We start from the raw sequence: 132056 nt of genomic DNA on the forward strand, positions 1-132056 counted from the left end.
ACTGGACACGTGTTGGAAGTGTTGCGCGAGTGTGTCAGCCTGGTCTTCGAGTGTGTCCCCTGTAGTGCTGACCAGAGGCAGGCTGTGAGTTTGTTGTCCTTTGAGTTTGCGTATTCTCGTCCATACTTTCCGTGTGTCTGTGTAGGAGTTTATGGATGTTATGAAGGAACGCCAACTCTCTCGTTTTGACTCACGGCGCACACGTTTTCCTAACGCCTTGGCCCGTTTGAACAAAATGAGGTTACCCGACGTGGGGTACCGACGAAGGACACCCCCACGCCTTGTTCTGGGCCGCTCGCGCCCGCCTACAGTCCTCATTCCACCACGGCCTCCGCTGGTTGCGCGGGGCACCAGAGGCGTGGGGAATGGACTTTTCGGCGGCGTCGAGGATGTGCGCCGTGAGCAGTTGGGTAGCTGCTTCAACGTGTAGGTGTCCTATGGATGCGTGGTGTAGTTGGGATGTCTCTGTGAATGTATTCCAGGTAACTCTTGCTTCATTAAACCTTTTATGGGAAGATGGACTGCTCGGGCCTGTACCTATGTACGTTAATGAAGTAGGGAAATGGTCACTACTATATGGGTCCGTGCCCACACCCCACTCAAGACATGGAACGAGAATTGCAGAACCAATAGCCAGGTCAAGATGTGAGTATGTGTTGTGACCTATGTTATGGTATGTAGGCTGTTTATTGTTGAAAAGGCATGCTCCAGAAGATGTAAGGAATTTCTCTATCAGGCGACCTCGGGCATCCGTTCTGGAAGAGCCCCAAAGAGAGTTGTGAGCATTAAGGTCGCCTGTAAGGATGTATGGTTCGGGCAGCTGGTCAACCACTGCCTCGAAGTCGGAGCTCGTGAGTGCAACATCAGGAGGAATGTATATGGAGCATACCGTTATCAACCTATTAAATATTATTGTGCGAACGGCTACAGCCTCAAGGACGGTGTTCAAGGTGACAGGGTGGCATGCTAAGGATTTGCGGGCGATTATGGCCACACCGCCAGAAGAGTGTGTGCAGCCATCCCTGTCTTTCCTGTATACCAGGTAACTATTCAAGAAGTTTGTGTGTTTAGAATTCAAATGTGTTTCCTGAACACACATTACACTTGGCTGATTGGTATGCAGAATCTCATACACGTCGTCAAGATTATTCAGAAGGCCTCTGCAGTTCCATTGAATAATATTTTCTCTTCCCATTATTTAGTGTGAGAGCTACTGGAGTGTGTATGTTTATGTGCCGTCTTTCGGGGCTGTGACTCTTGGATTGGGCTTTTTGGGCGGCCTATCTGTAGACTTGGACGTCGAAGGCCGCTCCTTGCGCTGCGTTGCAGGCAAGAATGGCACGACGTCCATCTCGTCGTCCGATGTCCTGGGTGTGCCCGTCGAACCGGGGCCCCCGGACTTGGCCCCCCTTCGGGGGCCCTTCGTTTGACCCGCCACCGCCGGTGGTGTCGGAGGCACCAGAAGTGGCACGGGCGGTGCGGTGGCGGTGGGAGCCGGTGCGGGGCTCGTGGTGTCCATGGCACCCTCCAACGCACTGGACGATGGGGAGGCAGGGACGGGAGCGGCACCGGTCCCGACGGAAGAGGTTGCCACCACAACCGCTGCTGGCTCAGCGAGTGGTGCGGAGGCGAGTTGGGCTGCCAAAGGCAACCCAGGGGGGGGGTGGGGGGGCGGGGGCGGGACCAAGTCCGACTCTCGGTACTGGGTCCCCGCCGAAACAAGACGCCGCTCCGCCCCCCGGCGAGCTGCGTCGGCGTACCTGCCCAGAGGGAAGGAGGCGAACCTCTTCCGCGCCTCTGAGAAGGTGATGTTTTCGGTTACCTTGATGTTTATGATTTTCTTTTCAAGTTGAAATTTTTCACACGTCCTGGAGTAGGCCGCGTGTGGACCCTGGCAGTTTATGCAAAGAGACTGTTGCGCGTTACAATTTTCGGACGCGTGGTCGTGCTGGGCGCATTTCGCGCAGGTAAGTCGGCCGCGACAGGAGTTCGTGCCGTGCCCGAACCGTTGGCACTTGAAACAGCGCCGCGGGTTCGGGATGTAAGGCCGGACTGGACATCGCACGAAACCTGCATTGATACATTCCGGAAGGCTCGACCTGTCAAACGTTAGGATGAGGTGCTTTGTTGGTACGTGTTTATCATCTCTTCGTATAGTTATTCGCCTGACCGCTGTTACGCCTTGGCCACGAAGGCCCTCCAGCAAGTCGACTTCAGTTTCATTCAGTAGGTCATAGTCGGAAATCACGCCCTGGGAGCTGTTTAGGCTGCGGTGGGGCGTGACTCGGATTGGCAGATCGGCGATGCGGGTTTGAGCAAGAAGTTTTTTGGCCTGATCCTGGCTACTGACCTCGACAAGAATTTCACCGGTTCGATATTTTTTGGCCTTATACGACCCTCCTACAATACCGTCAAGAAACTTTGAAATGAGAAATACCGACTGTGAAGCAAGAGGTTTTGATTGGTCTACAGATTTCATCACGATGAAGCGAGGATAGTTGTTCGGTTTCGGAGGACTCAAGTCAGGAAGTGGTGGAAAGGAAACTTCGGTGCGGACCCTTTTCGGGGGCCGATCACGTCTGGGGGGGGGGGGGGTTTGGAAAATGCCATATGATACATTGGAAAGCAGGGAGACGGGGGTACTTTCTCCTTTGACTTTACCCTGGTAGTCAAAGAGGTCCCGGAGCTCCCTGCCTGGTAGACAGGCAGGGAGCCCATCGGCCGGAGCTTGACCAAGGCTCCGACGGCCACCGTTACGGCTTCTACTCTTCACCTTTAAACACATCGCCACGGTTGGACACGGCTTATGTTGGGAGCTCGGGGTCCGCGGTGTCGCTGCTCACCGTCCCCATGAATACTCAAGGTGCCCCGTGCGGGGTGGATTACGTATTGGTTGTTGTTGTAATTGTTGTCGTCCAGTGTAGACATTGTCGATGAAGTCGCTGGTGAAACGTGAAACGTGCCGTGAACCCCCTGCCGCGGCTATGACGCAACGTGGCGCGGCTATGACGGAACACAATCCAACACAATCCACTTTAATCCAATCCAAATCCAAACCAATCCAAGCCAATCCAATCGAATCCAATCCAATGCCCCTCGCGAGAGAGTGTTATAGCGCCAAAATCGCGCCACCACACGAACGCGTGATGTTGACGTCACGATCACGCCACAGATGTTAGCGACCGGAGCACGCGCGAACGACATATGTGGTTTAAGCGCGAACCGACCGCGGCGAGAGAGCGCGATGCGAGCGCCCCCACCTGTTCTTGCGCGCGAACCGACTGTTGATCAGCGCGAACCCAACGCGGCGAGAGAGGGTGTTGCGCACGTCCCCACCTGTTGTGCGCCCGAAACGAACGCGGCGAGAGAGGGCGTTGCGAGCGGAGAGAAGGCGAGGAGGACGCGGGGGAGAGGGCGCACCTGTGGCCGACGGTTGAATGAGTCAAGGATATAAGGCGTGTTCGTAACCTTCCATTCTGTGTCGGCTTTGTGGTGCAGTGGGTAGAGTACCATGTGCCTTGCGTTCCGCCCGCAGAGTCGTTGGTTCGAAACCTGGCGCCGGTAAGTATTATTTTTTTATATAGTGTAGGAGGAGCGATGCGGACTACGGACGCCAACGCGGGTGACATCGTGAGTTACTGAAATGCTCTGTATTTAAAACATGTAATGGCGGTGGTTCGGTGGGGACGCTCTATCCTCCGGTAGGGTGTCTAGAAGCGAAACGCACGTTTGGGATTCACGGTAGGAAGGAGCCTAATGGTGCAGCAGACGATCAGAAAATGTACCTAGGAATGAGCTAGCAGACGATCAGAAAACGCGGTTTCATATTTTCTGATCGTCTGCTGCACAATTTCGCTCCTTCCTACCGTGAATCCCAAACGTGCGTTAGTTTCGCTCTGCATACCCCAGGTGGCGCCATCGTTCCAACATCAACTTGCACTGGCTCGCACGTCCAAATCAGCCGCCATTTTTCCAAAGGCGAAAATCGTTTTATTTATTTTCAGAATAAACAGGTAAGTACCGTGGTTGTTCCCGGTGTCAAACAAAATAGACCGCAAAATGCGACCTTCGTGTGAATTTTGGTTCGCTCAGTAAAAATTTTTGAAGTGTTCCAATTATTGTCGCACCACCCTGTATACAAGTCCCGTTGCCATCAGCAACAACGTGCATCAACGCGCCACAGGGTTCACCAAGCGAAGAAGATATGCCGTGCTGTGATGGGGTGAATGCAGTGACGTGGAAACGATTGTGTGCATCGGGGCGTCAGGCGGGACATTCGGCTTGTGATTGCGGTGATGCGGTACATAATAAATATCCGAATGAGATGTGGTGGAGTTCACGGTGTTTAGCATATCTACCGATTCCACGGTTGTATCGCCTTTCATAGCAGGAGGAGGCGCAGAAAACATCTTTTGTTACCGGTGCTGATGTTGAAGCCAGTCCACAAGCGGAGTTTCAGCACCATTAAATGAAAATCTTTTGAGCTCGTGCAGAGTGCATTCGCCGCTGCCTGGCTGGAAGCTGTCCCACCCTATTTCAGCTCGCTCGGCGGCACGGGCAGCGATGGTTGCAGGCAATGCGCGTTTACGCTAGTTAGTTTGCTGCTCGAGGTTATTTCTCTCAACGTAGCTGCTGCAGTGCGTTGTCGTCGGCGGTTACTTGCACGATTAATCAAGTAAGTGTGGCGTCGAGCTGCTAACGCTTGGCTTCGCGTTGTGTGCTGCCCTGAGCTAGCTCACGGGCAAAGCTGGTGCGCTGAGTCCTTTCCGTCGAGCACTACTTTGAACGATGCTGCCGAAACCGAGACAGGACGGCCCCGATCATCTCCTAAAGAACCCAATCAGCAACAGAGGACGAAGTTTGCCACCACTAGTTCTGCCCTGCCTATTTTACAAGTCACGTTGCAATCAACAATAACATGCATAAACACGCCAGATTGCACCACACAAGCAAATGCCATGCTGCAATGTAGCGAATACAGTGATGTGAAAATGATTGTGTGCATTGGGGTGCCAAGCTGGACGTACCACATTCGACTTGTGATTGCGGTGACGGTATAGTACATAGTGTATGCACAAATGAGGCGTGGTCGAGTTCACTATGTTCCGGTATATCTACCTATTCCACGGTGACAGAGAGAGAGAACGCGTTTTATGGTAAAAGCGAGGTTAGCCAAGCCATTGCACTTCGCTTGGTATCGCCTTTGATTTCTGTGCTCTTGGTGGCTGAGCGTGATGCTTGCACAGGCAGAAATTGTTGCAGGCAGCTGTATAATGCGGGCTTCCAAATACAAATGCATCACATTTACATTGCCCAATAGGTCAAAAGTGCGAACGTTATAACATAAATCAGCGGCAAGCTTAACGCATCTAAAGTATAACTCTGCACTTTGCAGGCCGTATAGCTGCAGTCATATGCACCTCCTGCAGCCGTAACTACCCTATCGGGCCTAATTACACCCAGTGATGGTGGAGGACGAGGGTATTAACAGCTAAGCCATCTGCAGTGTAGCAGTTCTTTGGTGTCCCTCTATTTCATTAGTGCAGGAACACACCCAGCTCACCATCATCACGGACTTCATAAATCAGAGCAAAGAAGCGAAGTTCATCCTACAGTTACCCTTCTAGTACACTGTACTACAGTTGCGAGTGGTCGTAGCACTGCATTTTAATTCGTATGGCGAGCCTCCCCTGACTAAAAGAGTCATGCTCCCAGGAATCTTAAGAATTTTTCAATCATAAGACCTCGGGCATCCGTTTGGATAGAGCTCCACAATTAATTATGCGCAATGAGGTCGCCAATAGGGCTCCTGCACTGGAGTTTTGGCGACATGCAGCGCCCCTCGTGGCCGACGCCTCTGGGTAGTACAAAATTCCCCGCATTTCCCCGAGGGGAAGAATTTGAAAGTGCGAATGCACGAGTTGAATTTGCGCGGTTCGGTAATGTTCGCGAAAGAGAGATCACACACACACACACACACAACTACAAAGAAAGATGCGTTTATTCACAGACACCTATTTGTGTTGTCGTTGTACTTGATTGCTAGAGAGGATCTCAGCTTTGAAATTTCGTGTCAGTACTCCTTTAAGCAGGTGCATTAGCCCTTCTCACGCCCGATTCTTGGCCAATCCCCCACGTGGGTATGTGCCATGTCAGCGGCCAGGCAGCGCGCGCCCATCTCCCCCCCGTTGCCAAGGAAGACGAGGAGATTCCTGGCCAATCCCCCACGTGGGTATGTGCCATGTCAGCGGCCAGGCTGCGCGCGCCCATCTCCACGTGCGCGGACATCGCCGGTGGACGCAGGTTCAGGGTCGCTTAAGAAGTGCATTCGCACTTAAAAGCAGACGACCCTCGCGGCCCTCCATGTGTTTTCAACTACTAGCCAGACCGAAAGTTGGCTGACTTAATTTAATCGCATTGTGGTGCGTCTAAATGACTGCATACTGAATAAAATGCCCTTAAATTAGTTGGAGGCTAAACAAAATAATATCCGCTACAACAAGCCGATTTATCGGCTTTCTTTTGAGCGATCTGTCGCGATCTCAGCGACGTGGGACAGTATCCCCAAGTCGGGTGGTCTAACTTCCTGACAATAATTATCGTTCTTTCTTGCGTACCGTTGACAAAGAAACAGTTCGCAAGTATACAATAACACAGAATTCTGCTACTGTAAATGTTTGCTACAGCGGGAGCATATGCAAGCGTACGCGAGAAGCGCAGCCGACTAAGCTGATACTGCTGGCCTGGCACCGCCTTGAAAACGAGCGCAAATATTATTTTGCATTTTCGCGAACTAAATGTTTCTTTCTTTACATTTTACGCCGCACTATTTACGAACGGCCAGGTACATGTACACCAGCGAGTAGGTGAGGAAATAGCGTAAAATAAAGAAATTAAGCGCAAACAAAGGACGCAATACAATTATACAAGCACCAAATCACATGTCCGCTATTGCAGAGATGTGTAATTCTCTATTTGCATGACATAACACAGCCACATACACGGTGCGCGGCCCAAATATTTACATGCGATCGTCACTGTTTGTGTTGGTTATATCTACTGCAGTGCTCGGCAACCTACAGCCCGCGGGCCGAATGTGGCGCGCCGGGCTGCATCATGCTGTCCCCAGCACGTCGTCAGAACCCCCACCCCTCCCCCTGTCCCTAACAATCTGAACGCCGACACGACCGTTTTGACCTCAAATAGTGTTAGACGGCTAGACAAGGACAGAGAATTGATCGCTTCCAGCTGCACTGTCCCCCATCTTCACACTTGGCCAGATCATTGCCAAATATTATTCGTAATTCGCTGTTTTTTTAAATTCAGAGCATTTCAGTAACTCACGATGTCACCCGCGTTGGCGTCCGTAGTCCGCACCGCACCCCTCCCTACTATATAAAAAAAAAGAAATACTATCCGGCGCCAGGTTTCGATCCCTCGACCCTGCGGGCGGAACGCAATGTACGTTGCGCTCTAACCAATGCGCCAGAAAGCCAACACAGAATTGGAGGCAACGGACGCGCCTTATATCCTTGACTCATTCAAATTACTGCTGACGAGCGCTCTCTCGTCAGCAGTTGCCACAAGTGCAACAGCATTAACGTAACGCAAACTACTTAACGTCGTGCGCCCCCGGAAATGCTCTGCATTTGATCGTGCCCCTCGCGAGGGGGATGTTTCAATGCGTCTTCCTACTGGCCAGTACACTTGTCGCCATCTGTCGGATGTTGTGCGAACCCTTTGCGGCTGATGGCGCGCGATCTGAAACGACATTTGCATATGATCAAACTGAAAGGCTCTCCAAGAAAAACAAATACCATGGCCAGTTTTTTTCTTTGCCTTCAAAGCCCCCCTCCCCCCCTCCTAGACGATTTGCCATCAAGCCCTTCGCCGTGTCGACTTCGTGCATCTCGGCACTACACCTCAAAACGTTGCCGGCCCTTATTCTAGTCTAGTAAGTGCGAACTGGGAATATGTGATGCAAGAACGTAATTAAATAGAGAGAGAGCAAACAAGGAAACAAGGCGGCCACTCAGTTCGCCCGACCACTTTTTTTATGGCCACACTTTCAGAATCACAAAATAGATTTCACGCTCCTGACAGTCGCTGCATTTTATCACTGAGCCATGCAATGAAACGGCAAGCTAGCGGTGCCCCATGTATTCGGAACGGTGACGCAAACCAGCGGTGTTTAATGAAAGTACACGCATAGTGCGCAGGTACGCAAAACCGCGGAGCGCCGCAGCAGACGACCCTGCAGTCGCCGGACTCGCAGACGTTTACGCACTATAATCGCTGATTGCGTTACTTTTTTTTTTATTGGCTATTGTTGAAAAGTCCTTGTCCCCAAGTGTATTAGTTTAAGCAAGAAGCTTTCATTTCAAATTTCACTTCATACGACCATCGATCGGTGAACCTGCAAGAGGCAAAAACGAGTTTTTGGTTGAGTTGGTTTCTGATATTGACAAAATAAATAAAAAAATATGAGCGCTACCAGAAAGGAAAAACGTACGAGAAGAACGGGCGACCAATACACCTGCTTGTTTTCTCGTCCGTTGTTCTTCTAGCGCTAATTTTTACAGAACCTTCCTCCTGTCATTTAACCGCACATCACAGGTGCATTGCGGCAAAGCCTGTCGGCGCTAGCGGGGAAAGCGGCCGGTGCTTGTTAGCGGCGGTCGATCGCAAGCGCAGAATGTGACGGCGCGCAACTAGTTCAATTGATACGACGCGCAACTATACGCCAACAGGATAATCTTCGGCGTCGATTAAGAACTCAGCACTCGCGTGTGTGATAGACCTCGAGCTTGCCAATGCGCCCCCTCCTTGACACCATTGCAGACCTTGAGTTCTGTACATTTTCGTTGAGAAGCTTTATATATCCGAGGCCACATACTCCACAAGTGCTAGGAATGAATGCTAGAACAGCAATATACTCGGAAGAGAGTGATTTAAAATAAAGCACCCACAATCCCCAACCAAGTTCTGAAAAGCGTGAAGTCAACACTAAAACTGAGTTTTCGTTCGTCCGCAGTGTTCACAGGGTGTTTGGCACTTCACTGCACCTAGTCTAGCTAGCACTTCATGTAGTGGTAAGGTGGCTAGAATGGGGAGGCACGGCCGCTGGATGAGAGCGCACGCAAGGTGCGCCTTTCATCCAGCGGCCGTGGGGGAGGTGTGAGCATAGAGTTAATACTACTGACTCTAGAGCAAAAGCTGCCCGGCCAGCCCGTGCATTGAAACCGTGCTACACCCGGGCGCTGACATGATGCCACCCTCACAGCGTTGCCCGCTGCCTTTTTGCCTACTAGAGTTGGCGGCAGTTGTCGGTATTCACCTAGTAACCAACGCATTCCATCATGGCAGCCACCGTTGCTGTGAGTGCGCCGTGAAAACTTTGCTATGCAGAAACGTTGTGTGAAGTTTTTCCTGTGGTAGGTAGCGAACTTTTGTGCCATGCTGCCGCGTTAGATGCAGTTTTGCATTCTCCGCAACTGAGAAGGGTAGCGCCTAGATTAGCGGGTACTTCGTACGCTCGGAGATGTAGCTTTTGCGGGTGCGTCAGGGGAGTTCGTTCGTCGCTTCGGAGTTGAGCGGACGTGTGTTTTCGTGCTCCTGTGCTTCGGAGGGGCATCATTTCGGCGGCCCGTTGCAAGCGCGAATGGTTGGACGTCGCCTGGCTTTAGCTCTGCTGGTGTGGGCGGTCAAGTGCCAGATCCCGCCCCCCCCCCCCTCCCTTCCCAGTACCCGTCTCCAAAGCGGTCGGGACCGCCGCAGACTTCGCTCTTCGTCGCACATGCTCGCCTCCGCGCTTCACTGTTCCCTTCGAGGTTTCTCGTCTCCCGGACGCAGCATTACGCCAGCCAACAGGGTTTGTGGTGTGTTGTGTGCGACGGAATCGACCACAGTGGAACTACTCTTCTCTACTCTTTCCTCACCTTTCTAAGCTTTACTTTTCTTTCTCCTATCCTATTTCCCCAACTATTCCCGCTTGCGGACTGTGTTAAATGCAGGTGAGCTCCTATGAGAGCTTAATAATATCCCCAGTCCATTTATTTTCCTGCTTCCTTTAAAAAGAAATCACTTCCCCCTGATTGCTTTTTTCCTCTGATTTTTTTCCTGGTGGCTACCCCTGTATTCGCGCATGCGCTGGTTCTGTATATATCATTTTGTGTGTGCTAAAAGAGTTCAGTTGATATGCAGCGCTAGTCCTGTGTAGTCTTTTCTTTGTTGTCCCGTCTGTACAGCGCTATTTTAACATGTTTCACACGCCTCCCCCCCCCCCCCCCCCCTGTATGCGTCAGCTGATTGTTTTCGCAATCTATTGAGGTGCTCTTTACAACTACTTGCTTTTCTAGTGAATGGAAGTTCGAACTGGACAACGCTTCCAAGAAATGCATGTAAATGGAAATCGTATTTGTGACTGCACTTTATGCTAAACAAACACGCTTTCTGTGCCTGTTCCTGTGCCTGTCTACGAGGCCCCTGCAGCACGTGTGTCAACTTTTTTCTCCAGTTGAAATTTTTTTAGGTAGTGGCCCTTGCATTAGCTTAGATTCAATAACCGTGAAATACCCAAGCCTAATATTAGTTATGTGCATCAAGAAACTCTCTCAAGAGATTTTTCGTTTTTCTAGGTACGCTTAGAAGATTTGTCATTTGTCATTACTCAAATTACGATCGTAGTAAACGTGCACCTTGAGGACTGATATGGGAGGGCTGGTGGGGTGCGATGACTGTCACCTCGCTTTGCGCGACTTTTGCTGTGGCTCTTACACTTGCGTGTAAAGCCGAGTCTGGGGATTAAAAGAAATAATAATTTCGGCATTACATGGTAATAAAAATGCCTTGCGAGTGCTAAGCTTTTTTAATTCGATATTTTCAACGGCACTGTACGCTATCTATGCGTAGAGCTTAAGGATTTAAAAATGGTTTGTAAAAAGGTAGTGCAGTTCGTACCTTGTGATACTATGGCAGAAAAAACTTTATTGAAAGGCTGTTTGAGTGTTATGTACGTTGTTATGACTCACCGGCGCCATGTTTGCGCGGGTCAGTCACCCGCCGGTCGACCTCCCCACCGCTTGTCGACGGAAACGAAAGGAAGCCGACACCGCGGCGGCGGCCACTGATTGACAGCGGCTTTTGAGCGGTGTTTAGTGTTGTTGCCCAAAAGGGATTAAGGAGCCGCCGCTCGTCCCCCGGCCTGAGCAACTGAACGCGTGTGCGCGTGAAAGCCCAGACGGCGACGACCGGACAATGGGACCCAGTGGCGGCGGCAGCACAGCGAAGAAGGCATGGCAATGGTCAAGCCATTAACCCTTCCGAGTGATTCCACGAACCTTGTTAGCTCCCTGGGAAGTATGTGTGAGAACCCCACCGTGGGAACGCAGCGCGCGGCGGACACCAAAAAGATACGAGGCGCTCGCGCGTCTTCCGTTCTTCCCCTTCTACTACAGCAACACCGACTAGATGCTCCTGACGAGTGGCAAGGGTGTGTGTGTGTGTGTGTGTGTGCCGTGCATCTGTCGACATACCTGAAAGGCGTGTCCCTACCCGAGGGCGGTGCTTCACAGCGAGGAACTTACACCTCACCATTGGTCCGCATTGTTTTGTATGGGGATCCCCAACCTAGGGAACTAGGGATCGGGGGTCAACAAAAAGGGCGTGCTGCGGCCCGCCAAGATCTGTCTTCTGTCTTCATCTCGACAACTCGCTACTAGACGCAACAACTGGATGGCAAGCGGTTGGATCTGAGCCTGGAGGACGGAGAATGATCAACACGCCGAGATCACGGAGACTGACAGCTGTGAACTGGTGAGTGCTGGCTTTGGTTTTTTGGTTGCCAGGCTGATAAGATAGAAGTGCAATCTTTTCGCTGGTAGAGGCTACCACAGAAGCAGTTGTTTCCAGAACTTCTGGGTAGAGAGTGAGCCGCACCACACTAGTTCTCTGTCATGGATTGGAAGCGTTTGTTGAAGAATCAGCTGCTGATTCTGGGGGAGGAGCTGGGAGCAGAAGTAGATTCGGGGATGAAGAAGGACGAAATTGTTCGCGCTATCGAGGGCTTGAATCTCACCAGTGAAGATATCAAAGAAACGTGGAACGAGATTCAAAAGCAACAGGAACAGGAGCGCGAGCAAAAGCGGGAGCAACAGGAGTGCCAGCTAAAGCAACAGGAGTGCCAGCTAAAGCAAAAAGAACTGGAAGTAGAACAGCTGCGCCTGGAAATGGAAGCGAGGAAGATGGCTGAGATTCAAGGAGTGGAGGTAGCAGGCAGACAAAATCTTTGTGATTTATCTAAGCTAATGCAACCCTTCAAAGTAGGGCAAGATGTGGGCCTCTTTCTTGTGAACTTCGAGAGAACCTGTGAAAAAGCGAAGCTTGGCCGTAGCACATGGGCTCGAAATTTGTTAAGTTTGCTGCCATGTGAAGCAGCGGATGTGATCGCGCGGCTTCCGGTGGAGGATGCGGACAATTACGACAAAGTGAAGGATAGCCTTCTAAAGAGGTTCCGACTTTCGTCAGATGCGTTCCGGCAGCGGTTTCGCAATCTGACAAAGAAGCAGGGCAGCACGTATTCTGAGTTTGCCTACGAGTTGAAGGTAAACTTGGTAGAATGGATGAAGGGAGCCAGCGCTTTTGGGAACTTCGAAAAGGCTCTTGAGGTAGTGGCTCTGGAACAGTTTTTTTCTAAGCTTTCCGAGCCAATGAAGCTCTGGATCCAAGATAGGGCCGGAGTAGTAACAGTGCAGGCAGCTGCCGACTTGGCTGATGAGTACGCGTCACGCCGGGGAGAAAGGGACGAGGTTCCTCCCGCAAAAGCGGGAGATAGAGGAAAACCTTGGACGGGAAAGCAGGGGGCTGGCGCAGGTACGACGGCACAGAAAAAGGCGGACTTCGCTGCAAGTAGTCAGGGATCACAAAACAAACAGGAGGGAAAGGCTTCGGATAGTTCTCCCAAAAAGAGTCCTTTTGACGCTAGGCAACCACCTACCTGCTACAAATGCAAGGAGGTCGGTCACATTGCCATAGGATGTCGTAGGCCCAGGCCAGCCCTTTCGTATACTTGTGACTCTGCTACTAGCGAGGAGCTACTTAGTCCGTACCTTTTTAATCTAACCGTGAACGGAAAGCCATGCCGCGTCTTACGAGACAGTGGGGCAACCATTGATCTGGTGCACCCGGACTACGTGACACAAGCAGACTACAATGGCAAGTGCGCATGGATTAAGCCGGTTTTGGAAGATGGAAGCATTTGTCTCCCGGTAGCTCGAGTAGTCATCACTGGGCCGTTCGGAGAAGTAGAGACGGAAGCGGCGGTGTCAGACAAGCTACCCTCGCAATACCCCTACTTGTTCTCGAATCGGACCGACCGTCTGCTTAGAGAGCAAGGGAAAAGTTTTCACGAGGGAACAGTCCAAGCCTTGACTAGAGCTAAAGCACGCGCTTTAGCAGCCGAACTAGAGCGGCAAGACCCGAGTTTCGCCGGGCGTACAGCAACACCAGCTGGAGTCAGCACAGTGGAGCCTACTATCCCGTCACCTGCTGAAAAAGAGAGAGAGGGATCAGAGGAGGAGACTAGCGCTGATATAGCTGAAAGGGAAACGGAAGAGGGGCTGCTCGTGTTGCCTGTATCAAAGTCACTAGGCAATGTACTGGGGAAAGTGACCCGAGACGAGCTTATCGAGCAGCAAAACAGCGATCCCAGCCTTAAGGAGATTTGGAACACCGTCAGGGAAGGGGTGGCGAGGAAGAATGTCAGTTTTCCCGTCAAAAATGGCATCTTGTACCGCCACTACCGGAATGCAAAAGGTCGCACGTTTGACCAGATTGTAGTGCCGGCTAAGTATCGGCATGACATTGTTGATCTCTGTCACGGAGTTGGTTGGTCGGGGCATTTAGGAGCTCGGAAGACCAAAGATAGGCTCCTAACGGAGTTTTATTGGCCAGGATGCTTCAAAGAAGTTGAGGACCACGTAAGAGCGTGTGACACCTGTCAGAGAGTGGGAAAACCGAACGAGAAGGGAAAGGCACCACTTAAGCTTGTTCCGCTCATTTCGGAGCCCTTTCGCCGGCTGGTAATAGACGTTGTGGGACCACTCCCAGCGACAAAGTCAGGCTACCGGTATTTGCTTACCGCCGTTTGTCCAGCAACCAAATTTCCAGAGGCGATCCCAATGAAGGAGCAAAGCTCAGTAGAAGTAGTCAACGCACTACTGTCTATTTTTTCGAGAGTGGGCTTTCCTCAGGAGATACAGTGCGACCAGGGTTCAGTATTCACCAGCGTTCTGACTACGGGCTTCCTCGAGAAGTGTGGAATGAAAATAATCCACAGCTCAGTTTACCACCCACAGTCCAACAGTGTAGAGCGGTGTCATTCCGTGATGAAGCGAATCCTGCGAGCCCTTATCTTTGAAAAGAAGTGTCAGTGGGATGCCTGTCTCCCAGCAATGCTGTTTGCGCTGAGATCGGTCACTCATGAAGCGACGGGTTTCAGCCCCGCGGAGCTGGTTTACGGAAGGACGCTCAGGTCTCCACTGCGACTTTTGCGCGAAACCTGGGAGTCGAAAGGTACCGACCCTACGGTGGTCGAGTACATTCTCGAATTGTTGGAAAGATTGCGTTGCGCTCGCGACATGGCTGAGGCGAACATGAGAGAGGCCCAAAGTAGAGCCAAGAGCTACTACGATCGAAACGCGAAACTGAGAGCTTATCAGGAAGGGGATCAGGTGATGGTCTTGCGCCCCTCGCGAGCAAATAAGCTGGAGGTTCAATGGGAAGGGCCCTTTCGGGTAGTGAAAAAGCTCTCGGACACAAATTATGCACTGGAACGGAAAGGAAGGCGCCGAGAGGTTGTAATTTATCACCACAATCTAATGAAGCGCTATGTGGGAGAAGTGCAGAAGGTGAACTTGGCTCTTAATAGCCCGGAGGAGCTAACGCCTGAAATTCCAGGCTTGGTTGAGGTTGGAAGATCAATGGAGGTTACCGACGTCATGAAAGCCGTGGCACCTACTGAGGGCTTGACTGAGACGCAGCAAGTCGACTTACGTAACTTGTTGTCAGAACACATCACAGTTTTCTCGGAAAGGCCAGGGCGAACTACGGTTATCACTCATGACATTGAACTAACTTCTGACACCACCGTGAAGTCGAGGCCGTACAGGTTAGCCCCGCGGCAGCAGGAGATCTTGAAAAAAGAAGTAGATCGAATGCTGGAGCTTAAGCTTATTGAACCATGCGAAAGCACCTGCACGTCCCCCATGATACTAGTAGAGGTTCCTGGCAAGGATCCACGACCTTGCGTGGATTATCGCAAACTTAACGCGATAACGAAGGACCAGACCTATCCTATACCCAACGTGGAGGAGCTGGTCGAAAAAGTGAGTGCTGCAAAATACGTCTCGACTTTGGACTTAGTAAGAGGCTATTGGCAAGTTCCAATGTCTGAACGAGCTAGTGAGTATGCAGCCTTTGTGGCACCGACGGGCACATTTCGGCCCCTAGTTTTGAGTTTTGGTCTTAAGAACGCCCCATTTTGCTTTTCAAGGCTAATGAACCGAGTTCTGCAGGGGGCTGAAGGGTACGCTGTTCCCTACTTAGACGACATTGCTATTTACTCCAATACATGGGAAGATCACCTATACCACCTTAGCGATGTCCTTAGTCGTTTGACGCACGCTGGACTGACAGCGAAGCCGGCTAAGTGCCAGCTAGCTCGCGCCGAAGTACGGTACCTAGGGCACGTGGTAGGGCAGGGAAGGAGGCGACCTTGCGAGTTGAAAGTAGAGGCGGTTAGTGAATTCCCGCAGCCAGAAACCAAGACTGCTATCCGCTCCTTTTTGGGACTGACGGGGTATTATCAGCGCTACATTCCTCAGTACTCGGAAGTAGCCGCTCCGTTAACGGATGCACTGCGCAAGAAGGCCCCAGAAAAGGTAGTTTGGAGCCCGGAAATGGAGGGTGCCTTCCAAGGCCTCAAAGCGGCTCTTGTTAGCTCACCCGTACTGCATGCACCGAACTATGATCGTCCCTTTATTGTGCAGTGCGATGCCAGCAATAGGGGCTTAGGAGTAATACTCTGCCAGGAGGATGAGAACGGGAACGAGCACCCAGTGCTGTACGCCAGCAGGAAACTCTCAGTTCGCGAGGAGGCCTACAGTGCGTCAGAAAAAGAATGTGCCTGCATTGTGTGGGCCACCCAAAAATTAGCCTGCTACCTTTACGGAACTTCTTTCGTCTTCGTCACTGACCACTGCCCGCTGACATGGCTCTCGCAAATGTCGGGAAAGAATCCGCGACTACTACGCTGGAGCCTTGCGCTTCAGGAGCTTAACTTCACTGTGAAGTATAAGAAGGGTTCTGCCAATGCCAATGTTGACACATTAAGCAGAGCCTTGTAGCTTTTCTTTCGCGTTCTTTTGTTTTCAGTTGAGGAACGTTTTCAGTAATGGTTTTGAGTAGTGTTGTGAGTAACTCAGTCTAAGCTTTTAGCTGTGAGCAAGAGTATTGGTGTGGTTGCCATATGAAAAAAAATTGAAAAGCGTAGCTGCATTGTAGCACCTTTGAAAGAGCAGCCTGGTTGCCGAAAACTCATTGCCGGCTCTTGCTGGTTCGGGAGGTTGGTCTTTGTGGTTTCAATGGTGCTGAAAGAATGCTGCTACTGTGATCTCTCCCGTCGAGCAGCTGATACTACACGACGTCCGAGATCTTCCCGTCGGCGGAGGAGCTGTTATGACTCACCGGCGCCATGTTTGCGCGGGTCAGTCACCCGCCGGTCGACCTCCCCACCGCTTGTCGACGGAAACGAAAGGAAGCCGACACCGCGGCGGCGGCCACTGATTGACAGCGGCTTTTGAGCGGTGTTTAGTGTTGTTGCCCAAAAGGGATTAAGGAGCCGCCGCTCGTCCCCCGGCCTGAGCAACTGAACGCGTGTGCGCGTGAAAGCCCAGACGGCGACGACCGGACAATGGGACCCAGTGGCGGCGGCAGCACAGCGAAGAAGGCATGGCAATGGTCAAGCCATTAACCCTTCCGAGTGATTCCACGAACATTGTTAGCTCCCTGGGAAGTATGTGTGAGAACCCCACCGTGGGAACGCAGCGCGCGGCGGACACCAAAAAGATACGAGGCGCTCGCGCGTCTTCCGTTCTTCCCCTTCTACTACAGCAACACCGATTAGATGCTCCTGACGAGTGGCAAGGGTGTGTGTGTGTGTGTGTGTGTGCCGTGCATCTGTCGACATACCTGAAAGGCGTGTCCCTACCCGAGGGCGGTGCTTCACAGCGAGGAACTTACACCTCACCATTGGTCCGCATTGTTTTGTATGGGGATCCCCAACCTAGGGAACTAGGGATCGGGGGTCAACAAAAAGGGCGTGCTGCGGCCCGCCAAGATCTGTCTTCTGTCTTCATCTCGACAACTCGCTGTAAAAATGTAAATAAACCCGTTGAGTTTGCTCTAAGCTCTCCCCTAGTCCTGGCTCGACGAAGCGACGGCGACCGGCCCCGCTACCAGCAGACTGCGGTCGCTACAACTCGCAACAAGACGCAACAACGTACAGAACCGATTAAAAAGTGCACTTATTCCCCCCGAGTTGCCAAAAGTTTGATTTTTTAGGCTCCTAAGGTGACATAATAAATGTCATTCTCCTGCTCCAAATCAAGGTTTTTCTGCTCCAAAATCAAGATTTCGCTGCTCCAAAAACTGCTCCCAAATCACATTAAGCTGTCTCACCCCTGCACCTGGAAGAATTGCGGTAAGCCGGGAAGCTGCACCTGGTCTGGTCTGTTATAACCACTTTTTTAGCGAGTAGGTGGCAATGAAGTTAATTTTTACTGTGCGGCTGTAAGTCGCTCACTCGTGTTCATTTCTACTTTGCCCTGTTATGTCAGCAGGATCGCTCAGCAGATTACGCTTTGCGGCAAAGCCCCAACTTATTCGGGAAACTGCTGTAGCTTTAAATCCAGCGTAGACATCTCGGGAAAAATTACGGTGCCGCCTGACAGATCTTTCAACACCGCGAGTTCATTTACTTGTCGTAATTAGGCGGTCCACAGTGAAATGGTAAGCGTTGAGGGATTCTTTTTTGATGTAAACATATACGGGATGAGAATGGTTACAGAAAATGGCTGTAGCTCTTGTTTCGGTAAGGAGACCTCGAAACATATAAATGAAGCCTGACCGTTGAGGCGGCTACATGATCGTGGGGAGTTATAGCTTAGGCGATATCACGGGTAATTACCAGTAGCAGTTTTGATAGAACGAACTTAAAGCCGCAGCTCCTAAGACATTCCATTGGCGTCTCGAAAACAACGTAAAGCAGGCAACTTCATGTTTGTCTCTTAGAATAAAACTGCAGCCATTTCAAATTTGATTACTATATTGAACTGAGAAATAGCTTAAATCGCAAATAACAATCGTTTTGTGTCCCTTGGACTCGTTCGAACTGCGTCCGGTGAATACGTTCGTAAACAAGATACAATCAACTTTCGATAATTAAACAGTGCTTAATTAGAATTTTCGGTTAACTTGAAGGGATGTTCTATACTCGGTGACAACTTAAGAACGACACCGATGATGATGATGATGATTCCTATTGGTTTCCCCTTTGAAGCGGGGTGATGACGTGTCATCTTACCAAAACGGACTAATATACCCATGTTTTACACTCTTGGTTTAATACTAGCGCTGCTTATGGCAGGCCCTAAAGCTTATTAGGCCCGAAATACTTTCTTTTCCCTGTTACAGGTGGTTGCCGGAAGTTGCCGCTGTGCCTTATCACCGTAGCCGGATGTTTCTCCGCGCGGCGCAAGTAGGGCATTACTGGGAATATTTTGAACATGGCGTGAGCCGTTCCCGTGAATTTTTTGGACTTAATATGCTTTAAACGACTCCAGTGACGACAAACAAACTGCGTGAGACAATGCAGACGATATCACGCATTCACAGCAAACCCCTTTCAAAACGCGCGCGCACTGACGTCACGGGTCCGGCGCTTTGGCGGAGTGATACACTACATGAGGTGGTGCCGTTCTCAAGTTCTAACCGAGTATAGCTCGTCTCGGAAGTTATACGTGCAATTCAATGGAAAAGATACCCGATAATTCGAAGCCAAAACCAATTATGTCGGTTAATTGGAAGGTATATTGAATAAAAACATACAGATGGCCGTCATTTCTCGGTGAAACTCAAAAATTTTCGCTCCAAAACACCACCGTGCACGGCGTTAAGTCGGTGCCATGGCAACTGAGGCCGCGCGCAGCCAGTTCAGTTGAAAATCGCGCCAACGTACGCATCCCCACGTTCTTTGTACGTTCTTTGCTGCACACAACTCCGTGTAAGCAGTTTGCGTGCTGGGCGCTTGAGACTTCAACTTTAGCGATGAGCGTTAACACTCCGGACAAACAATGTCGTGCGCTTGAATTGGGGAGGAAAGTCGAGGTTGCGACCAAAATCAAGGAGGCAGACGTACAGCGTAGTTATGGCAATGCTTCCATGGTACTTTCTGTTTCATTATTTGATTGATTGATTGATTGATTGATTGATTGATTGATTGATTGATTGATTGATTGATTGATTGATTGATTGATTGATTGATTGATTGATTGATTGATTGATTGATTGATTGATTGATTGAGAGGTTTAACGCGCCGACGCTACGCAGGCGATGAGGCGCGCCGTAGTGGAGGGCTCCGGATCAAATTAGACATGGAAATCTTTAACATGCGCCGAAATCTCGAACACACCAGCGTTTTCGCTTTTCGCTTCCATCGAAAAAGCTGCCGCCGCGGCCGGGAATAGAACCCGTGTCCTTGGGCTCAGCAGCACAACGACATAGCCACTGAGCCACCACGACGAGATTCTGTTTATTTGACAGTTGTGTTACTTCAAATCTTTTTACGGTCCCCATGGAGTTCGTATTAATAGGAGTCAACTGTATTACGAAATTGCAATTCAAAGCGCTTTTGTAACCCGTTTCGTAACATCATTTTCATTGGTATCTAACAACTTCACCATTTAATCAACTGAGCAGGACTGAGGGCCAGTTTTTATACCAAGCTTTCGTATTTTGCTACCAACTGTGCGCATCGATGCTGAAGTTGTTCGTTTTGGCTTTCTGCTTTTTTAAAGCGGAGCTTCCGAAAGGTTCAAATATTTCAGCAAATATTCAACAAATAAACTGAATTTTTTGGCTATGCCGCATAACCATCCGCTGGCCTAAAATAACGCAGAATTGTGAACAAGAACATTTGTAATAAATAGGTTCGAATGAAAAGGTCAGAGGGTTGCGTGCGGCCAGCGGGCAGCGTGTTTGAGACCCCTGCTTCAGAAAAATAGCTCAAAAGCCCGGCGGACCGGGAACGCCTAGCGGGGCTCCGGCCGCGGTTGGAGTCAAGAAGACGACTTAGGCCACGTCTGAAGTCTGCATGCAGACTTTACTGCAAGTTAATACATGTTTTTCCCAATGCAATCGAAGATATACCGAAAGAGAAAGAATCAAACGTGATCGAGTAACGATTCTCAACAAATAATTACACAAAAAATCGTTTCAAGGAAGTCGAGTGCATTTATGCCGTCCGACGGTATTATAAGCCCTCCACTAAAGCGACGCCCACCGGCGTTGTTTTGATGAAAAATGCCCGTATGGCTGTAGTGCATACAGGGTGTCCCAGCTATCATGCACCAAGATTTTAAAAAAGAGTAATGGCGTAACTCGAAGAAAACCGGATAATGTTTGCAGTACTGTGGAGAAGCGGACAGCATTTTTTTCGTTAATGAGACTTAATTAATTAATTCTAATTAATTATCTAACTCGCGAAGTACGGTCCTAATCACTAAAGTGTCAATGAGGCACCCACGAGGGGCATCTAATTGCGGTATTTTCAGCGACGAACTAATTACGTACACATTTATTCTGACTGATAAAGAAAACCCGCGAAATATGAAAAATACCACGTGACGGCGCGTCCGCGCGCATCGTAAAGCAACGCCCTCAAACACGCTGCCTCTGAGTTAGCCAGAATGAAATAAACAAAAGAAAGAAAGAAGAAATCGCCACCGAGTTTGTGCCTTATCTGCACACGCGCCTTATCAACGTGATGCGCTGTCTCTGCTTAGCAGTTGCTTTCAATCAGCTTATTTGGGGACGCTGCTTTACAATGCGCGCGGATGCGCCGTCACGTGGTATTTTTCATATTTCGCGGGTTTTCTTTATCAGTCAGAATAAATGAGTACGCAATTAGTTCGCGGCTGAAAATACCGCAGTTAGATGCCCCTCGTCGATACCTACAAATGCCTCATTGACACTTCAGTGATTAGGACAGTAATTACCGAGTTAGATAATTAATTAGAAATAATTAGTTAAATCTCCTTAACGAAAAAATTAGTCACCGCTTCTTCACAGTACTGCAAACATTATCCGATAGGTTTTCTTCGAGTTACGCCATTACTCTTTTTTTAAAACTTGGTGCATGATAGCTGGGACACCCTGTATACTAGGTACTGTAGTCTGGCACTGCTTCGCCTTCCATTAAAGTAACGTTAGTTAAACGAATCAAACACAACATAACGAACAGGAAAAAAAAGTTAGGACACCGAAACTAACCTAAGCTGTGAAAATTCTAATTATATCTGAAAATGCAAACAAAAAAATAGAGAACCGACAACGACTCCTGCGCTATAAGGTTAAATGCACCTTTTTCCAGCACCAGTCCTCTTAACGCCAGCACGGCGTTAAGAGGACAGCACGGCCAGCACGGAGAACCTGTGCACAAAATACCCCCCTCCCGCAGTCCCGCCGCGCCCCCCGTCACGTGCACCTTTCACATGAACGTCACGGTAGCAGGCGCACTCTCCCATGACTAATCTGCAGTAGTAGAAGCGCCCCTTTTTCCTAATTTTTGTACATTTTCCTTATTCCCTGACTGATCGCTGAGTGCTCGCAGCGTGGGCAGTCTAAAAAGTATTTGCCCCTTTGTTTTGAAAGTGCATTGTGCACTTACGAACACACCACGAGCTGTGGAAAGTGCGAATAAATAAAAACGTGCAGAGCTAGAAAGCATACCCGCTACCGAAGCAGTAAGCTGAGGGGCGCCCCTTTTGTTCATTTGTAAAGCGGGAAGGGTAGGCGGAGGGGGCAAAAAGGTTTCTGCCCTAACTATCCTCCTCTCCCTCCCGCCCCACCGAGTCACCAGATCCAACGAGTCATAAGATCCAAAGGGTCGGTACATCCATCCGAGCCATTAGATCCAACGCGTCACTAGATCCAATGGGTCAGTATATCCAACCGAGTCACAAGATCCAACGCGTCACTAGATCCAACGAGTCAGTAAATCCACGAGTTGATGTAATGACTCGTTGGATCTACTGACGCGTTGGATCTAGTGACTCGGAATCGCTTCAAGCCGGGTATAATAACACTTCCGACATTGTTGGATGCAGACGTCTCCTCGCCTGCTCCCATTATAATAGGAAGGAACTTTTAATCGGCTGGTGTGGCGAGAGCTGCAACAGTTGTCTATAAGCTTTCGGCGCCCACTTTGCACAGTGGAAAAGCACAAATGGCACCCCCGACATAGGAGGCTGGTTCCCCCCCCCCCCACCGGTCAATCCCCTTAGCAACGCCACTGTAAGTGCGCGATCGCTGATTATTTTTGAGTAGAACCTACACCGAATGCAACGACGACGGGGTGATAGAGAATATCAGGAAAGGCGAATGCACACGTGCTTTAATTAAAAGGCACTGTGGTTTCTTTCCTTTTTATTTTTTTTTGTGACGGTTTAGGGGCTCATTAAACGCGGAAAGTTTGGTCTCTCTCTTGGTCTGTTTGTCAGCCTGTCTTTCTGTTCTTTGATTCAGCCGCCCGGCCAGAGGAGAGTTCTAAACAATTAAATCCGGTGGCAATGTCAATACTTGTGATTATTGTTGAGCCAAAAAAAAACATTAAGCATATTTGAAATAAAACACCAATACATAACAAATATTTGCATTGTTCCTTAGAAAAATTCCAAATGAGTAGTCCTTGAGAAGTTTATTATGTGTACGTTTGCTGCAGAAAACATTATTACACAGCATTTCCAACTTCTGATAAAACAAACACTGCAGACCCGCCGCAGCCCCTGCTAACAACGAAGCCGGTACGGAAGCGTGCGGCGATAAAAAGAGAGAGAGAGAGAGAGAAAGAGTAATTTATTGCATGGAAAGAAAACACAGAGAGGTCGGCCTGATCGTATAGTCTCTGACCTGCTACTTTGTGTGGGGGTGGGCAAGGGGGAAAGAGCATAGATGGAGAGGGTGACAGGTATGACGAATATAATAGGTGCCTTCCGTAATGCATTTCTAAAAACGCCTTATTAAGCACTTGCGTTATCAGAAAAAGCAACGCGTACAAATGCGGAATGCCGAGAAATTGCCCTACATCATTTAGCGGTCTAAAAAGGCACAGGTTCCTTTTCCCGCGCAGTGGCCCTCATTTCCGCAGCCTTTGTCGTAGGGGATCCGCAAAGTGTGAAAATAAAATGGTTACTCTCACTGATTTTTGAAAAAAAAAAGCGGTAATAAGTCGTCAAAACACGACCGAGGAAATACGGTGATACTGTCACTGATTTGTTATATAAAATACTTAATAAGTCGCTACAAAAAGAACAATGAACAATTAGGTTTTATAAATGCTACAAATATCCCAGCTAATATTCAACAAATAAACAGAAGTTTTTTTTGGCAAGGCCGCACAACCAACTGCTGGCCTAAAATAACGCAGAACTGCGAACAAGAACATCTGTAATAATTAGGTACGAATTGCGTGCTCGCAACCACCACGTAAACAATGCGCGCAGCCTACAGCGCATGCCGGAATTCGCCTTTGCACCGAAACACCCGTGTCCAAACGCCCGTGTCCCGAAAGGTCTGTGCGCCGAAAAGACCGTACCGAAACGCACTGTACCGAAACGTCCTGCACCGAAAAGAGCGGAGCCGAGTGGGGCCTTGGCCTCCGCGACCGCGGAGGCTATGGGGGCTGTAGAGGATGCCGGCCACTACGTTCCCACTCTCTAACCTGGCATCAGACTCGAGACAAAAAGTGCCCAGTAACATTTTTTCTGTGAACTAATCACGTGGAATTTTATGGCGTCTTGAAGTTAACATACTGTAGTACTCAAATCCGGGAGAGAAATTGGATATCTGATCTTGCAGCGACACAGTGCTCGATTTAGGAGAGCCAAGTGGTCCATTTTTCAGAGGCTTCCCATAGACGCCATTGACAAAAAGTTATATGCCCAGGTAACACGCATCGTTCGAGTTACATGATTGAAAATATACAGTAATGGAGAGTGAAAGCGGTTCTGCATACAACCGGGAGAGCAATTAGCTCACTGGTTTGGGTGAGGAGCTATTGATTTCTCATTTTTCGCTCCCTTCAGTTACGGAGCGTCGCGCCGCCACACGCCGACAGAGGCGCTGCTCTCTGCGGAGGCGCTTGGGCAGGAATCCTGGGTGTGTGTGAGAAACCTCAGGGCGCCAATGGACGCGCGGTTGTAGCTGTTGCGAAAGCTGGTTGACACGTTCGAATGCTTATCCATGTCTTTGTGGATGAGGAAAGCTGTCTATGACTAGCTTGGTTTGTGTCACTTCCGCCGCACACGAACATGTTTGCAATACAAAGCCCCAGGGCATCTACACTTTATTAGGCGTTTTACATTCTCACTGAAAACGAATGCTTTCCCAGCCATGCATTTGTGTGTACCAGTAAAGCCGACTTTACGGGGGCCTTGCGTAATACGCTTTTATTACTGGATGCAAGATTCTTAGGAAGGCGTGTGGGCTCCGGCGCACGCTAGCCTGGATGGTAACGAGGCCGCCTACAGTATCGCTCGAGGGCTTACTATCCGAGCCGGGCCGTGCACCTTCCCCTACCATGGTGCCAGATCCGCCAGAGACAGAATGGTCTCCGCCTCTCCCACGGAAAGCTCCCCTCAGTCAACGTGCTGCTCACACCCGCACAAGACCACATGTAGAGACTCCTCCAAACGGACACCTTTCCGAACCTAGCTAAGCTCAACTTTATCCACCATTCCCTTTACTCCTCACCAAATTGCAGAGCATGTGGAGCCCTCGCGACCCTTCCCCATATCATATGGGGATGCATCAAAGACCTTTACCCTCCATTTCCTCCAATGAGCAGTGGGACGAGACACTGGCGAGCTCAGACCACGAGATCCAAATCTCCCTGGTCAACAGAGCCGCCGACGTCGCTGCCCGGTAGAAACCGGCAGCCACAACAGCCTCCTAACCGCGCAAAGCTCAATAAAGTCTCTCTCTCTCTCTCTCTCTCTCTCTCTCTCTCTCTCTCTCTCTCTCTCTCTCTCTCTCTCTCTCTCTCTCTCTCTCTCTCTCTCTCTCTCTCTCTCTCTCTCTCTCTCTCTCTCTCTCAATAAACGGCCATAGAGCCCTTTTGTTTGGGTATCACACTATTTACTAGGTGACTAAACAAATATTCACAGCAAGGCGTTCGTGTTTAATGGTGAAGCCGACTTTAAAGAGCCTCCGTGTATAGCAGAACTGGATTGGACTGGAAAGGACTTTATTCACATTGATCCTGCAGTGGGTGGGGGCTTGTTAGGACCGCCGTCCCTGCGCGGCCCGTCGTCGCATCTTCTTCGCTACCCTAGTAGGCTCAGTCCCCTTTCCGGAGTCCTTGCTTTTCGAGTGCGGTGAAGACCCGCTGTTAAGCAGAACAGCTTGAAGAGTTTATCCGACAATTCCCGCTTGGTAATTCTGCAAATTTTAGAGCGGAAGTTCCCCGAAAACAAAATCGAGTATCTGCGTTATACTTGTACATTTTGAATCTACACTCGGCTGAGCAGTGGTTGAAAGTCTTGTAGTGAAGCTAACTTACCTATTCCGATCTTTTAATATTTCATTCTCATTTACTATACATTGCTCACTACCACAGCCTTTTCACAGTCCCGTTGCTCATGCCGTTTCTAGAGCGAAGCCATGTGATCATCCGCTGCCTTATGTAATGGAGCGGGATTTCCACACAACTCCTTGCTAAAGCAACGGATCACCCGCTCGCTACTGGTGTCACGATGGCGACGAGTCGCGGAGCGCATTTACGGAACATTTTTACTGTTGGCGGTCATTTATGATGCGTATTCCACTGGTACTCTTCCCCACCACCTTTCGCGCAGGACAAATGCCACAGCCATCCCCATTACTGCGGCTACAAATTCTGTAGAGATTAGAACGGCAGGACATCTGCCGAAATAAAATCGCAGCCAGAGCCTCTGTTGTGGAATGTGGCACGTATGCCTGGCTCCGAGCGAGGATTTTTCCGTACACGTGCACAAGTGCGCGGGGCCTGACCTGACGTAATCGTGATCATCACCCTCTGCGTTGCCAGAGCCGACGACGAGTCCTGATTGAGTGTTTTACGTTAGAGGACACTTTTTATTGGTTGTTGAAGTGCAGTCGCGATCCCCCCTCCCCTCCCCCATTCCCCGGGTCTGGAGTGACGGGTAACTGGTGACTGGTGGACTGGTGGTGGTGGATGTGGACTGGAAGAATGGAGACCGTGTTGTGAAGGGGTATCCGTCTGGAAGGAGGTAGGCCGTGGAGTGAAGACTCATCCTACTGGAGGAAGGGAGGTGACTTCCACGGGCAGCGCTCCGTGGTCACCTGGGCACATAGGATCGTCAGCATCATGAGCCAGTTCAGATACGTCAAATAAACTTCTTTTCATGCATGCGTTAGCGCGCCAGTTGCCGGAGCAATCGTTTTCTGTCGCTGCTACTTCTCACCGTTCACTTTTTACGAGTACTCCAAGAGGAAGAAAAATTTACTCTGCATGAACGTCGTGCCGAAATCGACTGGGCTCGTGACATACTTCCATCACAAACTCAGGCTGCGGCCGTCGAACTGGCCGAAAACACTGCCAGAGCCCAGGGGTTTCTGGCTGGCGTTTAGGGACTAGTTTTAGTCTCTCTCGAACTGTGTGCGCACATCACGGGGTAGGGCTCGTCGGTATGACATTTACATGGGAGTTTTGAACAATGTAAGTAGGTTTAGCGCCACCGAAACGTTGTTTTTATCTATTTACTTGGTCAGTGCTTCATTTAGTCTGTTTTACTCTATCTGACCAGACGGTATGCTGGTTAACCATTGCCTTCTAATTAATCATCAGCCACCACACTATACGTGCCTAGTTTTTCACTAGGAGTGGTTTTTGCTTATTGGTATTGTTCATACAAGGCAATAATCCCACTTCAGATGAATATGGCGCTAGAAGCAGCACGATTAGCTGGAAGCCCCCCGTTTCACCTTGGGTGCAGGCCTTCGTTAGCTTAATAATTGGCTTGGCTTGTAAGGTTTAGTTAAAGGAGCCATGAAGAGAAAATACCACTTCGTTTAATTTGAAAGAACTAGGATTCAGTATCTCACTCAGTTCCATTAGAGCCACAAAAGATGTTTTTCAACAAAAAAAAAGCAAGAAGTATTTAAAAACTTTCAAATTTTGCGCCACAGTGACGTGTTATGAGCAAGAACGACGTCATACGGGCCAACAATAAAATATAATTTTCAATGCGTTAACGGCACGTTAGCATTCAAGTGATGCGGTTAAATGGAATTAGAGGCCCCATTACAGACGTCCAGTCATGTGTCGTCGCGACCGGTCAGTTAGGCGGCCGCCAATCGCACAAACAAGGTTCCGTGACGTCATAGAAAAGTTGCGGGAAATTGGCTAGGGGGTCGCGACTGCTTCACACGTTTTCTATAATATCTCCGTTATTTGTTCGAAGATTACGATCATATTGGTATCATTGTTATCGGGACTAAGCATACTTTCTCATAAACCCAACTTGTATGTTTTCTTCATGGCTCCTTTTAGGCCCGAAAACACCTAAAACCAGCGAAAAGGCTGCTATAAGTGACCTGCATAGGTGGGAAATAAAAACATGCTGCAAAATAGCAAAACGAAATAAGCCTAATTTCCTGCCCCCCTCACCCTTTTCGGCCCCACTACACTCCAACGCGTTCGACACGGTGCGTTGGACCGAAGTGCCTTGACGCATGTGCGCACACTACAGACAAAAATAGGATTTTTTTCATGATACGAAACTTCCAGCTACCTGCACCTTGCAAATGGGCCATAGACACGGTGCATTCGGGGCGTCGAAGCAGGCATCACCGGCGCGAAATCCAGCATGCCGCATCTCGCGCCGCCTGCAGCCCGTGCGAGGCGATGAACGTCAGCTACCCCTGCAGTACCGAGGCGCCGCACCGGAGAGCTGCACTGGCCTCGCCGAAGCGCTACGCCTGTATTAAGAACTTTTTTCGAATACCCTACGAAAAGACGTTAAAAAATTATGGTCATTTTAAAGTAATTCCCAGAACGGTTCGTATATTTAAGCTATATGCACACGAGAAAAGATCTGCGCCGCAGTTAGCATAAGCTACTCGCAGTTCGGAATGGCAGAATATCAGTGGAGCTGACCGCGGGTCATGCGTTTTCTCGTATGTGGATAAATTTTACGGACTGTTTGGATCACTATTTAAAATAACAGCAAAACGACTAAACTGTGTTTTGTTAGTATTGACTGGCTTTGTCCGTCAGAATCAAAAACGAATTGGAGACAGAAACGGCTCACGTAGTCCTCCTGCTAAAAAAAAAGAAAGAAATTCCGTAATCGTTTTTTTACTTCCATTGCTACCGCGTGTTTCTATTTCCAGCGTATGTCAATAAACACCTTTTAGCGCACCTTTTTGGCGCACTCTACGTGTTTACTCATCACTAGAACGTTACGAGCTAAGTCAGTTAGGAAGCTAATGCAAATCTGTATCTACTCTTCCCGTACTTCCCACGAAGGCACGTGGTTGCAGCTCCAATTTCGTTTCTAGATATTTTTGTAGAAAACTTATTGTATTAGCTCGTGAGTGAGCATCATGTAACTATTGATCCGGCTGGTATGACGTGGCGAACCCGGCCAAAACGAACATTATGGTTTTGCGAAACATGCTTAGGGTTGATTTGATTGATTGATTGATTGATTGATTGATTGATTGATTGATTGATTGATTGATTGATTGATTGATTGATTGATTGATTGATTGATTGATTGTGGAATTTAACGCGCCGGCGCAACGCGGGCGATGAGGCGCGCCGTAGTGGAGGGCTCCGGATTATTTTTGACCTCCTGGGTATCTTTAACGCGCGCCGAAATCTCGAACACACGGCGTTTTTGCTTTTCGCCTCCATCAGTGCTAAGGGTTCCACTAAGTGCACTAAATGCCCCCGGGTCATAGCACATTAACATTCAGAATAAAAATATCCCTTGGGCAATCGTAACAAAGTCAACCGTGACGTGTTTTGGCCGTCCTTAGAAACCATGGACGCCGCCTTATGGCAGCGCCACTGAATGCCTTATAACGGTTTTTAAGCAGCCTTGAGTCACGCCCCCCATACTGTGTCTTATTAAAAAAAGGAAACTAACTCAGAAACTGTGTCATCGTGGAGGAAAATATAGTACAGATTTTCATTGGCTGCGTCATTAACTCTTCCTGAAATATTTTAGTGAGTGTCAACTAAAGTGCCCCAAAAATCACAAAGTGTTTATGCCTTTCGGATAAAAACACCCCGCAGCAATGACGTCTGCGCCTTTTCTTTCCTTTTCAGTGGTTATCTTAGCAGAAGGTGTATAAGTGATCATTCTTCTGCGATTTTGGCGGGCCTTGCCAGACGTTACGAAGAACTTCTAGCTTTCGCAGTAACACCCAACGAAAACACATCAGTCGCTTAACGGTAGCACCGTAAATGAGGAATGCAGTAGCTAAAAGTTGCTACGTACGAGAAAACATTCATACCACGGTCAACTTACAACTAAACGATGCGCAGCTTGTAATGGCAGTCTAGCGCCGTGGTTGGCCGCGGTGCAGGTTTTTTCTCGTACGGATACAACTTTTACGGACTGCTCTCGTAGTTTATTATTATATAGCGATATCGGAACGACTAAAATGCGTTTTAGTAGAGTTTCTGAGAGAGTTTATAGTTTCGTAATGGCTCTTTTGGCGCGTCAGAATCGCAGACGAAAAATGTTTACGTGGACCTCCTGCCACAGGAACAGTAGAAACAAAGAAAATGCGCGTGATTTGCAAATTACTGCAGCGTGCGCACATACCTAAATGTCCTCGCACTCACTGAAACGTTACAGGCCATGCGAATCACCCAAATAGTGCAGATCCGTACCCTTTTCACAATTAGCACGGTGGCATGAGCGACATTGATGCAAGCGCCAGGATTCTGCCTAGTATATACTATATGAGGGACACTGCATGGCTCCCGCCTGTATCCGTTGGCTCGCTGCGTTCACGGCTTCCGTTTTACGTTTGCAGATGACCGTACACAAGCGGCGGCGGCTACTGGGACCTGACTGCGCGTGCGCGCGCGGGCATGAAGCGGCGGCCCGCCTGTCCCTCGAACGAATGCCCGCATGCGTAGTGCGGTCCTGGTACTCGCCGCCGCTAGCATCGCGTTCACTGCGCGCTATGCTACCCTCTTTATTGATATTTGTGTGGCGCAGTGAGAGTGTCCGTAAGGAACGTGAGATTTACAAGGGTAAACACTTCTGAGGCGACTGCATTATGGCGTTGCCTGTATAACCGCCACGTCTGTCACAGACAGGCGTTGCGAATCCAGCTTGTGATGTGAAGCTCATGCAATTCCTCCGTCCTGAAACTTGCAAGCCGGATTCACTCAGATGGCCGTAGTACGGCAATACTTATTTACGTCGACTTGGTGCACTTCCATAATCTAGCGCACAATCTAGCGCTTCCATAACGTACGTCGCGGCACTCCGGTTACGCTCGCCATTCATCATGCTGACCTCCGATACTGTCATACCTCATGCTGCCATAGTATTATTACATTGTCACAACATAGTACAAGCCGCCTGTATAAATGTCGATAAATTTCTTGAAAACAGTTGGGTTGGATGATTGGGACGAACAAAAAATTGTCAGGTCGAGTTTTTCCTGTGGCAAGTGGCAGCGAAGGTTCCCCGAGCGTGGCTAAGAGCTAGCTTCTTGGAGATATGGCCAGATGGAAACATCACATTCTTGAAAAACCGCTCACAGCCTGCAGAGAGAAATAAGGGAGGGGGGCCTTGAGCCGAAACCAAACTCTTCCAACAACGCTTTCCGTCGGTTGGGTGCAACATATATGCTTCCATAACTGTGTCCTTCGTGAGACCAGCTGTTTGTTGGTTCAAGACTTCGACATGCCAAAAAGCGCACTAGACGGGGTCAGAAGAAAAGACAGTGACACGGGATGATCGAGCGCTAACGTCCCGTGTCACTGTCTTTTCCTCTGTCCCCGTCTAGTGCGCTTTTTGGCATGTCGAAGTCGTTTCACCAACTAGCCCAAATTTCTGCGTTGATTTGTTCAAGAGGTATAAAAATGAAAGATGATGCGTAGCTTATCGTGGTCAGGAAATGTTTATTCTGCAATTTCTTTCCGTATTTTGACGCTGCGATATGTAAGCCCATCCTGTGAAATTGTAGAGCTATTCGCGTCCATGAGTTGCACTTGGTGCGTCTTGCTTGCCTTGAGCTGAGACAAAATGGCTTTTCTGCAGGTGCATGATATATTTTTAAAAAACACGTATGAGCTTTCGTGCTTTGCGAGCGTTCTGTGGCTCGCGTAGAGCCGGCTGTAACAGTGACTGCATGCATGACCCGATTGAGTTTCTCTGTGTGTGGTTAGCAGATATTTTAGTACTCCGTGGTTTTTGATTATCGTTTCTTTTTGTTTAAAGCGTCATTACGCTCACATTGAACGGACTGCGCACATAAATGCGAAGCATATACAGGGTGTCCCAGCTATCATGCACCAAGATTTTAAAAAAGACTAATGGCGTAACTCGAAGAAAACCTATTGGATAATGTTGGCAGTACTGTGGAGAAGCGGATAGCATTTTTTCGTTAATGAGACTTAATTAATTAATTGTAATTAATTATCTAACTCGCGAAGTACTGTCCTAATCACTAAAGTGTCAATGAGGCACTTGTAGGTACCCACGAGGGGCATCTAACTGCGGTATTTTCAGCTACGAACTAATTGCGTACACATTTATTCTGACTGTTAAAGAAAACCCGCGAAATATGAAAAATACCACTTGACGGCGCGTCCGCGCGCATCGTAAAGCAACGCCCTCAAACAGGCTGCCTCTGAGTTAGCCAGAATGAAATAAACACAAGAAAGAAAGAAGAAATCGCCACCGAGTTTGTGCCTTATCTGCACACGCGCCTTATCAAGGTGATGCGCTGCCTCTTCGGGCGGGTAACACCGGAAGCAGTTGCTTTCAATCAGCTTATTTGGGGACGCTGCTTTACAATGCGCGCGGATGCGCCGTCACGTGGTATTTTTCATATTTCGCGGGTTTTCTTTATCAGTCAGAATAAATGAGTGCGCAATTATTTCATCGCTGAAAATACCGCAGTTAGATGCCCCTCGTCGATACCTACAAATTCCTCATTGACACTTCAGTGATTAGGACAGTAATTATCGAGTTAGATAATTAATTACAAATAATTAGTTAAGTCTAATTAACGAAAAAATTAGTCACCGCTTCTTCACAGTACTGCAAACATTATCCACTAGGTTCTCTTCGAGTTACGCCATTACTCTTTTTTTAAAACATGGTGCATGATAGCTGGGACACCCTGTATATATATATATATATATATATATATATATATATATATATATATATCCGTACACTGCAGCCTACTTGTTGGGGGGTCACATTCACCGAAAAAGCACTGGTGGTTTTCAGCTAATGAGTCATCTCATACCTTCAACGCAATTTTGCCAGACGTTTTGCGTTCTAAGGGAGACCGCATTCATTAGCTCTGGAACAGATAAGTATTGCGAAGTTAAACGAGCCCATCACAGTGCCGGTATGATCCACTGTATTTATCAGATCTCAACGAGGCGACCTTATAATGTCGACGACATAAGTAGTCTCCATCTGTGGATGGAATTTGATATGCCGACCATGACTCTCGCGAAGGCGGCGGGAAATGCGCCAAACCGCGTCCCCGCTGAGGTTTTGTGGGCGTTCGAGCCCCCTGCCAAGCCGCAATTATGTTGTTTTACAGGTCTTCCATACAAGCATGACCGTGGTACTTTCACAAGTCCTAGACGGGGAAAACGAGCGAGAAATCAAACGCCGCGCCGAAACCTGTCACCGTGGTACTTTCACAAGTCCTAGACGGGAAAAACGAGCGAGAAATCAAACGCCGCGCCGAAACCTGTCAACTACTCTGCGGTCGCAGCCCCCGTACACTCCGCGGAAAAACGGGAGCAAACGGCGTAGTCGTCCCGGCGCTCAGGGCCGACAGTCGCTTCGAAGTGCTTCGCGTCCCGACCACGATGTGCGCAAACATTTCGCCTTCACCATCTCTCCATTTAAAACGGGCTCTTGTACACTCACCATCGGTGTCGAGGCTGAGGGTGTGGTTGGAGCCACTTGGGGCTTGGCCAGGGTGGAGATCTCAGCGAAGGCCCGAACTTCGATGCGCACAGACGGTGTGCGCCGCCTGGCACCCGATCGAAGTGGCCTAGAGGTCGATCCAGGGGAGGTCGCTGTGCGGATCATCGCGCCCGATCCGAGGGATCCAGCGGGCGGTGTGCGGTCCATCTCACCAGATCCGAGTTGCTTGGAGGGCGATGTCCTCGCTCGCGATCCAGGAACCGCTGTGTCGCACCCAGACGTCGGACCCGTTTCCAGGGACCCAGATGTCAATGAGCGGGTCCGAGCCGTTGGCTTGCGGTTCTCAGCAGCCGATCCGAGGAGGACAGCAGATGCCCCGGATGCTCCAGAGTGGATGGATTGGGCAGCTTCCGCGGCCGCGTTGAGCGCGTCCCAGTCCGCGGTGAAAGGTGTAGGTGTCGTAGCTCTCTTTCTGATTCTGTGTTGGAATGCCAGAGCGCTTCTGGAGGGTCTGCAGTTTAGAACGCAGTTGATGGTGGCGTCCGTGCTCGCCCTGCCGAGCATTACCTGGCCTCTGATCCGTGCTGCCCTGTGGTACATACGGAGCTGCATCTCGGCCAACCTATTCGCCACCGCAAAAAGAGGGTCACCGCCAGCGTCGGGTGGCAGGTTCCTTCCCGACATCCTTGCTGCCCGAAGCTCTTCGTTCTTCAAGGTGCCCTTGAAGTCGTAGCAGTTGCTTGAGCACAAGGTGGCTGCTGCTGGCAGTGCCTGCGGAATCCACTCTGGCAATGGCGCCCACACGAGCGCGCGTGAACCTTGGTAGCGTGCACGTCGTCGTTGTTCTCTACGGCACATGGCCTCTGATTGGTGGAGGATCCAAGTTAAGGCACGCGGAAGAAGAAAAGGAAGCTTAATATATTAAAATCAGAGGTAAATATTAAAATAAGATTCTGCGCTTTGATTGCGCTCATGAAAAAAATAAATTTCTAAGTGTTCACGGCTGCTTATTCTCTAAGACTCTGCCTTTCGTGCAAACCTTCAAGCGCTCGTAATTTGCCAAAGATAAAGAATTAAAAGAACGGTCCGTGGGCTGGATACTGTGCTATCTCACGCGTTTATTATATGTCCAGAAGCACGGCCACACCACAAAGCGGAGAGGTCAGGCGACCGCCTATCCTCGCGCTTGTCGTTTTTGTTGTTTTGTAATTACAAACGGCCCTAGCCTTGCGTGGTGTGGTTGCCGAAACCGCTTGATTTGCGGGGCGTCCGTATTTGAAAGCGAAACTTTCTATGTGTAACTGATGTGGCATGTCGCGTCGAGAACGCAGTGCAGGAAAGCCAACTTTCTCTGACGGTGATAATGTTCGTCGGTGAAGCGAAAGAAAAGAATGGCTCAGCTTTAACTCTTCTAAACCTTGTTGTGCAGAGCGAAAGCAAAGACTATGCACACAGTGTTTCATGATAGTTTGCCTTTGCTTGAGGTTTTGCAGCCTAATATACCGTTTAGCTATGCCTATCGGATAATTGGATTCGTCATTTCGCTTGCAGTGAAGGGCACGCAGAGACTGCCCAGCCGGCGCCGCATCGATGGCGAGACTGTGGAGCCATATTCGCCGGCAAGCAGTGCTTTCGTGTGCGTGCATCGTGGGCTTCTATAGCCTTCGTTCCCTGAAACTCAGCCAGCGCAGTGCTTTCCTATATGAAACATTAAACCCTCACTTAGGTCACGTGATTCGCTTGTGCCGAACCGCACGCACAGGCGGCTCCGCCGCCCCGCTTTACGATAAGGCGCAGGCGAAACAGCCGTTCAAGCCTCACCTGGTCACCCTAACCTGAGTCCCTCGCGTTGTGGCGCCGACGTCTACCGGGGTGCGCCATTCCAGCACGGTCGATGCAGTGCGGACGTGGAAAAGGGGAGGGGGGGGGCATGGACGGGAAAAAATAAACAGAAAATAATGCATCTAACGACGACGATAGCTCAATGAGTCAAAGTCCAAACCATCTGCGAGTCGAAGTCCTAGCTTAGACGATAACCAAGGAATCCCTCACGAGAAAACTTCGCGTTCAACCATCGTCGTCATTACACGGAAGGGTGCACGATTTTTTCGCAATATCTGCCGATAAGGGCAATCAGGTTAGTTGCGTTATAGTTGCGATTGTTGAATTTATGAAATTCCTCTACACCGTGGTTACACTTAACGCGTGTGGGTTGGCGGTGAGTAGTTTTGAAGCGCAAAGAAAAAAGACGGGTTTTTTTTCTTCAGGGGAGTGGGAAGGGAGGGGGGGATATGCTGAAAGCTTGCTTTGAAAAATAATACTGCGGAAACGGGTTGGGTCAAAGGTACTGGAACAGTTTGTTCACAGCAGCAAAGTCAAATGGGCTGCAGTGATACGTTCGTGTCAATCCCGATAACCCCACCGTCATCTACAGCGTGCATTTTTCGGTTTGATATCGGCGGCATTTTTTTGAAGCGCCGGGGTCAGCGCTTCCGAGGAGTAACGACGGTATAAGGAATAAGGATAAGCCACGGATGGCATGGAGAAACAAAAAGCGCGTCGGCCGATGCGCTGTTCTCGCCGCTTGGCGCGTCATTCGACTAGGGTTGGCGCAGATTGCAATCTTGCGCCGCGAGCTGTCCGTGTTGTCGCGCTTCTACGCAAGCGAATGTACAAAGAGGCGGAAGTTCGTGCTCGCCTCTCTCTCCTGCAGTCGGGCACGGGCGAGCTCTGCGACGTTTCGAGGGGACGCAAGATCAGCGCACGGTCAACGGTAGTGCCGTTGCGCGCCTTTCGTTCCATCTCGGATGCGGGGCCGCAAACGATGAGCCAAGCTCTCGGATTCACTTTCTCCACTTTCATCATTTCCCCTCTCACACCCTTTCTTGCGTGACGGGCTTTTTATTCGGTGTCTCCAGCGCCTCGCTGCCGTGTTCATGTTTTTATCAAGGATGAATATGGGATTGCCGGATCTCTCTAAGGCAATCCTGTGGTTCAGCTTCACCGGGATGCCCTCGATGGACCGATCCCTGCAGCCAACACTAAAGTTTTGACGAATGACGGTGTCGAGCATACGATTTGGCTCGAAAGTTAGCGGAGGAGAGTCGCGCATGCGCAGGTGGCGTGCGGACGCCGCCGACGCCGACGCAGGAGGGACATGCCTCAGAGCAAGAGAGTCTGCGCCATGGCATCGCGCAGTGCAAGCTGGAAGTTTTGCACTGCGCAGCGCCGTAGCCTTGCACTGCGCAGCGCCGTAGCCATGTGGTTTCCGACGCGGTGAAGCTGAATTACGGGATTGCCTTAGAGTGATGATCAGATGGCAGGCCATATCAATTTATTTGATCCCCCCCCCCCCCCCCTATTGAGGCTATGTTGCGTGAGGTAGCTTTGCGAATCCCCGCTGCGGTGTCTGCACTTCTGCTTAGTGCCAAGTACAACAACTCCCATGTATTCTGCTGTTGGGGCTTGGGAAAGAACCAGGCGTTTAAATCTGCCGTATGTGGTGACTGCTGTGAACTTCATAGGTGAAAGGGTACCTGGGTTCCATGCGTGTCGAATTTGCCCCTCATCGTAGATTAAGTTTTAAAGAAATTATTACAATTTGTTTGGTATTCACGCATACTAGGGCTGGTTCACTGCACGCCCGCCCCCAATTTTAAAGGAACACTGAAGTGATTTGTAAATATTGCGGGATCGCAAATTGTAGTCCGGAGTCCATAGGCCATGTTTCGACCACTCTGAGCGTGTTTACGCGAATTTATTTAGTAGAAAAATCAATTCGAAAATGCTGTCATCCTGTCTGCACCCTCGCCCATTTTCTGTGGCATTTTTGTGTGACGTCAAGAGGAGATGAGCTGGCAATTGGCTGCGCTACTGCACGGCTCGCCGACCTTCCGACAGAGTCAGTCGGCCCAGCGTTTAGTCCGCCGGCTGCCGACCGGTCGTCGCAATTCGCTCGCTCAGTTTAAACTAAGCCACAACGCGTTTCTGAATGGAAGAATGTCCCTTTCTTTACTTTGTTAGTTTGTACACTGCATCAAGCTCCAAGTCCAGGTCGCTCCACACAACGCTGCACAAGTGCACATGCGACGCTTCGCTGACTGTTACGCTAGTAGGAAAACCTAAGGACACTTGAAGGCGGGAGAAGAGTAAGCGAAGTCAATATAGGTACTAAGGAAATAAAATCAACTGAAACGTTTGCCGTACAGCGCAAAACTAGCGAGCAGGAAGCACTTTTTGCGCTGGGTGAACAAACACGCAGCGGTCAGCAGCACGACCACACATCTGCGAACGCTTTTCCGTCTAAGAAACGCAATTGCTAGACGTAAGATATTGTGGAAGTTTGGGGGACGCTTACTTCACGAGCGCTATACAACAAATATTTACCTAAGGTACTTTAAACGTTAAAACTAAATAAAAGTGTAAACTGGTTGTACATTATATACGTTATATATCCAATCACGCAAGTCGCAAGTTCGAATCTCCGAGTTTGCATGCTTTTTTTTTGTAAGTTGAATTTTTCGTTTGCGGCCGATGTTTTCTAAACTGAGTTCACCATTTTTGGGCCGTAACGTAAACTGCTCCACGAACTAGTTCACAGAATACGCACAGGCTGACATTGACGCGCTAGCGAGTTCTCGTTGGCGTGCTGTTGCCACAAGCACCGACTACTTGCTGGCAGTGGGCACAGGCCAGGATCAGCAGACCCTTGGCCTGGTGCGAACACGCCTTTTACGATACAGGCATGAGTGAGGCAAGCTCCGAATATGTGGGAAAAGCGCATTGCATTTGTGCATCTGCGGTGACGCGGAGGGTGTTCACCCATTGCGTAGGCCTCGGCTATAGTGATTGCTACGATTCCAAGCCGTCCTGGGAAGCTTATCTTAGGCATTTTACAGCCGACAACATGGCAGAAGCGCGGTACGACGATTACTGAGATATCGAGACTGCCCATCCAACGATGCCGTCGGATGTCAAGCATGTTATTTTACAGAACCGAAACCGAAACTTGTTTGAATGCTAACCTAGGACATCGTCCAATCACGGTGCATCTCCTCCCGTCGCCACAGCGTTTAGTTGGTGCGACCGCCACCGACCTCGCATGATAGTTTTTCTTCTTTCCCGCTTTATAAAATAATTACCGACTTATCAACCGGATAAACGATGAAAAGTGTGTTAATTTGAGCCAGTCTATGCAGTGCAAGCAAAACCGGGAGCTTGACAAATTCACTTCAGTGTCCCTTTAACCTAATATTTTTAGGGCATTCGAATATGTCGGCGCGCTCTATCTACCTCACAGCGACCTCGAACGACGACTGCATTTCCCTCGGGCAAAAGGCAATACCTGCGTCTTTACCGCTTTAAGCTCTCATTCCCCAAAATCCCCAAAATCGCACCGCCTACTATGCACCCTGTGCTGGAACGAAACGGGGCAGCAGGAGCGGAAAAGGCATTTCTATATATATATATATATATAACACAGAAATAAGAGTTGGCAGTCAAGAAAACCTCGGAGAGCAAAGGGGAAGATGTTTTAGGTCTTTGAAACAGATAAAGAATTTGGACAGAAAGAAAGAAAGTGGGTTCGGATCTCACCTGGCGGGAATTTTTTCTCCACTTTCTTTCTTTCCAAATTCTTTATCTGTTTCAATGACCTACCACATTCTCCCCTTTGCTTTCCGATGTTTTCTTGACTGCCAACTCTTATTTCTGTATTATTTTCAACTAGCCCCTCATTTCCTATTCTGATTCGATATATATATATATATATATATATATATATATATATATATATATATATATATATATATATATATATATATATATATATATATATATATATATATATATATATATATATATATATATATATATATATATATATATATATATATGTATGTATATGTACACTCACTCAGATGAAGTTTGGGTCCTCCAGTCGAAACATCAGTAAACCGCTGTTTTTGCTTTTAATCGTGGTCAACCATTTTGTCAAATATTTGTTCTGGCTCTTCGATAAGTTTTTTACTACTGCTTACACACACACACACACACGCACGCACGCACGCACGCACGCACGCACGCTTCTGGGGCGTAGCCAGGGGGGCACACCGGGCCCGTGCCCCCCGACATGTTTCGTGGCAGGCTGGGGTGCGGTTCATGTAGCCTGAAGAACCGCCTGAAGTCGACTGCAGGCGCGGAACCTGCAGTTTTAAGGACATTCTTGTGCATATAAAGCTGAAAACAAGGGCTACGTCAACGTCTCATCCCTGTACCCGCTCCAGATGCTGCACATGTCAACATATACAGCCCTGCTGCATTTCGCGCCGGATACACCGAGCTGCGCCGGGAACATGTCGCGAGCCGATCGAGGCAGTCCCGCTGTTTCGCTGGCTGAACAGCATGGCCGGAAAATGGTGGAACAGCACGAAAAGCCTGATATAGGCATACATGGGGTCTGGACTTTAGCGTTCATTCTGTGTCTTTATACACTGGTACAAAATGTAATAACAAAGCATGTCACTGTATTTTGTTAAGTCAATTATCAATCCTTGACATGTTTATTTTTCTACTGACATCGCATTATATTGACTATTGCAATTCCATAATTTCTGCTATATGAAAAGCATTGCTCTGCCCATCTTGTATTTCCTCCACATCAACAAAACTGTACAGTTCTCTTTATTGCGGAGCTTTTTCTTTCTGGTGCTATTCCATTGTTTCCTTGACCTCCCTCTTGGTTAGAATCAGCATTCTGTATTTGCTTAACCGGAATTTTACTGAAGCCATATCTGTTCAATAAAAATTCCCCCGCATTTCCCCGAAGGGGAGTATGAGGTAGTGCGAAGCACGGGGTGATGCTATGAGGGGGAGTTTGTTGAAGTTTGGTGGCATTTTGCCCGTTAGTTACATTAACACCCCCTCGTGATCACGTTCGGCTTAACACGCCTCGTTTGTCTCTCTGCGGAAATCTTGGTGAATTAACGTGTATGTTCGAGAGGAGGAGCGCACCGCACCGCAGCGCACCGCAGCTGCGAAGCGCCGACCGGAGTGAAGGGAGAGGAGGCGCAGTCACGTGAGAGAATGCAGAACTAGCGGGTTTGTAGTATCACGTAGAGTCACTAAATATTTAGTGACACTAGTATCACGTGTACACCACGCAGTTATCAAGCCGCTATTGGCGGTGAGCGCGAACACAGGCGGCGCTGCGAAGCGCGCCTCCATGACGTCAGCTTAGGGATTCTCGCATTTGTCGTCTGCTTCACTCAGGATCGCTCCCCCTGCTGTTTCTTTGCGCTCGGTCAACGTCTGATGCTTGTCCGCACGAGAATTGGCGTGTGGGTAGCTTTTTATCATAATAATAGGCTTAAAATCGCATACACTAGCTCATGGTGTCAATTAAAGTTTGGTTTTGGATACCGCTACGGGAGAAACATTGCCGGCGCCACCCCATTCCTTGCGAAGCCGGTCCTGTGCGGAGCGCGAAGAGTCGGAGCTAGGCGTCAGCTTCTCATGTAAGCATTCGAACAAAAGGAACAGTTAGCTGCTAACAACCGACAACAGCGAAAATGGAAGACCAAAACAAATTCTAGGCTTTCAGGGCGGTCGGCTATGGCAGAAGGCATCACGATTCCCGGTAATCGTATGTAAGGTAGAACAGTTTTCGCAACCTTGCCGAACGCTCGAACGCGTTTTGTCACATCACTTTACGTTGTCAAGGCATGAAAGTTTGCCGACATGCACTATAGACTGCAAAAACTGTAGGTTGAGTTCCAAATAACCCAGTGTGTATATACGCGCGTGCTGATTCTATACCAGGCATCTAACCAGTATGGAGGTTTATTGAGCAAAACGAGTCACGTATTCGTTAAATTTATAGTAACACATATATGTTTGTTAAGACCTGGAGGGATATTTCGGAACATTTTGCACGGCCATATCTTCCCGATATTCGGATATGCGTTATAGGAAAACTGCACTCAAGACGAGGAGGAGGAGGAATAAGGGGAGGAGGGGAAAACTTAGTTTAACAATTAAATCGATCTGGTTAGTGGGCCGAGTCCTCAGTCCAGGACAAGAGAGTCAAAGTAATTTTCTTCAAATCATAGAACGCCATCCCAAGTAGAATAGGATTTGTTCTTCGCGCCTGGAAGGGCTGAAAAGCAATAAAGAGCTACTTGGAATTCTTCGGTTTCGAGTCTTGTAATATATGCAGGTATACTATTTATTACGTTAGTTAGCGAGTATATCATGCCTTCAGCACCGTAATCATGTCATTATTGTTCCAGTTGAGAGTCAGTTCGTTATGATAACGATATAATTACGATAGAAATTCGGAGCACAAAAGCCGCCTTCGAGTACTGTGGACCACGTTGTTTAGGGCGTGATCGCGGTGGTGTAGCACAAACCTTCTCATTGTATTTGCATGTGAATAAACAAAGCACGCTGCGGATATGCACCTTCTTGCACGCAGCCGTAATGAAAGCAAATTTGTGAAGAAGGGAATGTATGCCATACAAAATGAAGGAAATATCCACACGACCTTTGTGAGGCTCCCAAACATCCCGCAACCTCCTAATGAGAAGTTGGTGACGGCGCAGAAAAATTAATGTGTTGAGCAGAAACAAAAGCAAGGGACATACAGGAAGCATACAGGATGCATACAGGACATACAGGACAAAAAGCAGGACAGGACAAAAATCATACAGGACAACAACGAAAGAAACAGAAGAAAGCCGCTTTATTTCCTACTGTGCGATGAGCGTGTAGAGGCCGCTGCTTGGTACGTAGTATTAGACTGTTGAGTCTTCATAGGAGCACCTGAAAAATACTGCAGGGAAGCCTACGCATTTTGAATACTTATCGAGAAGCTCTGATCGCTGATCCTCACGAATAAGCAAGAAAGGACGAGTTACACACGATATTCTGACCGACACTCTGAAGAAAGTTGTTCTCTACTCTTCGTGTGTTGCAAGCTTGTGGGGGATACAGCTTCAAATTATTCAGATGCGTCATAAGCTGGAAAAAAAACTGAGTCGCTAGAAATACGCTTTTTAACGCACTACAGCAACGAAGCGGGCGATTTCTAGCCCAGGCACTGTTGCCCCTCACAAGCGGAGTGTAGCAGACGACAGCGGCGCGAATCCCTAAGCCGACGTCAGAGCCAGGGGGCGCCACTCAAAGATCTCACCGCCAGCCAACGCACGCCGCTGACGACGTAGTTTGAATGCGTTAAAGATATAAGGCGCGTTACTAACACTCATATCAACGCCGCGTCCGTGGCTTAGTCGGTAGAGCGTCGCGCTGCGGCCGCAAAGTCCGCAGATCGAAACCTGGCGCCGGATGCTGTTTTTTTTTATATATATAGTGTGTGGCCTGGCTGGCGCGCCGAGAGAGGGTGTTGCGAGCTGGAGAGTAATAAAGGGGCTTTAGGAGAGTAGGCGAGGGGGGAGAGGAGGCGCTATGCGAGCGCGACGATTCAGGCTCGCTTAAGAAGTGCATTCGCACTTATTCCTGGCCAATCTCCCACGTGGGTATGTGCCATGTCAGCGGCCAGGCAGCGCGCGCCCATCTCCCCCCGTTGCTAAGGAAGACGAAAAGCGCGCGCACCCGCAGCTGTTGCTATGCGGACGGCGGAAGGTTCGGGGTCGCTTATAAAGTGCATTCGCACTTAAAACGGCTAGAAATAGAATGAACTTTAAGAAACGTGCAACAAGCTCAACATTCAACAGCGGTGCAATGGGATGTTCCGCTAAGCGTAAGTTTAAATTTCACGTTACTAGCACAAGAAATAACAAAAATGCGATTACTTAAGGACGAAGACGCACGTTTGCTAGCCTCACCGGCCTAATGTACGAATGTGCTGTACAGTCCAGTGCGATTCGAAGATTATCGCGGGAAAGCTACTCTTTTAAAGAAGCAGACAGAACGCCAGCTTTAGAAAATCTTCCATGCCCGTTTCGTTATTGTCGGCGTAGATAAAAGCAACCAAGTCTGCTTGATAACAGCGAATGTAAAGCTTGAAACCCAAAGGGTAGCAAGTCAGTCGTGCGGGCCATTGTTGTAGCATCGAACAGCCAACAAGGAAGAAAAGAGTGCAAAATCATGATTTTGATGTTTCCAAAACGAAACCGTAGGCCTCCTACAGTTTCGTTTTGGAAACATGAAAATCATGATTTCGCACACTTGTCACTCTTGCCGAAGCGTGCCACCGGCCTACGAGGCCGGTGACACGCTTGGCCGCTCGATGCTGGCGCGATAACCTCCAAATAGCTGATAAGAAAACTTATTAGTCTCTTTCCTAAAGGAATATCTAAAACACGCGAATCTTGATAGTAAACACCCAGTGTTGGCCTCCACTTCCGCCTGACGAACTTCGGGGACCGCGTGCCACTCACGAACACACTCATGATCACGCTCACGAGCACGTGCCCCTATAACTGCCTGCTCTACGGACGAACGAATCGCCCGTGGCCTACCTATAGACCGGCGAACGGGAATTCAGGTCCTCATCATCATCATCATCTAAGCTCCTTAAGGTGGGCTTTACTGTTAGCGTTTAGCAAAAACAGCCCGCAAGAAGCGTTGCCTACATATTTCCCCCTTCCATCTTTTGGTCGACAGCGCCCCCCCCCCCCAAAAAAAAAAAATCCTGGCTACGCCCCTATGTATATATATAATAGTACAGGGCTTGGCAGCTGAATAGTATATTAAATTAGAATCACCACGAAAAACATAACAATATTTAATACGACGTTTCGGTTGGGATCCAGCCTTTTTCAAGTCGACCTTGAAACAGCCTACAACTTGAAAAAGGCTGGATCCCAGCCGAAACGTCGTATTAAATATTGTTATGTTTTTCGTGGTGATTCTAATTTATTATATATATATATTTATTTAAAGTCTACTCCACTTATAACAATATCCAAGTGCCAAGGAAATCCCATTGTTATAAACGATAATTGTTATAAGCGGGTTGCGAAATAAAAAGATCGAACAGAGCTCAAAACATTTTATTCGCATGCCAGCAAGGTCGTACTACTACTAACTCACCCAAATCTCAACCCTTTTACATCGGATAACTTGGAAACCCGCTCAAAACATTTTAAAAGTGTAGGTTTTATGTGTGGACTCAACACGCAAACCCTTCTGTCCGTCTGGGGTGCAGGATGTGCCAGACTTTCCTGCATGCGAAAATTGTAAGAATAAAAGGCCCTGAACCTTCGTGTTTTAATACAAGAGCACTCATATCGGCCTTCCCAGGGAAATCGAGAAAACGGTCGCAACAGCACTCAATTGTCGTCGTCATGATTTCACAGCTCAGACGACAAGGACAGAAAGAAAAACGCAAGACAGGCGCTGATTTAAGCGCTAGACACATGTACGACCGGCGCATGCGATTCGCATGCTACTGATCCGCCAAAACCCGTCCTAACAATCAGTCGCATGCGAATCGCATGCGCCGGTCGTTGATGTGTCTGGCGCTTTAAACAAGTCCGCGCCAAAAACGAGCATCTGCAGTATCTGCGAGCTTCCAAAAAAAAGTGAAAGGTATGACATCATGAAAAGTATGTCAAATATGTGGGCTTTTGTTTCCGTTCCATGGATGTATTATATATACATGGTGGTTTCGTCAATAAACTTTCAGCGCCTGTTTGGTGTCCTTTCTTTTATCTTTTTACTGGCCTAAAATAACGTAAAAATACGAGCAACAACAGTTGTAATAAACACGTTCGATTTGCGTGCTTGCAACTCAGTTTGCTCGTGCCGATTTGCAATCATTTGCGACTAAAACTTTGTTATAGGGTGTATACACAGGGCCTTGGACCGCGCGGCGGGGGCGACGCCATATTTGAGGTTGCACTCCGCCGCGCGGGCAGCGCGTTTCCCGACGCGAAACGTTGTTTGTGGCGTGGTGCTGGCAAGAACGTTCGTGTGGACGGTGTTTTTCTCTGCGTGATTCGTGTGTTTGAGAATGCCTGGTCGTAACGAGTAGCCAGCATTGTTTTCGCTGCGAAATTCCGGGTGCGCTGTTCACGTCTACAACCGCAGACCCGTAGGAGGCCGAACAATGAACGCAAGCCCGCCGTTTTTTATTGTTGTTGCTTCGAAGCGAAGGCCAGGGCAGTGCTTGAAGACGGTATGATTTCGCGCCACGAATGCAACTGTCCGATGGCTTGACAGGCGCGGCCAGCGGCGTGCATAACCCGGTCCGTTTTGGCGATTTCGCGCTATCTCGGTGTCATCCCCGTGCGCCGATTTTATTATTTCCTCCGTTGCTTGAAGCGACCGTGGCGCGAGTTGAGAAAATTTCTTCACCCAAGGCTGCGAGGATATTTGATGTGGTGGTGGCGTGTGAGAGAGGAGTGGTTTTACCGTGCCGCATGTTGCGCGCTTCTTGAGGAGTATGAGAGACGGTGAGGTGCCCTGGCGACAGTGTTCTGTGCGCTGAACGCACGAAGGTACGTCGTCCATTTGAGCTCCTAATGAATCGGAACAATTACGCACAGGGTCTGGGGGGAAACCATCGCGAGGTAAGTACGTTATAAAACTAGGTATGGTGGCGACGACAAAGATCCCACCGATGATTTTCAAGTCTTTTCCTTTCGGTAAAGACGAAGCGGAAATTATAAGCAGAATAAGATAATGGAACACGTACGCTTTGGCTACTTCGAAAGCAGCGCAGAAACATGTGACAAAGGCTGCTCTGTTTGTCCCTGCATACGTTAACGTTTTAGTCTCTGCGCTGCTTTTGAAGTAGTCAAACTGTGTACCCAGCGTCAAGCTGTAGTGTCTGGTCACGTAACACGCTCGGTCATTAGAGAATAGTCGAAGGTGACGAAGAAGATACGGATAAATTAGGATGCCCGCAATTACCTGGGAAGCGATATTGCATGTACGCGTGCATTCACCTCAACACTCGAAGTAGCCCATGTTGAGGCTGGGAGGCCAGTATGGTTCGTCTCATCCATAAAGTACGCCGGCTACCTTAATTTGTCAACATTTTAAGCATGCGAATGTTTCAAACATGTGACGAGGTGCGAGGTGAAAGCTCCGACGCCCATCGTCCCGGAACCCACCTGGATGAAACGGGTTCCAACAGATTCGATACTGATTAGCCATATCATCGATAACGTCTTTGGGAATTCGTCGAATGAAGGCAGACAGCCTCCAAGCACTGCCTTAGCCGTCGCTTCGAAACAGCAGAAGGGGGAAAAAAATACACGGCACGCGTTTTTTTTTTTTTTTTTTTTCGTGCGGCTTGCTTCGGGTCTGCGGTTGTAGGAGACCAGCGCAGTCCGGATTTTCGTAGTGATAACAACGCTAGCTACTCGGTATGAGGTGGCGTTCGCAAACCCACGAATAACGCAGAAAAAACACCGTCCACACGAACGTTGTTGCCAGCAGCACGCTGCAAACCACGTTTCGCGTCGGGAAACGCGCTGCCCGCGCGGCGGAGTGCAACCTCAAATATGGCGTCGTCGCCGCCGCGCAGGTAGCGCCGCCGCGCGGCCCAAAGCCCTGTGAATACACCATATAGTGTTATACTGACAAGGAGGGCGGATTTGTGCTGATGCCTGACTATCTTTTCGGAAGAATAGCTATGACGTCTGTTGAGAAGAATTTCAAAAGTACGACATTTGTTTTAAAAGAACAGAAGAAGGAGGTGGTCGCCAAGCTGAATGAATACCGGCTTTAAGAAAATCAGTGGAAAAGGCCGAGAACGGTTTTTTGAGGGTATTTTTCACAGGGAAGACCCACAAGCCAGAGTGCCCCCTTAGGGTCATCGTTTCGGAGCGAGACAGCTGGCAGCACTTGGTCAGCTACCACGTACCTTCAGCGACACTTGAAGACTTTGACTGGTGGGGACCCCTTCCTCGTGCAGAGTTCTGCAGATCTGGTTCAGAATTTCGGAAGCGGGGAGCTGAAGTGTGCCACCACCGCTTTTTCACTGGACATCGAAGACTTGTTTTACTCCATACGACCTGTTCATTGCTGTTCGTGAAAGGATTCAAGTTAGTGGAGAAGTGAAGCTCCAGAATTCTTCAGGTGTCACTACGGAGCAGTTTTTAGAAATGCTACAATTTTATCTGAAACCGACCGCCATATCTTTATGACAATGGCTTTTTTGTACAAAAGAAAGGCATTAGCTTAGCTAGGCTCTTCCCTTGCACCCGCCCTTACATCTTTTTATCTTCCTTAGACAGGCGTGTAGCCGTTGAAATCAGTTATAACTACCGGTAGTAAAGATTTACAAATACGTAGACGACTATTTGGTGTTTATATTAACGCTTCTGGTACTAACGACGTAAACAATAATCGCGACCGTCATGAGCAAGCTTTCACCGCTCTTTCAAAGGGAATGACATTCACTCTCGAAAAGCCGCGAGGAACGTTAATACAGTTTTTAGACTTGGAGCTCGATTTTACGCTTGACCATGTCTGTTACATGTACAAACCTAGAACAAAAAAGAGACTTCTGCCTTTTCTTGGCGCTCATTCTAAGTTGGTAAAAAGGGGCATAGACACAAATTGCCTTCAAGCCGCTCTTGTCAAATCGTGTCAGCATAAAATCGACGAAAGTTTCAGAAACCAGACCATATCTAAATGATGTTGGGTTCCCTGCGGCTTTTGTCACAAATGTTTAATTGTGAGACTCTTCTGAAGAAAATTAAGGGAAAGGACAAGCGTACGAAAACCTAGAAGGAACACAAGAAAATCTTGTTATTCCGTACTTACACCGCATCCCCCACAATGTTAAAAAGGTTGCAGTACGTTACCAGGTGAACGTAATGTTTTCTGCCCCGTGCAAGTTGTCAAAAATATGCCATATGTTGGAAAAGAAAGAAGCCATGGAGGAGAATGCTAAAAGAAACATGCAAGCCATTTCACTGATTGCATAAGTAACGTGGTTTACGAGGTACCACTGAACTGCGGTCATGTCTATATCGGGCAGATGTTTTAATGAGCGTGCAAGAGAACACAGACTTGCAGTACGCATATATTTCTAGGGACCATAGTACGCAGCAATTCAGGCACTCTATGTCAGGCGGTCACATGAGCGACCATTGCAAGAGATGCAAATGTCAGCCACTACTCGAAGAAACAAGGTTTCTTAAGCGGCTTCAGATAAAACCGAGAGGGAGATTATAGAAGCCTATTACATCAAAAAGCAAATGACAAATGCATAAGCACACCATCATTGTCACTTTTTGATAAAGAAATCCAATTCTTAGACGGGTTCTTGTAATCAAAAACTTGTTGAGCATGTTTTTCTGTTGCAAGAACACTAGAACACTACGTCGACTTTGACTGCAGCAGGTCCCGGGTAGTCAAAAACTGCTCTCGAAATTCTCTGAGCTAATAAAATATGGAAGGGCGTTGCGCGTCCGCCCGCGGAGGGAAGAAAAGCTTCGTCCGCTGCTGCCCTATCTAACATGGCCGCGAACTGTTTCTCTTATCGTTTTCCGACTTCGCTGGTCCGTAACAGCTCGTCCATGGTGGTCTCTCCACTAGTCGTGTAGCTTGCTGTTTCCTAAACAAGTGGTGCGGTTCGCGCGAGATGCCGGGCTGATATGGAGTTGCCAGTTTTTTAAATTTTTGTCGCATGTGTTGAACCGGCGTGGTGATTACCGGCTGGGGTATGGTCACTGACAGCGGTGATGGGCCTTCGCGTGCAGTCGTCACTGCCGTCGAGCCGACAGACGAAGGCCGCGCGGCCGAGAGCGTGCGCGGTGGCGGCGACGGAGCGATCCGCGTGCTGCACCGGAGCGCGCACTTCCTGGTGGTGGAGAAGCCGGCCGACCTGGTCATCAACACGCAGAAGGCGCACGAGCACCCGGTGACCGTGGAGACACTGCTGCGCCGTCAGCTGCCCGAGCTCGTCGACCCGGCTGTGCAGCACGGCTTCCGCTTCTGCCACCGCCTGGACTTCGCCACCAGCGGGGTCCTGTGCCTGGCGCTCACTCGGCGCGCGGCTAGCGCTGCGCAGGTAGTGGCCACGGGGGCTCGCCAAAGCAGCTCCACTTGGCGTCGAAAGCGGAGTTTGAGGAGGGGAACTTAAGGTCTGGTAGGGACATAAGCAACAGGGGGTATGAATCAAAGTGTAGCCCCCTCCACTACGGCGTGACTTTGTTCCGTGAGACCAAGTTCAGCGTTTTCTTTGTAGCATTGGTTTCTGTCGAAAACACGCCGTTGAACGAGAATCAGCTGTTGCCAAAACAAGCATCACCAATTCGAAAGTGGAGTACGTGGTTCCCTGATGTACATTCAACTGTGAATTCCGTTAAAAAAAGCGCAATAGTAAGCTGTTCTGCAACTCCCCCCCCCTTTCCCCTTCAAAAGAAATTCTACACTGTTTGTACGCAACTTATAAAACCTGTTTCGTGCAGAGATGTAGTCACGTGGGTGAGGTGATTATAACTGGTAGCATAACAATACGTGCGTTTTTGCGACGACTTTTACAACATCACTGCATGTAATTGGGGTTTCACGTGGCTTTTGGTGTGGAATGTCATGTCATAATCAAATATAATGTCAAATATCAAATATGGATTATCGTGCGAGTAAATGCTCCAGTTCATCTTGAAACGAGGCAGCTGACAGCTGCATTTAGCAATGGACCTTTTTCCAGTAGCAATCTGCACATGTGCGGAGTGCCGGTCTGCCATTCTTGGCAGGCACCTCTGGCAAAATAAACAAAAAGGCGCCCCTCAGCTGTTTGGGGAGCGGCTATGCTGTCTAGCACTGCACGATTTTTTTTTTTTTTTTCACTTTCGGCAGCTCATGGTGGGTTTGTACGTGCACACAAAAAGTCATTCTAAGGAAAGGGTCAAAGATGTTTGAGGCTGACCACGCTGCTAGCACATGCCTGCCAGTGAGGGAGTAACAAAAATGAAAAAAGTAAAGAAAAAGGGGCGCTTCAACCACTGCAGATTAGTCACAGGAACGTGCGCCTGCTACCGTGACATTCATGGGGAAGGTACGGGTGATGGCTGGGTGCGGGGGGGGGACTGTGAAACCAGGACATTTTGTGCACGAGTTCACCAAAAGCACGACTTTCTTGGAGTGTGCCTTACTACCATTTTTAGTTCGCCGTGGCAGCCGCTAGGAGGACCGGTACTGGAAAAAGGTCCATTACATGTGTATTTTCTGCACCTGCTCTCAGGCAGCAGCATTTCTTTGGAAAGCTTCACCAAAATTGTCAGGTCCCATTTATACAGGGTGGGGCTTTTATATATTCTGTTTTCCCAAACATATTTTCTAGTTTGGCCTCTGGAATTTCCCACCAGTTGCACCATCTATTCACTGACCTGGCAATAGGAAGACAAATACAGGCGCTGAAGACAAAGAAAGAAACAGGGACAAAGAAATAAGGACAAATACAGCGCCTGTATTCATCCTTCATTCTTTGTCCCTGTTGTCTTTGCGCTGTTAAAAATGCAACCATACCAACTAGCTTTATGGGTAACAATGTTTAAAAACTTTTCACATGCCGCGACGTGTGTAGAATTGTGCACAGTCATGGACAAGTGAAATGCAAACAAAAATATGGACCAGAACATGCAAAATTGAAAAATACTCTTTGTGGAGGTTCAGTAATGGCGCGCTTTTAGTATATTTGGAACGCCACAGTTCCTAACTTTGTTACTGAAATTAAGCCACACACCAGTTTGATTTGCATGGAAAGAAATCGCACAATTTCTGTGTTTTGGTCCACATTCTCGCTTTCGTGTTTCATTTGTCCACAAATGCACAAGAACAGGAAAATAAACCTCCATAGTACAATAAAGCAGTTACAGAACAAAGACTGTATCAAAGGCAGAGCGCACAAAAAAGCAAGGCACCCAAGTCATGTCGAACAGTGTAACCTCTGCTCAGAATGATTGATATGCAAAAAAGTCATGTCTTGTAGTGCCTAGTTGCGCTTGAGAGTTTATTGGCACCGTGTGTTTTTGTACATCATTAGAATCTTCTGAGGGGTGAATGGTGAATAAAAAATGACTGTGAATGGGCTGGTTTAGAGTGGGGGTGTTGTTGTTGGGACATTAGCATCTAGAACGCTGGGATGTCTCTGAATTGAAGAATAATGCCCTGTAAAACTTGAATACCGTAATTACCCGATTCTAACGCGCCCCCGATTCTAACGCGCACCCGATTTTCCGGACGAAAAACCGAAAAAACTTGCACCTCCGATTTTAACGCGCGAAAAACTTTGTCAGCAAAAAAAAAAAAAAAAAAAAAAAAAAAAAAACACGATTGCGAGAGAAACGGGCGATTTCCTAAAGTAATCTCACTCATTTCACTCCTCGTCGCTCTTCGAGCGCTCCTTGTCGCCTTCCGCTGACCGCAACATCTCGTCATTGGTGCCGTCAAGCGCGTTTGCGATGCCACACTTCTGAATGAACGTTCAACCATGTTCGATGGGATCGTGGCCGACGCCTCGCACGCCGATCCCGCGAGCTTCTCCAGAGGCATACGCTTCAGCCAACCGCTCGTTGTGAACGCGTGGAGCCGCTCTTAAGTCACGGAAGCGGCGCACCTTCGTTGCTGCTGCTGCCATTGCTGTCATCAAGCGCGCAAGTGGAATAATTTGACGATTTGTGCGAACGTTGATAGAAAAGCCTAGGCGCCTAGATCCGAAAAATTGTTGCTAAAAGCTTTGGCGCCATCTTGAGAAGGCGATGGCGATGGGTGGAACGAAATTTCAGCTGTTTCGGCAGTTTCGGTTTCGTATCCGATTCTAACCCGCACTCGATTTTTCGGCCTATTTTTGCGGAAAAAAGGTGCGCGTTAGAATCGGGTAAGTACGGTACTCCCGGTCTTGCTAGCTTTTGACAGGAATTGAGCAGGCAAGTCGCAGGGTGTTTAACTCGGCTACACTTGTAAATGGTTCATGGGAAAATGCAGGCAGGGATGTAAAGCAGCTTGTGCCGGAACTATACACTGGTCGCAAAGCAGGTAATGTCACATTGAGCGCTGGTGTTCAACTAAATGGAAATGGAAAAGATGGGTATTGGTTTGTGTAAAAATTGTACGTGTGGGGCATGGCTGTTCAGATAGTGCAACCTATACATACAATTTGCCTGCAGGGTAGATGCGTGCAACTCACTTACGCTGAAAATTCATACACTTGTGGCGTGCTGGAACTAAAACAAGCATCCTTGCAGCTCGTAACCGGCTATGTCTCTGGTATGGGGCAGCAGCTTAGTTTCTCTTGTTTCTTTCTCGGTTTGTTACGGGAAGGTTTTTTGCCGTTTGAGGCACTGGAATGGCTTAAAATATCAGCAGGTTCAGTACAGTGTTAATGGAATGATGCCACTCTGACCTGGCTGTGGCCAGTTAGAAATCGAAACAAATTTCAGTCCCTGTGGGGAATTGTGTTCTGTTATTGGAAAAGTCGGGATCTTGGATTATCACGCTAGCGGCAGATGTTCGCAAATTGTCTGAGTAGCCTTCTCTCGTTAGGAGTACTTGTGAGACGTGAACACCGGACTGTAGCTTGTGTGGGCCACGGAGCAAGAATATATAGTAGGTGAAACAGCCCATTGCAGCAAGCGCAGGCCGTGTTGTCTGGACGACCAGATAATGTCACAATGAAAACCAAGGCAAAATGCAAAGCTTCGTATCTGTGATGGTGAAGGAGAGGGTAGCAGCTCCTGATGGACAAAATGATAGCGTCCGCAATTTGTCCCGTGGCTGCGCAGTGAAATGCCGATCGCGGCGGCCACACAGTTTCTTCACCCACAACAGATGCCACTAGCTTAACTTTTGACGAGTGCTTGTGACATTATCTGGCTGCGCTAGGAAGCCTCATTTCCCCTCCTGTCTTATTGTTGCTCCGTAGTGTGGGCCTAGAAATGGGCCAGGAACAGAACTTGGTGGTTCACCACTGGTTCACCTTGCAGGAGGCGTTTGGGCCCCCCTTGCGGCCAGCTCGCAAATGCTACGTGGCACTGCTCGAGGGACATGTGCCCCTGGCCCCCAACAATGGCATCGAGGTGGACCTGGCTGTGGGAGAAGACAGTCGGGACGGGCACCAGCACAAGATGTGCACGGCCAACGAGGACCACTGTGTCAGCCCCAGGGAGGCCCGGACGCGCGTGCTGCTGCTGCGTCGGGGGTATTTCCATGCACGCCCAGCGTCTCAGGTGAATCTTTTTCCCAGCTCGCTGTCCAGGCTGGGTGTGTTGAATTGGTCTTTTTTTTTTGTGTGTGTGTGGTGTCAGTGCATTGTGGTGACACCAAAGAGCTTCATCTCTCTGTCATGTCTCGTGCCCGTCTCATTTGGCACTGTTTTTTGCCATAATGATGCACCAGTGTCGAGATCTCCCATGCGAGATTCTCGACACGAATTTTTAAAATTTTTTGTACATTATTTGTTCACTCTGGTGTACTAAACACGTTTTATTTGAGAGGGACATGCAAAAATAAATTCTTGCATGTCCTATTCAAGTTTCTATAGTTGGAGCATGAGTAAAGTCTGATTATGCTGCATTCTTGATGTGCTATGTAGTTTATGTATAGCACGGTTTGGTATGCCCCAATGCACACACTACATATGCGTAGAGCAGCCCACTCCCTGAAACGGAATTTGGTAAGGCTTGATGAAACATCTGTTCAAATAATTGTAATAAATATCACTGAGCAATCTAAATCCTTCAGTTTCTGTCAAAAATCAATTTTATGCTGAAATTCACTGTGCTGTTGAGTGGCCATCCCTCAATCTTCTTTTTTTAACTCTCATCTCCGTATCTGCTAGAAATTTGTCGACTTGTTGGGAAATGTGTTATGGCAATATGGCAATGTGTTGAAAACCTGAATTATTTTGGGTAATGAGACAATTTGAAGGCGCTTCAAGAAGGCACTTCAAGAAGGCGCTGTCAAGACGGACATTTCGCGTTAACTCTTTCGCTACCGCTGGAAAATTGACTAATTTTAGGGGTCCAAGGAAACATTTTTTTCCCTGCTAAAAATTGTTTAGGCACTAATTGCAGGAGCACAAAATGCAGATTATTTAATGGCATTTTCAATAATGCCAGTTTTTTAAAGTTTTTTATATATCATAGTTGTAAAAAAAATGTCAAAACCAAAATTTTTGTCAAGTTGTCGAAAAAAATGATAAAAAAGGAGTTGTGTATATCAAACCACCAGTAGTAGAAAAAAATTAGAATATACATTTTGTAGGAAAACATTTCAAAAACACGCCCTAGAAAAAATGTCGACTTGCGCGGAACAGTTTGTCAGATATAAAAAAAAAATGTTAGCATGCATGGTGCTCGTGTCATGCGGTGAAGCCCAACCTCCAATTCAAAATGTGCAATTTCTGGTGGTTTCCTGGAATAAATCTGGTGGTTTGTCATTATCAGAAGCATCAATTTGCCCACATAACGTAAAAACATCTTGTCAATGGCTGACTTTGCGTTTACAGCGAGCACAATATTTGGGACAAGCACGCGATGCGGGAAAAAACATGCATGAAGTTGAAAACGGAACGCCGTGGCTGATGCTTGTTGTCGTTCACGGTCAGTTATCTCTCAAAACATAAAGCTGAGCTTTATTATCATCTTCTTACTCGCAATTGTAGCCTTGCTCGCAAAAATGAGGTACGATGAGCTAGAATCGTGCCCTGCGATCTTTGGCCGAGTAGCAGTTGCGCGCTGAAAAAGATCAGCACAACGAGCCTCCTCTATCAGCGCCACCTAACATTTTTCAAATGAAACAGTACAAAAACTTATCGGAGACTCCGTCCGAATAGACAGTTAAACTAAGCAGCAACATTAGACATCCGGATATACCCTCGCATGGAAACGAAACTGGAAGACGAACAGCTGGCAGTGTAAGGCCGGTTTGAAGCGCTGTCCTCGGTGGAACAGATATCTGGCGACTGGGTGTGACCTTTTGACTTGCATCTGAAGTTCTTATCGCAGAAATCGGGTTAGGGTGGGGGGAAATCAGGAGCGCTGTGCTTTGTTCGAGGATCAGTCGTGGATGCTTCAGGCGCCACGGCAGGTAGCCTTGAAGTTGGGTAACTGCGTAGTAGCGCTAAATATGAATTTCGCGATGCAAAAACGAAACCGAAACTGTTGTAAACTGTTTGCGAATGGTCCTGGGGTAAGTAGAACTACCACAGTACTTAGAACAACGTGCGCAAAAGCAATAAAACTGCCGAAAATCATAAAGTAGCTTTGCAACCAGGCGCTGCTTGACATTTTCAGCCGATTTCTGGGATTATTACTGTCAGAGCGCGAACCTGACGATTGAAAATCGTTTGCTAGTTCCCCATTCACGCCCTGATAGCAAAAAACAAGCACTGGTGGAGAGTTATTATGAGTTGCACGCATTCTTCGTTGGTAGCCGTGACGTGCGATGACCACGCCCCTTTTCCACACCCAGGTGATTCAAAAGCGTGTCAGAAATCGCGTTTCCGTTGCAAAAATGAAAACAAAACTGATTTTGAAAGGCCATTTTCTGATCTAACTCCGAACAGCTTTACTTGTTCGAGAAACGCCTGGAACGCTATGAAAAGGCGTTCCAAAAAGTATCGATCAAATTGATCGATTTTGATAGGCGCGGTAGCGAAAGAGTTAAAGTTGGTTCGCCACTTTCCAGGGTTCCTCGCACGGGGCACCTTGAGTATTCATGGTGACGGTGAGCAGTGACACCGCGGACCCCGAGCTCCCATACATAAGCCGTGTCCAACCGTGGCGAGGTGTTTAAAGGTGAAGGGTAGAGGCCGTAAACGGTGGCCGTCGGAGCCTTGGTCAAGCTCCGGCCGATGGGCTCCCTGCCTGTCTACCAGGCAGGGAGCTCCGGGACTTCTTTGACTACCAGGGTAAGGTCAAAGGAGAAAGTACCCCCGTCTCCCTGCTTTTATACTATGCCGTATGGTTTCCAAATTTTATAAATCCAAAGATCGGCCCCCTAAAAGGGGCCGCACCGAAGTATCCTTTCCTCCGTTGCCAACGACGAGTTTCCGAAAGCCGGACAACTATGCTAGGTTTTTGGTAATTGAATCTGTTGATGCGTCAAACCCCCTTGCCACAAAGTCTGTCTTCCTGATCTCCAAATTTCTTGAGGGCATTGTTGGTCAATCCTACAAAGCCAAAAAACTTAGAACAGGAGAAGTTCTTGTAGAAGTGAATGACAAGCAACAAGCTACAAATCTCTTGTCTCAAACTCGCATCGCAGATCTCGACATCAGGGTCACACCCCACCGCAGCCTTAATAGCTCCCAGGGTGTGATCTCTGAGTCAGATCTGATGAATGAAACTGAAACCGATCTGTTGGAAGGCCTTAAGGACCAAGGTGTGACAGCAGTGAGGCGTATCATGATTCGTCGAGATAACAAGGAAATCCTAACAAAACATGTAATATTGACTTTCAACCATTCCGCAGTTCCTGAATCAGTAAATGCAGGTTTCATTCATTGCCCCGTCAGGCCGCACATCCCCAACCCGCGCCGGTGTTTTAAATGCCAGTGGTTTGGGCATGGCACTACAGCCTGCCGTGGTCGACTAACATGCGCCAAGTGTGCACAACACGATCATCCATCTGACAACTGCCCATCGCAAACCCTCATCTGTGCTAACTGCCAGGGACCCCACGGGGCCTACTCTAGAACATGCGAGAAATTCAAACACGAGAAGGAGATCATCAAGGTGAAAGTCACTGAGAGCCTTACCTTCCCAGAGGCACGAAAGAGGTTCGCCTCTTTCCCCCTGGGGAGGTACGCCGACGCGGCTCGCCGGGGGGCGGAGCGGCGTCTGGTGTCCACAGGGACCCAGTTCAGCCAGTCTGACCTGGTCCCGCCCCCCCCCCCCCGCCCCCCACTGGGTTGCCTCACGCAGCCCAACCCGGCACCACGCCGCTTGCTGAGGCAGCAGCGGTTGTGGTGCCAACCTCTTCCTTTGGGATCGGTGCCGCTCCCGCCGCTGCCTCCCCGTCCTCCAGTACGTTGGAGGGTATCGAGGGGATGGACACCGGGGGCCCCGTATTGGCTCCCACCGTTACTGCACCGCCCGTGCCACCTCTGGTGCCCCGGACGCCCTCGGCGGTGGCGGCTGAAACGAAGGGCTCCCGAGGGGGGGTCAAGTCCGGAGGGCCCGGTCCGTCAGGCACCCCTCGGACATCCGACGACGAGATGGATGTCGGGCCGTTCCTGCCTGCAACGCAGCGCAAGGAGCGGCCACCGACTTCCAAGCCTACAGACAGGCCTAAAAAGCCTAATCCCAGAGTAACAGCCCCGAAAGACGACACATGAACACACACACACACACTCCAGTCATTCTTAAATGTAAATAATGGGAACAGACAACATCATTCAATGGAACTGTAGAGGCCTTATCAACAATCTAGATGATGTGTACGAGATACTTCATTCACATCAGCCAAGTCTCATGTGTCTTCAGGAAACACACCTAAATAGTAAACATACCAACTTCTTGAATAGCTACTTGGTATTTCGAAAAGACAGGCACACTTCCACTTATTCTTCAGGTGGTGTGGCCATAGTAGCCCGAAAATCCTTAGCGTGTCACACCATCCACCTAAACAGCATGCTTGAAGCTGTTGCGATTCGAACAATTATTTATGATAGGTTAATAACGGTATGCTCCCTCTACATCCCTCCGGATTACCAACTATCGAACACTGATTTTGAAGCCCTGATAGATCAACTACCTGAACCGTACTTAGTCTTAGGCGACCTCAATGCACATAATTCAATCTGGGGCTCTTCCCGCACAGATGCTCGAGGTCGCCTAATTGAAAAATTTCTAACATCATCGGGAGCATGCCTTTTTAACAAAAACCAAGCTACATATTATAACATAGGACAAAACAGTTATTCACATCTTGACTTGGCTCTTGGCTCTGCAGTTCTTTTCCCATTTCTTGAGTGGCATGTGCACACAAACCTATATAGTAGTGACCACTTCCCCACCAAATTGACATACATAGGCATAGGCACAAACACTTCCCCCTCTCATAAAAGGTTCAATGAGGGAAGAGCAAACTGGAGTACATTCACAGAAACATCTAAACTACACTACACATCCATAAAACACCTACACATAGAAGAGGCGACCCAACTGCTCACGGCACACATCCTCGACGCCGCCGCAAAGTCCATTCCCCAGGCCTCCGGTGCCCTACGCAACCCTAGGAGGCCCTGGTGGAACGAGGACTGCAGGCGAGTGCAAGTGGCCCAGAACAAGGCGTGGGGTGTCCTTCGCCGGTACCCCACGTCGGCTAACTTAATTTCTTTTAAAAGAGCAAAGGCCTTGGGAAAGCGCGTGCGCCGTGAGGCAAAACGAGAGAGTTGGCGTACATTCATAACATCAATTAACTCCTACACGGACACACGAAAAGTATGGATACGAATACGCAAACTCAAGGGACAACAAACACACAGCCTGCCCTTGGTCAGCACCACTGGGGACACACTAGAAGATCAGGCTAACACACTTGCACAACACTTTCAACACGTGTCAAGCTCTGCACACTACACAAACACTTTCCTGAAACATAAAGCCTCTTGTGAAAAGAAGTCCCTACGCGACAACAACAAATCACAGACTTCTTACAACTCCCTGTTTTCACTACATGAGCTGAGGGCTGCTCTAAGCACGTGTAAACCCTCAGCTCCAGACCCAGATAACATTACATATACAATGATACAGCACTTACACACAGACACTCTTGTAACACTCCTTCACCTTTACAACAAGATATTTCTTTCGGGGCACATTCCAAAGTCTTGGAGGGAGGCCATAGTTGTAGCATTCTTGAAAGAAGGGAAGGACCCTTCCTCTCCTGCTAGCTATCGACCCATTGCCCTGACCAGCTGCCTGTGCAAGCTTCTCGAGAAGATGATAAATCGCAGGCTCGTGTACTTCCTTGAGTACAACGGTCTTCTCGAGAGCTGCCAGGCAGGCTTCAGGGCGGGGCGATCAACGAACGATCAACTCGTAGCTCTTGAAACATATATAAAGGATGCCTTTGTGCATAAGCAATTTTGTCTTACGGTGTTTTTCGACATAGAGAAAGCCTATGGCACCGCTTGGCGGTACGGTATCCTCAGTGACCTAAAGTCAATTGGTGTTGCGGGCAACATGTTGAACATCCTTTGTAGTTATATGTCGGAGAGAACCTTTCGCGTCAGAGTTGGTTGTGCACTGTCAAATGTTCATGTGCAAGAAAATGGCGTGCCGCAAGGTGGAGTGTTGAGCTGCACTCTCTTCATAGTAAAAATGAACTCTCTTGGAAAGGCACTGCCACCTACAATCTCTTATTCCATGTATGTAGATGACGTGCAGATATCCTTTAAATCATGTAACCTGTCCATCTGCGAACGTCAAGTCCAGCTTGGCGTCAAGAAACTTGCCGGCTGGGCTGACAAGAATGGCTTTAATCTTAATCCCGCGAAGAGCTCTTGTGTTCTGTTCTCCAGGAGGCGTGGCGTCCACCCGGACCCAGACATCACTCTTGCGAATGTGCCGATTCCTGTGAACAAGGAGCACAAGTTTTTAGGTATTTTATTTGACGAAAAACTTACATTCATCCCACATATCAGACAGCTCAAATGCAAATGCTTAAAAACAATGAATATTCTTAAGGTCCTCTCACATCAATCTTATGGGGCCGACAAACAACTGCTGCACCTGTACACAGCGTTGGTGGGGTCTCGGTTCGACTACGGCAGTGTCGTGTAGGGGAGAGTCGGGAGGAATGGGACACTTTTTACAAATGCATTTTTAGTTTTGTTTATTTTGAACGCAAAAAGATGGTTGATGGATTATAGTACAAGTCGAAACAAGCTGCGCAAATTCTGAGAAACACGGGTTACTGCCACTTCTAGCGCAACTGCAAAAAAAAAGTTTCTAACAGCTAAAATCTGTCCCATTCCACCCGTCCCTTCGGGTGGAGTGGGACATCCTTTTGGGAGGAATGGGACGCCAGTAAAGTATCGGTCCCAACGTCTTCAGCGGACATTAAAAGCCGATAGTTCCACACCAAACTTGAAGCAAGCTTGCAGGCGCTTCGTTCCCCCAATAGTTTTTGGCGCTGGCAGCTTCATCACAATATCCGTCATTGGCACAGTCCCTATATCTTTCTGCCGAGGAAAGTAAAACTTTGAGCTCTCTTCTTTCTTTCGAAGGAACTGGACACTGACGTCAATATTGTCACTACTTTCGACTCTACCCGTGTAATAAACGTCAGATTTTTTCTTACCAAATCTGACAAGGACAAAATTGCCTTTTGTCACTTGGAAAGTTTTGTTTGGGCAATCGGCCTCAGAAATGTCCCGCCTCTCATTATCGGCACCCGACATGTCACTGTCTGAATCATCAAATGCAACGGCAACAGTGTCGTCTTCACTTGAAGAACTGAACACCTTCTGAAGTCGCCGTTTCTTTTTTGGGCGGGTAGTGGCGACAGTCCTAGCTGTGATAAGCGCTCTTTTTTTCAGACTCTGTCGTGCCAGCCTCTCTGCAGCTGCTTGTTCAATCGCATGCTTCTCGGGTGTATCCGTAAGGACTTTTGTCCTACCTTTCTTCCTTCCTTTTTGCCCTGTCTTATGCGGTGCAGCCTTAGGGTAGGGCCTTAGGTCGCTTGGACCAATCCGGCTGGGAGATGCAGTTGACGTCGAGGCTGCGTTGGCGACAGTAAGTGGGAAGACATCTGTAGAGACGTTGCGAACTCCATGGCCGTTTGTCTCAAAGTTCAAATCACTTTCCAGTCAGCTTGCCCTGTCCGTTTTCTCGGTGATGGTGGCCGTCTGTCGTGACACCTCTCCGCTTACAGACGTTACGGGTCTGTCAGTGACTGATGACATCATGTAGTCATCCGAAGTGAAAGGCTCGCTATTGAAAGGCCAAATTCCAGTTTTCTGAAAGCCCGAGATTATGTTCTTTTGGGTCACCGTTAATACGTAGGCGGATCCAACTAGTTGTGCAACATTGTGGATGGAGATGGCCTTCCCGGGGTTATTTATGAGCCAATCATTGCAAGCAGCGTTGTACCGAGATTTAAATGGTCCGTACACGGACACATCAAGTGTCTGCAGGCGGTGGCTACAGTGTGGGGGAAAGGTCAGCAGGATGACTCCGCTCTCTTTGGCCTTGATGGTGTTGATGCTCACATGGCTTTCATGATTGTCGAGAATTAAGAGAATTGGTTCCTCATTCGAGCACTTCGTATGTCTCACAGTGTGCTCTAATGCCAACAAAAACAGTTCGCTGGATATCCATCCCGACTTGCTTGCCAAACCGAGGCTTCCTGCCAGGCCCCTTTCAGAAAAAAATCTTTAAACCTCTCGCGTGGAAAAATGAACACTGTGGCAGGGCGTTTCCGATGGCGTTAACAGTGCACAAAACCGTCACCAGTTCGCCGCGTTCTGCGGATGTAACCTGACCGATTTGCTTTTCTCCACGTGCTGCTACTACCTTTGGTGGGTTGTGTGCAGTTGTGAAGCCCGTTTCATCACAATTGTAGATGGGGTCCGGAGTTAGCTGTATCGGTCGTAGACACTTTTCAGGTTTGAAAGGAAAGCATCGACGTTGTTCTTATTGAAGCTTGTTGCCCGAACCAGACTGGTCGCTTCTGGCGATCGAAGCGATAGCTCGGGATGGCGGTCCATAAAGCCCATAAACCAGTCTCTTCCAGCTACCTTGTTCTGTTCCCATGACGCCGGGCACTTCCGGTTTAAGGCTGTTGCAAACTCGTACGCCAGTGAATGAACTTGCATTCTCGTAAGCCCATAATGCATTTTGCTTGCTTTCAGCAAATATTCTTTCAAGAGTACTTCATCTTCTGTTGTGAAGACCATTCCGCAGACCAAATTGGACTTGAACATGATGCCACATGTGTCACCGCATTCTCTGTACTTCTTCATTGCTCGGCCAAGCGATGATTTTGATATTTCAAAAGCTTTTGCTACGTCTCTTATACTTTTCTTTTCATCGCACACCAATCTCACAGCATCCAGGATCAAATTGTTCGATGTTTGAGCTCTGTCGGGATGCTTCCTCTACTAAACTCGCGGCATCTTCCTGAAAATGGACATGGATCAAAAATTGGCCAATGTAAATATTCACGCACACCAAGCACACTTAACTTCCCTGCATGCACGTAACAGCACTCGTATTGCTGCCTACTATTCACGAGCTTATTCCGGGCTTCTCGCAAATGTGTACAGTAATCACACCTTTTTAGTGGAGAAACATTGCATTTTATGATGCCCCGTTGGTTTAGCGCGTCTTAACGTCAACTGTCGCAGAAACAGCCTGTCTGTTATTTAACATCACGGCACCAAGCATTTGTAAATTTTAAATAACAAATAAAAAAATAACTGCTTTCGGAACTAAAGCGGCACAGCATTGAAGCTTATCCGCTAGACACAGCACCAGCCGTATGGTGGGGAGGAATGGGACACTGTCCCATTCGCGACTGTCCCATTCGCGAGACCCGCGACTCAAATGTCCCATTCCTCCCCAGGTGGTTCGCCCAACGAAAAATACATTCAATGGCGAAAATTCTCTTGTTAGGGCTAAACTTGTTATTGCATGAAGTACGACCCTAACGCGTGTTTTCGAAGAAAAATTGGTATCAGCATAAGCAGGGCGGTTTAAAACTGAGAGAGGTGTAAATGAGTAAGCGGATACTTACTTTTGACGCGTGAAAAACGAGAGTTGTAGTCAGAGAAAGCTCCATCCGCTGAAGACGGCCACCATTACAGCCAGGCTATCGGTATGCTAGCGCCATCTCGTGAGCAGCCGATGAACGTGTTTGAACTAACTCCTGGAGAGATAAACGAGCTGTCCCATTCCTCCAACCGTCCCAAACCTCCCGACTCTCCCCTATGGGTCGGCTACAAAAACAGCACTGAAAATGCTCGACCCAGTGCTGCATCTTGGCCTTCGCCTGTCATGTGGCGCATTCCGCACTAGCCCTGTTGAAAGTCTTTATGGCGAGTGTGACAAATGGTGCCTAGGGCATCAGCGGGAGTATGTTGACCTGTTGTATGCACCCAAGATCGTGTCTCTGACCAACCATCCTTTTAAACCCACCATGAACGATACATCAAATTTACAACTCTTTTTAAACAGGCCATCTATTCCCTTACCGTTCCCTCTCAGAGTTAGGGAGAAGGCTTCTGCACTCAATGTCCCCCTTTCAGACACGCACAAGACACCCATTCATAATTTCATCGCACCATGGCATCTTCGTCCTGTATCATGCGACCTGTAGAAAAAAACATCTTGTAGAAAAAAATGGGTACTCAGGAATGCAATTCTGCAGCACTTCCTGTTCCTGCAGGACAAGTACAGGGGCGCAGAATTCTATAGCGACGCGTCCAAAACTGGTTCTACTGTCTCTTGTGCAGCGCACGGACCAAATTTTAGAGTTATCAAAACAATGAATTTTCACAGCAGTATTTACACGGCAGAAGCGTATGGCATTTTACTCGTTTCAAATCGCATCCTCGAACATAAGATTCCAAAGTCCATCGTCTACACAGATTCTCTAAGCGTTGTGCAGGCATTGTCATCAGGAAGGTCATCAAAAAACTATGTAATCAATGTTCTTTTAAAGGTCATAATGACTGCATATACTTCAGATTTAGAAATAACTATATGCTGGGTGCCAGGTCACTGTGGGATTCCTGGCAATGAGACCGCTGATCAAATGGCTGGTGCTGCTGCTCTCATGACCACAGTTGACATAACAACAGTACCTTACTCCGACCTAAAGGCACACATCAGACGACAGCTTCGTAACACATGTGTAGAAAACCAAGGAGAAGAAGCGAAGAAGAAGAAGTGAAAAAGAAGAAGTCAACACATGCACGTTCCAGTTCTAGTCATCATCATGCTTTTCTAGAATAAATATGTGTTCGTCGCAACGTCACCACGGCCTCTGCGATTCCTTCGTCTCAATGGTGCCGTGACCAGGAGGGGCGTGTGCAAGACCATCTACAGCGATAATGCCAGATCACTCAAAAGGTCGGAAAAAGAAATCAATAAAATACTGAGGATGGAGGACAATAAAGTGCGTTTATTCACAACGAATCTTCAGATCAAGTGGAAGTACATAGCCGAGTTAGCACCCTGGTGGGGCGGGGTTTATGAAAGACTGATAAGAAGTTTTAAGTCAGCCATCAGAAAGACCATTGGAAGACGGCTTATGACAGAAGAACAACTCTGGACAATCGTCGTGGAAGCTGAAGGGATACTCAACAACAGACCGCTCACATATGTATACGACGACCCAAACGAACCACTGCCAATTACCCCGGCCGACGTCATAGGCGGTAGACAGAGACTTCATCAAGACCCCACAGCCGCCGAAACATGCCTAGGAGCTTTTTGGAAGAACTCCTGGGAAAGAACAGCAGCGTGGTGGGAAAGATGGCAGCAGGAATACCTAGCAGAATTAAGAAGCGCAAGCTTGAAGTCGTCAACCAACACAACGATTAAGGAAGGGGACATAGTTTTACTAGGGGACAAGACACACCGAGCCCATTGGAAGCTGTGCAAAGTTGAGAAGATATTTCCAGGCAGAGACGGCCTAGTCAGGGCATGTTTGCTGAAGACACCTGACCGGCAGTTAATCAGGAGACCGGTACAGCTTTTGTACCCCATGGAGGGATGCTACAATTGAATCTCGCGGGCGGGAAGATGTAGAAAACCAAGGAGAAGAAGCGAAGAAGAAGTCAACACATGCACGTTCCAGTTCTAGTCATCATCATGCTTTTCTAGAATAAATATGTGTTCGTCGCAACATCACTACGGCCTCTGCGATTCCTTCGTCTCAACATGGCAACTACACTGGAGTCAGCAAACAGACAACAAACTACACGTAATAAAACCACAACTGGGACGCTACATAACTGACTCACACAACAGATACACTGAAGTCGCCTTGGGTAGGCTGCGGATAAGGCACACCCATGCAACGCACTCGTATCTGCTGACGGGATCTTCTAGACCCCAGTGCAGCAGGTGCGTAGAGGCCCTATCTGTAGTGCACATACTAATCACATGCAAGGCACTTCACACAATACGACACAAACACTTCAGAGAACTCTACAGACAACATATTCCCCCTACATCCATCGTTTTTTCTAGGTGACGATGCAATGGTTTCCGTGAAACGTGTGTTTGAGTATTTATCAGACGTCAAGTTTTTAAACCTCATTTCCTATCACGCATAATGAAATCTGGCCCTATACACCAGCCATGCTCATTGTCGTTTTGTGATTTTACTTTTGTTTTTGCTGACTTTACATGGTGTTTAAGGTTTCACCCCTCATATATGACTATTGTTTTGGCGCTCTTTGCCCCAGTTGGCCTTGCGCCATAAACATCCAACCATCATCATCATCATCATCATCACTTTCCAGGGTTCATGTGCGAGAAATTGGTGTGCCTCAAGGGGGAGTTTTGAGCTGCACATTGTTTATAGCAGATGAATTCACGTTGGACGCCAATGCCGCTATTAATTTTTTATTTTATTTCCGTCGGGGATGTCCAAATGTCTTTTACATCTTGTAATCTCTCAATTTGTGAAGGCCATGTGCAGCTGGGGGTTAACAAACCTGCCAGCTGGGCAGACAAAAGCGGTTTTAAACCTAACCCCGAAGCAAGTGCTCATGTTGTAATCTCCAAGGTGCGTGGGATCCGCTCTCTGAGTTCCTGTCAAAAAGGAACTCAGTTTTTGGATGTGCTTGACGAAAAATTTTCATTAATTTCACACATAAAACAACTGAAACATAGGTGCTTAAAAATAATGTACGTTCTCAAAGCCCTGGCACATCACTGCTGTGGCGCAAACGTGCTTTTACCAGCTTGGTAGGGTCTTTGTTAGAGTACAGGAGTGTTGTGCATGGTTCAGCCACGAAAACAGCTTTGACAATCTTGGACCCTGTGCTGTACCTGGGGCTTTGCCTAGAGCTCTCCGGAGAAGCCCCATCCAAAACTTGTATGTGGAATTCGGTCAGTGGAGCCTAGAGCATAAGCGTACATATACAAACCTTAGGTTTGCCTTGAAGACCAAATCCGTGCCAAAGTACCCATGCTGCCATGTCATCAAGCACACCCGTGCCACTAACTTGTTTTGCCCATCTTTATATGCGCCTTTCTCGCCAAGAGTTACGGTGCAAGCCAAGGAGCTCAGGATCATCTTTCATCAACAAGCTTCAATGAACAAATGCGGACACAGAAATATACGAACGCACGAGCGCACTCTAACAACTGGTTTTATTGGTTTGGAAAAGGACTTAAAGGAGCCTTGACGACAGAATGCAAGTTTGGTTCATTCAAAAGATTGCCATAACACACCGTTTATTTAACACAAACTTCACTCAAGTAAGCTGTATAATGAGGAAAGCAGTGAATAGGCATGTGACTCACCACCTATATTACTGCACGGAACTTATGATGTATTATTTATTTATTTAAGTACCCTAAGGTGTCCAAGTGGGCATTACTACATATGGGGGGGAATGACTTGAAAGCCAACAAAACATACAATATTACTAAAAAGAAAAATGAAGACAACAAAAGTGACCTTGGAATAGCATAAAAGTACATGAAGTATCTGCATCGAGTGCTGCCTGTAGGGGCGCCACTGAAATCCCCCTAGCGGCCCGTTTCGGAAGCAGTTGCGGGAGTCTCCGGCCCGGTCACCACGGTAGCCGTTGCTTTTGTGGCATGTTCAGAACTGATATTTTCCGTTTGTATGGGTTGCAAATACATATTTATGTAGAGCAGCCACTCTTTTTCAAATGTGGTGTTATTACGAGAGTATAAATGCTTCTGACGCGATCTTAGTGTGGTAAATTCGGTTCGCAAAAGTGCCAGGTGTGTGTCACTGGCTGGCGTCGCGAAACTGGCATATGCATGTAGCTGATTGTAATTCCAGTGCCCTGAAATTTACTAACAGTACCTGTGTATGCAGCGTTCGCTCAGGTGCTCATGCTACGACTATACACTATGATGTAAATCGGTTTCGTGTGCTTACATAATCTAGCGGAGCACTCATACCTGACAGCACGCCAGTTACACTTCATATCTCAGATATTGATATTACACTCAGATATTACACTTCATATCTCAGCCCTCGCAAACATTCATTGTCTGCTACATACATCCTCCGCTTATATCCGCGTCCATGACCGAACGCTTGTTCAAAACATCGTCATATGACGCAGGGAGCCTGCAGAATCTAGCACAAAAGTGAAATCAGAGGGCCTTATCAGATACCACACTCTTCCAACGATTCCTTTTATCGCTTGTGAACTTACTTTCTGTATACTTCAAAAAATGTGCCCACCAGGTGATCAGCTGTTCGTTAAAGTTGAAATACAAAATAAAGGTGAACGCGCAGCATGTGTGTGATTACTAAAACGGTCATTCCTTGATTTCGCTCCGCATTTGTACACAACGATAGTTAAACGCCCCCCTCCCCCCCATCTTTGAAAATATCAGTGCATTTCGCATCTAGTTTGTCTAGTGAGTTCTACCTTGCTGAAGTTAAGATGACCGTCTCTAGCATTTCCGAAGCAGCACTGGGTTGTTTCATTTTTGTACGAGCTATTATATTGCTTCCGGACTTGGCAGACGATTTATTTTCCCGTGGTTTCATTAACTTTCCTTGATCCTTGCTATGAGGCGCAAGTGGGTACATATAATTTAACTTCGTGTAGCCTTGGAATATACCGTATTTATTCGAATATAAGGCGAGGTTTTTTTCCGAAAACCGCGGCCTCAAAGTCTGCCCCCGCCTTATATTCGAGGGCGGGCTCCGAGATCAGCAACGGCGTGTCGCGGCAAGTCATAAAAAGTCAAAAACAGCCAGCAAAAATCCAGTATGTTTCAATCCACAGGCCGAGTCCAAAACCGCAGCCATATTTCTTTCTCCATGCCGCAGCCAGTTTTCCACGTGCGCTTCGCCGCTTGCATGTGCTTGTCTTTTGTGTTCCCTCGCTGGTGTGCGCTTGTGTTCCCTCACTTGTATTTCCTCTACAACGAATGGATGGCCTCCGATGAAACGGCCTTGACACCGTCAGGCTGTTCGAAGGGTGCATCTCCGTCGGTAGTGGCTCGTTGGATAGCCGGCGCTTGGGCAGCTATACCCGACGCTATGGTGGCAGCTTCTTTCAAGAAGTGCTGCATTTCCGACTCGCTGGACGGCACTGACGACAGCGAAGTTTGGGAGTGCACCAGTGACAAGGACAGCAGTGATGCTTCAGATGATGACAGCTCGTGATTATGTGGTATCGCGGCTGAATTTCGCTAACTTCAAAGGTAGGAATTTGAATAAAGTTTCTGCGGGATCTCTCGCCTTATATTAGTGTGCAAACTTTTTTTCCTTTTCTTCGGTCCTTCAACTCCCCCCTCGCCTTATAATCGTGACCGCCTTATATTCGAACAAATACGGTACTTAACATCTTCGTGGGGCTTATATTTCAATAAAATGCACAAGTTATTGTCAGGTATTGGGTAATCACATCCCCAAATCATGTTTTTCTACGACGTTTATATTCGAACCAAAGCCGCATTTGTTGTCCGCGCTGGAAAACAAAACCAACTTCTCCCCGTAACAGTATCAGGTCTAAACGAGGTGACAGCGGAATTCATTTGCGCCTGACGTATTCGGAGGTGGTGACAGTGGTGATATGCTGCTGCCATCGCTCATAAGAGCGGCGAAGAAGCGCGCAGTACCGCATCTCCGGATAGCTCTTGTTGGTGTTCGAGCACTCCATCAGGGCGCAGATGTTTTTTCAAGTGCCCTGAACGTATTATTTGCTTACAGGCGTCACCATAACAAGTTGTTTAGTGCGCAGAAAGGCAGAAAGAAGCGATAGAGAACCAAAACACTGTATGAGCCACTATCAGCTGCGCAGCGGTAATCCCGTAAGTGCCACGGAGAAGCGGCGGCCGGCCGCGCAGCGATCGCGAAGCTCGAGGCGTATAGATAGTATTCACTAAAAAGTTTTAGCGGGTGGTTTCTTCGCTTGGCAACACTCGAAACCTCCATGTCTGTGCCGCTCTGCGTGCGCATGCGCATTGCACCCCGCAGAAACAAAAAACATTGGTGTGTGTTGTCTGCCCTGCTTCAACCAGATTCTCGGCTGTGGTGTTAACAGATCTATTAATAATTGCACTCACATTATGTGGTGGTGCTCTCCTTGCCCTCAAGAACTTCGCATCACTGGGGAATGAAACCCCGGCTGTGAACGAAAGCGACTTGGCGCGCAAGAGTCTGACACTGCAGTCGCCTCTAATCACGGATGTAAGGCCCCTAAAATGACTAAGGTAGCACCACCTACTCAATCCTTCTCCCCCGCTCTCCTCTTTTTTACTTTCTCCTCACCCACGACGTCGCGCGCCCTTTAACTCCGTGACGGTGCCGCCCTCTGTGCTGGCCCTTTCAGAAAAGACTCCCTTTGCAACGCTGTGGGGCTGCTTGCTGCGGACAGTTTTTTTTTGCAGTTTGCTCTTGATTTTTGTGCCCAATTGTTGTGTGGTGGCATTTTTAGGATTTCTAGAGCCCCATTTTAGAAATATGCACCATGATGATGATGATGACTGCTATTGGTTTACCCTTTCTAGCGGGGTGATGACATGTCATCTTACCAAAAAGGACTAATGTACCCATGTTTTACACTCTTGGTTTAATACTAGCGCTGCTTAGGGCAGGCACAAAAAGCTTATTAGGCACAAAATACTTTTTTTCTCCTGTTACAGGTGGTAACTGTCCTAGGCAATATTCCGCTCTCTGCTTTTCGACCACCAGCATTCTAATCTTCTTTTCGTCCCTTCGACAGCCTTTAAGTTAACTTCCTCTGTGATACCCTTAAATCCTAGGGCTTCTGGAAGCCCAATATTCCCTTCATGTAGATTTGGATGGATACCCTCACATTCTGACACTATGTGCCGCATAGTTTATGTTTCTTTTCCGCAGACCACGCATACCCCATCATTTTGTGAATACTTCCCCACAAAACTCTTAGTTCGCAGGCAACCTGCTCTAGCCTCAAAAAGCAAAGCACTACCCTGGGAATTATCGTAGAAATTTTCTTTTCTGATGTTCAATTTCTCAGCCCTGTACATCTCTAACAACGTTTTAGCTTCCATTTTTTCCCTCCATTTATTTGTTTCAATCTGCCTTGCCTCTTTTTTGGTTACCTTGGCTGTTTTGGATTCTCCTCTGTTCTTTCCGTATTTCATCGTTAGCCTTCTAGTCTTTCTTAACCACTGCGTGTCCACGCTTTTCAAGTATAGGTACTGAAAAACCTTAGCTGCCCACCTTCGTTGATCCATTGCCCTCAACCTCATCGCAAAGCGTATTTTACTCTGTGCTTCTCTAACTTCAAACGACGCCCAGCCCATATCTCCCTGAACTGCTTCGTTAGTTGTTTTTCTATGTGTGCCTAAGGCCAAACGTCCTACCGTTCTCTGGTTTACTTCAAGGCCTGATAGAACGTCTGATTTTAAGGAGAGTACAGCATTCGCAAACGTGAGACCCGGAACCATTACTCCTTTCCACATTCCTCTTACTACTTCATATTTGTTATACCCCCACAGAGCTCTATGCTTCATTATAGCTGCATTTCACTTTCCCTTAACCTTAAGTTGCTCCTCGTGAGTTCTTAAGTAGTTATCCGCTTCGTTTATCCATACTCCCAAATATTTATATTCCTTCACTCTAGGTAATTCGCCTTGCTGGATAGACACTACGTCAGGGGTAGTGTCATTGAAAACCATTATTCCTGATTTTTCTGCACTGAAATTTAACCCGAGGTTGGTGGCTTCCTGGCCGCTAATATTTATTAGCCGATGCATATCGGTTTAGTTATCACCTAAAAGAACAATGTCGTCTGCGTATAACATTCCCGGAATATGCTGTTGTACCGCTTCGCCTTGCAGCATATGGGTTAGGCTAAACCCTACTTGACTTTCTTCCAGTTTCTTTTCTAACCCTGCCATGTAAAGCATGAACAGTATTGGGCTCAAAGAGCATCCCTGTTTCAGTCCCCGATGGATGTTGACCTGCATGGCGCATTTCGGTCCTTCCCATGTAAGGTGTACTCTATTGTCTTTATAGATAGCCATAAGGAACTGTATTAACTCGTCATTTAATCCCTGGTGTTTCAGCATTCTCCACAGCTGTCCTCTGTTTACGTTGTCATATGCCCCTTTAACTCTTTCATGACGGCACCAGAGGCAATCGGAAGCCGGCGTCCGATGATTTCAAATCTCCCGCAAAATCTGAAACCCGCGCTCCACAGACAACTATCACCATCTGGTGTGTTCATTGGCATCTTCTCTTTCAATTTCGCTTTCGTTTGTGTATGTGTCTCGTGTGGTGGTGGTGCAGCAAGAGAAATTTGAACCGAAGGTAGAGGGAAGCAGGAGAAAAAATGGTGTCGAGTTCGCGCCGCGCTCCGCACAGTCGGACTATTGCAGCAAGCACTTCGGCAGCTCCTGCTATCGATTTTTCTGATTCCAGCAGCAGTGAGGGGTCAAGCAATGATGTGGGATCTTCAGATTTCAGTTCGGACGACGAAGCTCCGGTTTAGGTGCCTCGCACTTCAACAAGCGCTGGCAGGTAATTTCGTTGCGACTCCGCGCTGTATTTATAAACAAAACGTGCTTCTTATCTGACGACTGCGGTTTTGATTTTGTGTTTAGGGTCTCGACAACGTACGGCCAGGATATTTTGCCAAATGCACCGCGCCATATCGTGCTATTACCTTCAAGATAACCTGGCGCTCGTGTCAGATTAGCGCTGCAGGGTTCAGGTGCGACGCTTCTCTTTTGTGAGAGAACACAAAAGAGTATGCTTGGATGCACATTTTACAGAGACTCACTGTGCCTTCGCGGCGTGGTACAGCCGTCAGTTCCGCTAGGTTGACGGGCCCTCAAAAATTGAAAACGTGGTGTACACTGTTGATTTATATACTGAATCATAGCCAAGGAACGCAGGAACAATTTGTATATCTTAAAATTCCTGAAATAATTTTTAGTCTCGGTAAAATTGCCGATTTGTGTTTTTCGTATACTTTTCTTGGGGGCTTTTTTCTGATTACTTGACGAATAAACTGTAAGTAATTGTACCTTTAACAAAACTGTTGCTCTGTGTTTGGAAGAGCAATCTATAAGCTAAAATTTCATGCATAGCAAGGCTAAATGTGTCCAGTAGCTCAAGAAAAAAAAAATGTTTTGTGGAAGCACTCAAAATTGGCCGTTTTTCCGCCGTAACGAAAGAGTTAATGTCCAAGAAAGTAATCCATAGTGGTCTATTCTGTGCTTTCGCAATTTCAATGCATTGCGTTATCACGAACAAATGGTGATCCAGTCGCCTGTCTTGTCTAAATCCATTCTGCAGTTCCCCAAGTATTTAATTTTCTTCCATCCATGCTTGAATTTCTGATTTTATCGCCTGAATTACAAATCTATACACCGCTGATGTTACTGTGAGTGGTCTGTATGAATCAATGCTGGCTTTGTCTCCTCTGCCTTTATATATTAAATTCATCCTACTTTCTAGCCAGTCCTCTGGTATTTGTTTGGTTTATATCACCTTATCTATTGCCCTCATAAACGATTCCTTACTTTTAGGTCCAAGCAGGTTTATCAGTTGCATTGGTATTCCGTCCGGGCCCACTGCTGTCTGGGGGGAAACCTTTTGCTCTGCTTTTTTCCAATCAAGGTTGCTCAAACTTATGCAGTCTTTTGTGGCGCTGATGTTATCGGTGCAGGTTTCCCTACCACTACTGTCCTAAACTTCTCACTAATCACTTTATGAATATGCGCCAACGCGTGCTCTCCTTCTAAATGTTTCCCATCCTCATCAATCAGGAATTTTTGATGGTTATCGTTTTTTGAGCTTAGTGATTTTACATGGTTCCAAAACTTCTTGGATGCGCTTTTGTCCTTTTTCCGTATTTCTGCCATCCATTGTTCGCTTTTCTGCTTGATCTTTGCTTGCACCATTTTCTGCACTTCTAGTTTTTTCCCACGGTAGATATCCCATTACTCCTTCACTACCTCCGGTTCCATACCAGTTCTTTTTGCTTCTCTGTGTTCTCTCGACGCAATTCTTTGCTGGTCAATAGCCTCTTTTATTTCCTTATTCCACCAGCTTCTCGGCTTTCTCTTGCCTTTCCATCGGTTTCGTTTCTTTGCTTCATTCATCTTACCCTTTATGAACGCAATCATTTCGTCGTAATCCCAATTTTTGCCTGGGTATTTATTGATTTCATCTTCCAATCTATCAGCGATGATCTTTAACAGCTCATTGTTCAAATTAGTTCCCCCTATTGTACCTATTTCTGCATTTGTCCGGGTTGCTCCTCCAAAGTGCAAGCTAATCCGCTTGTGGTCGCTTCCTAAGCTGTCTGTTCCATTTTCATCTATCCTCATTTCCCGCAGCCTTCCGTATACTGTCTCGGATACTAAACTGTAGTCTATGCTAGACTGTCTGTTACCGCTTTCCCACGTCATCTGTCCGTCACACTTGCTTTCCGTGTTTACTATTACAAGCCGGTTTTCCTGGCATAGATCTATCACTAGAGAACCGTTGTGGTCTCTGTATCCATACAAACCTTCTATATGGGCATTCATATCTCCAGCTATGAATATTTCGCCCGAATCTTTGAACTCATTTATATCTCTTCTCCAACAGTTTACCATTTCCTCATTTTCCTCCCTAGCACTACTTCCGGTCCACAGATACACCACTCCAAACCATGTATTTTTCCCCTCTATGGTGCCCTAACCCATAGATGCTCTTTACAGCTTTCATGCACTCTCTGCCAGCCGGTCCCTTATTTAATGAGCATGCCAACACCTCCCCCTTTCTTCATTCCTGTGGTCCTGTTGCAACCTTCCCAGACATAACTGTCTGTGACAGGTGGGGCTTCTAGGTCCCGGAGGTGAGTCTCGGCTAAAGCGTACACGTCTATTCCTTCCCGTTCAAGTTGCTTTTGAATTTCCACCCACTTATCAGGCTTTCTGCCTCCCTGCATATTTATGTAGCTGATCAAATATTTATTGGATTTGTTTTTCCCTTTCCGCTTACGGAGTCTGTTTTTGTCTTTTACAAAATTGTTTGCTCCATTGTTTCCACTTACATGGCTTCTGTCAACGCTCTCAGTTATGTCTGTAGGTTCTCCGTTTAGCTCTAGGCCTGGCTGCCTACCAGCATTGAGTGTGCATGTGTCCCATGCTTCCACTTTGTCTCCTAGTTTGCCTTCCTTAGCTGCGCGGGGCCCCCTAAAAAAGCTACCGCTCTCCCACCCAAGCGCCACCCCACCTTATTTCCTAGCCTGGGGCTGAAGTGAATCCCGTCCCACTGGAAAGCTTGCCTATTTCCGATGCTGCCCACTACCCTGTTCACGTCTATCACTTCTAGCCCAAGTTCCCTGCCGCACCTCACGATCTCGCTGTTAGCAGCGAGTACTGCCTGTTCAGTGTGCACGCCCTGCTTCATCACCTCCGGCACGGTGCAGACTGCAATGAGCACCTTTGGGGCCGTCGCCCGCAGGTCCTTTACCCCCTTCGCTATGTCCTGGCCAAGTTTTCCCTCCTCTCCCTTTAGAACATCGTTAAGCCCCGCGGCAATCACCACAAGGTTTCTAGCTTTACTAGACAAGGCCAGCAGCCCCTTTGCTCCAGTCATCACCGTCTGCATCGTTTGACCTGGGAAACACCCCACCTTCACACGCTTATCCCCCTTTACCCTTTCCACTATGGCAGCGCTGCTCCTCTTCATGTTAGAGTCACCCGCAATGATTACCACGCTATCATCTGCCACGTCCCGCTCTTTACTGGTACCCGGCTTATCGACTGGTTTGGCTGGCCTATCTTGCAGTACGTGGGAGTAGCTGTTGCCTTTCGTTGCTTCCACCCCCTGTGTCACCTCGGTGCATGCCTCCGCTTCGCGGCATGGGCCGAGGTGTTCGTCATTTGTTGGCGAAATGTCGCTCCTTTCTAGCTTCCTCTCAGCTGCTTCTAACTTTCCCTCAACGGCCCTCCGTTCATCGCGTTCGTTACTTAGCGCTGCCTCCAGTTCTGCAACCCGCTTAGCTAACCCAGAGTTATCCGCTTCTACGCGTTCTAGCCGCGACACCACTACGCACAACCGACACGTACCTGCCCCTTCGTCTGCCTCGCCGCCAACCCGCCGAAACTCCTCTGCATCTACCTGCCGCGGACAGCTACCACCAGCTTTCTACGCGTCCTCTCGGCTGAAAAACCCAACACAACGAGAAAGAACCGTGCAGGTAAATACTCAGCTTCGGCTGAGTATTTACCTGAACCAAGTGAGGCTGTTTTGCTTTTGCTTTTTCGTCTATGAGGGAATGTTTGTGCGGAGTGGATGCTGCTCACGCGAACACATAACCCGGTGTTTGTTTACGTGTGTGGCATGCTGCAGCATCTCAAGATAGTTGGTGATGCGAAAGGATTGGACGTGAGCATTGCAAATTACTCGGTTAGGGGGATTCTGTTGTTGCATTTGCGTGATTGAGTTGTGGTCGTGCAATCCGGAGGCTGCACACACAGCTTACACATGGTTCGCGGCCGTGAAAAACACGTCATTTGCAAATATTGCAGTTCGAGCGTTGCGCTGACTTTCTTGCGTTCGCATTTCTTGTGTTGGTTGCAAATCAAGCGGCACTCAGTCTGCGCTCTGCATTTACTATAGCGGCATACACCCAGCCTTAATTATGGGCAGTTTCCAGGGCTTTTAGGTTGTACATAGAACACGTTTATTTCTCCTTCATGTCGTTGCAAGGCTGCTGTGCAAAGATTAAAAAAACGGAAATGTTAAAGTTCTCACGCCTCCTTATTGGCTTCACCTATGATGGCTGAACTTTTGGCAGTGTGCCCGCGGCATGGCAATGTACGTCCGAAAGGCGTTCGCAACATGTTGAGCAGCCAGTCGCAATTTCGTAGGGCATATGCGGAAAAGGCTTGCACAAAGCACGTGCAGTTAAGGAATTCTTAACTCTTTCGTTACCACCCCTTTTCAAAATCGTTCAGTTCGAACGCTACCTTGGGAGCCCCTTTTCATAGCGCCTGGAACAAGTACAGCTATTTGGAGTCAGCTCAGAAAATGCCCTTTCAAACTCACGTTTGTTTTCATTTTTGCAACAAAAAGGTGATTTTTGACACGTGTTTGCATCGCCTGCATGTGGAAAAGGGGTGTGGTCATTGCACGTCACTGCTACCAATGAAGATGGAGCGCCGCTCGTAATTACCGTATTTACTTGCATAATGATCGCACTCGTGTAATGATCGCACCCCTGAATTTTATCGCCAAAATAAGACTTTTTTATTTTCCGTGCAATGATCGCACCCTGAACTTGCCGCAGCCATGTCATATGTGTGCCAAGTCTAGCTGATAATGGTCATGCGTACCTATGTTTACTCCTCTTTCAAAGCGGATACGACTACGTTATTGCCGCAGACTTGGCGGTATTAGCGATACCGGCAGGCACGAGTTCATTATTGGTGCGGAAGAAACTCGCTAAATGCACATAATGTACTCACTTGACAAAGAAAGTGCCTTAGAACGTCTTAGAGAAAGTTTTCTTAGTGTCTGATGTCCTGCACTGTGACAGCAGCAGCCAGTTATTGGTTGACCTGTTCTCACCTCGCAGCAAACTCGTTCCGGTGCGTTCCGTAATTCATGAAAACACTGCATTTTTTGTCACTTTGCAGCGTAGCTGGTGGTGGTCTGTGGAGTTTTTATTATGTTTATTATGTTCATAATACCTATCATAAACATTCTAAACTGCAACTTGCTTGCGTTTTTTGTGCTGAAACTTTTTTCGCGAAAAATTTACCTCGCGTAATGAACTCACCCCTAAATTTGCATAATATTTTTGAGAGGCCCTATCCGTAGTGCACATACTAGTAACATGCAAGGCACTTCACACAACACGACACAAACACTTCAGAGAACTCTACAGACAACATATTCCCCTACATCCACCGTTTTTTCTAGGTGACGATGCCATTGTTTCCGTGAAACGTGTGTTTGAGTATTTGTCAGAAGTCAAGTTTTTAAACCTCATTTCCTATCACGCATAATGAATCTGGCCCTATACACCAGCCATCACCATTATCTTTAATTGATTTTGCTATGTTCGGTTGACACGTTTTTTTTTAACCTACCTTTTTGTGCTAACCACTTCACTTCATTAAATAACCTTGTCTCTGGCACTCTTTGCCCTCGTTGGCCTTGCGCCATTAAATACTTACCATCATCATCATCATGCATATTTTTGGAAAAAAAGTGCGATCATTACGCGAGTAAATACGGTACTCTGCATCAGCGTTTGGTTTTTGTTATCTATAGGCATAAATGATGAATCAGAAGATGATTTTCAATCATCAGGTTTGCACTCTTGGCAGTAATAATTCCTGAAATCAGCTGAAAATATCAAGCAGTGCCTGTTTGCAAAGTTGCTTTATGGTTTTAGGCAGTTTTATTGTCTTTGCGCCTGTTGTTTTAAGTTGCATTGTAGTTCTACTTACCACAGAACCATTCACAAACAGCTTACAACAGTTCCGGTTCCGTTTCTGCATCACAAAATTCATATTTAGCACTACTACGCAGTTACCCAACTTCAAGCCTGCCTGCCATGGCGCCTTTTGCGTATGCTACTGATCCTCGAAAAACGCATGCTGCCCCTGATTTCACTGCACCCTAACCCGATTTCTATGATAAGAACTTCCGATGCAAGTCAAAAGATAACACCCAGTCGCCAGATATCAGTTCCGACGAGGAGAGCACTTCAAACCGGCCTTACACACTGCCAGCTGTTCGCCTGCCAGTTTCGTTTCCATACGAGGGCATCTCCGGAGGTCTAGTGCGGCTCCTTAGTTGAACTGTCTATTCGGACGGAGTCTCCAATAGGTTTGGTAGTGTTTCATTTCAAAAATGTGAAGTGGCGCTGCAATGCAGGAGGCTCGTAGTGCTGAACTCTCTTATCACGCAACAGCTACTCGGCCAAGGTTGGCAGGGCACGATTCTAGCGCATCGCACCTCATTCCTGCAAGCAAAGCTACAATAGTGATTCAGAAAATGATAATAAACCACAAGTTTATGTTTCGAGAGATAACTGACGGTGAATGTCAACAAGCGTCAACCACGAAGTTTCGTTTTCAACACCATGCATGTTTTTCCGCATCGCGTGCTTGTTTCTGGTATTGTGCTGGCCGTAAATGCAAAGTCAGTCATTGACAAGATGTTTTTACGTGCGTGGGTGCCTCAGATGATGTCAAACCGCCAGATTTCTTCCAGGAAATCTCCCTAAATTGCGCATTTTGAAATTGAGGTTGGGCTTCACCGCACGGTGCGGGCACCACGCGTGCTAACATTTTTTTTTAATACCTGACGAACTGTTCCGCGCAAGTCAACGTTTGTTCTAGGAAGGGATTTAGAAATGTTCCCCTACAAAATGTGTATTTGAAATTTTTTCTACTATTGGTGGTTTGTTATTTGAAAACTGCTTTTTTATCATTTTCTTTGACAACGTGACAAAAATTTTGAGTTTGATATTTTTTTTGCAACTATGGTGTATGAAAACATTTAAAAAACTAGTTTTATGGGAAGCGCGTTAAATCATCTGCATCTTGTGATCCTGTAATTACTGCCTAGCCAATTTTTTAGCAGAAAGAAATTGTTTTTTTACACGCCTAAAGATCGGTCAATTTCCCGCGATAACGAAAGAGTTAAATGGCCAGCTTACAATTAGCTGTAGTGCCTAGTTCTATAATAACTACCATACTTCAGGGCCAGAAGTGCACTAATATGCACAATTTTGAATCTCTGTTACGCTGTACAGCAAAACATTGATTCATTTGGGGGGTTCGATAAATTATGATTTCCTACAAGCGAGGTGGGTGGCTGCACGGCTTGAAGATTTAGCGAACCTAGAATTTTGCAAATTACGGAAATAAGTCATGTATCGTAAGGCGCACTGCAATATGACTGATCGACACGTGGTACGGGCACACGTTTCATCGAACTGTCTTCGCTGTATTTTGCAATTTCCGCATCTTGTTGCGTGTGTGCAAGTACAGTGACGGGAAAAATCCCTGCTGCCCCAAATTCGCAGCCAGATACATTGGATTGCACGTGTGCCTGTCTGTTCAGGTGCGAACCGAGCAAAAAACGTAGGCGCATATTTCTGGGAATACTGCGATCAATTAATCGATTATACTGTGAAATAGCAGATTGGGGCCTCTCAGTTGCCATACGTACAAGAGATTGAGTTCCTCCAAAAACAATATATATACTCATTGCTCATGCAAATATTTATTGCACTTAATATTTCATGCAATACTTTTATTTTTCCAACCGGATGTGGACGCATACAGGCGTTATTAATAGAGGCAGGGACACACTTTGTACTGCAAAATATCCTGGCATACCATATGTTAAGATCGAGGGGTTGCATCGAGTGGTTACGAAGACTGGCCAGAGAGGTTTCCTTTTTTTTTTTTTGTTTTGACTATGAGCGCCGGAGGTTGGAGCAGCCTTTCGTGTGCCTTTTTTTTTTTTTTTGCTTGTTGTTCTTTCGTGGTCGGGGGCTGCGGACCCCACTCAACGCATCGGCATCGGAAAGGAACCGTTTGCCGCTAATTCTCAGAAGCAGGAGAGGGGCGAGGCCGTGTGGTGCATTGCTCGCACCGGGCTCGTCGGATGTCAAGTTCGGGAGCGGACCGGAAGCGGCCGGTTGTAAATCGCTGGGCAGACTCGACGCAAAGACGCAAAATGTCAAAGTGGCGGCGGCCACTTTCTTTAAACAAATCACGACACTGTGCCAGTCTGTTTTGAAATGGGGAATTCGGGGAATGAAGCGAGGGCGGCGATCCGCGTAAACAAACTGCGCCAGCACGACACAGATGTGCATTGGAACAACGGTTCGGGATTTATTGCTTTCGGTCCCTGTGAGGCTACTCTTAAATCAGTGTAACAACGCGTCAGACTTGGGTAGTTTGTTTATTTTTAATGTCGCGGCTTCCGGTGCGAATCCTTTCTGAGTATTGACGTCTAGTTTGCATGGGAACGGGAAAGGAGTTTTGGACAAGGGGTGGGCCAATTGCCTAATTATGAGCTCCGCCTGTGGGTGGCTGTGCGGCCTATAAACGGCCAGAACTGTTAATTATGTGCCCTCCTCTCTTTCTTTGGTTCCGCCTTCCTTGGAGGCGTGTTTTTTTTTAATAAAACCGAGGTGTTTGTAGTAGAGGGGAGGAGAGAGCCCTGCGTGATGCGGGCTCGTCCCAAGCTCGTCTCTAGCTCGTATCTACGATGTCAGTTGTAACTTCTTTGTAAATATTGTAATAAAGTGTAAATATCGTGGAGCAGACCGTCGTCAGCTATGTGCCTTCGATCAACGAGCCATCTTCAACATCGACCGAATTCATCCATCCTCGTAATTGCAACTCCATATTTGCACAATTCTTACGCGCACCTTTGTTTGCTAAAATTAGCCTTCAAATTTATGTGCACGTTACAATCGAGTCAAAGCCGACATCAGCTTCATAGTGGCCAGCAGCATTGCACAGTGGACACGAACTCCCCTCAAAATGCAATTCTAAATCTGTGCTGTACAATCAGCGTCAAGTAATTTTTTTTCAAATTTTTCTTCGTAAACTTGCGTGCACATTAGAATCAGGTGCACATTAGAATCATGCAAATACGTTATTTGTACATGGCAGTAACACAAGATTACACCCGAAACAATTCCATAAGGGAAACCATATCACAATGATTAACAAGAGAAAGGACTGAGGTGTATCACGAAGCTGGACTGGTGTTACCAAATGAGAATTTTATTGGAACAAAGGTCTGTAACAACGTTATGCAGGTGGCTTGTGGAGCTGAGGGGGCTTCCTGTGGGACAAAATGCTGGGAGTAGCATTAGCATTTGGTGTAATTGTTTTAGTGCCAAGCTTCTCCAATATCCGGTACTCAAGTTGGTCCTCCGTGAGATTATCCTATTGAGAAGGCAAAAAATTGCACCACTGAGTGTCAAATGTGTGACAAACACTCTGCAAGTACAGGCAATAATGCAATGCAGAAGAGTGTTAGCGACCATTCAACCATGGCTGGGTTAAATTCGTGTTTGCGTATCTGCTCAGTGCCACATCCACGCTCAACTTGCGGACAATAAATGCGTTTGAAAAGCGCCTTGCTGGGCAAAAATACGTCTGCTGAAAATATATTTACCCAGTGTGTTGGTTCACATCACAATGACTGGATATACTACACTGTTGAATTAAGCTGTAGTAAGTGCGCACACTGCAAATGCTCAGCCCCCGCAGGGGGCTGTGCAGCACCATGGACTGCGAGCACCCATGACTAGCTGGGCGTGGCAGCGCCATGACCGGGGAAAAGAGGATTCTGGTAGGTTGAACCTACACCAAGCACTTGGACCTTTAAGGCACCTCGGCGAAGGCAATGTGGATGGCACCTCCGGCCTGACCCGCCCGGGGGGAATCGGCAGTCGCCTAGCCTGTCCTCCCCTTCATCTTTCACTTTCCTATCTTCTTTCTAACAACTTTCCTGTCGCCTCGTTCCTTCTTCACTTTCCCTTTTTCCTGGCGGCTAGGGTTAACCTTGTGTGGCTAACGACCCTGAGTTGAACCATATTTGGTTATAGTCGTGTATGGCTGGCGTGGGCCAGACTTGTCTGCGAGTTCCTGTCCCGCCCCCTTGTTGGGCTCCATGTTGGGTGGCTAGCACCATGGCCAAACTTATTTTTGATTTCCTGGCTGCTTTTTCTTTGACAAAACAATCTCTCTCGAAAACAAGGGGCACCGATGTAACTGCAAATTTTTTCATGAAAAATGTCAGCAACTTCCCACACTTCCACGTGGTACATAGCAATGACAAAGAGAAACTGCACGACTTGCCCCACCATTCCTCGTCACAAAGACTCTAACAGCCACCATTGGTGAAGCCTTCAAGATCAAGAAGCTAGCAAATGGAGACCTCCTTCTCGAAGTACTGTACAAGCAGCAGCATGAAAAGCTCTCGCAACTAACATCTTTTGGAGAGATCCCCATAACCGTCAGGGAACACCGGTCACTGAACACAGTCCGTGGAGTAATCTCAGACGAGTTAAGGTACCTGACCGAGGGGGAGTTCCGAGAAGGTCTAAAAGAACAGAACGTCATACCGTATATACACGATTGTAAGTCAACCCAAATGTAGGTCGACCCCTAAAATTGCATCTCTCTCTCTCTCGAAAAAAAAGGAGCATGCACAGAAAGCAGCCCGTTTGAACGCTGCTCTGACCGAGCGCCGACTGAGTTCTTCAGGCCCAGGGCACTCATGACAGACGAGACGATTCAGCACAACACGGAAGTAACACAAGCACGCGGCAACGTGGCCACCTAGAAAATCCTATCACAAAGAGAAGCTCTTCTCTCAACTACCAATACCCTCCATACAGCGGCTCGTCAATCAATGATCGATGCTCCCACAAGAACTGTACGCTCGTGGAGCACGCAGTAGATCTTGAAAAAGAAAAGGTTTTTGTATAAGCATGCGGAATAATTATGCATTGTGGGTTGAGCCGGAAACTTCATTCTCAATCATGAGAACACATTCACTGCGAGATGGCTACCATCGAAGCTACCGGCAGCGGCCACTGCCGCGCGATATCTAAACAAACATGGCGGCTGACAGAAGCGGCCGCTCACAATTTCCTTTGATTCGTGAGTATGTTACTCGCATTCAAGAAGCGTTTCGTTCGTCTCTAATAAACAAAGTGAGTATTACCGAATCCCTTGAGTCAATGCACGGCGCTGACATAGGCATAATCATATTATGTTCAGTACACTTCCGAACGCGCTGGTGGAAGGTTAGCCGCTCTAGTTACGGTGGACAAAGGGCACAGATCGGGGACGCCAACTTTCAAAGTCGGCATCGCCTTTATTGATGCCAGAATGTATGCAATGGTAAACGCTACGCTTCAGCCCGCAGGGGCACCTTGTCTATTTAAGGTGACGGTAGTGGCGACACCGCGGACCCCGAGCCCATGTGGGTTGGACCCACTCACGCCCCGGCGGTGCGTGGCTTAGCCGTGTCCAGGGAAAAGGGCATCCTGGTGGCTGAGCCAAAGCCAGGGTTGTTTTGGACCTTTACGGCCCCCTGGTGGCGGCAACACGCCACTTTGGCCCCTGCTTCCTGCAGACGGTACCCCAGGATTGACCCGCCCTGGGGAAAGCAGCCAGTCGCCTTTTCCTATCTCCCTCACTCTCTCTCTTTTTCTGTCGTGTCATCTTTCCATGCCTGTCCTGTCACCTACTCTTTTCCTGTTTTTTGCCTTTTACCCTCAGGCGGCAAGGGTTAACTTTGTGCAAAATGGCCTACCTAGACCACTTTTCATATAGTTATAGTGGCCACGTATGGCTAGCATGTCTACCTGCACGCTCCCCTGGGTGGGCTCCGTGGTGGGCGGCCAGCGTGGCCACCGAATCAGCAGCTAAATTCATGGCTAAAAGTAAAACACCTCTTGATCGGTCCCTGAAAAGGGCCCGGACCGAAGTCATTTCTCAGTACCTGCCGCAAAAAAACAGTGACAACTTCTCACGATTTTTTGTCGTTTAAGGAGTAGAGGAGCCAATGCAGACAACGTCTCCCTTTGCAATTGCCAAGGCCCTCAATCAACTAGTGGGGACAAACTACAGCGCCAGGAAACTCCAGAATGGAGATGTACTGGTAGAAGTGCACACCAAAGAACAGAGTGCAAAAATCATGGAACTCACAAAAATCAACGACACGAACGTGACAGTGACTACGCACCGCTCACTTAACTTCTCTAAAGGCGTGGTCTCCGAGTCCGAGCTGTTTCACTGCTCCGACGCGTAGATAGAAAACGAGCTTGCAGAACAAGGGGTGGTTGCAGCACGCAGAATACTGATCAGGAAAAATGGAGAAGAAATTAAGACCAAACATGTTGTCTTTTAACCTTCAACTGTACTACGCCACCAGACTCAGTAAATGCAGCGTATCTGTGTTGCAAAGTGCGGCCCTACATTCCAAACCCAAGGCGCTGCTTTCAGTGCCAACGGTTTGGGCACGGGTCTGGATCCTGTCGTGGCAAACCCACATGCGCTAGGTGTGGAGGAAAAGCGCACGAGAACGGAAGATGCGAAAAAGAACCCCACTGCGTTAACTGTTCTGGCAACCATGGTGCGTACTCCAGATCCTGTCCGGTCTGGAAGAATGAGAAAGAAGTAATGACCATCAAGACAACACAGAATCTATCTTACCCTGAGGCTAAGAGAAGGCTAAGTTTCCAGCAAAAAGGAACTTTTGCGGAGGTGGTGCGGCGGGGGCCGGCGACAGCTCTGGTGTCTGTAGGCACGCAGGTCGAGCTGAGGGACCTGGTGTCAGCGGTACGGCCCCCTCCTGTCCCAGAGGCTGGGCTGCCCCAACGCCCGACACTGACTCAGTCCACGCAGGTGGACCGAGTGGACCACTCAGTGGACTGCTCAGTCCCGCAGCCCTCTACACAAGTCAGGCCAGAAGCCGGTGTACCGACTACCGATGGGGTGGAGGAGGCTTCGGGGCTAACACGCAGCTCAGCGGGTTCTGCCCCGGCTGCACGGTCGGCTCCCCCTTCTCGGACGACGGTCGACACGCCCCAGAAGAAGGTGCCGCCGGGAAGTGGCACTGCTGCAGGTGCGGCTCCTGCACGGCAACGGCCTGGGGAACCCCCCGACCCTCGAAGGGTACCGAAGGGCCGCGGGAAGCCTGGGCGTCCTGCAGGTGACAGTAGGAAAGAGGGAGAGGAGGAGATGGACGTGACCTCACCCACACCTGCTTGAATACAAAAGAGCAAACCCAAAAAGACTGGTATGGTGCGAATAATACAGTGGAACTGTCATGGGCTATTGTGTAACATAGATGACATTCACGAATTGTTGGAGAAGTCCCAACCATCCATTATCTGTCTTCAGGAAACTCATTTATCCTCTGTGCACAATAATCCTTTCAGAAAATACAAACTTCACCGCAAAGACAGGACAAATTCACTTGTATCTGCTGGAGGAGTGGCAATCGTCACTCCCCAGTCGATCCCAACAAATGAACTGAAGCTTCAAACCACTTTGGAGGCAGTAGCCATAAGAACACACATTGGAATAGCCCTCACGATTTGCTCCCTGTATATTCCACCAACCGTTCCACTCACCCAGAACGATCTGTTCAGACTCATAGATGAGTTGCCTGAGCCTTTCCTATTGCTGGGGGATCTCGATGCGCACAATGTACCGTGGGGAAGTGCAAGAAGTGACACACGAGGCCGACTCATCGAGGCTGTAGTGTCCGCAACTCCTCTACATTTATTCAATAATGGGAGTCCCACTTACATATGCTCATCAACCCGCACCGAATCATGCATTGACATCTCTCTTGCAACGCCATCCCTAAGTGCCTTTTTCACTTGGTCAACACTTCAAAATCCTCTTGGCAGTGACCACTACCCAGCTTTCCTGGACTCCACACCGGCAGTACCCATGCTACCAGAGCGCACCAAAAGGTGGAAGTTGGAGGAGGTCAACTGGTCTCTGTTTGAACAAGCATGTGAAATAGAATCGCACGAAATACAGGACTTGAGTGCAGATGAAGCTTGCAGCCTAATAACTTCACGGCTCTTGGAAGCTGCAAAAGCGTCTATTCCCGAATCCTCCGGGACACTCCCTAGGAGGTCAAAGCCGTGGTGGAACTCTGATTGCAGGGACGCCCGTAGGAAGCAAAACTGCGCATGGTCCCGTTTCAGACGCTACCCCACTGCTGAATCTCTAATAAACTTCAAACGACTCAGAGCAGAGGCGCGCAAGATAAGACGACAGTCGAAAAAGGCTTCATGGCAGGACTTTGTAAGTTCCATAAGTAGTAACGTAAGCTCAAAAACGGTCTGGGATAGGGTCAGGAAAGTGAGTGGAACTTACAGTGCATTTACCATGCCACTTTTTGATGGTAACAAAGGCCTTGCCGAGCAGGCAAACATTCTAGCCGAATATTTTGCCAAAGTGTCCAGTTCAGCCCACTACTCTGAATCATTCCTCAGGTATAAGGAACGGGCTGAAAGAGGTATAATTAAGATAAACTTAAGTAATGAAGAAGCATATAATGCACCTTTTTCCATGGCTGAACTACACCTGGCGATTGCTCAGGGAAAAAGTAGGGCTGCAGGACCAGACCGAATTCACTATGAAATGTTAAGACATCTGACCCCAGGAACCTTAAAAACCTTACTGCATTTCTTCAATCAAATATGGTTTGAAGCCTACTTTCCAGTAGCGTGGCAGGAAACCCTTATGCTCCCACTACTTAAGCCAGGTAAAGACCGTAGTGAGCCAGCAAGCTACAGGCCGATTGCCTTGACAAGCTGCCTTGGGAAATGCTTTGAACGGATGATTAACAAGCGGCTCACACACTTTCTGGAAGAAAATCACATTATTGATGCCCTTCAGTTTAGTTTCCGGGCAAGGCACTCAACAACTGACCACCTTCTTCGTTTAGAAACTAAAATTAGGGAGTCCTTTGTTCAACGACAACACTGCGTCGGTATTTTTTGACTTGTCGAAGGCTTATGACACCACATGGAAACATCGTATAATGCTAGATCTACAGAGATATGGTGTAAAAGGCAGAATGCTTGGGATGTTGAAAAGTTACCTTTTCGATCGCTCCTTTCGAGTGAAATTCGGAACAGTATTATCGGATGTGTACACTCAGGAAAATGGCGTACCTCAGGGAGGTGTTCTCAGTGTTACGTTGTTCCTAATCGAACTAAACTCAATTGCACATGTAATACCGAAATCTTTGATGTATTCGCTTTATGCGGACGATATTCAGATCAGCTTTTCCTCGTGCAACTTAGCATCCTGCGAAAGGCAACTGCAACTTGGCATAAACCGTATGGTGCAGTGGGCCGAGCAAAATGGATATAACTTTTGTGCAGGAAAGACAGTCTGTGTGCCTTTCAGTCTGCACCGAGGAATTGTGCTAGATCCTGAGCTGCACATTAAATCAGCCCAAATCCCTGTTCGAACTGAGCACAAATTTCTTGGTTTAAAAGCCATGTTAATTATCTAAAACACAAATGTCTGAAATCAATGAATGCTTTAAAACATTTATCTTACAGAACCTGGGGCTCAGATCGTACCTGTCTGCGACTGTACAACAGTCTAATTCGTTCCCAGTTGGATTATGGCTGCTTTATCTATGGATCTGGTCGTGAATCTGTACTCAAAGCGCTCGACACCATTCACCACTGTGGCGTGAGAATAAGCACCGGAGCTTTCCGGACATCTCCGGTACAAAGCCTGTATGCAGAAACCAATCAATGGTCACTTAACAAACGGAGAGTACTCCTCGGAAACATGTACATAATGAGAATTCTTTCCTGCACCACTCACCCTTGTCGACAGCTGTTTCTGAAACCTCGCTTTGAAACTCTCTTTACCAACAGGCCTCGGACTATTCCAACCATGTTTTTCAGGTACCGCATTCTTAATGAAGCCCTTGACTTTTATGTAGATGATACCATGCTGGTCACCCACAGAACCGGTTATGCTCCATGGGAATACCGCAAGCCACAATGTGACTTTTCCTTGCTGAAGTACAATAAGCACAACACTCCAAAGGAACTACTGCAGCAAGAGTTCTTAGATATCCAGTTCAGGTATGCTGGATGTGCTACTTACTTCACAGATGGTTCTAAAGGAGAAAGGCATGTGGGAGCAGCTGCAATTGGACCTTATTACGAAGAATGCCGACGGCTCAGACCTGACGCTAGTATCTTCACGGCCGAACTGCATGCCATACAGCTCGTTTTAAACAAAGTATGCATTGAAAGGACACCACAGTCAGTCATCTTCTCTGACTCTCTCAGCGCGCTAGCAGCCCTGTGTTCAGGAAACAAAACCAAAAATCCGCTTGTCCAACAAGTGCTTAACCAACTGATGGACTGTAGCAGAAATCACTTAGACGTGAGCCTCTGTTGGGTGCCGAGTCATGTAGGAATTCACGGCAATGAAAAGGCAGATTCCCTCGCAGCCCAGACAAAAGAGCTCGAGGTGACGGAAACTGGTTTCCCCTACCAGGATTACAGACGGAGACTAAAATTATCAATAACGAAGAAGTGGCAGTCTGAATGGACAGAACTCAATGAAAACAAGCTCCACCTTGTGAAGCCGCACCTGAAAGAGTGGCAGAGCTGCAGACATAAAGAAAGATTTGTAGAGGTGGTGTTATGCCGCCTAAGACCCACAACTTCCTATATTGCTGGGAGAAGACCCTCCAGAATGTGAGCAATGTGGGAAGCGCCTTACAGTAATACACATACTTATCGAGTGTCCTAGTTACGAAAACAAGCGTCGTGAATTTTTTTCCCACTTTTACAAATTTCAAATTCCATTGCACCCTGCTTTACTGCTTGGCGATGAACCCCTGGTTCCCTTGGGAAAGGTTTTTAAATTTTTGAGTGCCATCAAGCTGTTAGAGAAACTTTGATTTTACCATGTTACGTCATTTTTACTTGAGCGGTTTTTAAATTTTTGAGTGCACTCAAGCTTTTACAGAAACTTTGATTTTACCACTTTACATGATTTTTACATGATTCTCTTACCGTAGTGTGTTCAAAAATATATTACCTTGTGTCTGGCGCACTATAGCCAAATTTGGCTGCTGCGCCAATAAAATTCAAATTTATTCATTCATTCAAATGCTACGCTTCAACCGTGACCATAAAAACGAGGGTGTTGCGCTTTTTGCAGCTCGTAGCACCCCTGATTTCTCATTTCTCTTGCTGTTACAAGCGGCACAAAGTTTGATTTCGCTTCTAAGTCGATCCCCCAAGACTAGATTGTCAAACTTGGAAAAAAGGTTTGACCTACAATCGTGTAAATATGGTAAATGTCTGTCAGATCAAAGTCAAATGGTAAAGCAAAGAAATCCAGACAAAGTACATCGTTCCCACTTCTGCGTCAAGCGTACTTCCTTAATTGGTGGAGTAAGGCTACACAAAGATGAAACTGAGATCATACATACCAAATCCCCGCCGATGCAACAAATACCAGCGATATGGTCACGGCTCGCAGCGCTGCCGGGGCCAACAGACCTACGCGAAATGCACCTCCCATGCACATCCTGCTGAAAACTGTGACGGCCAACCATTCCTTTGTGGGAACTGCGAGAAGGGCAACGTCACAGCCTACTCTTATGCTTGCCCAGCATGGAAAAAAGAGACAGAAATAATAACCCTCAAAGTGTCAGAGAACATAACATTTAGGGAAGCATGGAAACGACTTTCACCGTCACGTAACCATACCTACTTCGCTGTGGTGCTACAGGGCGCGGCACCACAGCGGTTCTCGGTGCCTGCTGACACCACGCAGAGTGAGGCTGAAGCAAGGCCCCCAGTGTCCCCAGGGGAAGCAGCTAGCACTGTGCCACCACCTCCAAAGAGGCCTGCACGGACCCCTTGTTCGTCAGTCTCCAAGGCCTCGTCCCACACAGTGGGGTCTAACACTACCAAACCCATGCATGCCACATGAGCTTCCAGTGTCTCTGAAGAGACGGTGGATGCGAGTGAAGGAGGTTTTATGCCGTCTGCGTCAGAGGGGCGGCGGAACCCCTTAGAAAATGCAAAGAAAAACAAGCAGGGCTAGAAGCCATTGCTGCCACATTACTAGCATTAAAAGCAATCACAGTGTTCCTTGTGTACTTAGAACCACACCTTATAATAACCCTTAAAGATTTAGAGGACCTGTTAAACCAGGTTTACTTGTTCGTTACCAGGTCTACTGATTGTTGGTTACTTTAACATCCGCTTTACTTTTTGGGGGAAGTGAAAAAACCTGATGCAAGAGACCATATTTCTGAGCATTTTATTCTGTGCAAAGATGTTTGTTTACTGAACAGTGGCAAGCCTGCTTATTGCCCTCCAAGCTTCGGGAAAACGAGCTGCATTGATCTGTCCTTAAGTTTGCCTTCTGTTTTTAGCGATTTTTAATGGGATACTATAGACAATTCATATTGGAGCGATCATCTACAGGTACTCATCAGCAAAAAAACTTCACCCCAACAAAACCATGGAGGTGGAAACTTCAGTTTGCTGACTGGGAACTTCGCACATCTGAAGTCAGTGTAGACAAACATTTTTTGGACACCACTAGTATTGATGAACTAAATGAAATGTTTACATCCTGCATCATTAATGCTGCCTACTTAGTATCCCACACTCCACAGGAGTGGTGAGACAAAATCACAAAGTATGGTGGACGCAAGAGTGTGAGGAAGCCAAAAAGCAGCAAAACAAAGCATGGAATGTGTTCTGAAGATATCCAGCACAAAAAAACCTATTGTGCTCTAAGAAAAAAAGAACTAAAGCATGATACATTCGTTGCAAAGCAGAGAAGTCCTCCTGGAAAAATTATATCTCATCGATAAACAGCTGTGCCATGTCAAAAGAAGTGTGGAATCTAGTTCGTAAGCTCAGTGGCACACACTCCCCCTAAACACTCCCTCTATTAATAGCACCAGGTCTACAAGCAAGCATAGAACAGGTGAATATACTAGGGGAACTCTTCTCCAGGGTTTAAAATTCTTTGCACTACAAAAAAGCGTTTCTGAAGTACAAAAACACAGTAGAAAAACAAAGGCTTCAACATGTAGTGGCACAAACGAACCATACAATAGTTTAACTCTTTCGTTACCACGCCTATTCAAATCGATCACCGGTGATCGATGATTTAGATTGCCTATTTCGACATGTTGTAGTCGTTTCTCGTACACCTAATGCGACCAGTGGTTAGTCTGGGCACTGCCCTTTTAGAATCAGTTAAAATTTTCCCGCTCAGGCCATAGAGTTTCTTACAATATAGCTAGAGGGGAAACTGGCGCTGCGATCGTACGCCTCAATGGGCGTGATGGGTAGTTGTGGATTCGGATTGGCGCTCGATGGCTCGCGGAACTTACTATGGATTGCAGGAAGTTTCGTTTTCGTGTTGGATTTACATGAACGCATTTGCCTAGGCGGGGTGTTGGGAGGAGTGATCAAAAATACGTTTCTCCTTGAACTGCATGCCTCGCGTGCACTCATGCCACCCTGAGTGGAATGTTTTATAACCAGAGTTGCGAATTGGGTGGGTTATCAATGCATTGCCGCACAGCGAGCATGTAAACACAAATGACGGCGCTCTGTGCGGCGAAGTTGTCGGCTAATTAGGAGTTGTGGCGCTGCTCATTCGGCAGAGCAATGCATTGTCAAAGCTGGTCAAAGCTGACGACGGTTGCGAATCACTTGGAACATCCACACCTTTCGTGCGAACGCCGGCTCCTACGGCGTAGAACAGCAGCACCGGCGGCTGATAGGAACGCAGCTTGATGTATGTCACTATATAACTTCTCCAAAGGTAATCGGTTTCTTTTTTCTTGTGAGCACAAAAATTCTCTTACTATTACAAACCACCAGCGCCAAAACTTTTACAAGTAGTTTTTAAGGAAGTCCGCGTCCTGCTGTAGTTGGCGAAAAATGGCAAACCTGCTCCACAAACCTTCTCGACTCCGCGTCTGCTTTTTATTAAAACGCGCCGTTGTATTTCGTAAAAAACCAGTTTTTCGTCACTAACTTTCTTGTTTGCCATGCAATTTATAAACGGAGAACCGGGCAATAAGAGCTTTTTTGTCAAAAAACACAATTTGCGCAGCCATAAGCCCGTTTTGATCTTACGCAATCCGGTTCCACAACTACCCATCATTCCCATTGAAGCATAAGCGCCGCTGCCATGTTCGCGTTGACACTAGCGCCAGTTTCCCCTCTAGTTATTTGTATGAAACTCTATGGCTCAGGCGACATGGAGATTTTTGACGGTGTTTTTTGCGAGCTGAGGTGTGTGTGTTTTTGAGGAAGGGGGCGTGGCTGCTGCACTTGAGAAAAAAGGATGCAGGTCGTGGTTAGGCTGTATTACCATAATTTTTTTTTATCAAAAGGCTCCTGGCCAGTCAAGCACCAAATAATGTTGTTGGCTTTGTAATCCGACAGTGTTGAGAGGTGATAATTACTTGAAAATGACACCAGTGATTCACTAGTGATCTTTGGTTCGGAGAAAGGATAGCTTTATTCTGCCAAATGTTATTTCTGATGGTCTCCCGCATGTCTAGTAAGTGTGTCTGGCATTTTCGGCCAGTTTCCAACAGTTTCGTTTTCGTTTTTGCATTGTGAAATTCACATTTGGCGCTACTACACAGTTACCCAACTACAAGCTCATTTGCCGTGGTGCCTCTATCACCTGCTACTGTTCCTCCTTGAAAAAAGGAGGAAAATCCTCCACTCAGGATTTCACTTCACCCACACCTTACATCTGCGATAACAGCTCCATCTGAAAGTCGAAAGATAACACCGAGTCGGCGGATATCAGTTCAGACGAGGAGAACGCTTCTAATCGGCCTTGAACACCGCCAGCTGCTCACCGGCCAGTTTCGTTTTTGTCTGAGGGTATTTCCGGAAGGTTAGTGTCATTCTTAGTAGAGCTGTCTATTCTGACAAAGTCCCCAACAGCCTTGTAATTGTTTCCTTTAGAAATTGTTAGGTGGTACTGCAATGTAGTGGGCTCGTAGTGCTGAACTCACTTCATAGCACGACGGCAGCTTGGTGAAAGCTTGCTGGGCACGACTCTAGCGCATCGTACCTTATTCCTGCAAGCAGGGCTACCATAACGAGTCAGAACATGATAATAAACCGCAAATTGAAGTTCTGACTGATAAGTGATGATCAGAACGTCAACAAGCATCCACCACTGAGTTTGGTTTTCAACTCCAAGCGGATTTTTTTCCATCGCTTGCTTGCCTTCAATATTGTGTTGGTCATAATCATTGACAATGTGTTTTTACATCACGTGAAGACTAATTGGGGCCTTTAATGATGTCAAACCACCATATTTCTTCCAGTGAACCATCCAAAATAGCAAAATTTGAAACAGAGGTTGGGCTTCACCGCAAGACCTGGGCACCACGCGTGCTAACATTTTCTTTTATATCTGACAAATTACCTTAAAACTCATTTTTTTTCTAGGACGGGTTTTTTAAATGTTTACCTACAAAATGTATATTCTAAATTTTTTCTACTACTGGTGGTTTATTATACACAACTTTCTATTTTTTATTTTCTCCTATGCCTGGACAAAAATTTCGAATTTGATAATTTTTTTTGCAATCATTATTTATGAAAACATTGTTAGAACTGGTGTCGTTGGAAAGCGCGTGGAATCATCTGCATTTTATGTCACTGCAATGTGTGCCTAACCGATATGTTGTATAGCACAGAAAAAATGTTTTGTTAGACCCCTCAAAATTGATCAATTTCCTGTGGTAATGAAAGGGTTAATAACACTCCAAGAATTGAAGAGAGCTCTATTGGCCGGTAAGCAGACTGCACCCGGCCCAGATGACATACATTATGAATTGCTCGCACATCTTTCAGGTCCCTCTGTAGAACCACTTCTCAACTTTAACAAAATCTGGGAACTTGGAAGAATGCCGAAAGTCTGAAAAAAAGCATTTATTGTAGCATTCCTTAAACCTGGAAAGCCACAAACCTCTGCTAGTAGTTATAGACTCAGCCCTTACCAGCTGACTAGCCAGAACGTTTGAACTGATCATAAATACCAGACTAAGCTCTGTTCTACAGTCAAACAAACTTCTCGATGTTCACCAGTGCGGTTTCAAAACAGCATGCTCAACAACTGAATGTCTTGTCCGCCTCGAAAATACCGTACGAGAAGCATTTGTACACAAACAGGAGTGAGACAGCTGTGCATATTGCTCAGTTTTAATACAAATTTGTTTTCCTGCGCCAGGCTGCTCCAAAAGCTTGACAATTGCAAAAATTGCGCCAAACTGCCCCAAAACAGTCTTGAGAGCCAAGGATTTTAACACTCCCTTCAGTTTCAGTGGGGAAAAATGCTTACTGATGGCATAATTTTTCAGCACCTCCAAAGTGATGCGGTTTGTAACGGTTTGATCGATCATCCAATAAAAAACCCGCATAAAAATGTCCCCGAGGTAATTTTTTTGAAAGTCACAATGTCGGGTTGCACATGCTATATTCTGTGCATTTTTTAAAGTTTTCCCATTGAAAATCATTGCAAAGTCCTCTAGAAAAAATACGTGCGTACTGAGGCAACAAATTACTTGTGCAAGTTGATGAAAAAAACGGCATTTTTTGGAGCCCCATATCTCCAGAACGTTACTGGGCAAATGACTTGGTGTGGTGAAGATTGCAAAATAATGGCCACCAGGCGAAGCAGTTGCTCGTGCAGGGGTGAGACAGCTGCGCATATTGCGCCTTTTTGATACAATTCCATTTTTCTGCACCAAGCTGCTCCAAAAGCATGAAAAATACGAAAATAGCGCCAAACTGCTCCAGAAGAGCCTGAAAGGCACGGATTTTGATGCTCATGTCAGTTCCGGCGAGGACGAAAGCCTCGCGTATCCTGGTCACCACTTTTACTGTCGGCCAATTGCAAACACAGAAATGGCAGAAATAGGAAGACTGAAATGAAGCAAACGATAGCTTTTAAAGCACGATTGGCTTTCCGTCCAGGTTCGCTGAAACGGCCTTCCTGATTGGGCATCGCTGTGGCTACAAACATGGCCACCGCCTGATCCGGCTGCTACTGCCTACTTCCTTGCACTCAGTGCGCATCGCCAATATTTTCCCTGGTTTATTTTACGCAATCAGCTGGGTTCCAGTCTATTAATTCTATCAGTTGTGGCTCTGAACAGTGACGTTAAAGTGGGGATATGGTTTGAGATTGGTGCGAGATTACGAGAAGTTGCGCAGCTCGAAAAAAAGTTCATTGAAATGTGGGGCCTACGACTTCTGCGTGGGTTGTCCTTGAGTGCGAAACGCGGTGCGTGCATATAATCGGGTTCGTGAAGTGAACTTTTTGGCTCACTGTGGTGTTATAAAATGCTGAGGTGTTGCTGTGCTTAGAAGCATGATCGCGAGCCTCGGGGGTGGAACGGTCGACACGAAAGTTGCGGGCTGTGCTGCGGCGCCGCAACTTGTTCAGGCAGGACTGCATGGTTGCCATAGAACGCGACTATAACACTTGATGTATGCGAAGTGAAATTTAATGCCAAAATCTAGGTGGCTAAACAGAACGCTACTCAAAAGACCATGGGGTGAACGTGCGCCCCACGGACTGCAACGGGTAGGCTGGTTGGGCTATGCGACCGTTAGCTCGAAGTTGCTCAACTGCTGCCATGACTACACTTGTTCGTACAACGCAGCCTGGGATTACAAAAATAATAATTTTAGCATTGAAATGGTAAAAAGACACGCCACAATTGCAGAGCCCCTAAATTTGATAATGTTAATGGCAGTTTTGTTGTCAGTGTTGCGTACAGCTCTAAACCAATACAGTCGAATCCCGCTACAATGAAATTGACGGGACGTGCAAAAAATTTCGTTGAAGCGAAAATTCGTTGATGCGAAATCTCCCCCAACACAGCACGGAAGGGCAAGAAAAATGGCCCCGGATATTTCCGCATCGTTGGCAGCATAATACAATGTTTAGAAAAAGGAATGACGCGCAGTAACGCCGTGTTTTTTTAGATAACAAACATACCAATGGTTATTTTTTTTTTACCAGCACGCAAAGATCTCGATATTAAGGAGGAGGGGAGAGGTGAAGAAATAAAGAAATGCAGGCGCAAAGCGTATTGCTGTACAACAAGGCGTTTCCACCGAGCTGATGACTTGCAGATAGCTGCTAGGCGGTTGAAAGCCCCCCTCTCGCTTGTTGCAGGAATGGCGCTGTTATCTTATCCTCTGACTAGGCACGGCAGCAACTGACCTTGGCAGGTTTGCATTTAAGGCGACCGCTCGTGACTAAGATAGGAGAGGATGACGTGGGTTCAAGACTAAACATGAAAACATTATTTTTGCTTTTGACTTTGAAGAATTGTAGAAGGAAAACTGCAAGGACAGCTGCTCACAACACATACATGACGGCGCTGCGCCATAACCGCACGATTTCAAGTGGATACGGATTGGCTATAGCTCCAGCGGCTCAGGCTTGGCGAACCCGGCTTGCGCTTCGTGTAAAGACGGATCGCCCCATCGTTATTACCATCAAACAATGGCGTCCACCTATGAGTTTGTTTTAAGTGCGAATGCACTTCTTAAGCGAGCCTGAATCGTCCGCCGCCGTCGTCCGCATAGCAACAGCTGCGGGTGCGCGCGCTCCTCGTCTTCCCTAGCAACGGGGGGAGATGGGCGCGCGCCACTCTCCTCCTCCTCTCTCCGCTCTGTGACTGCGGGTGTTGGGCGCCTCCTCTCCACTTCGGGCGGGAGAGCTCTCGCTCGCGTAGCGGGCGCTCCGCATTCCGACGCGTGAGGGCGCTCGTGTAGCCCTCGCCGTAACGGCGGGCGCTACTCTCCTCCTCCTCTCTCCGCTCAGTGACTGCGGGTGTTGGGCGCCTCCTCTCCACTTCGGGCGGGAGAGCTCTCGCTCGCGTAGCGGGCGCTCCGCATTCCGACGCGTGAGGGCGCTCGTGTAGCGGCCGCGTGGCGCGGGAGGGTATTAGTCGAGCGCGCGCCGTCGTCGAGAGCGGTCGCTGGTCCTGCATCTCGATAACGATGATGGCGGACCGGGCAACGGTACCAGCAATAACGAGTGAAATATCTTTCTTTGTAGTTGTGTGCGTGTGTGTAATCTCTCGACTACTCATTAAGATCACGATATCCACCGTAATCGCGCAATCAACAACCGTGCATTCGCACTTACACACTCTCCCCCTCGGGAAAGTGCGAGGGAATTTTTTTGTTTTGGGTGGCCTTCTGGGCGCACCGCGCAGGTTTTGAAACTAAGCATCCTGAATGTATAAAAAGTTACAGATAGCTGGCGCTATGCTTATTTTATTGTAACATAATTGTTCAAACCCAGCCCAAATCATCGAAAATTTCGTTGAAGCGAAAGCAAGCCAGACAAATGGTTCGTTGTGCCGAGGACTTTGTTGCATTGACTTCTATGGCTAGCTGACAGGGAATTGGAAATATTTCGTTGAAGCGGACTTCGTTGTAGCGGGATTAGACTGTATCACTAAATAAGAAGGTAGTGCAGTTAGAACTTAGTGATACTCTTAAAAAATTCTTTCATGTAAGGCTGTTTCAGTGTTCTGTGTATTCAAAGCTGATTGCAATGTGTACTTGACCCTTCAAATTGCTAAAATTATGATTTTTTAAGCTCACAAGACGATCTAATAAATGTCCCTAAATGCTCCAAATCAAGATTCTTCTGCTCCAAAATCGAAATTTTGCTGCTCCAAAAACTGCTCCCAAATCTCTTTGGGCTGTCTCACCCCTGCTCGTGGTTCAGGCAGAGGCTCGTTGTTCACGCCGATTTCTACCATGGTTTTGGTTATGGGGGTGGCTGCATTTACATTTAGTCAGATCTGTTGCGGGAAGTTGTTCGACTCAAAAGACGGTAATTCGTAATTCATCAAAAACAACGTGGTGCTGTGAATTCGCCGTGTTTCGGCCTTGAGTTTGAGGCACGGTGCGTGTTTGAAGTGAAATTTTGGACTCATTGTGGTGTTATAAAATGCTTAGTTATTGATGACAGCGAGCTTGCGAGCGGCGGAAATGGGACGTTCGCCTCTGCAGAAGTGGTGACGCATGCACATAGCCGCAAAATGTTCAAGCAGCGTTCACCGATAACAGGACGGGTTATGATTGCACGCTAGTAATAATGGTTCATCTATCTGAAGGGAAATTTATTGCCAAAAGGGTGGTGGCCCTTTACCAACGTTCTTCAAATTACAGTCGTAGTGAATGGGCACCTTGGGGATTGAAATGGGGGCTGGTGAGGTGTGACGACTGTCACCTCGCTTTGCGCAACTTTTGCCATGGCTCTACACTTGCGCGCAAAGCCGAGTCTGGGATTACAAAAATAATAATTTCGGCATTCACATGGTAATAAAAATTCCTTATGATTGCTTAGTTTTTCAATTCGATATTTTCAACGGCACTCTACGCTATCTATGCATGGAGCCTAAGAATTTAAAAATGGCTTGTAAAAAGGTAGTACAGTTCGTACCTAGTGATACTCTAGTATTAAAAACTTTATTGAAAGGATATTTCAGTGTTATGTGTGTTCAAAACCGATTAAAAAGTGCACTTTTTCCCGCCAGAGTTGCAAAAAATTTGATTTTTTAGGCTCCTAAGGTGACATAATAAATGTTGTTCTTCTGCTCCTAAATTGAGATTTCGCCACTCCAAAAACTGCTCCCAAATATGATTCAGCTGTCTCACACCTGCACAAACGACGCTGCCGTGCTGTTTTCTTTGATCTTGAAAAGGCTTATGACACAACATGGAGGTTTGGAATAATGCGTGACTTAGTAGAATTAGGCATCCGTTGGAAAATGCTGAATTGCTTGAACGACCTCATGGCTAATTGTTCATTTCTGGTGTGCCTGGGCTCAACCCACTTGAGGAATTTTGTACAGGAGAATGGGGTTCCTCAGGGGTGTATTCTAAGCACAACACCTTCTGTCGTAAAAATGAACCCCATATCCAAAATAATTCAGAAGTCTATTATGTATTCTGTGTGTGTTGATGACCGTCAAATAGCTTGCACATCCTCCAATTTAGTCACATTTGAGGGACAAGTACAGTTTACTGTAAATAGACTAGCAACATGGGCAGACAGGAATGGTTTCCAGTTTTCACCACACAAAACAGTGACTATTTTTTTCTCACTCAAACGAGGCTTGCAGTCCGACCCCACCCTGCACCTGAAGGAAATCGAATTACCCGTAAAAAATTAACACAAATTTCTCGACGTAACCTTTGACAAAAAACTCGCTTTCCTGCCTCACATCATTATGCTAAAAAAAAGCATTCCTCCTGTCACGCAAACACCAGGGTTCCAACAGATCATGCCTTCTATAAGTTTATCACTCGGTCGTATGCTCCGGCTTATACTATGGTTGCATTGTGTGCGGCTCAGCAAGGCAGTCCTACTTGAAATGACTGGACCCAGTACATAATTTAGGTTTACGTCTCTTATTTGGTGCAGTCTTTGTGTTGAAACCAATGAGCCACCACTCACTCACAGAAGAACCATGCTGACATGCTCATACATCCTAATGATTCGTTCGCTACCAAGGCATCTTCGCTATCCCTTAGTTACGATATGCCTGTCTAGAACACTGTTTAATAACAAACCCGAAACTGTTGCAGATGAGATCAGATAAGACTGTCTGCGTAGGGTGAGGGGGGTTCGGTTCCTTAAATGCACTGTTTTCCGGTAGTATTACCTTAAAAGCTGTTAAGGGCAAAACCTGGAGGCCCGAATATGCATAGCTGCATTGCAAACGAATATCAAAAATTGCTCTTTTCCAAACTGAAACTGGATGAAAGGGTGGCCATTACGGCCAGCCAGTAGTGACGTTAGACTCGGGAATCGAGTGGGCACGGCTGGCAGATTCTCCCACGGCTGCATGTGAGAAGACATTCGAGGTGCTTGAAGTAGTACATTTCTTCTAAAACTCAAAACATGTGCGAAAAGAGGTTAGGGAATCAATGCAACCATTATTGCTACACTGTGAGCGGCTGAGACTTGTCTATAGTCGTCCAGTTAAAGGTAAACACAGGCATCGCGAGGTGTTGTGGTGAAGCTGAGAGCTAGGAAATAGGTACACAAACAGCAGTGTTGAGTGCTAGATGGCATATTGGCCGTGCTGATTGAACCACCTTGCGTTTGTGAGAAGAAAAAAAAAAAAAAAGCTACCATAACGGAAAGTCCTGTAACGGGTTGTCTAGTGTATACAAATTCGGTTTCAGAGTCATATTATCAAAGTTCATATCCAGAATTTTATTATTATTTTTTGTTTTTTGCTAACAAGGTGCCTGCGCCAAATATTTCGATAATTAATGATGCCCGCCTACGTAAAACGTCATGCAGCAATGAAGGCACTGCAGTGTCTTTGCTGGCGTTGTGTCTTCACTGGCATCGAGACTCAGTATTGCAACCTTGTTTTTACCGATTCTGCCAAATGTAGTTCTCCTTTTTCCTCTCTTTTTCTTATTGGTGAGTGAAATGTTGCCAACAGCAGCTCGTTTTATTTATTTATTTATTTATTTATTTTTGATGAAGCGGTTTGAACTGAATAAATTCCGTGCAGTGCGCTGCGTAGCTGCCGACAGGCACCGACAGCAGCTTATCACCTCGTGTCGGCTGTATGGAGGGAACTTTCAGAACGAAGTTCGCTCGGTGTAAAATTTTCTGTGGTAGGGTGCCATCTGTTCGTGGGGCTGAGCTACATGAGCAAAGACACAGCGCCTGCTGCCACGTCGCCTCTGGGTTGCTCTCAGTGTGGATAACTGAACCTCCATGACTAGAATCAATGGCGGCGTGAGTCGGGGGCGTTTCTTTTGCTGAAATATTAGTTGTAGTTTGAAAAAGCGTCAGCAACAGTCGAAAAAGAAAAAGGGATGACAAAAATTGAGCAGCGTAAAGAAAAAAAAAAGAAGAGAACGCCCCTGGGGAGATTGAAACTAGTGACATCTAAAACATGAAGCCGGCGTTTTACCTCTCGTCCACATAAACAGATGGTGATTTCTTGCAAAATACAGTAGGGTGCCTCGATGACAGCACCACCATACAGTGTGGAGACACCTTTGAATGGTCCCGTGCCGCCAAGGGCGCCATTTTGGGTCAACGAGCTTAACGCACCGAGTTAGTAGGGATTGGGCAGCTGGGCGGGTGGCGTGACCACTTGGCGCTCCCCTTGTTAGTGGAATGAGCCATCGCATTGGACTACGCAGCCTTCAGTTGTTTTTGTCGTGTTTACTTCAGTGCTTTTAATGTTTGGTTGGTGTTGGGTGCGGATATGTGCGGTGAAACAAAGCTTAGGAGATGTATTGGTTTCTTATACCCCTGCTACACTGGGGTCTAAATGTCATTTGAACCAAATGTCATTTGGCTCAAATGCCAAGTTGTGCTGCTACACTAGGTTTTTAAATGCCATTTGGCTCAAATGACATTTGAGCCAAATGAGCACCGAGAGAGACATTTAAGATTTCAAATGCCATTTCCAGCACTCTCGGACGCAGCGTCTTCGATCGGCAATAAAAAATATAATACTTGCGTACGTAAAACAAACAAAATATTGTTGTTTGTGAAACTTTGTTCACTGTTTATTTACTTAAAATACGAAATCAACATATTTAATTTTCATACTCTCAAAACCAGTGGGTCAGTTGCAAAAAACACAAACAAAAACAACGCAAGAGAGCCATATTTAGAGTCAAAACTGGTGCCTATTCTAATTTGATATCATTTTACTGCCTCAGACTGCTCCTAAGTTTGATTGTTGTATTAGTGTACGAAAACGGAACGGGGCAACAACAGCACCACTACAGCACAGCGAACAGTTGTGAAAGCTTTCAAATGCCATCGAAATTGTAGTGTAGCAGGGCGGATTCTGAATGGCATTTGAAGCAACCCATTTGAGTCAAATGACATTTGGTTCAAATAACATTTGGACCCCAGTGTAGCAGGGGTATTAGATGCACTAACAGGTACTTAAACTCGTCAGACGCTTCTAAGGTTTGGTATAGGCCTCATTGATATGGGCGCTTTTTGCAATGTTGTACACCTGGCTTTACCCAATTAGAATACAAAATTATTAGTATTAGTATCTGTTTCTACCAATGTAAATTATTTCCAGTGGTTTCAATCACTACAGTTTCCACATCTACCTTGATGGTGGAATACCCGGATGCGTGTGCTTTGAAGAAAAATACACTTTTGTATGAGTTCGATTACCATGTGGCCATGGATACGTCGCAACAGTTAACATGCTTTTTCTGCAGTTGTAAACTTTGTGCCTTCTGTTTCCATGAGTGACAGACAGCATGGAAGTTTGAGAGCTGAAGCGAAACTCTTGCGTTTGTTGTGGTCATTTTATCGAGAGTCAAAATAATTCAACCACCCAACAGCCCACTCTACAAAACCTCCCTCCTCCCCTCCCCATTTTCACACCTGTGTGAAATAAGAGCTGGTACTGAAAAACGGCCAAGGCGATAAAATTTTGGCAGAGTGTTAACGTCAACCTGTGTTTTTAATGCACACTTAAGCATTCTCTGCTGAGTACCTTGATGCGAACTGTGTAGTGCCTTGTCAATACATGTCAATACATTTAACATTATAAAAGTAAATGTAAATTATTGAAAGAAAAAGAACAAAATAATCACCAAACGGAACAAGTCACCCTATTTGGATAGTGACAGCCAAATCTGCCAAATCTTGCAACGACAGTTGCAGGAACCACACAAAAATAAAAATATATTGAAAATGAATGATTAAATTACAGTTCTGCCTAATAGTGCGCTTTCATGCGTGTCTAAAAAAAAAAAAAAGAGAACTGAGAATAAACTGGCAAAATCAACGTGTATTCCAATCCCGCGCTCTCACGTGATTAGCTGTCTAGATTGAGGCATTTAATGCCTATGAGAAAACACAAGGTTGGCGAAATGGAAAAACTGCATAGGTATTTTTACGCATTATTAGACAATTCGCAAAATTTGTAAGTTCAACTTGTTAAGCAGAGCAGGCAAACTAAAGGGTAATGATTGCGTGTCATAACTGCAGGGTTCGTACAGGTCCTTGAAAACCTTGAAAACCCTCGAATTTAGAAGGGTCAATTTCAAGGCCTGGAAAGTCCTGGAATTTTTAAATGGTCCTTGAATACCCTTGATTTTTCCGGAGAGAATCAATGGCCCTGTCTTTTCACAAGAATTTAAAGTGTTTGTCGTGGATTTTAGGTGTTAACAAATGTAAAGAAACATTGTAACAATCAAGTTTCAGTGTATTGCGTGAAATTACGAGTTTGGTGGATTGTCATTATTACGAGGCAACATTGGGAGCAGCACTCCTCAATAGAATCCATGTCACAATACAATCCAGTGAAAGCCGGCTTCTGTTCTCTATCTTGCATGTTCCATTTAGTCTGTGGACGGCCGCTCATTGCATGTTTGCTGTGCCTGATACGCTCCATCTGCGTTTGCTTTTATGTGCAAATGGTGGACGCGTACATAGTTCGTCCTGCCTTGCAGCAACACTTGCCGATTTAATTTCAGCTCATACTCTTGCTGACAAAGAAGAGGCAGGCAACTTTAATGAAGTTTAGAAATCAAACAGCCTCAGAAAAACACCAAGAAAAAGGAAAGACCTCTAAATACCAACTGTGAAATAAAAAATAAAGCTGGGGGAGCATTCACAAACCCGTTAGCGCCTATCTAAATGTGAACTAATGTGCTTAGGTATTGGGCAATAGCAAAATTTGGAATTGTGTTGAAAAAGTTATAAATAATCTCAGATAAAACATTGGATGGAGGCCTTGAAAATGGGTTTTCTGGTCCTTGAAAGTCCTTGAAAACCCTTGAATTTTTGCTTTTGAAGCCCGTATGAACCCTGAACTGGTTTGGAGAGTATGTACAAACCATTTTTCTGCATGCTTTGTCATACAAAGTTTGGCTTTTTTCTGTTCTTTTGATAAACATGTCATGAATGGTCTTACATTGTTAGGACGCGGTAATTATATAGTGGAAGCACTGGGAGAATGCCATATTTTAGAAAAGGCTGGCTGGTAGACTAAAAAAGGGTATATTTGAAATGCGCTGCATAGCCTTCTTTTGAAGCAAGTGTAATTTTGTTGAGTGATTCTTGCCGTGCCCCACACGATGCAACAGTACTGAAAAATGGAGTACACCAATGCATTGTAGAGCAGTGGTTCGACTTCCTCGGGAAGATTGATTGATTGTAGGGTTTAACGCGCCGACGCAACGCAGGCGATGGGGCGCGCCGTAGTGGAGGGCTCCGGATTAATTTTGACCACCTGGGGATCTTTAACGTGCGCCGAAATCTCGCACACACGGGCGTTTTTGCTTTTCACCTCCATCAGAAAAGTGGCCGCCGCGGCCGGGAATCGAACCCGCGACCTTGTGCTCAGCAGCGCAACGCCTTAGCCACTGAGCCACCGCGGCGGGTTTCCTCGGGAAGAATATGCTGCATTTTATTCATTACACCAACTGCAGAAGGCACTTTAGATTGGATACAACCCACTTGCTCATTCCAAGTTAGATACTTGCAAAAAATAACTCTGTTATTTCTATTTTGTTGTCTAAATGAACATTGACTTCTCTTAGTGTTTTTCACCTCATTAGGAAGAGGACCACTTTTGTTTGATGGCCATTTATTTTTAAACGGTTTGCATTGCCCACTTCTTTCATTCAATTCATGCATTATTTGCCTTTTCCTCTAGCTCTGTCTCAGATGCGCCAGTAGCAAAAACAGTTGTCATCAGCATAAGAAGCTATTTCTGCATTTTTCTGCATTCCAATCCATGTCAAGATACAATGCAGTGGAATCCGTTTTCTGCTCTGCATCTTGCATCTTCCGTTGTAGCATGTGGATGCTCACTTGTTGTGTGTTTGCTGCACCTGATATGCTTCCTGTGCATTTGATTTTACATGGCAAATGGTGGATGTGGACATAGTTGAAGTCTGTCATGCAGTTGTGGCCGAGCAAAGAGCCGTACAAATACAGGGTTTCGCCAGACCCAACGAACACAAATCATGTGAAGTGCAAATCATGCGGGAATATGATTGACATGTTGCAGCGTTACAGCGCAAATGGATGAAGCACATAGAAAAATGCACAAGATGGGTGCTGTTCGACATTTCATCAGTTTGATTTGAAATATGTTCGACATTTCATCAGTGGGAGAGTCGGTGCTAAAAAGCCATGGCAACATGAAGGCAGGAGGTGGTAGCTCCTTAAAAGTACCGGGTGCTGTGCACGAGTGCCTGATTTATTAATTCAACAACTTCACATGATAAAACCACACTTAAAATGATACGCAATTGACTCACATTACAGATTCACGGAAGTTGCGTTAGCCAGGTTACAGATAGGCCACACACGTGCAACACACTCGCACCTGCTCACTGGATCGTCAAGACCCCTGTGAAGGAGGTGTGTAGAACACCTGTCTGTAATCCACATCCTTTTTTAATATAAGGCACTCGACACTACACGACACAAACACTTTCCAGAACTCTTCAGACAACACATTTCAGTACATCCATCACAATTTTTAGCTGGCAAACCCATGTTTTCTCTTAGGCACACTCTTAAAGGCCAACTGCACTCAAATTTTTTTGTCCGAATTTGATCCAAATAAGCAATCTAAGCTCTTAAAATCACCGTGGTGAAATCCTGAGCTTCGTAAGCACACCGCACACTAGGTACCGTCGTTCAAAGTAGCTCCAAGCAGACAACATTTGTACCTGGCGGAGAGTCGCCGAAACAAGTTCTGAGCGGCCTGTGACGGAGGTTGGGGAACCTGTCCCGTGAGCTCGCGCTTCTCCGGCGACTTGCACAGCGCCCCGCTGGGCGCAGGGACGTGTTCGGCCAGGGTTTCTCTGCTACACCACCGTGCTGTACCGCTGGCACCATCACATGTTTTAAACTAACCGCATAGGTAGCAATATCGGCCTTTTTTTTTTTAGTGCTATAAAAGAGATTAGAAGCCTACAAACTATATGCACGCTTGGAGCTAGCAAAACTCTTTTTACTTGGAAATAATATTTCTACTAAACAAATAGTGCGACACGCACACTTGCCTTACATTTGTCATTCCTATTGCATCTATCACAGGAAAAAAGGATCTTTTATGAAGTCTTGACCACTTGCAGTTCTGTGTCCAATATTTGCAATATTTGGGCTGGGTCAACACCACCTCAATCCCTTAGACCTGTTCAAAGTTTTGCGACCTGGCTGGAGTTGTACACACCGGTATAAACATTTGTGCGACTTTTGCCTCACTCACTAAGTGAACCAAAATGAGCCTTGCTCATGGTAACAATTACATCCGCACAAATATCGGCCGTCGTCTTCGCAAAGTGCAAACGCTAACAAACCGCTCCTCTCATAAACAATAAACTTGATTTTTTTCAATTTCCAAATGAAATATTACTTTGTAGAGCACTAAATTTAGTTTACTTGAAAGTAAAATGTTTTCAACAGCACATGTCTTTGATGAAAGTAGAAAACAGTGGCAGATAGGTAACTTTTTTTGTGCTTTAGTGTATCATTTAGCTGTGGAGGCTGGCTTATAGTTTTAGATTCCTTTTATAATTCTATTCTCAATGTGCAGCAAGGCGAAAAATACTGGGCTGATATTCACGATGCTGTTTGCAAGTAATGTATAGTAAAAATAGTGATTGATCTCCGCCTGCGTGCGGTTTATTCCCTTCAAAGAGAGCGATGTGACAGCCGAGGCACTGGCTAACCAAAGCTGCTTTTCAATATCATACAAGCAACTAGCTTTGTAAACCAGGGCCCGCTTTTTTTACTCTTAATGCCAAGGATTGTTACTACGACAGTTATTGTGATGGAAAAATAACTGTCGTATGGCCTACTTCATTTTGATTTATAACAACGCGATGTTGGAATTGCGCCTAACTCCATTATCCTGGGCAAACGTTAGTGGGAGTTCTTCTGTGGAAATAACAGTGCGAAACGAGATGCTACCATGCGTATTTGAAGGCGGCTCTGAGCAGCCGGTAATGGCCGCCTTTTCTATTAAGTTTCGGTTCCGAAAACACCAATGTTGTGAGCCGTTTGCGTCGCCCGCGTTCATGTTTGAAATGTAGTATTTTGCATTTCGCACTCTTTTCATGTGTACTATTAGATGACATTATTTTTCCATTGTCGAAATTTTTAGTTCAGTTGGCCATTTAACTCTTTCGCTACCGCGCCTATCAAAATCGATCAATTTGATCGATACTTTTGGGAGCGCCTTTTCATAGCGTTCCAGGCGTTTCTCGAACAAGTAAAGCTGTTCGGAGTTAGATCAGAAAATGGCCTTTCAAAATCAGTTTTGTTTTCATTTTTGCGACGGAAACGTGATTTTTGACACGCTTTTGAATCACCTGGGTGTGGAAAAGGGGCGTGGTCATCGTGCGTCACTGCTACCAACGAAGAATGCGTGCAACTCGTAATTACTCTGCACCAGCGCTTGTTTTTTGCTATCAGGGCATGAATGGGGAACTAGCAAACGATTTTCAATCGTCAAGTTCACCCTCTGACAGTAATAATCCCAGAAACCGGCTGAAAATGTCAAGCAGTGCCTGGTTGCAAAGCTACTTTATGATTTTAGGCAGTTTTATTGCCTTTGCGCACGTTGTTCTAAGTACTGTGGTAGTTCTACTTACCCCAGGACCATTCGCAAACAGTTTACAATAGTTTCGGTTTCGTTTCTGCATCGCGAAATTCATATTTAGCGCTACTACGCAGTTACCCAACTTCAAGGCTACCTGCCATGGTGCCTGGAGCGTCCGCGACTGATCCTCGAACATAGCACAGCGCTCCTGATTTCCCGCACCCTAACCCGATTTCTGCGATACGAACTTCAGATGCAAGTCAAAAGATCACACCCAGTCGCCAGATATCTGTTCCGCCGAGGACAGCGCTTCAAACCGGCCTTACACTGCCAGCTGTTCGACTTCCAGTTTCGTTTCCATGCGAGGGTATATCCGGGTGTCTAATGTTGCTGCTTAGTTGAACTGTCTATTCGGACGGAGTCTCCGATAAGTTTTTGTACTGTTTCATTTGAAAAATGTTAGGTGGCGCTGCAATAGAGGAGGCTCGTTGTGCTGATCTTTTTCATCGCGCAACTGCTACTAGGCCAAAGATCGCAGGGCACGATTCTAGCTCATCGTACCTCATTTTTGCGAGCAAGGCTACAATTGCGAGTAAGAAGATGATAATAAAGCTCAGCTTTATGTTTTGAGAGATAACTGACCGTGAACGACAACAAGCATCAGCCACGGCATTCGGTTTTCAACTTCATGCATGTTTTTTTCCGCATCGCGTGCTAGTCCCAAATATTGTGCTCGCTGTAAATGCAAATTCAGCCATTGACATGATGTTTTTACGTTATGTATGCAAATTGATGCTTCTGATAATGACAAACCACCAGATTTATTCCAGGAAACCACCAGAAATTGCACATTTTGAATTGGAGGTTGGGCTTCACCGCATGACACGAGCACCGTGCATGCTAACATTTTTTTTTATATCTGACAAACTGTTCCACGCAAGTCGACATTTTTTCTAGGGCGTGTTTTTGAAATGTTTCCCTACAAAATGTATATTCTAATTTTTTTCTACTACCGGTGGTTTGATAAACACAACTCCTTTTTTATCATTTTTTTCGACAACTTGACAAAAATTTTGATTTTGATTTTTTTTACAACTATGATATATAAAAACCTTTAAAAAACTGGTGTTATTGGAAAGGCCGTTAAATAATCCGCATTTTGTGTTCCTGCAATTAGTGCCTAACCAATTTTTTAGCAGGAAAAAAATGTTTTCTTGGACCCCTAAAATTAGTCAATTTTCCGGCGGTAGCGATAGAGTTAAGCATTTAGCAGAGACGAAATTTTTTTACAAGGCGTTTTGTATTGTGCATGATCACAACCTATTCCTAGACTCCAGCCTTCTTAACTGTCTTTTAGCTTTTCTAATTTTTACTTTAACAGTGTGATCGTTATTCCTTTTTATTTTATCCCATTTTTTTTAAGTAGTTAAATTCCTGGCGCTCTTTGCTCTTTGTTGACCTTGTGCCAAAAAGAATTAGTCGCCCCTTTGAAACTGCTCTGCAGTCAGAGAGGTTTAAATGCCACCTTTTGAACTGATTTGAAAGCTGATAGTAGCCAGTAAGAGAGCTTGATGCGGGAAAAAAGAAGAAAAAAGAATTCTGCTTTTGTGTGTCTGCTGCCATCTCACGGCCGCCGCGAGCACTTCCGCCATGTTCAAGGGTCCAGCCTGAAAGCGGAGCATCTGACTGCGGATAGGTTTCGGCGAACTGGTGTTTTCTGTTCACCAGGATGCCCACATACTGTTGTGTGTGGAGCAAAGATGCTCAAGGGAGAAAGGTAAGAACTCTAGAAGATAAAGTATTATATCGTTTGTGGTGTCGTCGCAGGTGCCGCAACAAACGTGCGCGTTGCTACTTTCTTGTGTATGCGTGTCGCGTGCGCTGCGGATCGTATTTGTGTTAGCTCCGTCCATGTAATAATGACAATAACAATCTGTGTGATACGAAAGGTGTTACCAAAGAACCGCCGGCTCGTCTTAAATCAGTCATTTACTTCGCACTAATGCAGTGGAGATTGCGGGCTGCTACTACGGTGATCAGTGCGAACGCGATCGAGGCTCTGAAACAATTTACCCCGAATACTAAATCAAATGGCTAACGCATGCGTGTCCAATACTGATAGGTTAGCGTTGGTTCTTGCTTGTTTGGTGTTTGAAATTATTTCATCCTTCGGAAGGCGAAAGTGTCAACTGGTGTTCGAACAGAGAGGCTGCAACACCTGTGTTTACACGCTTTGTGAGTTGAAGGCAAACTTAGCTGCTGCATTCTATGGCCTGATGTACTTTCTGTACTGTTTTCAAGAATCATTTTACGTGCCCACAATAAAGAAGATCTTCTGCGATAAGTTTTGCACTCTCTGCTTGCACCAAATGCAATGTATAATATGCTTGAGCGGTTGCGTAAACAAACTCCGTGCTGAACCCCACCCATTGCTTCATGTGTGATTGTTCTTGCCATGAATGACGATTATCTGGCACAGTCAGACAACAAGAGCCAAGAAAACACGCCGAGCGCAAAAAAAGAAAAAATCCCTCGCTGTTCAAAGAAGCTTGCTCCACTTTGCGGGTCATTGTGAAGGTTAGGTTCACAGTGTACGGGTATGCATTCTTTTTCCGGCTCCGGTAACGGGCATAATGCACAGCAACAGCTGGACCAGAGCCACTGCAACCAAAAAACAAACCCTTGAAATTAAATACAGACACAGAAGCATTACCTGTTTAAAAACTACATAAGCGCTTAAAATTACGAGCAGGGAGGAGAGCGGGAATACAGAGCTTCTAATTTTTACTACAGTGTGACATGGCCTTTAATGCAACCCTTGGGAATAAACAGGGTAGCTGGTGGTTGAATCACTTGTCACGATTATAAAATTGAACTGCAGTAACAGCTTTGCATGACAACTAATGTCCCTGGAACAAACAATTCGCCTGTGCATGAGACGTACAGAAGTATGTTTTTGTGCGACAGAGCCAACACACAGTCCGTCGTGATATTTCTATGAAAACCAGTTTCAATTCCTCCCCAATTGCGCTCGATCGTTTGTACTCTGCACCTAGGTATTTCATTTAGTATCGGGGCAAGAATTCCTTCGTTTTTTCCTTGCAAAACGATTTGCAATTGCTAATTCACTCTGCACCGGGGTGTAGCATTGCAGTAGTATTTTTTTTTTGGACAACACAGGCTTTCGTTTATCTTCTTTTTTTTTTTTGCGAACGACCCAATATTGCGGTTAAAAAAAGAGCAAGCGCAAAGTTGAATAATGAACGAGCGAGCACTTCTTGATTTTTTTCGCTTTTATACGGGAGATGCAACACAGTTTGTTGCAAAACATGATACCCCCAGCGCGACTTGAACACACATGAGCCATCAGCCAATATTTGTTGCATTAATTAAGAAACGCACATAAAGTGAAATAAAAGTCGCGTGTTGCAGCTGTCCAGGCGACTGATTTTTCAAAACTTTGATTTGCAAGCGGCGTTGATGGCTCGGTAAGTTTTAGGCCAAGAGATGATATAATTCATTCTAGGCACCGTATAAGAACTTTTGCGCAAACTTAAAAGCACGTACAAATAGCAATGAAGCAAGCGTACTTACCTGCTGCACCGCTTCATTTTCATGGTCGGCAGGCAAACATACGATTCGTTGGCAAACTTGTAACTGCGCTCGTGGTGCCGCTGCGATTGCATTTTGGACGCATAATATGTCTCCGCGAAGCTGTTTGGGTACTGGGGCAACACAGACAAGTCCACACACCGCTCATAAGTCATTACGTGCGATCAAACGCTACGAGACGGGCAGCAAGTCAGTAAGACCCAAATAAACACATGTGTAGCACATGTACCGGTGACCGGTGCTATCCTTCAACATGGCGTCGAAAGGAGGGTTCACTGTGGCTTCGACAGATGGCAGCACTTTTGCATAAGGTCTGTTGGAAGTGAACGTTGCCATGTGGGTTCCTTGGGCAGGAGAGAAAGGGAGGTGAGGGGAAACTGGAGATGGCTTGCTTGCGTGCTCACTCTTTCTCGTGAGCCTGGAGGAGGAATGTTGAAAACCAATGTTGGGAACTCACTTTAAAATTTCCTTTCAGAGCGTGGAGGGCTCAAAAAGTGCATCATGTCTCTGTGAGCTTGCAACAGGGCCTGCCTTGTAGTGCTACCGTGCATGACAGAAGAAGTAGTGCTCTTCTGGCATTACTTGGCCATTTTTTTGTCACGTTTGTGCTCACTGTTGAAGGAAGCATTCATCATTGACGTTTTGGAGATAAAACTGACTTTCTAAGAAATAATCTGTAGATTTCACTTATTACAAACTGTGGATATAATGAATGAATTCAGCACCACTTACACTGAGCAAGTTGGTATTGTTTCATAGGGAAAGCTGTGCAAAAGCACGCACACTCACACACTTTGGAAGAGGAAACGGACGACAGGGCGCAACTGCTGGGTTTCCTTTAAAGGGACCTTGCAACACTCTTCATGCAGTGCAAGTAAACCTGCGCGACATTTAGATTAGACTTCCAGGAACACCTGAGCCAAATATTACATGCGCACGTGAAGCGGTAAGCGCACAAATCGCCGTGAAAGACGCGGAAAAACCAACCACGCTCTCTTCAATTCTCCTCATTATGCACCCCTGGCATGGCCTCTGCGACGTCAATCGGACCGTGGCGGTCCTGGCTGTCCTATTGGCTGTCGCTGGTCAACTTCGCGGCTAAATTCTGGCATTTCCTGTGACGATCAGCCGTCGCCGGCGCTGTGTATGAACCTCTTCTATGTCTGAACCTGTCCGCATGCTTTTGGTGTTCCTTTTGTTTTGAGTGCGCGCGGAGTTTGAGTGGCGAACTAAATATTCCACTTTCAATGAGCCCACTTGACAACAAACGTTTATTGCTCTGAAAACGCCCTACCAGCCTGAGCGCGTGCTTGCGAGCAGGCCACCATGCCTGCTTTTTTGTGGCACCAGACCGGAAATAGACCCGTCCACGTTGCGGGGAAAAGGACGAAACTCCCCGGTCTGTGACATATCGAAGGCCGCCGAACAGAACACCGCGCGCCGCCCCCCTCTCCGGGAAAGAGTGCGCAGCTTTCGTCATGTTGTCCGCGGTTGAGTTGAGAGGGAACATTTATGCGCGATTTTTCATCGCGCGTAATTTCGGTGATAGTGAACGGATTTTTATAATTCTTGCGGGAGGAGATTGCTGGGACAATAGACTTTACCCCAAAATACATTCCGAGTAGTCGGTGGTAAGTGTTGCAGGGTCCCTTTAAGTGGGTGCGTGATTGCTGTGCTGGTCGCTTGCAGGTTGCGCTGAGCTTGCTGACGGGCCGCCGACATCAGCTGCGGGTGCACTGTGCTGCCCTGGGCCATCCTGTGATTGGCGACACCACATATGGTGGGACGGATGCTGCCCAGCATGGTCGCATGTACCTGCATGCCTGGGCGCTGCGGCTGCCCACACACCTGGAGGTGATCAACGTGGACACTGGTGGAGAGCACCCATTCTGTCGACTGCCGGCCTGGAGGGACTGCCTCCCCGGCAATGGTGCTGTCGGGACTGCTGGCCCAGATCTCGTGACTGTGGACAAAGTGTTTGAGCAGTTTGAGTGCCCGGGGCTCTTCCTGCCTTGGAGGATGTTTGTGCGACCGCTGCGAGCAGATAAGATGGAATAAACAGCCTGAGGTTAAGTATTGGGCAAGCTTAGTCTCCACCACTGTGCGCAAAGACGACTGGGCTGCCAAGCCACTTTCCGAGGAAGCCGTGCCTGTCCTGTGGTTACCACATGGTCTGGATGGTAGCCCAAGTGGTGCTTTGGCAACTCAATCCCCATGTTTGAGTACAGTAGCCGACCGTTTTTTCGGACTACAAAAATTCTGCCTTGCTGGATATTTCGGACTTTACTGAGTAACCGCCAGTTGTCCCATAGGAGTAATGACTCGCGGATTTTTTGGACTGCTCTTTTATTCGCACTATTTTTCGTTCCCCTCCAGGTCTGAAAAATCAGTCGGCTACTTTATTAGCCTCAAAAAGGGCACTGACGAGCATAAAATTGCGAAAACCACTCTATTTTTTATTACTATAGTACGTTATGTCAAGCTAGCACATTGAAATATATTAAAGAAAATTGAAACATATTTGGAATGCATTTTTTATGTCACATAAGCAGCCCCCCCATTTTGTTTTTCTGCTTTAGTTTCAATCTTTCATCTCAAGCATGTGGCAGGAGTCAGTTTTCTAAACTATTCTGCGAATTTCACACCACTGTGAAATAAAGTTGTGCAGATACATGGCCAGTGCTCAGTCTCGAATTCAGTAACAGAAAATACCTCTAATAAAGACATGTCGTAAACAGCTTCTACCGTGCCTTAGAAGCCACTCAAAAACTAAGAAGAGAATTTTCAAATTATATACGCAAGGTCTTCCAATGTGCAGAGTGATCCATGTTCAACTGTCATGATTGTGCCGAACTACCAGGGCTCAAGATTTATTGTGTTGCATTACAGGGCTGAAGGGATCAGATTTCAATTTAAATTTGTTCATTTCCACTCTAGAGAGCAGTGGTCTTTGGAAATAAAAGCTCTGAAGAGCTCAACAAGGTTTCTGTGCCCTACAGAGCATGGCAACATGCAATTACGACAATGCAGTCACGATCTTGCTTGCATTACAAAAAGGGAAATGTGACACCACTATGGCATACACCATTACAGCAAAGCAAAGTACGACATCGGTTACACAAGGGCGAAAAAAAAGAACAGGTCACTATAAAAGGATTACATTACAAGAAATTACTCTCGTATATAAAGAAAACCCAACAGAAAAAGCAGAACGAGACAAATATGTCTAATATAGATCTAGACCAGTGCATCGTTCTTGCTGTAAGAAGCCACACCTGACGTTGGGCCAGTTGGTCCTTACTGAAAGGTAGAACGTGCAGAGGAACAGAGGCCAAAAGGAAGGAACAAGCACCTCTGGTGTTTTCTTCTTCTGTCCTCAGTTCCTGTGCAGAGCAGTGCCCTGCCCTAGGAGTTGTAACTGCTCAGTGGCAGCTCAGTTCAAGAAGACCATGCCGGAGCACCATTTGTTAAAGCACTGCTTTTTTACCCATTTTTATGATTTAAAATAATGTCACCTGTTCATTTTGTAAGGTCTTTAAAAATGCACATTAAACACCACAGTGAGTGGACAAAAAAATTTGAATGAGTGAGAGATAGGGGGTGCAAACAAATGCTGACATTGAGTTCGTGTGCCTAACAGGTGAGGATGAGAGGGTGAGCATAGCAAGTTATGGTTTACAGTCTGGCTATGATAGTTTAAAAATCAGCAGCAGCTGTTGGAAGAACAGACTAGAAATGAGAGAAAAGAGAGGTTCTTGTTAAAAAATGGTGAAGTATGAAGGTTCCAAGCTTGAAGAATGAGACAGAATCGGTTGAGGTTCGGAAATTTAATCCCAAAAGCAAGGTTAGCGACATTCATGCCTGCAGCAAGGCAGAGATTGAGAAAACATTAGAGAAAAGGGTGCTTTTAGGAACAACTAGAACGAGTTTGTGTTTGCAGATACATGGTACCTGGTGATGAAAGTGGCTTTGTAACGAACCGTATACACGTGAAAATAAAATCAGAATGATTTTTACTTCCAGTTTCATGCTAGCAGTTGTAACTTAGGGGGATTTTATGACAGGGCTAATTTGGTTAGGGAACTTCTATGGGTAATTATAGACAAAGAAACGGTGCTAGCAAAGGTGGAGACAGGATGCAGCAGGAAATGACAGAATTACTTTATTTGTTAAAGGATGGTTGCAAAAGTATTTGTAAATTTAGATTTTACAACACTGAAAATGCTAACCTAATTCAAAACTTTGAGGGTGATGTCGAAAAGCCTGACAATTATAAACCAATCAGCAAACTTTCTGCACTCCATGCCAAAGTAGTACCGTATATTGAAATAAAAGGGTCAAAAAGAGGACTCCAGACGAAAGACTCCAGGCCGGTACTATCCTGCGTCTTCGATCTCTAGCAACAGCCCTGTGCCTTCCTTGTCTCAAGTCCTCTTTTTGGACTTCTTATGTCACTATGGGACCTTACCAAGGTGCTGATTTGTCGCTTTATCAATTTGAAATCATTGACAATGAAAACATGCTATTTTCTTCCACGCATTTGCAGAGACCCAGACGGCCCGTATTGTGTGCAATCTTTATATGTGTGAACTGGAACATTGGGGAAAATGAATCAAGTTGTATTTATCAAACGCTTTCATCACAAATTGTTTCTTGAAACCTTACTTGTGTTTGGCGAAATGTAAACGAGTCTTAGAAACCTGTGCGAAGTGTAAATCTATGGCCTTTGTATGGGAAGAGCACGACTGCCAAAGGGGAGCTGCACGCACTCTGGGGGTGGAGCACGGGCACAACCACTGCCCATTGTGGCCTACCTGGACCCGTCACTGGACACAGCCACTGGCAGACTCATCGCTTGGCCGAGCAGAAGAGCGCTGCAAGCACAGCACCAGTAAGGCCCCTAAAATTACTTTTAGGGGCCTTAAGCACCAAAGCCACGGCACATCGAGGTGGCTACACAGGCACACTGCTAGGTACATTGCTGGTTTCTCCGACTAAAGAGTGCTCTGGAGGCTGCAGGTACGTTTGACTGCTTTGACACATGTCAATATTTTTTGTCTGCCCAAAAGTACATCATGGCTCACTGCCTTGTGGGGTCTGCTGAACAACAGGTCGCCATGGAATGCAACAACTGGCTTCTCTGCAGTCATCAGTTCCTTGACTGCCATGTTTGTCCTTCTCGTGGCCCTTCTGACATCTGTGTAGTTCCTGCTGCACTCTTGTGTTTCCTCCACATGCTGTTGAAAATACGAGAGTTCTGCGGTAGGTTTTTCTAAGAAGTCAGGCAATGGATACCCGACCATGTCAAGACGTCCTCGGCAGCCTCCCACTCCTTGATAAAGGTGGCATATCCCAACAGCCGGGGCACCAATGTACAATCCAACACCAGATCCAGGGAGAACCGGCGCACTCGGGGATAGCAGGGAACATAGAGGGGGACAGGGTAGCTTGAGGCTGTACTAAAAACTGAACACCCAATGATTTTGACCTCGGAGAAGCAACGCCAGTACCCACGGACTACTCGGCCACACTGGCATATTACCTTGGTATCAGAATAAGATGCCCACATGAATCCCTGAGGGGGGCAGAAGCCACCGACTAGAAATAGCTGCAAGCAGGCACGTTCCCAAACTTAAACATATACTGTTCAAAATTTACCTGACTTAATGTGCAGACACGTGCCCATGGTGCAATCAAAAACCCCGCCCTCTACCACACCACATGGGAATGCCAACACACAATGGCTGTCCCAAGATCAAAAACCCGAATGTGTAGAAATGGGAGGCACTGCTGGCCATTGACCGCTGTGAAGATTACACCGGTCTGGTTCAGTGGGCATGCATGGCAGCAGAGACTGTTGGAGCTCTGGACCAAAGGTACCACCGCTGCTGAACCCCGTCAGGAGCTGCTGTAGCACACGGCACAAGACCCAGTGGAGTGCCGCCAAACCACGCAAAAAATTGTTTTCCCAGCCCAGGCGGCGGCCTCCCATAAACGATAGCTGGGACGTTTCCCATGGTTGTAACTGGCATGCATTGGTAGGCACCCAGATGCGCTATTAATAGTGGCACGGATGAGGTTCTACGACGGCAAATTGCACGAGACTCTTATGTACAGTTGAGCCAATGAGATCATTGGCTTGAGGATAGTAGAGAGGCAAATACGTGAAGCTGATGCCATAAGTCTTGAAGAGCTGCTATAAAGTGATGCAAAGTGAGGCAGGTTGTCACAGACAGTTTTGTCAGGGTATCCATCATGCGAAAACACTTAAGCCAAGAACGTGGTGGATGTCTGAGAAGATACATCCTGGGAAAACCACCTCATCCCATTTAGAAAAGCACTTGATGAGTGTCGGGTGCTTCGACGCACGAACTGGCGTGGGCCCTGGGGTGAGCAGCGCAAAAATGGAAAGCACGTGTTGCGCGGCGCTTTCGAACGCCGCGCATTCCGACAAACGCCGCGCCTGCTCGCACCGGATGTCCTAACCGCCACCACATGGGATGGCCACCGACGAAGGCGACTGGCTTTTCCTTCTTCCCCGGCCCTCAGCGGCAGGAGGAAGGGAGGATGGAGACAAGAGACACGCGGTCCGGGCGCAGAAGAGCTCGGCCCGTCGTCTTCGGGCTCCGCGCGAGGACTGTTTCTGAGCCGCCCGCCGGGCTGTAAATAAATGTTTTTGCATCGGAAGCTGAGTTTGTCGGTTGGGGATACCCGGGGTCAGATCCCCAGCGCTGCTGCGGCTTGGAGGAGAAGCCCCGGGGAAAAGAACACCACAAAGATAACTATGAGGGTAGTTGTGGACTTACAATGTTGTGGTACCCGGTAGCCCAAGGACGCCGGCTCGATCGCGGCCGCGGTGGCTGCCTTTCAGTTGGAGGCGAAAAGAGAAAATGCGTGCATTGAGATTTTGGCGCACGTTAAAGATTTCCAGGGGGTCAAAATTATTTCAGAGCCCTTCACTATGACATGCCTCACAGCCCAGGTTTAGCTTTGGAGCGTTAAATCCCCAAACTTTGAAAATTTGAAAGAAGCTACCATGTGGCACTTTTTGCTTTGTCCCAGCAATTTTGGTTGCCAGTTCTGCCGTGGCATGTCTTCCAGGCACACTGACTGCAAGGGAATGCGGCAGTCTTGGCAGTTTTGTTGAAAGCCTGGCAGATGCTGCAAGGCTGGATGGCAACTCCATTCAGGGCAACCAGAACTTTTCCCTTGCCATTGTTCAAAAAATGCCAGGGTGGGCTACATGCAATACACTAGTGACTTAAGGAACAAGAGACGAGGGCATCACTGCACACAAAAGCACATCATCAACAACAGAGGGTTCTTTGTCAACCAAAAAGTCCAGTGCCATTCCACTCTGAAAATGGGCTATTGGTTGGCGACAAACTGCCGCTCAAACCACACCGTCGCGTCAGGTTTAAGCATTCAGAGATTGTAGCTATGCCAATGTCTTGTGTTCGCCGCCTCACGGTATTCTTGGCACCAACGGAAGACGCAGCTTGATCGTCGTCTGCGGTCTGCTGCCGCGTTTGTGCCCATTGCCGCCTATTTCTTTATCAGTGGACTTCACTGGGCAACGCAGAATGTGACAGTCAGCTTGCAAAGACCAAGCTTACACCAGTCTCCCTAAAGTCGGCTTCACTTGCAAAAACAAATGCGTTGCTGGGAAGGCATTTTTCCATGGGGAATATATGTCACCTTATACCAAAATATGAAGCTCGGGAATCGAACACGTAGCCAAGGGGAGAGTAAGTGTCAAAGTGTGCCGCCTATTTCTTTGAGTAGGCTTGAACTTAATATAGGGAAGCCAGCTTACAAAGACCAAGCTCACACTCACCTTGGCTTCTCTTACTAGGAAAGCATTTTTTCAGGGAAATATACTCCATCTTATATCAAAATATGAAGCACTGATAGGCTTCACTCTACAACACACAATCTGGGTAAGCCGGTTTACAAAGACCAAGCTTACACTGATCTACTTAAGTCGGCTTCACTTTTTAAACAAATGCATTGCTGTGAAGACGTGTTTCCAGGAGCAATATGCAGCGGCAGTAGTGAACAGGTGGCCGAAGGGAGTGGGTGTACGTAGATGAGGATGGATGATTAAAACCTTAATTTTGTCAGAAATGTAAGGGATGGTGGGTTATTGGTCACGAGAGGTGGCGACAACACCATGCCTTCCAGCAACCTCCAGTGCTCCTGTTGCAGCCCAAACCCTAACGCAGAAACCCTAATGCATATATCAACGGGTTGGGGCTGAGCATCCCGGCCCCCACTGCATTGAGTTAGACAATTGCAGACCACCAGGAAGGGGATCCTACTTGCAGTCACACAATATACGGGCTACTAAATCTGCTCGTTCGGCATTACATCTCCTGGGTGATAGTTTATCGGGGCAATGGAATGTATTATTGAGAACCAGTTGGGCTTGTTGGTACATAGTTAAAATGGTTGCAGCGCAAAAACGACGACGGACGAGTGAGGAACACTTAGCGCTCGTCCCGTTTGTTCCTCACTCGTCCGTCGTCGTTTTTGCGCTGCAACCATTTTAGGAATGTATTACTCTGGAGCTGCCTACAGGTGACTTGCTGAATTTTGCCGAGTGGTTTAGCAGGTGGAGGGTATCTGGGTCTCTCAGGGCGATAGTGCATAGTGATCACCTCATGATACATTGTCATGCGTTCTATGACTGGTCTGAGGGACAAGTCACCCACTGTTCAGTTGACGAAACCTCGGGGTAATTGTGGGTGACCTCATTTCCCGGATGGAAGGAATGCACAGGAACCCAAACCACATGGATCTGGCAGAGTGTGTTTTTGATTTCTGAGAGAATTCCTAGTTCTGCCATGCAACTTTGCCCATTCGTAAAGTTTCTAACCGCAGATTTTGAATCACTGAGTATGTACTGGGTGCTCGTGGATGTTATTGCAAGAGCATAATGGCCACTTCTTCGGCTTCCTCAGAATAGCTCGACATCCGGCTGTGATAGAAGCTGCCATCATGGGGGAGCCAGAATAGTTGGTTATCCTGATCGTGAAGGCATCTCAATCTGGGTGCTCAGTAATGTCAGCGTGGACTATCTCCTCTTTAAGGGACAGTTGTTTACGCAACGTCTCCGGTCGAGCTTTTCTTACATCAATGTTATGTTCGGTGTGCATATTTTTCGGGAGGGGTTTGATGTGCACACATTTGTGTGTTAGGTGAAATTTGTTTTTTTCAGTTGGATCTTTGAGGGATGTTGATCTGTAGGTCTTTGAGTATGGCTTGTCCAGTCTCAGCAGCAGACAGCCTTTCTATTTCAGCAGTTTGTTGAGCCTCTAACAGCTTAGCTATCGTGTTATGTACCCCAGTCATGGGTGCGGTGTAAAATGGGCACTTGCTCTTCGCCCGCGATGCAATGGGCTTGCCCCCTCAAGACAAAATGCTGCCGACGCCCATGCCCATGCGCCCAGCTTTCCCGTAGGAGTGCTTCCGGGTAGGTTAGGGCCGTCTTGTAGGCGTGGCGGATTAAACACTCTGCCTTATCTCTCTCCGAAACTTACAGATGGAGATAAGGGACTGTAGAGACTATCCTGCTTATAACACATAGCTTCGACAAGCCTATGGAGATCTTTTGCCTGCATTCCTCGACGTTTGTTTGCTATGCTACCAACTAGTAGGTTTGTCTGATCAAGAACTTGAGTAGGGTGTCGATATCCTTATTCTTAATTCACATACCCAGCACCCTAAGAAGAGCTGGGTTGTTGTCAACCCGTGTGTATATCTGGATAGGTGTTTCGTTAGGTACGTAAGTTCTTGTGATTAACAGCTTTGATTTTTGCGAAGACCTTAGCTGCGCAGTGAAGAACCGTGTTAGTGGCCATCTGAAGTGTATCTTCCATTTTCCCTTGGCCTGATGTGACCCAGAGGTGACGTCATCTGCAGGGAGGGAGGTATGCTTGGGATTTTATTCTCTGCTCTGGCCATGAAAGTAATGTTCGAACGGAAGGGGGATAGGACTGCCCCTTCCGAGTTTTCCTGTTTCCTAGTCCAAAGGTGTCTGATTGCAGTAGGCTGACTTGTAGCTCGCCTGACCTGTTTAATAAAAAACCTTGATGCTCACATGGGCTTTAGATCTTATGTTAACTCTCGCTACCACGCCTATCCAAAATCGTTCAAATTGATTTGAACGATGCCTCAGGAGCCATTCATAGCGTTCCAGGCGTTTCTGGAACAAGTAAACCTATTTGGAGTTCGCTCAAGAAATACCATTTTAAAATCAGTTTTGTTTACATTTTTGCAACAAAAACATGATTTTTGACACGCGTTTGCATCACCTGGGGTGGAAAAGGGGCGCGGTCATCGGTGTCACTGCTACCAAATAAGATGAGAGCGCCGCTCGTAATTACTCTGCATCAGCGTTTGGTTTTTGTTATTGGGGCACGAATGGTGAATCGGAAGATGATTTGGAATTGCCAGGTTTGTACTCTGACAGTAATAATCCCTGAAATTGACTGAAAATATCCAGCAGTGCCTGTTTGCAAAGTTATGTAATGATTTGAGGCAGTTGTATGGCCTTTGTGCACACTGTTCTAGGTCGTGTTGTAGCTCTACTTACCTCAGGACCATTCAAAAACAGCCTACAACACTTTGTTTCGTTCATCGCAAAACTCATATTTGGCGCTAGTACGCAGTTAACCCAACTTCACGGAGCTGCGTGCCCAACTTCAAGCCAATCTGCCATTGCGCCTTCAGCGTCCGCTCCTGATTTCATCCCACCCTAACCCGATTTCTGCGACAAGAACTTCCGATGCAAGTCAAAAGATTACACGCAGTCGCCAGATATTAGTTCCGACAAGGACAACGCTTCAAACCAGTTTTGCAAACCGTCAGCTGTTTGCCTGCCAGTTTCGTTTCCATATGAGGGTATCTGCGGAGGCCTAGTGCTGCTCCTTGAACTAGGCAAAAGCAAGGGCATTTTCAATGGGAGGCACTGAAGACAGAAAACCGGAAATCCGCAAGAGGCACTGCCGTAGAACACTAGAGAATACTGAGAATGGCTAATATTGCCAAAAGCCTGGAGACGACCTACGAAAAATGCGAAAGAACGCAACTACTGGAATGAAAAAAGAAAGCCTAGAAGCTGGCGGAACATAGAAATCAAGGAAGCTATAACAGACAGCAAGCATCGAGAGAGCACGGAGAGGCCAAGCGAGTGGGAATGCAAGCAGAGGAAATAACTTTGAAGTGGAATTGGTACCGCCTGAAGAAGCTGGAAGCACTAAAACTTGTACAGCAAAAACTTAAGCGAGAAAGTGAGTGATGGGTCTCGAATATACGGTCAAAGGATAAAGGCGTGCCGAGAAAGTTTTGGAACCATATGTAAAGGAACTAAGGAAAAAGACCGAAGAAGTATAACGTCATGACATAAACGGTGAAGGCCAGGTACTAAAAGGAGAAGAGGCGGTATTTCACATACGCTCTATGAAACAAGATCGAGAAGTTCAGAAGAACGGAGAGACTACTACAGCATTTAGAAAGTGGGGCACCTGAGGTGCGTACAGATAGAGAGATAAAGTTGGAGAATCTAAACTGGAAAAAAGCCGAAGAAAATGTTCCAGCTAACTTCGGCAACAGGGACGGATGAAATTCCTGTACGGCTGATCAACCTACTGGGCCCAAAAAGCAAGGTACAACTGATTCGAGCAATTGAGAAAGTGATAAAAACTAAGCAAGTACCGGACAATTGGCGTAAGAGCAGGATGAAGATGATATATAAAGGTTATGGAGACAGGGATGATGCCAATTCGTACAGGCCTATTACAGTTACCTCAGTGGTATACGGGCTGGCAATGCAAGCCATAAAAGCAGTACTACGGGCGTGGATAGAGGGGAATGGCATACTGGGAGAACTACAAAATGGTTTCAGACGAGACAGACGCTTAGAGGACAATTTATTCGTCCTAACCCAATGCATAGAGGTGTCAATGGCTCAGGAGCAACCACTATGGATAGCATTTCTCGATATAAAGGGAGCCTACAACAACGTAGATAGAGAACTTCTATGGATCATACTTGAGCACGAGGGATTAGGCCAGGACTTTATACAGCTGTTGCAGGGAATTTACAATGAGAGTGAGGTGCAAATTACCTGGGAGGACCAAAAGTGCATGGAACCGGTAGTCACAAATAGAGGTTTAAAGCAGGGTTGTCCTCTGTAGCCATTGCTGTTCATGCTGTACATGGCTAGACTAGAAAGAAAGCTTGAAGGCAGTAAAATAGGTTTCAATCTGTGTTATAGCCGCAAAGGACAGGGAGTGGAACAACATATCCCGAGACCGGTACATGCAGATGACATAGTACTACTAGCAGATAGCAAACAGTGTCTGCAACAGCTCACAGATATATGCGGGGAAGAAGCCACTGACTGGTGTTAGAGTTTAGCACAGCAAAGTCGGGAGTTCTGGTTTTTGATGACGACGCCCGTAACAAATCGGTATTCGTTCAACAAGCAGCAATACCGTGGGTAACGGAATACCAATATCTGGGCATATGTATAAACGAAGGTCAGGCGTATCTGAAAACTCATGAGGAGCATTTAAGAATGAAAGGCGAAAGAAACGCCTCTATCATGAAACATAGAGCACTGTGGGGATATAACAGATATGAAGTGGTGAGAGGAATCTGGAAGGGAGTAATGGTACCAGCACTCACCTTTTCAAATGCAGTAGTGTGTGTCAGATCAGAGATTCAATCAGGGCTAGAAGTAAATCAGAGGGCCGTAGGTCGATTGGCATTAGGAGCACACAGTAAAACAACAAATGAGGCAGTGCAGGGAGACATGGGATGGGCTTCCTTCGAAGTGAGAGAAGCACAGAGCAAAATATGTTTTGAAGAATGACTTAGTAATATTTATGACCAGAGATGGGCGGATAAAGTGTTACGGTATCTTTACATGAAAAGCGTGGACACACAGTGGAGGAAAAGAACCAGAAGCCTCAGGACAAAGTATATGAAACCTGGAAGTGCAGGGGAAACGACCAAGGTAATAAAATATGAAGTGAAAGAAACAGAGACAATGACCTGGAAAAAGAGGATGGACGCCGATAAGTCCATAGATATCTACAGGATCGGGAAGCAAGAGATCACAAGGGAAAAACCAAAGGGAGTGCATTGCTTTTTGAAGCCCAGGCGGGTTGCTTGCGGACAAAAACGATTATCCACAAACCGTCCAGGAAGTACTGTGCACAGGCTGCGGCAGGGAGCCAGAAACCATGCGACATATTGTAACGGAGTGCAAAAGTATCCGTCCAGTCCTCAGTGAGGGAGCCATCCAGCTTCCGGAATCCCTTGGCTTTAAGGTTAACGGAAAAGTGAATTGGACAGCAGTAGAGGTTAGTAAAGGAAGGTTAGAATGTTGGGGGTAAAAGAGCAGAGAACAAACTGGGAAGACATGCGAAGTCAAACTGGCACAAAAATTTCACAAAGCTATATTATTTTTACTTTATTTTATATTTTTTTTTATTCATTTTTGAAATTCTTTTGGTGAGGTGAGCATAGAATGGCGTTACGACTAAGGCCGCTGTGCAACGCCACCCCGTTACAAAGGGGAAGCCGCTAAGCATCATCATCAGAGGGGACATAATGTAGTGGATAAGTCACCGCCTGCTGGGTTCTAATCTCGACGTATTCCCTTGTTTTTTATTCTTTTATAGAAACCCATGAACATGAACAAAAGCAAACGCTCTGCCACTGGCTTATTTCATGCTTATAATGATTAATGACTGGGAAAATCTCCAGAAATTCACAGAATCTACTGATGCGTGGCATTCTCATCTGACTTGTGTAGAGGGTCAGTTCTCTGCAGTCAAATATGAGTATGAGTAGCGCGAGACCTTGGTTTATATTATTTTGTCAAGTTTCGTTCGTTTCTTTTTGCGAATGATGCAAGTTTTTGGAATAATAGTGATGAAGTGCCTTTAGTTCGCTGATAACTCTTTTTCCCGATGATGCAAGACGTACTGCAGAGTTGGACAGTTAATGCTGTTTTATTTGCATTTCTTACATTCTTTTGCGGGCTTTTTTAGTTTATTCTTCAGTTGTGGGGGGAGATGTATAAGATGCATATTTTTGATTTGGTGAGATCATTTTTGTGAAAATTTTATTTTCATTTTTTAAATTTTGCTTTTCAAAATGCTGTCCGACATTTACACTATTGTAACGATTCAAGCTGTTTTTTCCGCCAAATCTGCATTTTTGTGGAAATGCAGGGCGTTACACGGTCCCATGGCTGCAGGGGGACCGGTACTCGGCAAAGAATGCTACCCATTAAATTTTCAGCAAAGCAGTTAATTTAGTGGGGCGTAAGCAAAGATTGACGCTTTCCCCAATTGCCAATTCCTTTCTTCCCTATACCAAAGGCGCCTACTGGTAAGAGTGAACTGGAATATTTCAGTGAACTGTTCTCGAGCAGCTGTTCCCAAGCAGTTATCGCTTCTCAAAGTTGCCCTCGGGAGAAAATGAGTGGAAGTCCTCGTCTGACAAGCTCTCATTCGGGATTGCCTACACTTTCTGTGGCATTCCCAACCTGCCTTCGTTCTAGCATTGAAAAAAAAAAAAGGGGGGGGGGAGGGGAAAGAACATTGGGCCACGTAGGCTTTTTGGCAGCTATGGTGGCTCAGCGCACACACGTATTCAGACTAGTGCTGAGCTCTTCTAACATCGTATAGCAGGCGCGCGCATTTCTTTCTTTTTTTTTTCAAGTACGAATACACAAAACGTAAGATGGGCTCTACCGTATGAAGGAATAATTGTGCAGAGGTCGCCCTGTTTCCCGTAATTATTGGTTTTCTCGGGGGTGGATGTAATAGTGGCACGCCCAACCTAATGACGGCAGAGACTTATTTTTCTCTTGAAAGCGATGCAACAAAAGAGAGCTTAGACTCCGAACTCCTACTTGCACTACAGTTTGATCCATCATCATACAAAACGTTCGTGTTAGCGGCGCAAAGATATATGCGCCAAAGAGCGCCAATGAAAGAATTCTCGTTAAGAAAAACACAAGGTAAAGCTATTTGAAGAGCACACCGACTGCATAGCGAAGTTTTCTTATAAAGTTTTGAATGATGATCATTTCATATAGTTTTGTGTTTTATTTTTGTTTGAAATTTCTTTTTACTTTCTGATCATCTTTATATGGGACACTTTGATTCCGCCCTGAGTTCTAGAAATTTGCTTTGCGATCTCCTTCCGCCGTCCACATTCGATCAGTCTTCTACACGTTGCACGGCCGCTGATTCTTTCCTTAAAGGGGCATTATGCAGACAAAACACAACTTTGGTTCATTTGAAAGATTGCCTCGTTAGAATCATCGTGACACTACTTTGTAAACTTCGCTCAAATAAGCTTCATAATTAGGAAAAAAGGCAATGGCCATGCGACTCACTAGCTCATTTCCTGCAACCTATGATGTCATAACGCCCAGTTGTGTGATTGGCTAAGGCCAGCAAAATCAAATGCATGTTATGCAGGGCTTATAATCTTGCAGCACTAGATATTCTCGCTTAAGATGTAATGCATATTGTTGTGTCCCGATAGACGCAGGCAAAATCAGCTGTATGGTGTTGCACCGATTTATTAGGGGCGGCGCGCCTAAAATGGAAAGGCGAGAGAGCACGCCACATCTCAGCGAAAATGGCTGACCGAATCAAGCGCGCAGGGGCCCGGGGCACGCGTTGATGTCGTCGTCTTCGTGCTAGCTGGCTGACCAGGAAACATGGCACGTACCCATCACTTGGAGATTGTCCCAAGCGCAATAACCGGTACACACCTTAAACAGGGGATTGCCCTGCTTAACACACAATCCACACGACAATATATTCATTTTATAGAAGTAAGAATGGTGGGGTAAGCATGGAAGTTACGAAAGTACACGTAAACATTGAAGTATCAGACCGTACTGTTGTTGGTACTGCGCACACTTGCCTTGTTATAGCTGCATAGCAGTATGACGCTTTCTGGTTGTCTGACACGACACAGGCCGATTGGCGTGAGAGACATTGTCATACGTGACCCTGTTTGCCGAGTATTCGCCGCGAGATCGACATGTAGGTGGCGGCAGCGTCGCGCTGCTAAGTGTGGATGCTCCGCTGAGCGGCCCGGGAGATTGCACACTGCGGGCGTGCTTAATGCCTTTCTCGCACCGTATGTGGGCACGAAAGGCGCAGACAAGAGTAGTATGCTGTAGCTCGGTTCCTGAACGTTCAATTTATAGCATGGAAGCGGCAATAAGATTTTAATAGTACGCCAGAAAAGCGGCGACCCATCGGGAATCTCAGAGTGGCCGCAATAATGACAATGAACTTGTACGCCGTGGCTCGTAGCAAGCTCGATCTTTGCAGACTACGGCTCTGAGCCTTTAATAAAATAGTAAACAAAAACAGATCAGGAAGCCTCTATCTCTGGAATTCAGTTTACAACAGCAATTTCAATCGCTTTCGCTGGTAGCATGGCGCATTCTTACATTTGTGGGATGCCCTGAAATGGTAACACCACTTAACTGCCCCGACACTTTTTCTAATAGCTTACGGTATTTTTTGTGTGTTCCAAAGGCAACATAAAAATACTGGATTTTAACCAGTGCAGAAATATAAATGCAACCGTTCTAACTGGTCTTTCGCGTGCAACTTTAGTTAAATGAAATTTTAGCGACTCTGAAAGCAGGTTTGATGAATAATGGTGTCGGATCACTTGTTTAATGCTTTCGTGGCAAGTGACCTTGCAAATTAAATTTCTAACGCGTGCAGTACTATCACCTCATGTTTAGCTTAGACTTGCAAAGTGACAAGTAGGTTTACAGTGTGTAAACCTGGGGCCTCACAGTGAGCACAGATTTTTTTAACGGCTGCACTCTTGACCATTTGCATTCCTTTTAAAATCCAACAGGTGCCTAGAACAGCGAGATGTGTTTGCATTCTTGCGTAATGTCGCTACGAACCATGAAGATGGCAAATGAAGTTGCCCTGTTGCAGATGTAGTAAAACGTTTCTTTTTATTTCTCGTTACGAAATAGCGCAACAGGTTCCCGGTAACTACTTTGTGTTGTAAACTGAACCTCATTTTTGTCTTGGCATTTAATTCTTGAGGATTGGTTAAAAAAACCGCGGATAAACGCTTTCTGTGCATTTCGATTTTCTTTTTTTTTTTTAGGGGGGGGGGGGGGAGAGGAGCTGGGGTTCAGCCAACGTTCCAAGCGCAGCGAGAAAGAGAACGCATGTAACGTGAAAAGCCAAACGTTAGTTATCAGTATTACTTGCAATTGAAAGTGCGCTAGGCGCCGTGTTCCATAGCGGTGGAAAAGCAGTACTTCAACAAGTAGACGCCAGTATTTTCAGAACTGATTAACCCCCCTTTTGGCCCGAGATTGTAGAGGAATTGTGGCTCGCCTTTTTCAAAATTGCATTGAAAGCGAGAATTGTGGGAAAAATAAAAAAAATCCAGTGAGTCACACCCTCCACACATGTGGGCAACAGCGTGCATTATACAGGGTGGTGCACTTTAAAATTTTTTCCTGAGTGAACAGCCGCTCCTTTCGCACCAACGTTTTTAGATTAGCTCAGTTTGCAAACTGCGCCTCGAGAGGCGGGACCATTTTGTCGCCATTCCGAGAGGTGGCGCTGGCGTTGCGTTGAGATTTAGTTTGGGGAGTGAGGCTTGCCCAGGCCATGTGTTTTTGCTGTGCTGTTTGCTGTTGGTGCTCGCCTGTTCGTCATGTCTGTGCTGTCCATGGGCGTCCGGAAGGGGGGCAATGGGAGGCACCTGCCCCCCCCCCCCTCCACTCCCCCTTGAGTTTCGGATATTTTTATTCACTACAAAAAAGCTGCACAGCTTTGTTGGCCTGTAATTACAGTTAAACCTCGTTATAACAAAATTGAAGGGGCGCCGCGATTTGCTCGATATAGCCAATATTTCGTTATCCGTAGCCGACATTTACTGCAACTATTATGCATTGTAGTTGCCTAAAACAAAAATCGGGTGAAATAGCATCTTGCTGCACGGCGGTAGAAGTAAATAAAAACATTCCGGAGGTAAAAAGGAAAAGTCACGAACCTACTTTACTGCAGTTCAAAACTCGTATTTCAAACAGACTTGGCTACGAAGAAGTCCGTAATTGGACGTTGATGCACCTTCCTAATGGGAGCGATGGCTCCCTCAGCTGCGGCCGCTATGTTTACACCATCTTCGCCGCCCTCGTGCGCGCCGAAGTAGCGCCGCAGCACGTCCACCGCATCAAGTGCCTCCGACGCCGTCCTTTGCGCTTACTTTCACGCCACGCGCAACAGCGCTGACGATGGACTCTCGGTTGCTCACGATGCATGGTGAACAGCGTACTCGTCCACACGTCAAAGTCTCTTTCCACCTTACCACGGAGTGCACCTTACCTTAATTCCTTCGCGCCCGATGCGACGGCTTTTATCATAGCCGTGGAGGGCGCTGCGGTCGCCGGAGCGAGCGGACGCACTTCGCATCGGCTCCGTCGATCATGTAAATTGTGCCGTTAAATCCGCGTTTCTGGCTAATGTGAGTTCATGAGCCATCTCAGTTCGGCGAGCTGAACACGTTCATACCAAATTTTGGTGAGTGGACCCCCTCTTTCGCCAATTCACGGACACTGCAAGTTCGCACCACGTGCATCACCCGCTAAGCCTAACAAGGCTTGCCTTGGTTACGGGGTACGCACCGGCCAGCCCCGGCCGCCGCCGCCGCCGCCGCTGCCCGAAGCATGGCGCCCGACGAACCAGCTGCGGCCGCCGCCGTCGACATGGACACGACGCCCACCTCCGATGCGGCCCCCATATTGGGCACGCAAGGAGGGAGAACATCGATCACCGTGCACGGCACCGAAGAAGAAATAGAACAAGACAACAACAATACAACCGACCCGGCAGGCTGGCTCCACGTCAGACGCAGCCGCGACCGCCGAACAGGCACCACCGAGGAAGACACTAGGCCTAACCGAACGGACTCAACAGCCACCGGAGACACCGTCGCCAGAAGTAAGTCCACCAACTCCCTAACCAGAGCACAATTTGTTAAGAAGATAAACGCTACAATGGAAAAGGCAGCCCGCATGCCCAGAGACATGGATAGGGAAGAAGCCAAAGTGATCGTCAGACCACGTGGTGGACTGGCAGTTGATAGCGTTAAGCCTACCACGCTCATGCGAGCCATCTCGAACGCCGCAGGCATCGACCCCCAAATAGCAGCGGAAGATACGCTATACCCCAACACAGCACAGAATATTGTCGTAATAAGCACTCCCGGTGACGAAAGAGCCAGGAAATACGCCCGTATACGATGCATTGTCGTCGACACCAAAGCGTACGAGGTATTTGCATACGGATACCTTCCGGACTACATGGTCAAAGGTGTAATACACAACATATCACAAGACGATACACAGGAAGACATCCTAAAGCATCTCAGCAACTCCTATACAACACCACCTTTAGAGCGGCCCGCCGTATAGGGTCATCGGAAGCGGTGGTCATAGCTTTCGAAGCAGACAAAATACCGGCACACGTCAAGTACGCCGGCGTAAGCTCAAATGCACGGCATACAGACAACACAGGGAGGTATGCAAGACCTGCGGCCAAATAGGACACAGGAGGGACGTCTGCCCCACCCCCGAAGTCAACACGTGTTTTGCGTGTGGGCTGCGAAAGCCAGACCCAGAACATGGCAGCAGCTGTAAGCCAAGCTGCAAGCTTTGCAACGGCGACCACCCCACCGGCGATCCGCGATGCAAGAACCGCTTCAAAACATCATACCAGGCAAGGAGACGAATATGGGAAGCAAGGAAGCCAGCTGAGACTACCACATCTGCAACTAAAGTCAGACTCTCAAGCAAGGACGAATTCCCGAAACTCGAGGGAGCAGCTAAGCCACATCGCTCGCCGTCAGCAAGGGGCGCAAATCGCCAAAGATCAAATAGTGCAGCACGGAGCGCTTTGAAAAGACAGACTCAGAACGCAACAACATGGGCCAAAGTAGCGGCCGCCGCAACGGCCAACGCAGGAAATGCAGCAGAGCAAACGAAACACATGCAGCGACAGCGATCAGTCAGTCGCAAACGTGACGATAGAGACGACAGGATTGCCATGCTCGAGAGAATGGTAAAGACTCAAAACGAAACCATCGCAATGCTTACCAAACAAATAGAAGCACTCACAATCAGAGAAGCAAGCAAAACAACAACCCCACCTCAACCAGAAGGCAACCACGACACACACAACATGACCGCAGAAAGGATGGAGGAGGAAGCGGAAAACACTACAGCGCGACAAACACAACAGGCAGACGAAGAGAAAGCTGACGAAGAGGCTAATGAGAGGACTGAATCCCCCAGAAATTGACCACAGGCAGAAAAGTCACACAAGACCACAATGGGAAGAATTGTAAAGAAGACCACCAAGACCACTGAACACAACAGAACAATGAAAGGCCTAGAAAGATATCTAATCAAGCGTCAAGAGGAGTTCGAAACAAGAATTGGAATACGCATGGACAGCCTAGAAGCGCGCATGGACGCCCACATGAAAGGAGTGGAGCAAGCCCTGCTCGAAGTACAGAGAATGCTCAGCTTACTGAGCAAACAACCTGCCGGCACAACCGACACA

General features: G+C 47.2%; 1 protein-coding gene and 1 pseudogene across 1 annotated transcript; one reads left to right on the top strand and one right to left on the bottom strand.

The window, feature by feature from the left end:
* Nucleotides 1–48991: 48991 nt before the first annotated feature.
* LOC144176137 (RNA pseudouridylate synthase domain-containing protein 1-like) lies at nt 48992–115353 on the top strand. The gene is made up of 3 exons (XM_077705197.1): nt 48992–49480; nt 53397–53639; nt 113089–115353. The coding sequence occupies exons 1-3, from the start codon at nt 49133–49135 to the stop codon at nt 113455–113457; spliced, it is 960 nt and encodes a 319-aa protein (XP_077561323.1). The 5' UTR covers nt 48992–49132; the 3' UTR covers nt 113458–115353.
* On the bottom strand, nt 60436–85750 carry LOC144174032 (uncharacterized; annotated as a pseudogene).
* Nucleotides 115354–132056: the final 16703 nt, after the last annotated feature.

Source organism: Haemaphysalis longicornis, unplaced genomic scaffold (assembly GCF_048455015.1).
Source record: "Haemaphysalis longicornis isolate Haplotype H1 unplaced genomic scaffold, Haemaphysalis longicornis Haplotype H1 scaffold_1, whole genome shotgun sequence".
Classification (NCBI taxonomy): Eukaryota; Metazoa; Arthropoda; class Arachnida; order Ixodida; family Ixodidae; genus Haemaphysalis; species Haemaphysalis longicornis.

What these genes read in the sequence shown, in the direction of transcription:
- LOC144176137 (XM_077705197.1), top strand. Translation starts at nt 49,133, where the DNA reads ATGGTCACTGACAGCGGTGATGGGCCTTCGCGTGCAGTCGTCACTGCC. An exon ending in GCGCGGCTAGCGCTGCGCAG is followed by an intron (nt 49,481 to 53,396) that starts GTAGTGGCCACG and finishes TTCACCTTGCAG; the next exon opens with GAGGCGTTTGGGCCCCCCTT. An exon ending in ATGCACGCCCAGCGTCTCAG is followed by an intron (nt 53,640 to 113,088) that starts GTGAATCTTTTT and finishes GGTCGCTTGCAG; the next exon opens with GTTGCGCTGAGCTTGCTGAC.